The 143654-nt window shown below is 49.3% G+C and overlaps 2 protein-coding genes across 2 annotated transcripts; both read right to left on the bottom strand.

Annotated features, from left to right (window-relative positions):
- Positions 1–24329: 24329 nt before the first annotated feature.
- Positions 24330–67616, bottom strand: Umodl1 (uromodulin like 1). The gene is made up of 18 exons (XM_041635183.1): positions 67538–67616; positions 66048–66290; positions 59098–59259; positions 56961–57079; positions 53853–54042; positions 52525–52641; positions 47135–47728; positions 45687–45944; positions 43971–44083; positions 41253–41466; positions 39155–39283; positions 36232–36551; positions 34914–35059; positions 34237–34473; positions 33850–34009; positions 31513–31591; positions 25449–25654; positions 24330–24587 (listed from the first exon to the last, which is right to left on the bottom strand). Exons 1-17 carry the CDS (start codon positions 67614–67616, stop codon positions 25473–25475), a joined length of 3342 nt encoding a protein of 1113 aa, XP_041491117.1. The 3' UTR covers positions 24330–24587; positions 25449–25472.
- Positions 67617–83649: 16033 nt separating this feature from the next.
- Glp1r (glucagon like peptide 1 receptor) lies at positions 83650–118679 on the bottom strand. The gene is made up of 13 exons (XM_041634961.1): positions 118552–118679; positions 111712–111808; positions 110584–110691; positions 102294–102412; positions 101851–101957; positions 96498–96651; positions 95449–95608; positions 90561–90621; positions 89984–90053; positions 89784–89872; positions 89302–89440; positions 88079–88120; positions 83650–84417 (listed from the first exon to the last, which is right to left on the bottom strand). The coding sequence occupies exons 1-13, from the start codon at positions 118627–118629 to the stop codon at positions 84250–84252; spliced, it is 1392 nt and encodes a 463-aa protein (XP_041490895.1). The 5' UTR covers positions 118630–118679; the 3' UTR covers positions 83650–84249.
- Between the last annotated feature and the right edge of the window lie 24975 nt (positions 118680–143654).

Below are 143654 nucleotides of genomic sequence, written 5' to 3'. Positions count from 1 at the left end.
CCCAAGCTGGCCTGAAGCAGTGCAAGCATGGAGGGGCAGCGCCATGCTGCACCAGACACCTAGACACATGGGTGTGACTTTAAAGGTGCCCCAGGGAGCTGTTAGAGTTCTGAGATTCACATTAACACAGTTGGGGCAGTTGTGAAGGGGCTGCCAAGGGAACTTCATGGTGAGAGCTGTGGGTACAAACAGGTTCTCAACTTTGAGGGACAGCTGACCCTTCTTAAAGGATGCCCAAGTCTTCATAAATAGAGGCCCTTTTATGAGGTCTCAGAAGGGATTTGTCCCTGGGCAATGCAGAGGAGGTGATCTGTGCCAATGAGTGGCCCAGGTCTTGGCTGACTCAGTTTCTGTCCCATGGTGGGACTTGTGAGCAGGGAAGTAGTTGACTGAGGAGTTCCCCCAATCAAAACGCGGAAGAGTCAGCTTGACTCCTCCTGACCCCTCACAGAAGTGCAAAGGAGAGCTGACGGGAGTGCCAGACAGGAAGGGACAGAATCTAAGGGCATAGCCAGCCTGTCCATATTGCAAACAGTCACGAAGCCCGTTAGGACAAGAACATTAAAGGTGTGGCCTCCGAGTTGTGCAGACTGAAAGTCTGTCACTAAGCCACCAGTTGGTAGCTGTCCCATTAGAGAAGCAGATTTAACAAGAACAACACATGTGTACGGCTTTCTCTCATGTCGTTAGAACAGAAGAGGGACAGACACGGAGACTTGTTGGAGGTAGTTTCTGTCCTTTGTATCCAGGTGGAGCCACACTGGCTATGCTACCTTTGTTGACATGAACGCACCCACAATATATACAGCATTCTGCTATAGTGGTACATCTAAGCATTCCACTACAGTGGTAGAGCTAAACACTCAGTCACAGTGTTACAGCTAAACATTCCACTACAGTGTTACAGCTAAACATTCTGCTACAGTGTTACAGCTAAACATTCCCCTACTGCTTTACAGCTAAACATTCCTCTAAGGTGTTACAGCTAAGCACTTGTTATTGTTTGAATATGTAATGTCCTCCACAGGCTCATATGTTCAGGACTTGGTCCTTAGCTGATGGTGCTCTTTGGAAGTTTCTGGAAACTTTAGGAAGTAGTAGATCATTGAAGGGAAGTTCTTAACAACCCCCCCCACACACACACACTTCCTGTACATCATCAGGTAGAGAAACTTCCACCACTAACACCTGCCATCACCACAATGCTCTACCCAGGTTCATGGGGTTAAACAACCATGAACTGAAGCATCTAAACCCATGAGCCAAAATAAAAGGTTTCTCCCTTTAAGTTGTTCTTTCAGAAAATGAGGCCACAGACATATAAACACTGCACTGCTATGATTGAGATTGCAAAGCTAGGTGGGATACTCAGACAGTTGGGTCTCCCCAGATCCAGTTTTTGGAGCCCCACTCCCAACATATTAGCACTTAGGTGGGGCTTTTGAGAGGTAGTTGAGCCATGAGTGATCCCCCCCCCACACACACACACAATAAGAATGGCACCCTTGGGGCTAGAGAGAGGGATCCGTGGTTAAAAGTACTTGTTGCTCTTGCAGAGAACCTGGGTTTGGTTCTTAGCACCCACATGGTGACTCACAACTACCCTGAAACTCCAGTTCCAGGAGATCCAGTGCCCTCTTCTGACCTCCTTAGGCATCAGGCAGGCATGTGGTGTACACACATACAAGCAAGTAATGCACTCATCCACGTTAAAATAATCTTTAAAAAAAACCTTTAAATTTGAATTTTTTTAAACAAATGACATCCTTACAGGAAGATGAAAAGATGTTTTTACCAGAGCCTCGGTAGACCAGAAGACCAACAGTCTGTCACACTGGGCCATGTGGTGTTGATCAGTGCTCACAAACACGCTGCTGGGCTAAGAAAACCCCTCACCTGGAGTTTGTCAGTTTCCATGGTGCAGAGGATGCTACCACGACCAGCTGAAATCTTTCAACGCTACCCATCAACAGAACATGAGTGCACTACAAGCCCCACCAAGCTCTCCTCTGTCCCTGCATGCTTGCCTTCTAGAATCTACCCAAGGGTTCTCTGCTCCTGGGAACCGACACCACTCACGGCTTTAAACATATCATTTCATTGTCTCCACTTCTACCCATTATAGGTTTTTAAAACCATGAGGCCGCATTTTCCATTGTTCCTCTTATATATTAATCTAGGGACCCCCACAATACATAATACAATACAGAAGATGCACTCACCACATCTGACCTATATCACGCTCACCATCCATTACAACTCACATTATATTCTTACAAACCACTGGCCCTGGACAGCTCATCTGCTGATCGCTTCCATCACAGCTTATATAAAGTTTTCCGTGCCTGCTCGAGCTATGCTGTTGTATATTGTATGCCTGTGGCAGGGCTGTGAGTTACATGACAGTAGCAATGTTGCTAATGAGCCTGGCAGCAGGCCTGGGTTCTGGTCCCTGTCCCTCACTAACCCATGTGTGACCTTGGGCTAAGATTCATTGCCTCTGAGCTCTTCAGTTACAGGGAGATTGGGGTTTCCAGGCAGGTACAGGACCAAGACAAAACCAAGAGTGAGACAACCACAGCCAGAGGCAAGCTGGGGACTCCAGGGCCCACAGGCAATGCAGAAGGGAAAAGCCCTGACCCGGAGGGCCCAGGGCTGGGAACAAATGCTGACAGCGAGGTGTGGGGTGGGATGGAGCCTCACTCTGCCTGAACGGTGGTCCTGCTGGTGAGGCCTGTGAGAAAGCTGGTGAGGAACTGCCAGGCCAGGACTTCTGAGACACAGACCCCATGGACCTCTGGAACCGAAACTGAAAACATCCTAAATTACTGTCACCCAGAGCACGTCCTCAGACCTTCATGTGGCTAAGTGAAATCAACAACTGCAACTCTCCATATGATGCTTGGACGACTAAAATGCTCTGTTAACTGCTGCTAGGTGAGGAACCAATAGCAGGGATGCAAGGAGATTCCTGCCTGGTCTACCTGGCACACAGCTAGCAGGAACACACGACTTTGTCACTGATGTGTATTGCCCTTAGAAATAATGAACTAAAGAACAACACACTCAAAAGCCAGTTTGCTATACAAGCTGTTTGAATAGACAGATCTCTAACCAACATGATCTAGAAGAGAAAGAAATGAGAGAAAGGGAAGGTAAGGAGTGGGGAAGGTGAGAGGGAGAGAAAGAGAGGGAACACATTAGGGCTAGTGAAAATAAAAGGTGGAATTACTCACGCTGAAGATTCAAACGCGCCCAAGAGGTACGCAGCAATGGAACTGGTCATCCTTGGAAAATGAAGAGTGATAGCTGAGTGTCACTCGGCTGAGAGAGTGCTGGCCTAGTACACACTGGTGGCCCAAACTCAACAGTTGTATTGGGTCTCAGACAGGTTTTATCAAATCTCCAAGAAAGAGATAACCTTGCACACACCCTAATTATTTCAAAGCCTTACAATACTGCATGATACCAGCATAAGCCAAAGATGAAGCCTAAGTCGACTTGAAACCAGACTGCCTTAGCAGCTCAACCATAAAGGCTCAAGGTCTAGACTGTACAAAGGAATGCTACAACTCAATAGGAAACCCTTCAGCCTTGTGTTTAAAGTTGCACACAAGATGTGAATAGAAATTTCACATATGGATCCCAGACATCCGATAAACACACACTGAGCCGGGAACTATAATAGGCCTGTCACCTCCCACTCGTTCATACAGCATTAGTTGGCTTTCTGTTCTTGTAACAAAATATCTGAGGCAATCCACTTTAAAAGGAAAAAAACACATTTATTTTGTCTTGTGGTTTCAAAGATCTCAGTACTTGTTGCTTGGTCTGTGGAGAGGCAGCAAAGGGTGGTGGGTGCATATAAGGAACTCTTCGCCCCCTCAGGACCCTGCAGAGATGCATAGCCCCTTCAAAGACACATCCCAACAACCTATGGTTGCTTCCTGGGTTCTACAATCTTAATACATGGACACACGGAGTCATGACCAAGCCTTGAATGCTCTGGCTTTGGGGGAACACAGAAGCTCTCAGTCCCAGCACCCCTGCTCACACATGTCTCACACTGAGCACGGATCCCAAGCACACAGATGGAAAGCACCTTTGCCAGGCTCAGTGGCACCGAAAGTGGAGCAACCACTGTGGAGGGCACCTTTGCAGAGAGTGGTTGTGACCCCTTTGTCAGCTGGTCCTATTAAAGGTCAAGGGTAGGTGGCTCATAAGTCACACTGATACAGTGTGGAGAAGTCAAGCGTACAAGGTCAGATGTGTTAGGGCCCAGCCGCACCTAGGACTCCGCTCTAACCATGAAGCCACCCTGCCTCTCACAACCAGGGACCGACTGTGCGACAGGATGCATCTCCAACAGCTTTTCGGCATTCCAGCAACTCCAAATATGTTCTCTCTGATGATTTTCTCGCAACTTGAAGAAAAGAAACTTGCAACATTTCATTAAAATAGAACATCTAGCCATCAGATGTCAGCCGTTTGAGTGTTTCCTTACAAGGGATGTCACCATTGCAAACGCCGAGAAGCCTCGTGGGTGTATTTTCGGCTGAATGTTAGCATGAAGCATTCATCCCTCCCAGGCGAGCCTGCTTCCAAGAGCTTTCACTACTTACAAATGGCCTATTTTCTAAAAAGAATTCAGGACTTTTGCTGGAGGAAACCTACGTTTCTAAGAAGACAATCAGATCTTTCCATCTGCCACGGACGGCTCTGGGAATTCCTCACTGGCCCTGCAAACATGGATTGTGCTCCTGAGAAGCAGGACTTTGGGTTAGAGGAAGCATGGTGGGAGTGGGGTGGGGGGGTGTCATTTTGACCAGTCAGATAAAGGAAGTTGCCTGACCTCTCTCCGACTTGAGTTTCTGCTTTGCCGTGGATAATGGTGTTTCCCCAGACACATGTGACCTTCCTCAGTCTCTGGGCGGCATATCACCCTCCCTTGTGGGGAAGGCTTAGCAATTCTGAGCCCTGCCAGGGGATGTGGAGAAACAGTAGTGTTGAGTGTGGTGTGCTTGGAGCTTGAATCATCAAGGATAAACCACCTAGAGGCACCAGGAAAATGGAATCACCTGAGTGTGTCCTGTTGCAGCAGCATCCGAGCCCCAATGGTTGAGGGGCTGAGGGCCCTTAGGATACCCAGTGGTAGGGGTTTATGACCTGGGAAGTGATGGTAGCACCAGGAAGAAGACAAGGAGGATTCTTCACAATTGCAAACATTGAACTTGGTGTTGGCGGTGTGCACCTGATACAATGGCTGGCGTCCACTGACACAGGCACAGTAGGAGTCCAGAGTTGTGGAAACTCAGTCCCCGGGCCAGGGAACCCACTGGTTATGTTATTTATAACCACGTATATGTATATATACACATTTATATACATTATCATATAATTACATATTATATTATTATATATTATTCTACTATTCTTATATTATTATATCTATCTAGAGATTCTCTGGCCCACAGCTCCAAACTTTTCCTAAAGCCTAAGAACTACTTGGTTAGTTTCCCCAACACCAAGGCCCCACTCCTTGATCCAATTTTCTGTCCTTGTTCCTTTGCTGATTGCTGTGACAAAAGTCAGTTAAGGCTTACTTCAGGTCACAGTTTCAAGGGAGGGTCCACACTGACATGGACGGCACGGAGGAAGGGGCAGCCATGTTGTTGCATGCCCAGTGAGGAAGCAGAGAACAATGGATGCTGGCATTCCACTCACCTCCTCCTTTTCAGTCTCCAGGCCATGGGATGGTACTGCTCACATTCAGGGAAACTGTTCTCCGCTCACTTACCTCTTTTTAGAGACACATTCACGGACATGCTCAAAAGTGGGTTTCCATGGTGATTCTAAATCCCATCTTTCTGTTGATGAAGATTGTCATGATAACTTTTAAAAGTCAAGACAGCAACACCAACAGCAAATTTTTAAAAAGTCACACAGCCCAGTTTGAAAATGTACAAATTTGATTCCTACCTACTGAGGAATGACTGTAGAAAAACACAAAACCCTTTTCCTTACTTAAACCACAATGTTTCTGAAAGAACAGAAAACTTCATGTGTGCAGGAAAAAAAAAAAACCCAATATATAGCATACAATTGTCTGAAATCTGAGCCAAGGTGTTTCATGCAATGTGGCTGGCATTGCATGGGTGGAGACGTGAGCACACACTGTGTCTTCAGGACCAAGGCTGCAGCAAAGCCATGTGCTGCAACACAGGCGAGCACTGCCAGAAACGCTTAGACTCACCAATCACTCGATTAAGTTGACTTGTGGTCATCCAGCACCCAGGAACCTTTTTCTGTTGCCAAGTTTTTCCACAGCTCCCCAGTTCAGTTACGTAATCCGCAGACTAAGGAGCCGTGGCTCAGAGACAATGAGAGATGACTTCAGCAACTCTCTCAGAATTATTGAAATCAAATTTGGAGGGTACCACTAGGGACAGTTGGGCTCAACACGAAGAAGTAGCGTCAGGCTGGACATCACTGACAGCAAAGCTTTGAAATACAACACAGATGCAGCTAGCTGCAGATTCCATGCCAAGACCTCGTGAAGCCCTATAAAGGATCCGTGGTGTCATGCCCTGCTATTCGTGGACTCATCAGCATCTGGCAGTTACTAAAAAGACAGGGAGTGACTGTCACAGGGCCTGCCCACTTGAGCACCCTTTCCTGCCCCCTGAATAGAGCCAACCATTTGTCATGGAGGTCTCCTCCTGCATCAGAGCAGTAGGCCTGGCTACTTTGCTAATCCACTGGTCTAGACCTGATCAATAAGAGCATTCCTGCTTCCAGTCACACATGCCATCTGGTTATGCTTATGTGACCTGGGTTGAGCCAACCATGATCCTCTAAGTTTCTGGCCCAGGAAGCAATGGGAAAGGCTGTCTGTATTCAGGGATGACGTTAATCCAGACCTGGGTGTCAGGACTCTGCCAGCGTCCTCTCCAGCCTGTCTTGAGAATACCTTTGAGAGATAGGAAGACAGGACTGGGGAGGGAGAGATGAAGACACCACAGCGCTCCTACCAAGGGACCTCAGAGTCCCCTCTGTATGAGCCAAGTCCCTGCTGTCGTGGAAAGGCCAGTATAAGGAAACCTCAGTTCAGAGCCCACCTAAAAGGAGCTATGGCGGGATTTAGGAAGTATTTGAAGTGCTTCCTAGCTAATATCCCCCCCGACAGAAAGAGAGCTGGCTGTTAATTCAGGTCACCTAGAAGGAGTCCAAATGATCTACATTTGAGAGGCACAGAGAGACAATTGTGTTTATGTGTAATTTTCTCAAGTATGAATTCTCTCTTCTACTTCCTCCCTCCCTCTCCCCTCTCGCTCTTGCCCCCCCTCACCACACACACACACACACACACACACACTGCACACTTCCCAGGGTGTTATGAGATGAAATCCATTTCCCCAGGTACTTGGATGTCATTAAATACCCTGGATTAGTAATTTGCTAAATGGTACCCGATCATTCTGGAAGAGTTCATAAAACTTCTCAGATGATACCTGCCTCACGCTCTTGGAGTCATTTCCGAATTGGTTAAGTCAAGCTGAATACTTCTAGAAAGCTCCAAGTTCCGGGGGTGGTGGTGGTGGTGGTGGTGACTGCTTCGTTATGTAAAGGAGATTTCCCACCGCTTCCTAGGGCAGAGGCCTCGAGGAGTCTTAGGTGGTGATCTACAATGTTCTGGAACGTCTGTGATGCTGTCCTGAGGAGCCTAGGATATTTCACAAGGAACAAGTCTAACCAATTTCCTGTGAACATCTCCTGGACCTCCGGTTATCCACAGCCTCCAAATCAGAGGTCCCCTCTCCCTGCCACCACATCACAGCTCTCCACCAGCATGTGGCCCAGACGGACCTAGACTGGCCCTTTCATCTGATCCAACAACCCTCCTTCAGGCTCAGAGCTTTCGGCACTGGACACTGGGAATTCCCAGCCACCAACCCAGCCAGTCACCTTCATTGTAACTGTCTAGGTCCCCATCAGAGCCCAGAGTGTCTGGCCACTCCCCGTGGCAGTCTTTTCTCCTCCCCGATAGAACCATTGGCTAAAGGTATCTCTGAGGTGTCACTCTGCGAGGTAGCCCTGTGGAGAGAGGCCTGTGGGCGCAAGGACAGGTTGCCTCTCCCACAGCAGCATCCCTGTATTAAAATGAGGACTCTGTGATGCAGACTGTGAAGAATTGATGGCTGAGCTGTGTGCATGTGGGGAGGAAGAGAGATCTAGACCAAATTGGTGGCTGTGCTGTGCATACTATCTTCTCTTTGGGGGTACAGAGTTACATGGGTCTTCCATCACAGGGGGAGACAGAGCCCACTGATGTGGGATACCCCTCTGTATGCTGCGAGTACTTCTTATTGCCATTAGTTAAAAAAGAAGCTGCTTTGGGCAGAATAAAGATAGGTGGGAAGGCCAAACTGAATACAGGGAGAAAGAAGGTGGAGTCAAGAGGGATGCCAGCAGCTGCCAGAGGACTAAGAGGCCAGAGCTTTATCAGTAAGCCATTGAGCATATGGAGATATTCAGATTAGTAGGAATTGTTAATTCAGATGTCGAGCTGGCTAATAAGAAGTCTGAGCTAATAGGCCAAACAGTTTGTAATTATTATTAACCTCGGAGTGGGTATTTGGAAACTGGTGGGCAGGAGAGAAACCTCTGGTTAGACCCCACCCCATCCCAGCTCACACACCTAGTAAATAAACAGGGGGCAGAAACTTTATGTAATTTTACACACGAAAGTTTATCTCCGGACCGTCTAAACAAAGCTGTGTGCGAGCCTAAAGGTCCCACTGTGAAATGAGCTCCCTTCTATAACAGGTTAGAACTCCCCAGAAGGGGAAAATGTTATTTCTCATTTTTAACTTATTTATGTAGAAACTTCCAATATAGCACATTGTGAACATTTTTCCTGGACGTTTCAACATTTCAAGGCTTAGAAATTACAGAGAGGTCAGCCAAGCGTGGTAAAAGCCATAATACTAGAATTGTTCTGGATTCAAAATGCTAGGAGAGAAATAGTTCCACATCCTCGTGTTTCAGAGGAGTTCAGAACACTGTCTATTGTAGGCAGCTGTGGCCTTGTCCAGCTCAGAGCCACCCAGCCACTTCCCAAGGCCACCGGGGAGTACCAGCCGAGCAGCAAGGCGTCTTAGAGCATGAATGCTAGCCAGGTTGCTAAGCAGGTACTATACTAGTGGAGTTCCAGAAAATTCTTTGTGTTGGCTAAAGATGCTAAGCTGTCTCAGTTTCCCCAATGAGATCAGGAGCAAGCATGAGGCTCTGAGTCACTTTCCAGGGCAGCTGGAGCACGGGCCAGATGTGACCCAATCCCCTTCCCTGAACCTCACCTACAGTCACATTAATTCTAATGCAAACACACCCAAGGGCTCTGGACTCATTACACACTGAAGGGTCTGGAAGGAGGCCAACGTCAGGACTGCCGGAGGCCTCATTGCGGTTGGGGGAGATTTTATAGTTAGGTTACTGGAGCCTGTGATGATGGCCCCAGCTGGCTTCCCTCTTGCTGCATCTTGCACGGGAGGTGGATGGTGAAGGTGGAGAAGGGGAGATGGACCTAAGTGTCGTTATCTGGTCTGTCTGCTGGGACATGTCCAAACCCATGTTTGGTGTTTGTGTTTCTGTGGTCTCATCATTCCGTCACCCCGTGAGCCATTTGGCAGTCAGGAAATGAGCGATGGCCCAACATTTGCTGAACTCCTGCCCAATACCAGGCATTGTGCTGAGTTCCAGGATGAACAGATACTGCTTTGTCTCTCAAGGACCTTATTGTCCAAAGCAGAAGAATCACAAACAAATAAAAACAGCATTAAAACAATGTCACAATCAAAGGACAAATAGTGCGCTCCAGAAGGAAGAGAAGAAGCTGTTTGTTCACATGGCATCTTGGTGTGTGGTGACCATGACGGGGACATTTACAAACAGTTGTCAATTCAATTGTGATTTCAAAAGACCTTCTTAAAAACCGATGTCTGTGTGTGATGCGGTTCCAAACATGGAAAAGGGAAAAGAACACAAACAACCACAAGAAAGGAGGGCGAAGACCGTGGAACAACAGGTGAGGCTGGCAGGCTCTTACCCTGCCCAGGTGAGGAGGTGCAAAGTCACCTGCAGGTGGCTGGTCACAAGCTTCCAATGCCATAGGGCACGGCATTGGAAATCAGCAGGAAAACCACTGAAGGACAGAACAGAACTCGGTTTCCCAGAGCAGAGGGCAAGACTTATGTAAATCGAGCTGCATATATTTACCTCACTACTTGACTGGGCAAAATAAAGAGGGAGATAAGCAATCAGATAAAGAAAACAAATCCTGAGAGAGATTTCAGCCCAGTCCCACCCAACATGACCTGTGGGGTCTGAATGTTTCATTTCAAAAGCAGAGCATTAGAAGGACACACAAAAGACCAGGATCCAAACTGCAATTTCCTCAGCATCCATGACAGGAAGAAGACACTGCAGAACAGCAGGGGCCAAGTTACCACAATGCTATGTCAGCCCCCATACCCGAAAACAGAGCTTCAGAACTGCTCGAGGGAACTGGGTTTGGGGCATACACCCTTAGTCTCAGCACCCAGGAGGCAGAAGCAGGTGGATCTCTGTGAGTTCAAGGTCAGCCTGTCTATGTAGTTGGTTCAAGACTGACCGTTTCTACACAGTGAGACTCTATCTTCTCCCCCCGCCCCAACCCCCAAAGCATAAGGAAAAGCTGGCAGATGTATACAGAGGTGTCAGGTAAGGGGCTGCGGTGGAGCAGCATTCGAGGGGATGCAGGTGTGTGAGTTGATTCACGCACACAACAGGACAGGTATTGAAGCGTCCTGCAGTACCTGTACTCATTCAGATTGAAAGTGCCCGTGACAGACTCGTATGTTAAGATCTATAGCCTCAGCTGGTGAGATATTATTTTGGGAGATTCTAAGAACTTCAGGAGGTGGGGTCCAGATGGGAGAGGGTCTGGCTGTGAGTCCTTCAGGGACCAGATCCCTTCTCGTTCCTTTCTCTCTTTCCTGTCTGCCACGAGGTCAGTGGCAACTTCTTCCTGCTTTGAGAAAGTTAAAAAATTCTAATCTTTACGTATTTATTATGTCTGTGTTTGCATGCCACAGTACAAGCGTGGCAATCAGAGGACAATTGGGAATTGTTGGGAATTCATTACCTTCTTCTGACCTGCGGGCCCAAAAAACTGTGGAATGAACCATCCAAAACCAGGAGCCACAATGAATTTCTCCTCCCTGGACACTGTTCTCATCAAGGGTTTCGGTCATAGCTACACAGAAGTCACTGATTGAGAACGTTGGTGGTACCCAGGGAATGATGCTGGTGCTCTGATCTGGGCCAGCACAGCAGAGCACAGCGCACACGACCATGGATGTGGGAGCATCTTGGAAGTTAGGAGATACAGGATGGAGAAGGTGCAGGGCAAGCTCAGGACCAATGGAACAGTCATGGTCTTAGGGTTCCAGGTAGGAGCAAAGATGTCTGGGAAGAAAATTACAGGCCATCTGTAGAATGGGCTAGCAAAGGATCTGTCTATATTCTGTCCATGTTCCGAGATTTGGAGTAAGATGAGTTTGAAAGCGACGGACTAATGAGTGGCATCAGAAATCTCAAGGCAGGGGAGCCTTTGGGCTGTGTCATGGGCTTTAGTGGCTGCTCTTAGTCAGGTTTATAGAGAGAATTTACAGGGGCAGAAGGATTTGAAAACAAACAGTTTGGTCAGAAAGGTGCATGTCCAAAGTATACACAAAGAAGGGCTGGTGGTTAATCCCAGATATCAACTTAACAAGATTAAGAATCACCACAGAAACAAACCTCTCATCAGGTCTGTGAAGTATTACCTAGATGAGTTAACCAAGATGGGACAATCCAATTCTCCCCTGAATGTGTGCAGTACCACTCAATGGGTGGCAGGGGGTGTGTTTCAGGACTGAATTTAAAGAGGGGAAAGAGAGCACTTATTGCTCTCTGATTTCTGACTGTGGGTACAATATGACCAGTGGTCTCAAGCCTCTGCCATTATAACTTCTCCCACCAAGATGGACCATGCCTTCAAACTCAGAGCCCAAAATCAATTCTTCCTTTCTTATTTTCATCTGTCTTCCTGCCCCCATGGGAGTAAGATAAAAAAAATTAATGAAGAAGATGGGCTGTTAGAGGTACTAGGTCTACTAAAAAGAATTCAGGGGCTGCAGAGATGGCTCAGCGGTTAAGAGCATTGCCTGCTCTTCCAGAGGTCCTGAGTTCGATTCCCAGCAACCACATGGTGGCTCACAACCATCTGTAATGAGGTCTGGTGCCCTCTTCTGGCCTGCAGGCATACATGAACACAGAATATTGTATAAATAATAAATAAATAAATATTAAAAAAAGAATTCATATGTTTTATATCTGGACAATAAGAAAGATGCTTGACAGCCAGACCACACTCCTGGTACCAATTTTATGTGCTAGTTTTTATCACAGTTATGATAAAATATCTGATAGAAGCAACTTAATAGAGGAAAGACTAATTTGGGCCCATGATTTCAGAGGCTTCAGCCCACAGTCTTTGGTTGTTCTTAGCAAATAGTGAGGCAGGATGTCACAATGTCACATGTCACAGAGCATGAAGGAGGTTTCTCAGCACATGTTATGTAGGGAACAGAAAAAGTGAAGAAAGGACTAAAGACCAGTTAATCATTTCCCCCATCTAGGTCCTACCTCCTAGGGTTAATAGACTGTCCTAAAATAGCACCACCATCTGGAGGACAAAACATTCACCACTAAGACTGGGAGGGACATTTCATATTCAAATGATACTAGTACAAAGTTTAAAAGCAATCAGAGTTGGAGATTTAAGTATTCCTGACTCAGCGATTAATAGACTAGCAGAGAGAAATTACGAAGACTTTTCTTCATACTCAAGAGCAAAGTGATGTGGGATTCCCCTCTGTGTGCTGTGAATACCATTGGTGAATAAAGAAAGTGTCTTTGCCTGTTGATAGGGCAGGGTACAGCTAGGTGGGGAAAACTAAACTGAATGCTGGGAGAAAGGAGGCAGAGTCAGGGAGAAGCCATGGAGCCGCCAGAGCATTGCCAGTAGGCCATGACCCTTATGGTAAAATATAAAATAATGGAAATGGGTTAAATTAACATGTAAAAGCTAGCCAATAAGCTAGAGCTAATGGGCCAAGCCGTGATTTAATTAATCAATTAATTTAATTATTTAATTAATACAGTGTGGTTATTTCGGGAGTCTGGGCACACAACAGCAAAGTATTAGCCAATGTGGACCAACCAGCTTGTGCTAGTTACGAACACTCCTCCCCACTATCCCATTTCAGCTTTGGGCTTCTACAGTATTGTGAACAATTGTCAAATCATAGTTGAATTGGAAATGCAAGAGTTTGGCTCACATACACACACACACACACACACACACACACACAACTCCTTGCAATAATTCTGTGTAGTTTAATTGGCAGCACAAATTTATGATTGAAGTGATTATTCTTTATAAATTACACACATTGTTTAATAAGTAGAGCGGGGGTTGGAGAGATGGCTCAGAGCACTTACTGCTCTTCTAGAGGACCATAATTTGGATCCCAGCATCCCTCCAGGGAGTGAGGCACTTTATCCTCTTGACCATGGGCCAGCAAGCCCCAAAGACTGCACATCTTGGGAAGTTGAAGACCGTTGTGTGTTTCTTCAAACCCCTTCCCTGAACTTGTAGTCTTTGGCTGTAGCATCCTGGCTCTCTTTCTCTTCCATGTGATTCTAGACTCCCACCTATGACATGACAGGGCTCTGGGCCAAACTGAGGACCTGGGCCAGCCCTGCTACTCTGACCTATCAGGGCCGTGGGAACAGGGGCAGCAGAGGGACCTCATTTGACGTTGTAAGGATTAAATGGGAGTATAAGGGGAAGGGCATCCATGGTGAACCACAGGGCACATGATGCGCTGAGTCCTCAATGCCAGTGTCAGCGAGACCAAGGGCCTCTTCCCAGTGTAGCCTCAGGAGATGAGTGTCCCCAGAACCTGCCACTATGCATTGTTTGCAGAGACAGCAGTGTACAGGCTGCCTTCTCTAGCTCATGGCCCTGGGCCAGTTGAGCTGCGGTTTCTGTTCTCATCTTTGTCCTCTAGCAATGAGCCAAAAGCCATCTTCGAGTGTGGCCATTTCACAGCGTGGTCCCACGGACCTGTGTCCTCGGCTGTGATGGAACTGTAGGCACTTGGAACTCACTGGGGGTGCACACGAGCACCATTCTTGTCGCATTCTGTGCCGGCCTGCAGCCTCGCCAGGATCTGCACCAGAGAATGGGTAAGGGTGGCATGGAAGCCACAGCTGCTGCCAGGGCCCAGAGGCTGGCCACGGGTGGGGACAACTTGCCTTCACAGACCAGCCGTGAGAGCAAGGAGGATAAAAACCAGGGCCGGCACACCCACACACCCCGTCTGCACAAACTTCCTCCTTCCCCGTCTAGTTCCTGCCAGGGCAGTGACCCACAGTGCTCTCTGGGTCAAAGGTATGAATCTCAGTGTCCAGAAAAATCCATAGATTAAGCCTGAGGCTGGCAGGATAGACTTGTGGAAAAGTTGGTTATGGGGAGAAACTGCCATAGGCAGTCTCAGGTTTCCCCTTCATCCTGCCTCAAGGCAGATCTGGTGGGCAGGAAGGATGAGTGCAGGGTCAGAGCCAGAGGCTGGGGGCTGCCTCTGAGTGGAACTGGGCCAGGCAGCTCTCTCAGCAGGAAGCTGAGGCCCTGGGAAAGAGGGAAGGTTTGCCTGGAGTTACATTTGGACAGTGGACACTTGCACTGTATTTGGGGGTCAACCAAAGTTTCAGGCCAGGATTTTTGTGCACTCATGGACCTCAGGCAATTTGCTGTCACCCAGAGTTCCAGTAAGACCCACCCTCGGCACCCCTGCAGCCTCGCCAAGGGCATAGCAGTTGGCTGAAAAAAGGAGGGTGTCCCTTTTGTGCCCTGTAGTCATAATGCTCTGTGAGAGAAACCTTAAGTCATTACCCAAAATGCAAGGGGTGCCTGTGGGATATCACAGGTGTGTAGGCTCAGGGATTCAGTGTCTCGATCAGTGTGGGCAAAAGAAGGTCTGACCTAGCAGACATAGCCAGACTCCCAGAGAAGTCCATCCCTGCTAGCCCACCATGGACAGTTCTGAGACCAGAATGTAGGCCTCCCTAGTTTCCCCCAGAAATACTTTCCCCCTCCCCACCTCTCACAGCCCATTTCTGATGCTCCCTGGCAGTTAGCTCTGGGTCCATGGGCTGCCTTCATGTGCCTAGAGCTTCCTATTCTGTACCAAATTTCTTGGGAATAGAATGTATGTTTTGTTCTTTATTTCCCCATAATGGCTGCCTCTACACTCTGGAAAACACAACCAGAGAGCTTGTAGGAAGCACACAGACAGCGATTTGGGAGAGCAGTTCCTTTCTACAGGAATCCAAGTTCCTCAGAGAACTGCGGGCGTAGTCAAACTTCAGCTTTTGCTGGCTAATGTCCTTTGTGAGGCTGTGGTGGCCTTTGCAGGGCTCAGGGTCCTGATGCTTCTCTGTACTAATTTGTTGGGAGCAGTGAGACCCCAGATCCTGAATTTCTTGTAATCCCCTGATCTGAGTGCCTTCAGCTGCTCTGAGCACGAGACCTTCAGGAGTTCCTGATGGCAGGAGAGTGGTTTCTGGTGGGTTTGGCTGGGGCATAGCTATCTCTATATGAACTGCCCCTGAACACAATAAAGGGAGCATTCTTGGGGAATTCAAGAATGACCCGTGTCGCTGTCTCTCTGTCTGTGTGTGTCTGTGTATTTTAACCTCCAGCTCCCTTGCCTAAAGCTCGGTAACTGGGTGCCAGCACACAGAGCGCAGACACGGGCGCGGTGCACGGCACTAATTACTGTCAGGTGATCCCACAGAGAAGCCCTTGTGGATTCTTTGTTGGGGTTGACATCAGTGACTCCATCTTGTTTTTCACACTTTGACCTTCCTGGCATAACCTCCCTTTCAGAGCTAGGCTCTGCCCCCAGCGCCCTCTTGAGATGAAGCCCGAGAAGCCAGATAGCAGCACCCAGTTCTCATCCATTGCAGCCCTTACCGTCCATCCCCACCACAGGAAGGATCCACTTTGGGGGTTTGAAATCTACAAAGAGGATTCAGGTCTTGCTCAGAGCACCATGGCAGAGAGGTAACTGCTTTACTGCTTCCCCCAGTAATTTAAGGCATGGTTCCATGTTCAGGATAACTCTGGTTTATCAAACCACAAACTCCTCTCTATCCCTATCCCACCTCTGAACACACACACACACACACACACACACACACACACGGTGATGGGGAAACATTATGGATTTCAGGTGTTTGGGCTAGAGATGCTTGGGCTGTGCCAACGCCAGTCCGCAGGACCACAGAGATAATGGGAAGGCTCTGGGTCGCTCGCCGCCACGCCCCCTGGGAAGATCTGAGCTCCGCAGCTTCTCTGCTCTGCTGAAGACTCTTGCCACAATCTCCCATCACAGGGCTAAGAAGGCTCAGATCCAGCTTCCAGCCTGGATAAGGATATGGCCTGCCAACCCAGCCTGCTTTTCTGAACATCCCCTCAAACCAGTTCTACTGAAGCTGGTGTGGACAAGGATTCTGGGCATGGTCAATTAGTGACTGTACAGATAGTTATAGACGTTGGTGAATTTGTGAGCTTGTGTGTTAGACTGGTTTCCCTCTGAATGCTCTAGATAGGAATTGATCTTTCTCACTCTCGACCGTATTGGCTTTTTATGCTTTCCATGTAGCCAGATTCAGAGAGAAGACCTTGACTCACCAGGCTCTGCAATCATTCCGCTCAACCTTGACACCAACCTGGGAGCGCAGATACCCAAGCAGGGCTTGGGCAGCCTTGGAGAAGGAAGCCTGGACTGCCCCACTCTCAGGACTCCTGCCCAGTCCATGTGAATCCAGTGAGGGCACCCGTGGCTACAATTTTGCTGTCACTGCTAGGGCTTCAGATCTTGTGTAATGGGGACAGACACCACTCCATGAGGACCAGGGATTCTAACCCCAAAGACTGGAAAGGTTTTCAGTCCGATCCATTCACCACAGCTCCCTCTCCCAGGTCCCATGGACCTCCCTCCTGGCCACCAGAGGCCTTAGCCCAGTGTTGAGTTACCATGGTTACCAACGTGCTTGCTTTAGCTGGTCTGATGGCAATTTCTACTATTCTACAAAGAATATTCAGAAACGCACCCGAGAAGTACAATGCAGACTATGCTCTGTCTGCCACACACCTCTGCTCCCCTTCACAGCCTCTTACAGTCTCTGCGCCACTGAGAGACCCCGAGCTAAGATCTCCTGTCCCTTTGTTCAGCTCTACCTAGTCTGGGTTGGGATGATGCTTTCGCCCAGAAGGGGAAACCAGAGCTGGAGACAGAGAGAGGCTGGTCCCTGTCTATCTGGGAAGTCGGCATGCACAGACACATCCTGAGAACTGGGAGGGAAAGCCTTTGCTCCCTGCACTTGATGACCACATGTTCTCGATGTAGCAAAGGTGACAGAAGGGTGGGTGCCCTTCAGACCCTACACATTTCACGGGACTGATTCTCAGGGGTCCTGGGATATGAGGTTCTCAAAGAACTAAAATTTCCCCAAGAGTCTTGTCTCCAACTTTTGATGATCAGTCCATGGTGGGTGGGACCATGTTTTGAAACAAGACTGCTTAGCTAAGCATACTGCCTGCCCTCTTCTTAAACCTGAACCTCATGTGAGCAACCCAAAGACAAACTCGAGGGATCACTGGATCCTTGATTTGTTCTTCCCAATGTGACCACAGCGAATAATCCTCGGTTTTCGGCTTTTCATTATTATCTGTCTTTAATTGGCATATTGAAGACAAATGGCCAAACCTAATTTGTTGCGGCTACCAGGGCTCAGGCTTTGACTCTAATCTCTCTGACCACATCACCATGTGATGAGCATTACTCTGTCCACCTGGGCCTGGGCGATGCCGCTGGCAGAGGGACCACGGGATCACCTGGCTCTTCATGTCTGAGGCGCTGAGTCAGGCTGTATATTTTTTGACCTTTGGATCCTGGAGTCTGAGAAGCCAACTGTGGACATTCAGGTTCCCAGTGCCCGCATGACTGATCCCATCCCCAGTAATAACCCTGGATGCCAAGGATGGAGTAGGCTTTAACCCAGCATTATCGCATACAGAGGCCAGGTTCACTGCGGCTCATGGACAGCCAGACACCCAGTGTCACAGACAGTCAGGGTTCCTTCAGAGTGTGAGGCAGCTTAAATATACATCATGTGTAACGCGGCACGGCCAGGCACATGGTAACAGATCCATAGAAGTCAGCATGGAAAGTCCTGCCTGTAGGGTTGAGAGATGGCTCCGTCAGTAAAGAGCTCACCACATACAGAGACTTGAGGACCTGAGTCCGATCTCCAGTACGTAGGTGAAAAGCGGGGCCTGGAGGGGAGGGGAGTGACTGTAGCCCCCTGGTACCAGGAACCCAGTTCCATGCAGGAGCTGCCAAGCTGGCAACGCAAATGGAAATGTGCCCTGTAGGAGTCGTGGCCCTCTAATGGGAGGAGTTTGGGGAGAATTCAGAAGAGAAACAGCCTGTACCTGGCAGATGCCAGGCTAATAGGAAGGAAGGGTAGACTGATGTGCAGGAGCCTAGACAGGGCCTGGGAGTCTGGCTCCTCTGCAGAACGTGCAGGCCCCGGACCTGCAGCTCACGGCAGGCTTGTCAGTACAGTGTGGTACCCTGAGAAATCACCGATACTTTGGGCAGGAAAGCAGCCCTGGCTCAGAGCATGGTCTCTGGTCTTGAGAAACATATGCCATGGGGCCCAGGGACATGGGTTGCACAGTGGACTGTGTGTGTAAAGTGTTTGTGACACCTGTGAGAGCCAGGTATAGCAGGGCTCCCCTCACAGCGCCTCTGGCTCCTGCCTGCCACACACGGGTGATTCTAGCTTTATACTGAGCTCCTCCTTGTGGTTTAGCAGTTCTGAGTCAAAAGGTACCAGGAAGAACAAAGTAATGTCACAAACAGGACTGGGATGTTTACTAGGGCTGGGGAGCCACCTGCGTACAGAGAAATCATGGGCTCGGGTGCTAGCCCAGCATCCAGAGGGCCCTTGAGTTCCATCCCTGGACCCCACTTACACACTAGCAAAAACAACAGACTCATTAGCTTTCTGCAGCCCTTTTGGACCTGAGTGGGGGCAGCTGAGGTGCTTCACAGAACAAATAGAATAAATTGAATTTGTAAACTCGGTTTAAAACATCGGAGGGGAATTTAATTAGCAGGATTGATGGTAAGGTTGGTTTCATGGCTGGAGTTGGTCAACCATGAATCAAGGGCCCCTTCAAACATGATTTGAAAAGCCCCAGATGTATGCTAAATAAATAAATAAGATTCCCAAGTTGAATTTACTTAAAGAATTACCTTTGAAAATTAATCTTGATGGGGTCTATATTATTTATTCTTGTCAGAGGAAGTTGATTATTCTGTGTGTGTGGTGCATATGTGTGTGTGTGTGTGTGTGTGTGTGTGCTTAGAAGCTTCCTGGGAGAAAAAAAACGTGCTTGATGGGGTAACAGTCAACTCGAGGCAGGTGATCAGAGCCAGGAAACCAGGGGACCAAATGCCAAGTGGAGCTGGGATAGCGACTTTGATCCTTCAATGCCCTCCTTTCCAGGCTCCATCTCCTACACTCTGCACCAGCAAGAGTTGATTTAGCTACAGGCGTGAGGTGAGGCGGCACCTGGCAGAGAGGACCTGTAGGCTTGGAGGGCATTGCTCACCTTTGTTCCAGACCCACACCTGCCTGGGGACCTTCCAGAGAGGAACTGAGGTCCCTGTGACAGCCCAAAGTACCCTGCTGGTTGCTCTAAGGAGGACCCTTGTGGTTTGGGTCCCTTTCCATTCTGGTTGGTGAACATCTATGACAGTGAGAAGGTGTGGAGCAGGTCCAATGTCTCTGCACAGAGGGCAACGCATGGCTGTTCTTGTGAAACTGAGTTAGTAACGGTACCCACTCTGGAGGAAGAGAAGCAGGAGCCATTCCCTGGATCTGACTTAGACATCAGCAGCCCAGCTCCTCAGGGAAGCTGGATGCCATTAGAAACTGGATTCAGTGCCAAGAGAAGCCATGTGCTGCTAGGATGGCGACCAATGGAAAGCAGTTAGATGGTGGTTCAGCAGGCAGGAAGGATAGGGTGCGGAAAAAAGGCCTCCCCAGGGAGAAGCCAGCCAGGCCCTGGAGGGTTAACTTGTTTATGGGCACCCCAAGAAAGGTCAAGTGGCCACTTCCTCCCCAGAAGCAGCTCCAGAACTCAGCATGGGGACATTGTGAGCCAGAGGTTACTCCGGCTGCTGTGGGGCATCCCCAGACAGGGCTCCAGCCCTGCCTGGCACCAGCCTGGCTGCCCATGTGCCTATGCAAGGTTCCCGGGGTAGAAGCTGGAAGTCCTGAGGATGGGAGCCCCAACAGGGGTAGGTTCTAAGTTTGTCCAGGGACACCTCAGGGTGTGCTGGTGGGAGGGAGTCCACTTATCTCCCCAGCCTGATTCATGACTGGTGGTATCTGCCCCGTCTTTCACTCTAGACTCCTGGAAGGGAAGGGGTCCGGGGAGAAAGGGAGGTACCAGGGTAGGTCTGCTCTGTGTGTGGGGTCTTACAAGGCCAGCTACTGCACTGAGCATCCATGACGTCACATTGCAGACCAAGAGCCATTGTGGCCAGGGCTGGAATGGAGGCCCTGCAATACACCTGACACAAAGAATGGGGAATCCTAATAATCTTGCCCAACCATCTTTTCCTCCTAGAAATGGAAGTGGAGGAAAGAAGGGGACTGTTTTCCCTAGGATGTCTACTGAGTAAAGCGGATGTCAGCACTCCCTCCCCACAGGTCCCATTCCCTTCTTCCCTTCCTTTAACTCAGCCTGCCAAAGAGAACTGCAGGGTCCTCCTCTCAAAGACAAGCGTCACCTCGAAGGCCCCATGCCAACAGACACAGACTTGCAGAAAAATTTCAGATTCATCTTCACTTAAGGGCAAGAGGTTAAATCCAGCAAACAAACAAGAGAAGCCAGAGGGGCTGTGTTTGCAACAGAATCGCAAGGGTTTGCACAGCCCTGGGTGCAGCCTTGGCTCAAGGCTCCATCTAGTGGTCATGATAGAGAGCTGCAGCTTGGGCCAGGCACCAAGGCAAAGCTCAGAGGTTTTCCATTAGCCCATCACCTCCATCAGACCCTGACCTCCATCAGATCTCTTCCGTGTGCCATTCACACCCTGAGACCCCGTGTCAGGCAGGGCCACAGTGAGTACACCCAGGAACCCAGACAGAACCACAGAAGGTAAGGGGTGACCACTTTGGGGAGTTCCACTGCCATTTGGACATCTCAGGTACATTCAGAAACCCACACGGCCTTCCTGCCCTGATGTGGGATTCCCCTCTGTATGCTAGGATGTTTTATTGCCATTGGTTAATAAAGAAGTTGCTTTTGACCAATGGCTTAACAGAATATAGCCTGGCTGTAAAAGATAGAGGGAGTAGACGGAGTCAGAGAAATGCCTTGTAGTCACCAGAAGAGACGAACACTGGAACTTCGTCCAGTAAGCCACAGCCACATGGAGATACACAGAATAATGGAAATGGGTTACTTTAAGATGTAAGAGCTAGCTAGAAATATGCTTGAGCTATTGGCTAAACCGTATAGTAATTAATATAGTTTCTGTGTGGTTATTTCGGCTTTGGGCAGCTGGGAAACAAACAAGCAGCTTCCAACTACACTCCCCTCTCCCCCAGGAGGCAGGGGAGAGGCCAACTTGAGAACGGATCAGTTAGTTCCAATGGATTTGACAGCAGGTGAGTTTGTTTCCAATTCGGTGCCTGGTTTAACTGGTGTCCGTGTCCTCAGCTGTAAAGGGAGAGCCTCACCCCTGGATGCCCTGGTGAGTGCTGACTGAGAAAATGCCCACAGTCTCTGCCACCAACAGGAGACCTGACCGCTCATGTGTGGACTAACGTCTCCAGAGCTCTGAAGCCTGAAGTCAGTCGGGAGTGACATCTGTATCAGGGACATTCCTTCTACTTCAGCACTATTTGACTTGAATCCCTTTAACTGAACCACCCCAAAAGAATGTGTTTGAAGGACGTGTTTATAAGGAATGTGAGCACATGAGCCTCCCTCCTCCTGAGAGTTCCTTGACTTGATTGAATGCACGGTGCATTCATGGGGAGTTTCTTCAGATAGGCTGTGAATAGGTACAGCAAGGATTCTGTCCCATACATCCACACAAGAACACAGACTCAACAAAAACTCCTAGGTTATAGGGATGGATGGATGGATGGATGGATGATGGATGGATAAGAGGACCAATAGGTGAGTAGTGAGGTGGAAAAGTGAAGAGGGGTGGTGAGTGGGTGGGTGGAGAGATTTACAGGTGTATAGATGGATCAATAGGTAGTTAGATTGATGAACTGATTGATAAGTGGGTAAGTAGATGAATCAACTATTGATGGGTAGATCAGAATGTGAGTAGGTAGGATGGATGGATGGGTGAGTGGTTGGATGGATAAGTAAGTGGATCAATAAATGAGTAGATAGGCAGAAAAGTAAAGAGGTAGTGGGTGGATGGGTAGATTGATCAATAGGTACTTAGGTCAATGAATTGATTGAAAAGTGTGTGAGTAGATGAATCAATGGATAGGATAGGGTAGAAGGCGAGTAGGTGGACTGAAAGGATGGATGAAAGGATGGATGGATGGATGGAAGGATGGATGGAAGGAAGGAAGGATGGATGGAAGGAAGGAAGGATGGATGGAAGGATGGATGGATGGATGGATGGAAGGATGGATGGATGGAAGGAAGGATGGATGGATGGATGGATGGATGGATGGAAGGATGGATGGATGGAAGTATGGATGGATGGATGGATGGATGGATGGAAGGATGGATGGAAGTATGGATGGATGGATGGAAGGATGGATGGATGGATGGATGGATGGAAGGAAGGATGGATGGATGGATGGGGTAGAATGAATGGCTGAGGATATGGTGGTTGAGGATATGGGTGGTTACGTGAAAAAGTGGATGGACAGACAGATTGGTAGTTGGGTGGGTGGGTGAACGATATCAGGGACAACTTTCAATATATCACGTCTCTCTGATCGCTTGCTATTGGCCCCAATTTCTATTGATCTAAATATCCCCTCCCCAACACAATTGTGTACTCTGTGAAGGTTGGGTACTTCTGCCCTTCTTACCCTCTTGTCTGAAGAACTGAGCTCAGGGTCTGGTGTACTGTGACTGTTCAGACAGCGCTCACCAAAGAAAGCAGAATACACCGAGGAGTGAGAGTGAGCAGGAGGAGGCCGAGTTTCCCTTTTAATGGGAAGCACAGACAGCAGGACATGGCCTGCTGACAGAGACCACAGGAAAACTGAAGGTGGAATGTGAAAGAGAATTTAAACTCCAAAGAGCAGCCAGGTCCTGGGCTCAGTAACTGGGTTTTCTCAGATCCTTACGTTTTCTCAAGAACAGCCAGTGCAAGGCGATGAGATGAAATCCAAACCAATGGCTGAGACTTGGGGAGCCCCGGCAACTCCCTGGAGTGTCTGGTACAGAACCATCTGGCCCTGGGGGGTACTGAAGGAGACTATCACAGCAATTACGCCACATGGGAAGCAACACAGCCAGCCACACTTCAGTGCAGGAGAAATTTATTGCTCGAAATCAGCTAGCCACAGATTCCTGGCCATCATTCTTAATCCCAGAATATGCAATAAATCAGAAAATCTATTCCCCTAAATACTCTGTGTGACAACCACAGGACAGAACTAAGCATATCAATTAAAGGCTAAGACCCCATTGTAATGCTAACCTCACTATTGTCTTAGGTGTTAACTAACCAATTCTGGTCTTTCAAATCAATCAGAGGGCCTGTTCATATGGTGCATACCTCCCCTTCCCTTCCCTGTTTTCTTGTGGTGTGCTGGGTAAATTGTCCCTTCCCCGTCATGGCATTCCATGATAAATGGCTATGGATGTGAGTGGTGTCTACATATCACGTGATTATCACTCAGAAAGCTTCCCATATTCGACTAGGACGTCTTGGGTCACTGCCTAAGTGAAAGGCATGTGCCGAGAAGGAGAGCATAGAGTGTTTGCATAGGGACAATGACAGTGGAGAATTTACCAGATGGGTCCAGTCATGAAGGAGCATCACAGACACTGTCAAATGTCTGTGAAGATGTGACATGTCATGTAATTGTTGGTGAGCAAGGGCAGCTTGAATGGCAGTTTAGGTAATGGAGGGGCCGGGTTTATGCTAGGTTTGAGGTTGAGGGCCACTCCAGCACCCTGTCACATATTCAGCAGACCTGTCACCGGCCTGGTGGGTTCGGCTCTGCATCTTCAGCCTCTTGGGGGCAGACAGAGGTGGTTGTCATCATGGGGGCTCATCCCCAAGGGCTGACACAGCACTGCCCAGAGTGGAGCCCTGCCAACGCTTGATGAATTAATCACCGGACCTTATTTACAGTGTGCTCTGTGTGGGGAAGAAGATCACAGGATCAGTCTACAGAAGGGAAAGGAGAAATCCAGAGAGGGGCCCTCCATCCCTGGGCTCCACAGCCTTAGATCCACCAACCATATCAAAGCATTCTTTAAAAATGAATGGGATGTTTCAATCAGGAAAGGATCTTGGCACCAAGAGCCTGAAGATGGGAGTTCAATCCTGGGACCCACAGGGTGGAAAAAGAACACCAACTCCTGTAAGTTGTCCTCTGATCCCCGATCTTACACTCAGATAAATAAATAAAAAAATGAACTTGTCTGCTCCGGATATGGACAGATTTTTCTGGTCATCACTAAAGAGCACAGTGTGGTGACCTGTCGCATCTGCAGTGTGTGAGCTATCTTAGCTGATCAAGAGGCGGTTTGAAGCTATAGGAAGCTGTGTGGGGACTATGTGCAGTCACTGCTCTCTGGGGGGGCACACTATACCCCCCCAAACAAACCAGGCTGACTGGCAGGTTGGGCAGCCTCACAGCGGAAGGCCTTTGAGTTTAATGCTGGCCGGAGCCTGTAGTGTCACAGTGGATCCAGCTGCACTCCTGGGACGTGAAGGACTGTCCCATGAACACATCCTTCATGGATGAGGCCAAGATTCAGGGTGGGTACCAGGATCACTGTACTGCCTCTGGCTTCCTGAGACCATGCTGTAAATGGCAGAGCTCTTTGTTGACCTGCAAATGTTCCCTCTCTGATTGATCTCAGCTGCTTTGGGGAGTGAGACGTGTTGGTTAGGGATCACGCAGCGTCTACCCCTCGCCCAGCCCGCTCTGCCATCACCACAGGTGATGGACGCAGGGTGAAGCCTCAGACGTGCTCACGTGCTCACACTTACCTGTCTCCCGATCAGCTGGGTAGCCTACTGAGTGAACACCTGGTAGCTGAAGTCATCGGTCTGGATTCTGAGACTGTATTTGCCCCTCATTCTCTGGTAATGCAAGATCAGAAGGGTCGTAGCGCCTGCCACCACAGTAAATGCAGCTACCGCAATGATAATGATGTAACGGGTCCCCAGGCCTGGATTTGTACGTGCAGGTTCACCTGTGGGTGAAGATAGGCGCAGGGTAAGAGAGAGAGGGGCCCGTGTCGGGGGAAGCATGTGCCTATGGCTGGCACCTGGCCCAGCAACTGTGAAACTGGTAGGAAGCAAAAGATGTGCTTAGATCGGCGGCTGGATTTGAGGTGTTCAATCACTACTTCCAGTGTGCTCTGAATTTGATCTGAGGCCCCTCAAGACAACGCCCTGTGTGTAACTGTGCGTCAGCGAGGGAGGCAGGAGCCCTCATCCCAAGAGAGCAGCTCAGCCCACAAGTGTGCAAGGAGAAACATCTGCCCACAGGTAGGGCTGTGAGGAGTCTCTGGACCCCTCACAGCTGGAGAGCCAGCTATCTAGTGCGGAGACACAGCTGGGCCTGTATACCACCTACATCAGAGAGCAGCACCCACCCAAGGCCAGAGTAGCAGCCAAAAGTCCAGGAGAGTGTAGACCCCAAAGAATGTAGAATAAATCTCTAATGGGTGCTTGAATACCGTGTCCACAATAGCATTGCTTATAAGAGGTGAAATGGGACCACAGCCCCAGCGTCTACCACCTTGTGAATGAATGGGCCGACTGTTACCAAGACACACAATGGAATTTTTTTGTTTGTTTGATTTTGGGTTTTTGCCTGTTTATTTGGTTTTTGAGGTACTGTCTCACACTGTAGCGTGTGGATTTCACTGAACCTGGAATTCACTATGTAACCTCAGTCTCAGCAATCCTCCTGCCTTAGCCTTCCATGAGATAGGACTATGGGTATGAGCCCCACTATGTCCAGCTTATACAAGGGAATCTTATCAAGTCACAGAAAGGAATAGAGCTCTGATGTCACATGCCATCTAGGAGATAGTATGTAAGGGATAGCACAGGACCGTGGTTAATGAGACCCATTCATCAGAACTCTCTAGAACAGGCAAACCAGAGACAGAGAGAAGACTGGGGGTTCTGGGGCCTCGGGAAGAGGCTGGAGAGGGGCGAGGAGTAGGCTGCTAAAGGGTCCAGACTTGTTTGGGGTGCACAGCACAGAGATGAAGGGGCCATTCTCTCCGATCGCTGTGCTGCATGCCACTCCATTCTCTTTCATCAGGGCTGCCTGATACTGGGCGAACACCACCCCAGTCTTTAAATATCCATACTGTCAATACTGTCAGGGTTGGAAGAGATGGCTCAGAAGGTAAGAACCCTTGCTGTACAAGCATGAAGACCTAACCAAATTCCCAGAAGCCACATAGAGGCTACAGACCTGAAATCCTAGTCTTGTGGGCGCGGAAGCAGGAGGATGGCTGGGGTTGGCAGCCCTCATAGCTCTAGGATAAGTAAGCCACCTTGCCTCAAGAGACTAAGGTGGAAAGTGAAGGACCAATGCTCTCCTCTGGAGACACACACACACACACACACACCCCTCACATTGTAGTGAAAAGATTCAAGTCACCAACCAGCCCCTGGCCCATAAGTGCTTTGTGGATGAGTGTGACTCATTGTCAAGGACATCCAAGCAGAGATCATGAGTGTACCCCAGTCACGCTCATCCCCCCATCCCCTCCTCCTCCAGCATTCCTGAAAGGTCTCGTTAGGAAAGAACCTGGGTCGTCTGCATGACTCAGATCCCATTTCCCTTCCCCACATGACTTCCAGGTCCCACAGTGAACACCGTGTTGTCTTCTAGGATGTAGCCTAAGGGATGCTGCTGTCAGCACAGTTGCCTTACAGTGGTCCTAGGTTTCCCGCTTGGCTACCTAGACAAAAAGCTTCAACCAGACAACCTTGTTTGGGCATGCTGGGGTGAGGTACCATCCTCTAACTATAACTGTGAAACATCTCCAGGAATGTGGGTCCCCATGCCTGGTCAGGTATCTTCCCTGGGATACAGGAGAGCTGGCACCAGAATCCAGCCTCCAAGGGCCAGGAAGGGGCTCTTCCCAGCACAGCTGGGGAACCTGCATTGCAGATGCTGAAGCAGAGGCAGGAGATGCCCTGTTGGCACTGTGGGACAGACTGTGACAGTCCAGAATGTCAGCCCTTGAGAGCAAGGAGTCCTTGTCCTGATGCTGCCTGGCCAGTCTGGTTCTTATCACTAGTAGCCATGCCACTAACTCAGCATAGCTCAGATTGAGACCTGCAGGCCAGGCTGTTCCATGACTGGGCCCACAGTAGGCTAAGTCTGCAACGGGGAGCAAACTCTCAGAAATGCTTGTACAACTAGACACACAGTGTCCCCTGGCATGTGAGGCCCCAAACATCACAGTGTGACCTGTGCGGGTCTTGCAGTCAGACCCTGTCTGTCCATGGAGCAGGGAGAAGTGTTAAAGTGCAGAGAACACTAAGCAGATAAAAGACCTAACAGCAGAGTGGAAAATGAAGACTGACAGCAAGTCCCCAGCACACATGTGACCAACCCATACTGGCCTCCCACCCGGCATGTGTGTAGTTAGTTCTCAAACAATAGAAATAAATCCCTCCCACCTCACCCATGGGAGAGAAAGCAAGTGCAGAAGCAAGTCCTCCCAGCACACATATGACCCACACAGAGTGGAAGCAAGTCCTCCTAGCACATATAACCCACACAGAGCAGAAGCAAGCCCTCTTGGTACTTGGAATCCCAGCTCAGACACTGCAGAAGTGCTCGGCAGCCTCGGTAATGCCCCTGGACATTTGCACATCCCGCAGTCATCCCACGCTACCCATGTCTTTGCTCAGCAATACAAACTAAGCAGGTTGAGTAGTTGACTAGAGAAGCTGTGGCCACGGGAGAGTCCCAAGCGGGATTAAAGCAGACAACACATATTCAAGATAAAGGATGGCTGTGTTTCCCTACGATCGTCAACACGTGAAATGCGTGGAAGTTTGTCCTCTATGTCATGTGATCTAGTGTAAAAAATACATTCAAGCCCAAATTCAAAAACTTCAGGACTCCTCTGGAAACAGGGCCATTGTAGGGGGACTAGTGATGAGGACACCCTGGAGTATCTGGGCCCTCACACAGTAGAACTAGGATCTAGAACTGCAGTATGGCTGCAGTGAGAAGTAGCTGGGGAAGCCCAAAATGGGCCGCAGCATGTGAACCTGAAGAGGCTGGAAGGATGCTTGGCTGCAGGTCTCAGAGGAGTAGGAAACCCTGTCTCAGGCTGTTTCCGGCTCTCAGACTGTGAGAGGATACAACTCTGTGGCCATATGTCACCCAGTCCATGGTATTTTGTCACCATGGCTACTTACGCACACTTGGGCAGGAGTGGTGATGGTGGTGGTGGAGCCCTTTCCGCAGAGCCGGTCCCAACCCTTTGACAAAGACAAGCAGGAGGATTCTGAGCAGCCCAGCTCTGCCTCCGAGGCCCAGGTCCAGCCACGTGAACACATACATCCTCCCTGATCTCCAGGTGAGTTTCAGGCTTCCCTGAAGGGGAAGTGCCGGTGGCAGTGGGGATAGAGACCAGAGCCGGTGGGAACGCATCAGCCTGCCTCTCCTTGTTTCTGCGGCTCCTTCAGTGCTTCTGCTAACACCACTCCTGCAGCAAGCAGCTCTTACCAATTGCAGGTGCCATGTGTGGCAGTGGCTTCCATGCCCATTTGTCTGAGAACATTATGGAAATAAAAGCCACAGACAGCAAAAAAGTGTGGTGAACAGGAGGATGGTTGAGCTTTGGAGCCAGATCAGTCACACCCTTGTGGCAATGCTCTCTGCACTGGTCCAGTGTAGATCTCTGCTTCTTACAAAAGGCAACAACCAAGTCTTACCCAGAAACGCCTGTAGGCCATGATCTGCCTGAAGTAGGAAATAATATCTTAATTTCACAGTGGGAAAACGAGAAATGAGAGGTATTGTGCCCAGCATCCCAAGAGTATTATCATCAGCCAGATTTTAAATTTAAGGAGCCTCACACATTAGGGACTCTCAAAGGACTTGTATTTCACATTAGATACAACTCCGGGAGGTAGGCAGAGCAATCTGCTATGACTACAATCTTACAAAAGAAAACCAGGATCCCTGACACATAGTGGATGGAGGAAGAAAGAGAGGAATGTCTGTCTGTATACATGTATGGTGAACAGATGGTAGATATATTGGTGAATAGATAACGGGTAGATGGATAGATGGATTGATGATAGATAATGGGTAGATGGATAGATGGATTGATGACAGATAATGGGTAGATGGATAGATGGATGTGTGCACGGATGGATTAGTGAAAGTTAAATGCATGAATGAATGGCATCTAGATGAATACATTGATTAATGATGAATGGCTGATGGCTGGATGGATCGATGGAAGAATGATGATGAATGGAGGATGTGTGGATGGATAGATGTGATAGAGTCAACAGTATTATGAAGACCGCACAGCTCATGCATCAGCCTATGGTCAAACTCGGGTCCACCAACTCCAAGTCCAGTGTCTCTCCCATCCTATTGACATTTTCCCTGACATCTATGAACGAATGGAGAGGCTACATTTCTATTGATGAGAGCATGTGATTTAAATATGCTCTTTCGTCTTGGGGCCCCAGGTTGACCAGTTCTCTACAGCAATTTAAGAGGATAGTGAGTGGAGAAAAGGCATTTGGTTCTAGAACCTCAGCCAGCAGTTGCCTGAGGACCCCCACCTAGGTCTCAGAACACAGGCCATTTGTGGAGACTCACCTGGGTCTCAGAACCTAAGTCAGCAACCATTTGTGAACACACACCTAGATGTAAAACAGTCTGAGTTAGTGGGCTAGGGGTGTACCCTGACAACTATGCCCAAGGTTTTATTTCCTCAATGCTTAAATGAAAAACAGCAGTTGAGACACACCAGCCAGGACCTCCCTGCTGGTTCCCTTGCTCTCTTACCTGAAACCCAGCTCCCACCCTCAGCCTGAATCCCAGGAGCTGTTTTGCAGGGAAATACAGAAAGGCACAAGACCATCAATGTTAGGAGGAAAATTAACAAAAAGAAAACCAATCAGGATTAGGCTGAGCAAGGAGAAAAGCTTAAATATCTTTCTGGCATGAAGATGAGCTGCCCAAGGGGACAAAGAAGAAGGAAGTAGCCAGGGGTAGCACTGGATGTTCCTTGAGGAGTGTCCCCTGGAGTTGTCAGTGCTTTCTTTCCCCCTCACTGGCCAGAGCTGACCTCCCCAGCTGCACTCAGTTGCCAAGGAGGGTGGAAGCTGTGATTTTACTCCAGGCAACGACGTGCCAGCTAAAGTCTGAAAATTCTCTTACTATAGAAAAGAGACAGGATTGGAGGCATCTAGAAACTTCTGTCTTAGTACCCACAGCATGTAAATTCCATAGTTTTTCCAAATAATTAGATCATATGAGAGGAGAAACGTGTTTGGAAAATTTGATTCTGAAAATACATGGACATAATCATCTAGAGTGTCCTTTTGGTTCATCTTCTAAATTAAACAGCTTTTTCATACGGTTTTACAATTACACATGTGTGCACACATGAGTATATGCATGCATGCATGCACACGCACGCACACATGCACAAGCACGCACACTTGCAGTTGTCTATTTGCAGCTTGGGCCCTCCCTCTTTGTATCCACTGGACGTATTTACTCAGGGTCAAAGATCTCCTGTCCTCAGCTTCCCGGGACTCAGATCACAGCACCCGACAAACTCAGTGCTCTGAGCCTCTGGAATCTGGGACTCTTCCCCACAGCACGGCCACAGAAGTAGATCCCATCTCTCAGGTGGCCAAGGGAACAAATCCTGTCCAATATGTGATGATCTTAACCCCACACAATCACGCAAGAGTCTCGAGGAGTATTTCAGCCACTGTTGTGAGTCCTGTAAAAAAATCTTTAAAGCCCCTCTGCACACTAGGCAGCTGGGATCATTTCTTCGCCTTTGAAACCCAGAGCCGGAGGACTCACCTTCAGAGAGATGGAGCGGCCCCCAGGACATCTGGTGCTCAGCTTCACTGCTTCTCAGCAGCCGGAAGTCATTGCAGCTCTGTTTTTGACAAGAGAAAGTTCATTTGGTGCTTACAGGTCATGAACTCACTGTCTAGGGCATTCCTCATCTGACCCTGGCAATTCGGTCCTCCAGAGTTGGGTGTTGAGTCATTGGGCAAAAGCCGCTTTACATATCCTAGGTAATGGTCGAGTGAAGGCAGCCAAGAATGAAGCAGGAGCTGAACAGAGGCCATGAAGGAAAATTGCCCAGGCTTGCTCCCCACGACTTGCTCAGTCTGCTTTCTTATACAGACCACTGGCCCCAGGGAGCTGGGCCCTCCCACATCAATCATTAATCAAGCAAAAGCCCTACAGAGTTGCGTAGAAGCAGTCCGTTGGAGGCATTTTCCTCTTCTAGATGACTCTAGCCTTTGTCGGGTTGACAAAAACAAACTGGAGCATCACCCAAAGCATGAGAGGCATGGAATGGGGTACACAGAGAGGAAAGATGGAGAGACCATGAGTCTTTCATCCCTCCCTCGGACCGTGCCTCAACAAGACAACCCAGAGTTCCTTTCGTGTCTTCCAAGGGTTCAACCAGGCCTGCACTCCTCTGATACCTTTGCCCTTCACCTTCACTGTGTTGCTCGGCGGTTTGGTGCAATCTGTTCCCTGTATACCCAATATCCACCATGGTTTTCCAAGAAAATGAGGGCGTCCTGACCCCAGCCTTCTAACTGTCTTAGTTAGGGTTTTTTTTGCTGTAATGAAATGCCATGACCAAAAGCAACTTGGGGAGGAAAGGGATTGTTTGGCTTACATGTCCAGAGTCACAGCTCACTGAGGAAAGCGAAAGCAGGAACTGAAACAAGGCAGGACCCTGGAGGCGGGAGCTGATGCAGACGCCATGGAGGAGGGCTACTTCCTGACTTGCTCCACATGGTTTGCTCACCCTGCTTATAGAACCCAGGACCACCAGACCAGGGATGGCACCACCCTCAATAGGCTGGGTCCTCTCCTGTCAATCACTAATTGAGAAAAAGCCTTACAGGCCTGCCCACAGCCTGATCCCGTGGAGGCCCTATCTCAGTTGAGTTTCCCTGCTCTACTCCTCCTCCTAACTACTCTAGCTGCTGTCAAGTTTACACAAAACTCATCAGCTGACCTTGTCTGGGAAGATGATCAGGTTGAGGTGACCTCTAACCCTGAAAGTGAGACCTAAAATGAAAAGGATGTGGATGTACGGACGGACTTGAGGGGAAGAAATTCTGTGAGGGAATGGCCAGGCCACAAGAAGCTGGGCAACGCCATGGCAGAGTCTCCTGCATAGCTCGGGACCCAGCCTGCCAACACTGTGGGTTCCCGACTCACTCAGCAGTGTGTTTCTAGTATTTTAATGGCCCCGTCATACCTTTTCTGGCAGCCTTGGGAACTAATGGAAAGCCCGCTATTAAGGAACTCAGAGTGGGGATGGGGATCAGGTTGGAAAGCCCTGAGACGCATCAGCCCCTGCATAGAGAACATTGCTATAACCACTAGCCGTATTTCTGAGGACTGTATGAAGTCTATACTGGGGCATGCCCCTCAGTGAGTGTCAGGGGAAGTCAACTGTGCCGCCAGGAAGACCTACTATGTGAGAAAGGGGAATGACTGAATTATTGGGCCCCGTGTCTCTTATCCCACACCCTGCTAATGGCCAAAGGCTTGTCACTTGGAAAAATTCCAGAGTGTCTGCCACCCTCAGAGATGGGTACAGTAGCAAGCATGTCTCCCAAAGGAAGAACACATATCGTCTGGGTAAATGAGAATGCGAAGTGTCCATGAGCTCCATGTAAATACTGTGCACAAGGAAAGAAAAATCTACTAGAGTTGCTGATAGTTGGCGAGGTTCTATTCATATTGCTCATACGATATCAAAATACTGTTTTACACCACAGCTGATTAGGGTGGAGCTGGGTGACATGACTGGTTAGTTTTGTTGCCAACTTGACACACCTGGGTAGAGGGAATCCAACAAAATACTTGCCTTGATTGGATTGGCCTGTGGGCATGTGTGTGGGGACAGTTCCTTCATTGCTATTTGATGTAGGAAGACCCAGCCCACTGTGGGCGGTGCCACTCCTAGGTCTGAGCAAACCAGGGGGAAGAAGCTAGTAAGGAGCATGTGCCATCATTATTGTTTCAAACTCCCGAGTTGGCTTCTCTTGATGATGGGTTATAACCTATAAGCTAAAATAAACCTTTTCCTCCCCAAGTTACTGTAGGTCATGGGTCCCCCCCCCCCCAAGGAGGAAGGAGGAAGGAGCCAGCACTTACTATCCTGCATGAGTTCCTGGGGTTCTCCATACACACTCGCAGCTTGCAGTGCAGGAAGACGATAGAATTGTTAACGAAGGAGAAGATTCTCAGCTTGAACTGGGCCTTGCTGGAGTTGCCATTCTGGATCACGCTGGTGTAGGTGTTGGGGACTGGGCAGCTGAGGGAGGGAGGGAACATGGCTCCTGAAGTCAACTGCTCCCCTGGCTGCTGCTCAGGCATGGCTCTTGTGAACCTCTGCCCCTCACAGGTACCCTACAGCCTCCTGAAAGTCTCAGGTGCTGCTGTTCCATCTGGCCCCAAATCCGGACCACATCAGCATTTGCCTGGAAATTCCAAAGGGTTCAAAGTAGGCAACGGGGCTGGGCAAGGTGATGCGGCCTCTACCTGTTATTGATGAAGCCAAAGGTGACGGGGTCCCTGGCGTTGCTGGATGGGGTGGCCCAGCACTTGGTCAGCACCACCTTGAGGCTGCTCTTCTGCCTGTGGAGCCCCACTTCAATCTTGATCTCATCACTGGCAGACACACTGTAATTCTGAGGTATGGGAGAATCTCCAATGAACAGCTGCATCTCAGTGACGAAGTTCCCAGTGCCGTGGAGGTCTTCTATGATGGTGTAGACCCTGTGGGGGAGAGGCTAGCTGAGGCTTGCTTTCTGAAGTCCTTTCTTCTCGTTCCTCCCCACAAAAGGTGATTCTGAGGAGGCACGGAAGCCAAGGAAGAAGCCCGGTGAGGGGAGGTGACGCATGCACAGCTGGCTGCAAGCAAGAAGCCGGACTCCTCTCTGTGTGGGCGGTTGCCCTGGAGAGAGGGCTATCATGCGGAGGCTGTGTTCTGAGGAGCTAGAGGCAACTCACTAGAAGCTGTTCTGCCTAGCTGATGGGAAAGCATTTGGTCCTCTCTAGTCAATCCTACAAAGGACTCGGGCAGAGATGGGGGCAAGATGGCAGTTGTGTAGGCAGACTCAAGAAAGCCCTCGGAGGAGAGACACCCTGGAGAGCCTTCAAGCAAAGGTCCCAGAGGGAGCCCAGGTTATATGGAGGCAAGGAAGCCTCCCACTCACCCCCACTGCGGGGTGTAGCCTGAGGAGGTCAGAAGGTCATTGCGGAAGGCGCAGTGGATGGGACTGAGGATCTGCAGGTGGTGAATGACACCCTCTGGGGACAGGTCATTCTTCAGTGTGGTCGTCACCACTGTGCTGGTCATGTTCTGAGCATAAACAGAGGGGATGTTAGTGATCCCCTGGGTCTCCATGTGCCCCAGTTCCAACTGCAGATATATTCCAGGTACTGGAGGGTTATCCCTAGAAGTGTGATGGCCTTGGCAAGTGTCCCCTGATGTCACCTGCTAGAGATTTTCATGTCGGGCATTGGTTCCTACCTCTAGCCCCCATCCTACTCACCCAGAGGAGGCCAGTCTTCCAGTTATGTTTATGCCGTCATATATGTGCAGCTGTGTCCTTGCGTCAACCTGCGTCTTAGCATGTCATACCATATCTAATCGGTGGTGTTCTCTTTTCTCCCAGCATTCCCCAAACCCAGCTGGACTGAACTGTCAGATGAGATCTTTGGCTCAGAAAACAGAGGTGACCTAAGCCTCTATCTGCTGGCTCCTGCGTCCTGTCCCTCTGAGAGACACTGACACACTGGGAACAGCCTTGAAGGAACACTTGGATCTTAGCAAATGAGTTCTCTCTCTCTCTCCCTTCCTCCCTCCCTCTTTCCTTCATTCTCTTCTTCAATTTCCCATCCCCCTCTTCCTCTCCTCTTTCTCCCCCCTCCCCTTCTTTTTATTCCCCCTCTTTCCTTCCCCTAGCTTTGTTCTCACCCTCTCTCCCCCATTTTCTGTCCCCCCCATTCCATTTCTGGACACCATGACGTGTGCAGCTTTGCAGCATCATGCTCTCCTGCCCAGAGTAACGGAGCCAACCAACCATGGGCTGAAACCTCTGAGTGTGAGCCAAGCCCACCTTTCCCTCCCTGAAGCTGACTTATCTCAGACACGTTGTTACAGTGGCAGAAATATGTCTAACACACATGCATACATATAATACATGTGCACACAGGTGTATTCAACACACACCTAAACATGCACATTCATGCACACACATGTTCCCACATGACTCCTTGACTTTCTCCCCTTTCCTACCTTCCCTTCCCATCCTGACTCCAGCCAGCCCCAAGCCCTAAGCACCAGAAGAGTTTTGCAACGTGAAGCTTGCATCTCTTCAGGATTCCAGTGTACTGACTGTGGCGGCGTGGACCTGTCTGACTTCCTCTTCTGGGTTCTCTCAGAAGTCAGAGGCCCAGGAGCGAAGACCCTGGCTGCTGCCCTACCAGGTGCAAACCCTCCCCACCCTGACGTCCCTCCAGGTGACTCACGCTCTGCACGAGGGTCCCACACTGGCCCCAGCCAGCCACCAGGAAGACATGCGTGCTGTTGCTGTTGCTCACGTTGCAGGAGGGCTCCCCCAGGTACAGGGAGGCCTCGGGTATGGCTTCCTGCTGCAGGAAGCGTTTCTGGATGGTAATGACCACTGTCTCAATCTCGCAGGACACTCCAACCGCATCAGTCAGGTTCAGCCGCAGGGGTGGGTCCTGGGGCACGGAGCTGGCATCTGGCACAGGGTCAACTCTGGTTCCTGCTGGGGTAGGGGGCCACTCTGGGCCTGGGGTCTGGATTGTGTTGCTAGAAGAGCCACCTGCAGGTTCCAAGGAGACAAAGGCTCAGGGTAAGTCTGTTTGGGGCTGGAGGGACAGGGCAGGCCTCTGAGGCCCTATATCGTACTCTAAAGCAGCCATACCCAGGAGGTGCCTGCTCCAGACACAGTGTTCCCACACTTTGCACAGATCGGGCTACTGGGCTTCCATTGGTCCTCAAGTACCATGGATGTGCTAAGCATGAATGTGTGTTGAGCCCACAAGTATTATCCAGGAAATGGACAGCCGAAAGATCTATCGGACTATCCACGGGAACCGTATACGGACACCCCACCTGGACTAACCCATTTCTGCAGAGCTACAAGTACATCTGTCCTTTGGAGAAGTCACTGTCAACTCTGTAGAACTCTTGTGAAATCACAGCATTTCTCCCTTCTATAGTATCCCAGCAGCTTATAAACCTGACTTTTTCTGTAGGGCAACTGGATAACTCCCCCACAGCCATAGTGTGAAAAGGATTCAGTCAAGTCCTTGCTCTCAGCCAAAATCTACATAGAAATAGTTCCCCACAAACTTTCTTTACTGCCAGTAGTCACTGGTAAGAAAGGAGCCTCATACAGGAGGTTATAATGTATCTGCCCTAACAGCAGCCTCAGGAAGGCGTGATCTATTGGTCTGCTCTGACTTAACAGGCTACTAATATTCTGTATATGCCATTTACCTTGGTTTCAACTAACATAGGATCATAGCTCAGGAAATTAACTGTTTATACAGGAAAAAGGCCTGAGTCGCTAAAACTGGCTTCAGAGAGAAAAATTCTCACCTGGGCCGCCTGCTGGAGTCACACTTGGAATTTTAAGTGCACAGGTTTGGCAGAGGAGAGAGAGGTGTTTTAGGTCAGGGAGAGAGGGAAAGTGTGTACCTAAGAAGCCTTGGAAGATCTTTTAGCTTCATGTTCTTCCAGTAACATATATCTATTCCACCAGATTTATAATCATGTAACGTGTTATAGATTGCTCTTCCAGCCTTGGCAGCTCTCACCCCAGGAGGCCCTATTGCCCTCTCCAGATAACAAACTGCTTTAGTAAGTGCCTCATGAGGCCGAGACAGCCTGCTTCTCTCGGTCTCCACAAAGGTTTCAGTTTATATAGGGGTGCAGACAAGTTAGCAATCCCATAGGCAGTAACAAAAGTATCAAGCATACATTTTCACAGAGTCTCAAGAAACTGGTGGATCGGGCAAGTAGGCACTTTATATCTCAGAGAGGGCGTGGCTGTGAAGTTCCCCTGTGGTAGCTATACTAACCTAGGGGTTTGATTTGCATTAGCATCTGGCTGGTTGAGTTAAAATGATCTCTTCTGGAGATACTGCTTTTGACTCCAGCGAGTGGCCCAGGTGAGAATTTTTCTCTCTGAAGCTAGTTTTGGCGACTCAGGCCTTTTTCCTGTATAGACAGTTAATTTCCTGAGCTATGATCCTATGTTAGTTGAAACCAAGGTGAAGGGTAGATACAGAGTATTAGTAGCCTGTTAAGTCAGAGCAGGAGAGCAGTAGATCACACCTTCCTGAGGCTGCTGTTAGGGCAGATACATTATAACCTCCTGTATGAGGCTCCTTTCTTATCAGTGACTACTGTCAATAACGACAGTTTGTGGGGGACTATTTTTCTGTAGATTTTGGCTGTGAGAACAAGGGCTTGACTGAATTCTTTCGCCTCATGGCTTCACAATGTAGGGTGAGTTATCCAGTTGCCCTACAGGAAAAGTCAGGTTTATAAGCTGCTGGGATACTATAGAAGGGAGAAATGCTGTGATTTCACAAGATTTCTGCAGAGTTGACAGTGACTTCTCCAAAGGACAGATGTCCCCATAGCTCTGCAGAAATGGGTTAGTCCAGGCGGGGTGTGCATACGCACTTCCCGTGGAGAGTCTAATAGATCTGCCAGCTGTCCACTTACTGCATAACACTTGTGGGCTCACCACAAATCAGCAAGGACCTGTCCCCAAGGTCCTGAGGTTTATCTCCAAACAGAGAGTCCTAAGTTGTCCTCTCAGGAGTCTGTGCCCCTTGCTCCAGCCTTGGCCTCCTTCCTGCCCCAAAGCTCACAGTTTTGCAATGTCGAGGGATCTCTGGAAAGATCTTCCATGGAAACGTCACCCACATTCCTGGGCAGCATGCTTTTCTGTGTCATCCACTTCTGTAGGCTCCCAAGTTTCAGCCAGTTCCTATCGCATGATTGGACCCCACTACCAGGTGCTGACTTAGTTGGCCCTGATGACAGCTCCAACGTGACTTGACTTCTTCTGTACTCTGTGTCCCCCAGACCAAGTAGGTTCTCTGCCCCAGAGACTGTCACTCACACAGGTGGCTGTCTCCCTCCATGGGATATATATGAAAGAAGAGGGAGAGCCAGGCATACACACACACACACACATATGCACACATGAATTCACATATACACACATGCATGCACGCATGCGCACACACACACACATACACGCACACATGCACACATATAGAAACTTGTCCAGGTCATAAACATTGTGCTGACTTCATTTGCACAAAGGACCCCTTCTCTTAGAAATGAGAGCCCTTAGGAAAGAAGATGATGAGATAGCACTCCAGAAAAGGCTAAAAAACTTACCATCACAGGATCTTCCAGAATATTCCACATGTGAGTCTCCCCCATCACAGCTACACGTGAAAGATCCGAAGGTGTTTCTGCACATCCCAGGCTCACAGTCATCCTCCCTCATCTCACACTCATCGTAGTCTGAAAAGCATTGAGAGGAGAACAGGAGCCATGGCAGGCTGTAAGTGGCTCTGGGGTGGGCAGTGCCATCAGCTGCATGCATCAGCTGCATGCATCTGGGACGGTGCATATCAGGAGGCAGGGTGGAATTATATCCAGAGAGCAGGCCACACGAATGTGGCCAGCTCAGGACAGTCCAGGAGACTCAGTGTGGGTGGGAACTGCCATGGAAGTGGGGAGCCAGGGCTATTCTGGAAGAATCCAGCCCTGAGACAGGAAAGGGGTTTCTGCAGAGCTGCACCCCCTCCAGCCCAGGAGACCAGAGCAGCAAAGCACTGAGCCCAGCGGCCTGCTACACCCCTCCTCCCGCACCTTCCATCTTTCTGCCCATTTGGTCTGTCCATCCTGCAGAAGGGTGATAGGAACCAAAACGCAGAGCAAAGAGCACAGACCGTGGGGCTGCAGAGTCGTGGGTTTCCTTCCGGTCTTTACCAAGAAGACTCCAGGGCCGAGGCTTGGCTCAGTGGCAGCACACTTACCATGCATACACATGTCCACATATATACTCATACACATGTACATACACACATGTGCCTGCTCAACACAGACACAAGCCTGTGTGCATACTCACACATGACACCCTATTGTAACTTAGCATATGATTTTTCCGGCATCTTCCTCCTCAGCAAAACCATTCATGGGTGACAACGGCCCATGGTGTGGACAGAACTGGGCGTTCTTCTTACCCCAGACTATCGGTTATTTCCAATTACTTTGCTTTTGAAGGCATTCTGATGACGGCTATCTTTGCATTAGCTATGGTCTGAACTGAGGTCCCTTCTCCAAGGACAAAGTCTCAGAATCAACTGCCAAGTTAATGAGCAAGAGATGCTGTGGACAGTGAAACCATCACTGCCTTAGTTTCCCAAAGGGCGAGAAAATTCTACCCCACTAGCCTGCTCCGCAGACTCTATAGCCCCTGCCCACCCACCATGCTTTGTTAGGGCCAATGCTCATATCAGAGGGAATCTGGGAGCTGGCTTGTTTTGTAACTCAGTTTTATGTATAGTATTTTTTTTCCTTTTGTCCATTTCATGGTGATCATGTGTCAGTGACCTATATACTCCTTTGCGGTTTTGTCTGCTTTCATCTTTGCACACTGACCTCTCGGGCTCGGTCTTCATCAGTTCTGTGTGAACTCGCTCTGTACTCAGGCTGCTAATAGTTGATGAGAAGTTTTCTCTCATCGTTTCTACAAGAGCAGCTTTGTTCTGCTCAACAGGAAGGTTGGTCTTTTTAGGTCATTCACACCTCGCAGTCTTTCCCCCTGAAAACCTGACTTGGCTTAGGGAATCCTCCTCCCTCTCCAAATGAAAAAAAGACATTCAATTTTAAAGTCTTCTCTAAAATCAAAGCATAAAACCATCTAGGGCCAGGTGTGGTGGCGCACATTTTAATCCTAGCACTTTGAAGGCTGAGGCAGACGGATCTCTGTGAATGTGAGGCCAGCCTGGTCTACACAGTGAGTTCCAGGACAACCTGGTCTACACAGAGAGACTCTGACTAAATGAAATAAAGGGTCTGTTTATGGGCCATCTGGCATTTATCTTCACCTCCGAGGAGGGAAGAGTCCAAACGGCCTTCCTCCCCTCGCTTTCGTCACTGGTAATTTTGCTAAGCTCTCCATGGAAACTTCCTGGACAGTCTAGCTGCTCAGAAGGACCCTCTTGTTCCAAGCCCACCAAAGCACAGTTGACAGGGGAGGGACGCCTCTGAGACTTAAAGGTTCAACCCTTTGATCTTTAACAATAATCTTGGTAGCAATAAGAAGACAGAAAAGTCCCCATTTACTTCGTGCATCAGCCAGGCCCTTGCAAGCTCCACGAGGAGGCCCAGAGCACATTTTCCTAACCCAGAGCCACCGCTGACTTCATGCTGCCTCTAACTCCAGAACTGGGGCAGCACAGGGTTGAGCCCAGCCCCTGCGTACCTTGTATGAAAGTTCTGCCTTTGTCCACCTCCAGCACCGATGTGTTCTGCAGGGCCGTGAGGAAGGCGGCGGACACCTCCCGGACATCCAGGTCTGCCATTATTAGCAAATTAAACTCCATCACAACACTGCCGTTTGTGATGTTGATGATGTCCACTCGGATCCTGCCTGCATCCATGTGCTGATACAGAGGGGCTGGTAAGGAGTCCCGCACCTTAGAGAAACAGGCTATGTGAGAAGAGCTGCCTACTGAGGTCACAGGCCGTTTGTACTGGTGCTCTGCCAGTAGGGGAGGCTTAGGACAAGGAGGTCCAGGCCTCAGATCAGTTCTTGGTCTCTTTAAGCCCAGAACAAATGCCTGCAGGTATTGACGACGCCCTGAGGATCTCTCTCCCGCTACATGGAGCAGACAGCTGCAGAGAGCTGTCTTTGGGTGGAATAGGGGCAATGCCAGCACGACCCCACCCTCACAGGCCTGTAACACAAAAGTTCCCAGTGGCAGTTAACAGTTGGCTGCTCTTAGCTCAGGGGTAGGGGCAGTGGGGGCTGGGTGAGTAGTCCTGAGGAAGGCCACCTACTCCGTTTGTCTTTTTAGAACGTTTCTTTGCCTCGAATGCTTCAGAACATCCCCCTCTCTTCTTCCTCTCCACCTGTTGCAGGCCACTTCTGAATATCTCCAGCAGCCCTAACAGGACACCCAGTTCCTGCCTCCGAAAGGCTTGCTTTTGCCCTCTGTCCTTTAGAGCAGGGTCACGTGTCATAGACCACGTTGTTCTAATCCAGCCCAAAATAGTCAAACACACGTGCCCTTATCATGAGCCTCAATGGTTCACGTGATTCACATTATCCCTGGAAAGGACATAGCCAGGGACTGTCAAAGGAACCCATGAGGGAAGGGTGGTACCCTAAGGCATGAGCTCCTGGCCTCACTTTCCCTCCTCAAAGTCACCCAAGGCAGAGGGTTCCATCATCCCACATTATAAGCTGCCAACCCCAGTCCAGCTGCCTTTGGGGGGCTCAGTCAGCAGCTGTGCTTCTCTTACAGTTCTTGCTCCTCACCCCACCTCACCCCACCCCGATATGCAGAGCCGTGGCAGCACTGGGTTAAAGTGGTCTCCAGGTGAAGCTCCAGCCCCTGCTGGGAAGCAATGAGCCATTAGCTCTCCACCTCCAGAGCTGGTCTTGGCATCCCACCCATGTATATGGCTGCACAATTATTTTCTGTCTGGAGACACGAGACAAATAAAGCAACTTATGCCCCAAAAAAATGGGCCAAAGAGGAAATGGTTTTAAAAGGAAAGACTGATCTAGAAACTTGTATTGGAACTGCTGTAGTTGGCCGCCAGAGTGGGGAAGGGGGCTCAGCGTCTGTCGCTTGATGTTACATTAAAGCCATGATTTGCTAAAGAGGAGTGTTGCGCCTCCTAAGCCACCCCACCAGAGACTCTTGGGTCCAGGCACTGAGAGAGTTGGAAATTCCAGAATATGGAAGGCAGGGCTTCAGATCCTGTGGAACTAGATTGGAACAGCTCCGGAGGTTGCGTGGTCAACCGGAGAGTAGCACCCATTGGCTTTTGGACATACCAGCAAGTTATCACAACCACCACTAGGTGGCACTGTCCAACACACCCTTAAAACATAACTCTGACTATGGAAAAGCTAAAAGAAGGTTGAGATTCCGCCAGATAAATGAGATCGCTAGATTATGGTAATTACATCCTTTAGAGAGTGATGTAATCTAGCGCTGGGGCCGTAGCGCAGTGGGTGGAGTGTCGCCTGCATATGTGAAGCCCTGGGCTCCATCCCCAATACCACATAAACCAGGCCTGGAGGAGCACAGCCATCAAAGAGATAGGGTGCAAATGCACAGGCCAACATGGATGAACCTGGAGCACATTAACCAAGTGACAGAAACAACAAGTCACTTAATTTTGCCCACGTTCATGAGCATCCAGTTGGCAGGTCCAAAGAAGGAAAGTAGCAGCCCAGGGGCTGGGGGAGGGGCAGAGGGAGAATAAATTGGAATGAGTACAGAGTCTCCACACTAAGGGTAATGAAACATTCTGGAATTGGATGGTGGTGGCAGCTGCAGATTTTTTTTTTCAAACAAATCACTGGGTTTTACACTTAAAATTTTCATAGTGTTTTAAAAGGAGCTAAATTTTTAAATAGTCATTTGTGTGTGTGTGTGTGTGTGTGTGTGTGTGTGTGTGTGTGTGCATGTGTTCAGTGCACACATATTACAGGGGACTAAACCTATGGCCTGGTGCATTCTAGGTAAACATTGCAATACACTCTAGCTTTCTACTTTCTAAATTTTGAAGCAGGGTCTCACTAAGTCATCCAGGCTGGCTTTAAGCTCCCTCTGTAGCCCATACAGGCTTTGAACTTGCAACCCACCCTGCCTCAGCTTCCTGAGTTGCCAGGATTACAGTCCTGCACCACCCAAGCCCTGTTTGAACACTTTGATAAATAGAGAGATTTCTGCTCTGCAGGGAGCAACAAGCAAGGTGCCTGAGGAAAGATATGGCTTCTGTCTTCAGGCTTGTCATACAGTTCAGGACTCAAACCTGCTGGAGTCTGGCTCAGCTTCCTCCAGAAGCAGGGAGTCGACAAGACCCATGAGTCTTATTCCTAGTTGGAAGCATCTAGCATCTCGCTCCCACCCTGACTCCTTCCTTTTGCCCCCGGGAAGCAGGACTGACTGTCCCAACTCACCGTCCTGAAGAATAGCTGTACCAAGTCTCGGTGCTCCCTGCTGCTGGCATTTCGGAAGGATTCTGAATACTGGATGTTTGCTATCCGGACTTCACCGGCAAGTTTCCGGGCCACTGCAGGATGTAGCATGCATTAGGTCACAGAGTGTCATTTCAGCATCCCTGACTGCATGAGTAGCAAGGCTGACCTGGCCCCAAAGAAGGGATAGCGACTGCTGACCACAGACACAGCCCACCAGGCTCCGAAGGATGTGAGACAGCGAGCAGAGGGCCTTCCTCGAGGCTTCTCTGCAAGTCATGCAGCTGGCTAGCAAACCAGGACAGTTGAGAGGGAGCAGGCACCAAGAGGCAATGGGACTCACGGTGTAAACCTGGACATCACAGTCTCCATTCAGAGCCCATGCCTCCTGGGGGCCTTGTTTAGGCAGTGCCTTTCCCACCCCCAGACTTGCGACTCTGTGGTCTAACTTTGGCCCAGCCTGTTCTCTGTGAGTCTCTGCTCTCTGGAGCGTCTAGGAGCATATAGAACATGAGCATAGTCTGGAATGTTCCCCAGTCAAGTCCTGGCTTCTGACACAGCCCTTTCCTGAATGTCTGTGGCATGCCTGCTTCATGTAAGGGGCCTGGGGCATCAGATGAAAGTGACTTCAAGGCCACCTCCCAAGAGAATCTCACTCAGTCCTAAGACAAATGGTAAAGCCAGCCCACCATGCATTCCTGATGAGCCTCAAACCTCGTGTCCCTGGAGGACATTGCTGTCATTGTACCCAAAGGCCAGAACCATGCCCAGTGATGCATGCAACCTGATGTAAGAGGCACAGAGGCATGACAGAACATGCAGACACAGGACTTGTCTGAAGGTGCAGGCACACATCCATGCACAGCCCCTCCTTTCCAGAGTGAGGGAGACCTTCGGGGGGTCTCCTGGCTTGGCTCAGACTCAGGGGTTTCCCTGCTGGCCCATTAGCTGTTCTTACTGTGCCCCTGTTGCGGGAGGTCCTCCCGCTCCTCCAGCCTATAGCCGCTTTTTTAAAGGGAGAGAGACCACGCCCCAATGGGCTGGTATCTCAGCAGCTACGCCTCAGAGAGACACTATGCCTTGCTCCAGGGCAGACACATGCGATGAAGCTCCAACCCAGGATGGATGTAGGCTAGAATCTTCCCGGTAAGACCGGTGCTCACAGATTATTAGAGATGGGTTGATCGGGATATCAGAATTAGCCAGTAAGGGCTAGAGCTAAAGGGCCAAGCAGTGTTTAAATGAATACAATTTGTGTGTTGTTATTTCGGGGCATAAGCTAGCCAGGCTACCGGGGTGCTGGGGACGTAGCCCCGCCGCTCTTATTACTACACGCCCCAATAGGACATCTTAGGCATCACCCAAGGAATGTACCCCCAACCTGAGAGACACAGCCCCCAGTGTGCGGGAAGCTCCCCTAGATGTGAAGTCTCCTTATAGAATCACACACGTAGAAAGCCAAGTGCTGGGAAAACATGTCAGAAGTAATGAGGAGAAGTGGGGGGTTTATCTGACTGTGTAAGTGTGGGGAGGACTGTCTCCCATGTAATGGGGTCCCTGTATTATTATTCGATTCTGCCACCATCCCTCACAAGGTGAGCCAGGTGCTTCTGTGCTGAGAAGGGGATGGACACCCAGCAGCCCACAGGCAGGCCTTCCTCTGTTCAATCTTTCATGCTTGTCTGTTTGGTCTCTTACCTGTCCGCACTCTCAGCTGTCTTCTGGAACCTTCTTCCCCACACACCTTAGCCACAATCTCTACCAGGTGCAAGGCTCCAGGCTCCAGCCCTGACAAGGTCACGTTATTGTCCCGGGTCTCCATAGTCACGGCGGGTCCCCGAGGAGAGACCAAAGTGAGGTAGAAGGTAGGGGAGAAGCTGATGTCTGCTGACCACTCCAGGGAGAAGCCGGTACTGGTCATGTTGGAGACGGTGACCTTTCCAATGGGTCTAGGAACTGGGAAGTGGGACATACATGCTGATGTGAAAACTGATCCGAATACATTGAGAGACAGAAAAAGAGTTTCCTAGAGTCTAATACTTATCAATGGAGAGGAGGTGACACCTGCCAATGGTGCAGAATTGTCATGAGCACCCACAGAGACCGTGGCCCTTGTGTGAAGACCCTATAGGGATCTTAGTTTGGCTTTTTAGCAGAAGTCACGTGTCTTAGACAACAGAAAGTGGTTCCTGGGATATTTTGTTCCAGAGGAAATGGTTCAGACTCAGCCCCGGGGGCCTAGGCAGCCTCAAACCACTCCTCCTCTGTTGGTTCTGGGTGTTTCCTCCACAAGGTGGTCCACCCTAACTCTATGCTGGTGTCCCAGGGGCAATCGTTGGCATTGCTGGCTCAAGAGTCCCTCTGACATGGAAGTCCATGTCTCCTGTGAGACAATCCTGCACACATGTAGGTGGGCACAGAGGAAACAATGGAGGAGTTCACCCCTGTTCCACAGTGGCACCAGCTCTGCAAGCTGAGAAAACAGAGCTGTTCCCGCTAGGTCTCTATGAGCCCCAGCCCGTTTGCCTGTTGGAAGGGTCACTCATTCCTGGGTGTCCCCAAGACTTGATGACAAGCTAAACCCTTTGTGTATGGCATGGATCAGCTGAGGGTTGCAGTAGAGCCGTGAGGTATAGAGAGCCCGAGTGTGGGTATAGAAGGCTGGAAGGACAGACTTCCAGGGTGCATGACCACTGGAGACCCCATTGTGACTGGGGTGAGGCAGAACCGAGGTTCAACAGGGTCAGTATAGAAAGTTAGGGTTTGGGAAGCTGAGACACATCAGCAAGGGCCAAGGGTGCTGTGCTGCTGGGGATTATGGGCCTGTTGGGGTATCCACACTGCAGGGGATTGCCCCAGTGCTAGATGGGCTACATACTCCCTAGAGTATCCCCCTTCCAAGCCATCTTCTGCTCCAGCTGTGAAAAGCCAGGGGTTCTTAGAAAGAAGGAGAAGGTGAGGGACAGAAAGGGAGCTTTTCTCTCTCTAACAAGACCAGACACCTGCCGCAGAGGGCCACACTGCTCTATGCCTGGGTCCACATGTGTTCAAGATGAGAAACAACACTCTACATTGCTGCCAAGCCTGACACCAGGGCTCACACAGGCTGAGGTTTCCACTAGGGCCCCTGACCCCTGATGACTCACCACAGGCAGGGGACTCTGAAGCCACAGGGGTTGAAGCCGATGGCAGGCCTGGGAAGAGGGAAGGGCGAGGGTCTTCATTCTGCAGTCTTGTGGAGTTTGAAAGGGGTGCCTCCCAAGTGGGACTGGGGTGCCATGCAACATAGCCCGTGGGTGAAGCAGTCACAAGGGGAGGATCTACAGTGAGGTTTGCCTGTGGCCCTCCCGTGGCATGCAGTGGGACAACTGTGGTCTTCGGAAGGGAACCGTGGGTTGGCTCTGGAGTCCTGGGAAAGGAGCTTGACATGCTGCTGGAACTTCCGGGGCTTGTTCCGGGGCTTGTTCCGGGGCTCGTTCCCAGGCTCGGGGCTGTGCTGGGCAGCTCTGCATCTTGCCCTGTGCTATTCATCTCCTGCCTGACTGTGCTGCTACTGCCTCTCTTAGATGGAGGCCCTGGGGTCCAGGCTTGACTTCTTGTTGGGGTGCTCCTCGGGTGCCTGGGACTGGGTGAAAAGGTGAGGGTGTCTGGGCCAAGGCTTGTTATTTCCGCAGTGACAGCTGGGGCTGAGACTTTTGTTGTTACAGACTGTCCACCTCCTGTGGGGGTCACCGTGTCACCTGCAGAATACATCCATGGTCAGATTCCAGAAACAGCTAGCAAGACCATCAGAGTCTTCCCACAGCAAGAGCTTTCCCTAGAGAAGGGTGTTGCCTGGCAAAAGATGACCCCCTACCCCTGGGAGCCTGGAGACATGACTTAGTGAAGAACACTTCCTCCTCTCCCAGGTGACACAAGTTCAGTTCCCAGATTCAACAGGCGTCTCACAATGCCCTCTACCTCTCCGGCTCTAGGGAATCTGACGCCCTCTTTTGGCCTTGCAGGCAACTGCAGTAGTGCACACCCACCTACATACACAAGCATGCAGATGCATAATTAAAAGTAAACCTGAAAGGGGTGGGGGCAGCCATAGTAATACGTACTTGAAATCCCAGCTCTGGGGAAGCAGAGGCAGGAGGATACCTGGGCTCAGTAACCAGCCAGTCTAACCTTATCTGGGAGTTTCAGATCCCGGTGAGACCTTGTTGTGGTGCTCACACCTCTAACCCTAGCACAAGCTGTCTGGCTCTGTAGGAATGACAATCAAGCTTGACATTTGGCCTCCACGAGCACATGTGCTTACTTGTATGAATGTCACCCCCATGTGTGGACACATGAGAGAAAGAGACAGTGATCTCTGTGCAGTGAGATCACCTTTCACATCTGTCTGCTCCCTGGAACACTCCCAGGATACAGAAGTGAATGCTTTAGGAAGTGTCAGCTATAAGAAGAGATGGATGCCCAGTTGCTCACTTGGTGATTGTTCGAGTTGGCTTTCGTCAGCTTGTCACAAGCTGGAGTCTTCTGGGAAGAGGGACCTGAGCTGGGAAAATGTCTCCATCAGATTGTCCTGTGATCAACTCTATGGGTATTCTCTTGATTAGTGATTGATGTGGGAGGGCCCAGCTCACTGTGGGCAGTGCCACCCCTGGGCAGAGTGGTCTTGGGTGGTATAAGAAAGCGAGCTGAGTGAGCCATGAGGAGCAAGTCAGTAAGCGGCACTCTCCCATGGCCTCTGCCTCAATTCCTGTCCCAACTTTCCTTCACTACGGACTCTGAGCTGTAAGCTGAAACAAACCCTTTCCTCCCCAAGTTGTGTTTGGTCATGGGGTTAGGGTTAGGGTTAGAAACTTGTGAGAAAAGCCTTTGAGCACAGCAAATGAACAAGTCTACTATTTAATTCCAATTGAATCAATTTGATTGATCCAATCAAAGACTCTGGGTACTAAAATCAAAATCAAGGCTAACCTTCCTCTGTAGGACTTCCTTGAGGTGTTTTCAAATGAAACTACTCTTTACTCCTCACCCTTTCTTCCCCAGAGACTTTGTTCCATCCTCCACCCACCAGGATGCCCTCCTACGGTCACTCTGAGGCTCGGGAAACAACAGCAATGGATTGATGTTTCCCATGATCTGATGGTGTGGGGACCTCTGTCCTCTGACTTAGGAGACAATACCACCATCATGAGAGCACCTGTGACCACCTGAAAGAGACTCCCAAGATCTGATCTGATGACCAGCCTTCATGGAAGGAAGGGACGGGGAAGGTCATCAGACACTGAGAGACCAGCCACATCCTCCTCCAGTTCGCTCTTCATGAGTTCTCTCTGTCAAACTTGTCCCCTTTTCTCTTGAATCCAGCAGCTTGAGCCCTAAGCCTTGTGGAGTGGGGAGAATTGTTGACAAATTCAATCAAAGACTCCGAATATTGAAATCAAGCTTGAATGGAAGCCACAAGCATTGCCTCAGGGAACATGACTTTTTATTCCATGCCAGCTATGCTCATCTCTGCAGCTGGCACCCCTGATCCACCAAACCACAAGTCTAGGTGCCAGCTAAAAATCTGGCAGGTGCCAGCTGAGCACAAAGATAGTATGGGAAGGACTCAGGCCTTCCTCAAAGCAGGACGCATTCCTGGAACAGCAAGGGCAAGTGAACCATGCGAGATTTCTCTTGGCTGTTATCTTGTGCGAGAATCCATCTGCCCCATCAGCTGGGTGACTAATTTCACAAGAAACGCATCTGAAATTTGTGCTGTATTTTCCAGCAACTTGTGTGGCTGAGCTGGTCCAACAGATTGCTCATTTGTGTTAGCTTCTAAATTTAAAATACAAGTGATCCTCGTAGCAACTTGCAGCCAAATTGTCTCTGACTCTCCAGTCTGGAAACACACACACACACACACACACACACACACACACACACACACATGCCTGTTCTGCCCTCAGAGAAATGTAACCACAGATAGATAGGTAGTTTTCCCTGGTCATGTCTCCCATTCATTCTCAGCCCTTGATCTGAGAGGCTACTGGAACTTTATTGTGTCAAAGAGCATAGACCAATTTAGCTGGCAGCACAATTAGCTGCAGAGAGAGCCGAGCATTAGACCTTTAGACCAAAGTCACGTGTCTGTGCCATAGCCTGCCTTCCCACTGCAGGGAAAGGATTCTCAGCCTGGAGTCCACAGATCAGGAAATCTCTGGCACATGAGGGGGGGGGGGCACACACCAAGTTCCCTGGGATAATGATGTATGAAATAGTCACACTATTCTGCAGACCCTCAAGGTCACATGCTCTCCAGGGAGACGGGGCTTTGTAGGCAGAATGTGTGTAGGCAGAAAGAGTTGTCTGTCTTCATTTTCAATACCAGGAGACCCTGGGAACAGAGCCTCTAAGGATCTTATATTACAGAGATGTACAATGTGGCCTTGCTATGTCTGGCATCTTCTCAAGAGACCCTCAACCTGTGAGCCCTGAGGCATGCTCTACTGCCTGTCTGTTACTAGAGCTAAATGACATGACTTGTCACCTTCCGGGGAAGAAGGGACACAAGGCTGTTTTAACAGAGCGTGTGCATGCGAAATTCCATGGTTTCCTCCACTGAGCAGGGAGGTGGTGGTATGGGGTCTCGATCTGGTCTGTAATCTTTCCCCACCCAACACCAGGATGCACCTGAGATAAGAATTTCATGCCTGGACCTGAAAGATCTGGGGAGAAAACACCAGGAGAGAAGGTGACCATCAGGAGCCAAAGGAGGCCAGGAGATAGCACGACACATCCCATCTGGAAAGCTTAGGGGCTGGGTATACGCATAATCCAGCCTGAATAGCTTTAGAAAGAGGCAGCAGGGGACCCTGTGTAAGGGGCAGGAGCAGAGCTGCCTTTACTCCGGCTGTGAGGTCCACTCCATTGACTATGTGTATATATGCTGGGACCTTTCTCTGAAGTGCCTTTAGCCTCTCCAGGTACTAACAGGGTCTGGGACCAATGAGAGGGGAGTTCCTACTCCAAAGCCAAGTGCCCATCACAGGATCCCATGAATGGGATGTTCCAGAGAGTGAGAGTCATTTAGTCCAGCCCATAAGATGGCATGGGGGTCTCTGTCTAGGTCTCTAGTCTGTCCCTACACTGCACCAAGATGCACCTTCTGGGCTAAGAGGTCCGAAGAGCTGCGATGACAAAGGGCTGGAAGCAGAGGCAGAGGGAAAACAATGTATGTTAAAGTAAACAACTCCATTGCTGTCAGAGATGAGAGGTGAACACAGCTGAAATGTAAGTTCAGACTTTAAGATGACAATGAAGAGAACACATTTCAGAGACTGGATGCTGGATATTAAGGAGAAGTTACCTTGGCTACAAAGGGGCAGTCAGAGGGTATGTTATTTTGGATATTAGCATCTCTTATCTCTTAGAGATGCACCCTAGTGTGACTATGATGAAGGTTCAATGCTTACAGGAGGTGAGAAGAGAGGTAGGCTGCCAAGCGGGGTGGGAGTGGGAGAGCTGCTGTAGATCTGTGTGTGTGTGTGTGTGTGTGTGCGCACGTGCGTGTCTGTGTGCGTGTGCACATGCGTGTGTGTGTGTGTGTCCGTGTATGTCTGTGTGCATGTGCGTGTGTGTTCAAAGCCCCCTATAGCCTCCTGGCTTTGCCTTTTTGTTACCCATACAAAGCCAGAGATTAACCCAGCTCATCCCTTCGGGTTTGGTATAAATATTTCTTGACTCCCTCTCTCTCTTCAGAAACTCAGGGATCAGGGACTGTCCTATTCAGGAGCCATTGCTCTCCAGGGAGCATCTGAGAGCAGGGCTCTGATCTGGTCCTGGCATTTCCAATGCAGGCCGTGCATTAGCCAGACAGTTGCCATATCAAAGGATGAATGCAAGGGGGACTACCCGCTAGGAGAGCAGACACGGCTGCAGGGACCCAGTAGCCACCCTACACCTGGGAGCAACGGGACGAGAAGGCTGTACATGCCAGTGTGTTTAGACAACATAGTGCCGATGGATTTCCAGGTCCAGACGCCTAATGCTGGTCATCTGAGGCAGGGGACATAAGTCATCATGGAATGACTGATGCAGATATACGGAAAGTAAGTTGTGATGGAATCTAACTATTTCCAGAAGAATGCCACTTTTGCGTGATTCTACATAAATATGGCCTTGGGGTCAGAGCTTTGTGCCTTCACCAGCCTGCCTATATGTGTCTGCCTGTAGGCCTGAGGCCTGTTTACTGGCTCATGTTTGTACCTGCACCCACCTATATGTGGCTTATGTGAGCTGGCATGTGCCTAAGTGCCTGCTTCTGTCTTCCTGCCCAGTGGCCTGAGCGCCAATGAACCAAGTATGTCATATCTGCCCACAACTCTTCAAATCCTCTTCAACCTCCCAGCCTTCTGTGACCCTCCTCTGCTCCAAGCTTTGGAGCCTAGACCTCACACCCAAATAGGAGGCTAACATGAGTAGCTGAGGTCTGTAGGTCATCTACCCTAGACATGGCCATTGTCACTCTCATGCCATCTGAGGACTCCAGTATTACCTTCATCTGTGCGGTTCGGCGGTTGGGTAGGGACACACTGGTAGGAGCCCTCAATATTCAGACACTGCTCTCCTCCAGAGCAGGCATGGAGCTCCCTGTGCAAGCACTCGTTCACATCTGTGGAAAAGGGGGACAGGTGAGATAACATCGCAGCTACTTCCTCATTCCCCATGATGTTCTGGGGCTGGCCTGTCTTTCCACGGTCATAGCATCATGGCCCAAGAATAAACCAAGGGGACCAGAAGCTTCCTAAGTTAAAAAGGATCTGAAACATCCCCCAACATTTCCAGGTGTCCAGGCACTCACTCTTGGGTCTGTCATCCTCCCCTCCAAGGCCCCACAATATCTGCCTCTCAAAAAGTCATTGTCCCACGATAGGAGAGCAAAGCGAGGTCACGTCACAGCTAAGTATGTTTAAGCATAAGCAGGAAAGTTCACGGTCACTCACAAAGCACCAACCTCTTCTCCAGGAGGAAGATAAGTGTGTGGTTGCTAGTTATTCATCTCCATGCATTTTCTATTTTCTATGCACATGATTTATAGAGATAAACTAGTTGCACCCAACCTTGTCCATGCAAACCTCCCCCAAACCACGTAGTGAAAGCCCACATCTGTAACAGGTTCTAGCTAAGGATGCTCACTGGCCTCTGGGAATGAGCCTGTGACCAGTGACGGAGAGACACTTTCAGAAGGACCAGGTGAGTGCTTCGGTCATGGGCTCCACCCCCAACATGACAGACACCAGAGGCAAGGCTGGCCAGGAGCCTGGCTGCTCCTGTCCCCAGCCCCCAGCTCTTTTGCTCACTCACATACTACTGACTGCTACATGCCAGCAGCAGGCCTCAGGAACTGAGACAGACATAAAGTGTTTTCCAAAACCTTTACCAATCCCTGACATGCTGGGTTTTTTTATTAGCCTTACATGTTATAATTTTTATTTCTGAAACATATCTAGATTTTGAGTTTTTCATGTGTTATCTGTAGCTACAGTGTAGTGGACCATGGGCAGGTAGTGGGTTTCTAGGGAGGAGGGAAGGGAGTGAAAGAGACATCGTGTGTGTGTGTGTGTGTGTGTGTGTGTGTGTGTGTGTGTGTAGGGGGACACAGCACAGGCACTTATGGAGCAGGATAATTTCCCCAAATCTGCACATAGAAACTTGAGTTTAAACTTGATTCGGTCTAGAAGGAGCAGAAGATGAGCTGAACCACACCCACGTTCTGCAGAGCAATACTTCTGAACCAGGGGTCTCCCACACCTGAGCCCAGCCTGCTTGAACACTGTGTCTAGGACCAGTCAGCTTGGCAGTGTCCCCACAGGGCAGGCCCACCTTGCACCTGAATGCTGACCACTTCATAGACTCGATTCACCACGTCATCCAAAGTGGCAGAGACATTGGCTACCGTCAAGCGCCGTGGAAGGCCCAGCAGCAGCCACGACACTGTGGTGAAGATGTCCCTGCCAACAGCGGAGTTCAGGTAGTGTACAGATGAATTCAGAGGCTGCAAGGCACTGGTAACCTGGGAAACAGAAATGGTAGAGGGGCACCCTGTGTAGGGGGAAGGAGCCAGAAGAGCGAGAAGCTGAAACAAATTGTCCACAGGTATACACGTACACACATACGCACCTGTCTCCCAGACAGTAAAGAACCAGTATGGGGCTGGGGTTCTGATCAGTTGGGAGAGTGTTTGCTAGTGTGCAGGAAGTCTGTGTTTGATCCCCAGCACCACAGACACCTGGAATCCTAGCACTCAGAAGGTGGATCTAGGGGAAGCAAGTTCAAGGCCATCCTTGGCTACCTAGTGAGTTCAAGGCTAGCCCGGGCTACGTGAGATTGTTAAAAGAAGATGATGAAGAAGAGCAGGAGGGGGAGGACAGGCGGAGGACAGCTGCTCTTGACTGTGACCTTCAGAGAAAACCACATTGCCCTTGGCTTCTGGAGCCCCACCCCCACCCCCTCCACCCTGCTGGGAGATCCACCTCTACCCAAACTCAGATGTGAAGCCCTGGCTTCCAGTCCCAGACATGGTCTCGGTTGGACATAAGTGTGACTGGCTAAGCTGAGGGTGGACCTTGATGCTGTCCTTATCCAAAGTGGGGAATCTGAGTTGGGTGCAGTGGCACATGCCTGTATACGAACCCCCTGAGAGGCCGAGGAAGCAAGGTCGCTAGGGCCCTGGAGTCTGAGTGCAGCCACAGAAACACAGTGAGACACTCCCCCCCCCATCTTGACCAATCAGAAGGAGAAACATGGACACACAGCTGAACACATTCAGAGAAAGGACAACGTGAAGAGACTGGGGGACAGATGGCAACAGAAGCCAAGAGGATGGACTTTGGGTCTTTGGGGGTTCTTGACCTCAGAAGGAACACTGCTGATACCCTGACACAGACTTTCCGGCCCATGGGGCCACAGAGAACCTTTCTGGTAAGCCATCTATTGATAGTGACTCTTTGCTGGGGCAGCCCCAGGTTGCCTACAAAGTTGTGGCCTCACGACCTGAGTCCCCTCACCTGTAGGAATCTGGCCTCCTCCACCTAATGACAAGGACACGGGAACCTAGAATCAAGGAGCAGTCACTAGAGGAGATGGTCTTCTGCTGTCATGTCTGATCTTTTTATTTTGATTGACCGTTCTTTGGCGCATCCAGTAGGATTCTTACTATCTAGCCTACATCTCAGCATCCTCAACCCTATGGAAACCAGGCAAGTTGGCACTGCACACTCTGGCCGCTGTCTCCAAAGCAGGTTTGTAAACAGACCTGCCTCCGTGGGAGCAGAAACCCGGAGCCCTTCCCAGGAGACTGAGTGCAAGTAACTCAGGAGGCAAGCGAAGACCCGCCCACCCCCACTGGAACCCTTCAGTCGGGAGCCCAGGAGCCAGCACCTGCTGCAGCTGGGAGCCTGCCTGGGCAAGTTGGCTCCCTCGGGAGGGAGGCAACTGCAGGGCTAGAGAAATAATGAATGCAAGTGACACCGTGCCAGGACCCAGCGTGTCAGAAACCGCAGCAAACAAACGCCTTACAGGCTGTGGTGGTTAGTTCTGTCAACCTGTTAGGACCTGGTCACCTGAGAGTCAAGTGGTGGAGTGTGTCTGTGAGCGAGCTTCCTAGTGAGGCTAACTGAGCAGGGAAGACCCACCCTGAGTGTGCATGGCACCATCCCAGGGACTGCACCTTCAAACTGTGAGCCTTGAGTCACTCAGGCAGGCATTTGGTCATGGATATTGTTTAAATCCCAGCCGCCATCTCACACAGAATTATGGTAATTCACATTGAATGGATGGTTATCTGTGGCACGGAGAGGGGAAATAATTTATCCAAGGTCACACACGCAGCAGGTGCCAGATTGGGGTTTGTACCCTGGTGGTCTGTCTGCAGAGCTGTGTTCCTAGTGGCCAGTTGGGCAGCCCCTTAACAAACCAAGAACAAACAGGGGTCTCTCCAGCAATGGGCATCAGGGAATGTCTGAGCAGGGGTGAGGTTGCAGAAGACTCCAAGGGCAGCGTCACTTCCCAGTGACTAGGGAAGGTAAGCGTGCCCCGTCTGTTTTAGGCTACCTGGCTGGCAAGAGTAGTAACTGAGGGCAGATGCCATTCTCATTTGTACACTCGTGGGGCATTATCTGTGGGCCCTAAAGGTACAGAATGGAAACTGTCTGTCTTTGCTGGGCTTAATAGCCTGTGGTGAGCCAGCAGCAGGGTGGCAAACCCTACTAGGCCACTCCTATCCACAGCTGGCCATCAGAGTAGTCTGCTGTTTAAAGGCACAGCAGGAGGGCAGAAGGACCTACTATCCCAGCATTCCCAAGTCTGGCATAGAGAGATAAGATGACTGGAAATAGCTGTGGCATGTCTGTAGGTGTGGCCACCATGCAGGGGAGTCTATAAGAGTATGGCTTTGGCCCCAGTAGACCCTGCTTGGAGATATGTTTGGTTGTCACACTGGGGGATGCTCCTGGCCCAAACAAGACAGATCAGGATCTTACAAAGTGAGAATGAGGACTTCAGGGTTTGGGGACTGAGCGGCCAAGGCCACACTGACAAGGACACCCTTTTCATCTTCTCAGCTGACCGTCTCAAGAAGGATTTCCCCATCCCACATACCAAGTGTGGCTTCAGATACACAGGCAAGGACTCACACAAATCACACCCTGATCACAACCACTCCCCTGTGTGTCTCTCTGGTTTGCTGTTGTTGTTTTTCTGAGCCAGAGACTCACACAGCCTAGGCTGACATTGAACTTGCTACAGGGTTGTGGATGCCTTGAACTCCTGTTCTTCCTATGCACGATGGGTTGGGGTTCCACCAGTGAGGCTGATTTACCCTAGTTAAGAGTTCAAGTTTGGCTCAGAGACAGTCATTCAGAACACTTGTGGGATGTCACCCCATCCTATCTCCCCAGGGAGAAACATGACTTTCGTGACTGTCACACTCACCAAAGAGTAGAGCAGGCGTGTGTGGTCCCGGAAGCCAGGGTCCTCTCGCTGCAGGTCCTCGAAGCCCATCTTCACCAACACAGTCACATTGTACCAGCTCACTGGGATCCTCTCTGCACCTGGAGGGCAGATGCCAGTGAGTTACAGTCCTGGGGACAGGGCAGGGCCACAAGAGGCCACCAGTGGTCAGCAGGCCTGGAAGGCAAGAGACTGTCGCTCTGCATAAAAAGCCTGCAGGGGCTTCCCATTGCTGCTCTCAGCCCTCTCTTTCCTGTTGCTGCAAAGACCACTGACTCCCACCTGTAAAGAGCCAAAGATCCTCCCTCGACAAGAGACCCTTGGAACACAGTTCAGCTACAGCTTTTGTTATAATGTAATACACAATCAGTCCAATCTACCATTGCTTCCTTATGCAGATAGCAAGTAATATGATATGCAATATTCTATGTAACATTGTTTATATTAGATATTCCTTGTTGTCTAGGTGAATAGTGTAAGCACCTGCCATTAGAGAGACATATATGACTGACTACATATAGATGGCTGCTGTCACGTGTAGTGCATGTAACACCATAGTGTATTCAGTTACCCTCAACAATGGTGAACGTGGGTTCCAAGACTTCAGGGGCCACCAAAGTCTACAGATGTTCAAGTCCCCTATGTAACTGAACAAGTCTGACTAGAGAATTGGCTCAGAGCTAGAGCTCTGGCTGCTCTTCCAGAGAACCTGGGTTTGATATCCAGCACCCACAGGGCTGCTCACAGCCATCTGTAACTCTAGTCCCAGGGGATCAAATGCCCTCTTCTGGCCTTTGTGGGTATTGCACATGCAAGCAAAGCATTAATACACATAAAAAATTAAATGAATAAAAATTTTAAAAATACTTAAAGTGGACACATGTTTGCATGTAAGCATACTCCCTCCCAAACACACTAACTGTCTTTGGATGGCTGAGAGTGCTTCAAACACTGCTAATGTCTGTCAGTCTCTGTATGTGGATTGTTTAAGGAATAATGATTTTTATCAATGTCCTTATAGGTCCAGTGCTGTGGGATAATGCTTTGTACACTGTAAAGATTTATCACTCATATTGGTTCAATAAAATGCTGATTGGTCAGGTAGGAAGTATAGGCAGGGTGACCAGGCAGAGAATTCTGGGAAGAGGAAAGGTAGAGACACAGTCTCAAGCCAGACACAGAGGAAGCAAGATGCCTTACTGAGAAAAGGTACCAAGCCACATGGCTAAACATATATAAGAATTATGAGTTAATTTAAGTTGTAAGAGCTAGTTAGTAATAAGCCTGAGCAATAGGCCAAACAGTTTTAATTAATATATGCTTCTGTGTGTTTGTTTATTTGAGACTGAATGACTGTGGGACCAGGTCGGACAGAAACTTCCATTTACAGTCCAGTACCAATGTGACCACCTCAGGTCTATCTGTATAGGACACTTTAGCAACAAAACATTTTTCAAATGTTTTAAATAATTTGGATACAGAACCCTTAGATATGGAGAGCCAGCCGCAGTCCAGGAGTATAACTGACATATAGAAGAATTATAATATATTAATCCTTGATATTATATATGCTAATTTTATGAGTATATGCTAATTGGACAATATAGTATATGTGGTATATGTGCATATCTGCCTATATGAGTGATAAATCTTTACAGGGTACAAGAGCATTATACCACAGCATTTCCCCATTTTTTTCTTTTCAAAACAAGAACCCTAAATCTAACCTCCTAAATTGTATTTCTTAAGTGAGAACATTGATCCAACTTTGTCCATAGTACAGCCTCTGGGCAGAGAGAACATTCCTGAAGCATGGACACATGTGCCAGTCCACCAGCCACTGCTCAGAGCTACAAGATGTGTGCAGAACAACCAGGCCTGTGTTTCTTCAGGGGACACAGTTCCAACAAGCCCACTTGCAGTTGCCCAACCTGACAAAGGACCATGGCTCTGCCCCTTCACGGCTGCTTTCCCCCTCATTTAACTCCCTGGAGGCTCTAGGGGCCAGCCATGGGCACAGCAGACCCCCTGCCCTATTCCAGGCAAATATGGCTGCTAAGCCCCCTGCACCTTTCCCTGGGTCACTGTCTTTCTGAGACCCTCCTCGGTGCAGCCCTACCTGTGGGTGCAGGGGCCACACAGCGGCGGGCCCCTGACCAGGAGCAGCACTTCTGAAGTCCGGAGCAGTCAGTGTCCAAGCTGCACGGTGGGCTAGATGATTCTGGTTCTGCCGTTGGGCAGACCCCAGGTCTTGATGCAAACTCTCTGGACCGGTTCAGGGCTGGTGGAGTGATACAGATGAACCATATTAGCATCAAAAGCAGGCTCAGCTGGCAGAGAGCTTTGCCAACAGGAAGACCTGGGCTCAGTTCCCCAGCACCTGTTATAACAGGGCGTGGTGGCACATGTCCAGAAATGCAGTGGTCGGGGGAATCTAAAGTTCAAGGTTACCCTCAGCTATATAGCAAGTTGGAGGCCATACTGGAATACATCAGACCCTGTCTCAAATGCAACAAATGGGTTAGGGAAGTAGTTCAGGGGTTCAGAGTCCTTGCTGTTTTTGCAGAGGACCAATGGTCAGTTCCTAGCACCCTCATGGTGGCTCACAGTCACCTGTGACTCCAGCTCCAGGGAATCTGACACTCTCTTCCCATTTCTTCTGACTTCCGCAGAATTCCACACCTATGGCATACTCATGGGAACACACATACACTAAAGTAAAATAAATAAATAAATAAATAAATCTTTTTTTTAAAGCAACAACAGAAACCCATGAAGAGTTCAGCTTGGATGAACTGACACATCCGTAGTTGATTCTGTGTTGAATATCAGAGGTTCCACGTGTCCTGGTCAGTTTCTCCAGTGGGGCAGAGGCCTCCTGGCTGGCCTTGTGGGAGGCTTGCCTACACTGGCTCTGACACCATTGCACTTCTTTCCTATCAAGGCAGGTTCAGGGGAGGTCCCAAGTGCTTCCTGGCCTTTCAAGCCTAAGAAGTCCATTTGCAGGGACCTCCACCCTCTTCTAGGACCAGTGCTACTTCTGTTCCTAATAGTAGCTTACTCATGCATGTGCACGCAGAGCGGTCATGTGTACGCATGCACACCACACATACTCACACTCACACACATACTCTTTTACTCTCTCGCTCTCTCTCTCTCTCTCTCTCTCTCTCTCTCTCTCTCACACACACACACACACACACACACACACACACACACACACACGTTTACTGAGCACTTGCTGGAAGCCAGACAAGTTGTTCTGTGCCTGGACCGCCATGACTATGCCTCACCTCTAGGAAATAAATTCCAAAGGAAACACTTTAGCAAACCCTTGGAAAGCAAGCAGGGTCAGAGCCTCAAGTGTTGGGTGGGGCCAGGTGGACTCAGAAGAAGTCACCCTTTGGAAAGGATTGCACCTGGGTCAAGGGAAGTTCCGAACAGCCCTGCAGTTCTCAGCTCTGAGGTGACAGCTGGCCAAGGACCACAGGAAGCTGACACACCACCATGGCTGGAGTGGAGACAGAAGGGGTGCCACAGAGTACTTCCTGTGAGGCCTGGGGGCTTGGGTTTGGGGTGACAGAGACACTTTTGGTGCCTCCAGGCCTTCAGACACTTTGTCCAGCTCCGTACTCTCCTCTCTTGTGCTCCTTGGGCTTTTCTGAGCACGGGAGCTGCTGGAGTCTCAACAATGAACTTCCCCGCTGGAGACAATGCCATGACCTTAGCATCTGCTCCTTTCCCTTTGTTGTCTTGAGTCCTGGGGACAAGCGGCAGAATGACTCTTCTTATAGTGGCTTCTGAAAGCCTGCGAGGAGTCGGAGCCCCATTGAGTCCTGCTGTGGCGATCCATGGGATGTGGAACCAGCTGGCCAAAGGGGCCAAATGAGGTCATAGTTGCCTAAGATGTATAGGCAGAGGGATGGGGTGCTGAGAGAAGGAGCAGCCTCAGGAGGGCTGGAGAGCTGCTCTGGGTACCATCCTGGCTCTTTACTCTTAGTTGGGAGCATGGTGTGGGAAGGGATGGACACTGGGGACAGCAGCCTTGGAAAGGTCCAGTCTAGCCTTGCATGCCATCTGACCTCCTCCTACCAGACACCAGTGTGGAGAGGTTGTGGCACTCCATTGCATTGGCACAAGAAGTTGACTGAAGCAGCTGGCCAGGCTGTAGCTATAGTGCTGAAAGGACATTCACATGCATTCTCTGTGAATGAAGCATTAATACAGCTTCAGGTGGAAGTGAGACCAACCAGAACTACATGCAGGGCACCTAGAGCTCAGAACCTGTGGAAAGCCATGGTGGGGTTTCAGGGAAAATTGCTTTTAGATCTATTAGAAAGGCTGACACTACTTAAGAGTCCATAGGACCCACAGGGGAACAGGATTCCAGGGAGTGTGCACTCCTCCAAGCATAGAAAGTACAAGAGGCAAAACTGGAACTCAGGGGACATGTTTTGGTGGAACACACTCTGCTGGGGGACAGTGGAACATTTTGGCCAGAGGCAGAAGATGCTCACACACAGCAGAGCAGACTGCCAAGGGCAGCCAAGAAGGAGCAGCTGGCTTGGATGAGCAAAAGTCTCACTCCCCAGGGGAAAGGGGGCTGAGATGTGAGCATAAGGGCAAAGGTCAGTGGGGAGAGCAGCAGGAGGAAAATGCCAGTGCCAAGGAAGGCTGGGGACTTGGCAGCATATGTGTCCGGCATCTGATGATAGGCACATGCCACCATGGGTTTCATTCAAACCTATTATGTTCCTACTCAGACACATTTAAAGGTCCATGTATCTAACAACACTCCAGTGTCCAGGGGTGCCATTCCAAGTGGCAGAAATCCTAGATGGTGCTAACCAATCTGAAGACACCTGTGGTGGTTTGCGTGAGAATGATCCCCATAGATTCATATAGTTGAATACTTGGGCCCCAGTTGGTGAAACTGTTTGGGAAGGATTAGGGGGTGTGGCCTTGCTGAAGAAGGTATGCCATTGGATGTATCACATTTGAGATTTCAAAAACCTTCCCCATTCCCAATTAGGCTTTCTCTGCCACGTGTTTGTGGATCAAGATGTAAGCTCTCAGCTACCGCTCCAGGGCTATGTCTGCCTGCCTACTGCCATGCTCCCCATCATGATGGTCATGGATGCTGGCCATTTGAAACAGTAAGCACCAAATAGATGCTTTCTTTTATAAGTTTCCTTGGTCATGGTTTCTAGTAATAGAGTAACTAAGACAGCACCCCATGAGGGTGGAGGAAGGTTAGCAGGGCCCTGGGGGGGATAAAGGCAGCCTGGAGATGCTGCAGTCTCAGAGATAATCCTCTTGGGTCTCCCAGGGTCTATGGAACTTTCTGTAGCTAATGAAGAGAGCCGTGGCCTTACTTCTGTTGGGAACAAGTCCCAGGGACAGATGCTCAGCCAAAGCAAACAACACATCAAGTGGTACAGGCCCTGCTCAGGAATCCCGGGTTTGCATCTTGCTGTCGGACGCATACAGCTGAAGGCCACGATTAGCAACTCTGTCAATTCCAAGCTGTGGGTTTGTCCTTCATTTCCTTGGCATCTGGGTGACTGAATATACAGTGTGTCCAGGTTCCAGAGAAAGGATTGAACTGGGTCAAGTTCTGAGGAGCCGGAGGTCAAAGAAGGCCTGAGGGATCCCTGTGCTGTCTGTATGAAAGAGCTGGACATTGCCCATCTGACATGATCACCAAGGGCCTCGGGCCAAGCAGGCAGGAGGATGTGGGGATAAGGTGTCCTGAGACATAGAAAGGCAATAGAGGGTGGGCAAAGTCCAAGTTCAGCCTGAGGTTTGACATCAGTCACACTCGTGGGCTGTGAAGCATGTCTTAGTCAGGACAGATGCTGATAGTGGAGGAAACTGAGCTGCAGGATCTAGGCACATCTTCTGTAGATTTAAGACAATTCGAAACTCCATTCTTTATTTTAGTGAAATAAAGAAGAAAATATAGCTGACCCCATAGAAACTGGCTCCAGGTTAGAGAGATGGGCAATATGCTTGCTACACAAGCAGCAGAACCTGAGTTCAAGTCCCAGAACCCAGGTGAAAAGGTAAAAAGAGCCTTGTGTAGTGGGACACACTTGTCAGCCCAGCAGTTGGGAGTCAAAGACAGCTGGATCCCTAGGGCTCACTGACTAGTCAGCATGGCTGGATTGGAGAGCCCGCCAGGATACCACCCTGCTCAACAAAAGATGGGTGGTATCCAAGGGTGACAACTGAGGTTGTTCTTTGGCTCCACACACACGAAGGAAGGAAAGAAGGAAGGGAGGAAGGAAGGAAGGAAGGAAGGAAGAAAGGAAGGAAGGAAGGAAGGAAGGAAAAAAGGAAAAAACAGGCTCTTACAGCAGGGCAGTGGTGGTGCACGCCTTTAATCCCAGCACTCGGGAGGCAGAGGCAGGCGGATCTCTGTGAGTTCGAGGCCAGCCTGAGCTAGTTCCAGGACAGGAACCAAAAGCTACAGAGAAACCCTGTCTCGAAAATTCAAAACAAACAAACAAACAAAAAAAAAAAAACCAGGCTCTAACAATGATTGCCCAACAGCAGCAATGTTCTGGAACAGAAGTTCTTCATCTCAATCTGACTGCAGCTGGGAATTCCCCTTCCCACTTGGGCTGGTGACTGACCCTATGCCCTAAAGGAATAACCAGTCAACTTGGTAGAAAGTTAAAAATCTCTCCTTTCTCAACTCAAGGCAAACATTGAAGCAGCCCTGCTCAGCGCCTGGCAACCCAGTGAGTTCCAGTTCAGCCAGGCTGCCCGGAGATTCCTATTTGGACCACAGCCTCTAAGGCTGCCCAGGGCTAAGGAATCCCCAGCTGGCGGGCACAGTCTTTCTTGGCTCTCCTTCCTCTGCTCCTCAGACTGGTCAGCACTAGGGGTCCCTGGGCAGCTGCATGGAGATGGGAGGTTGGAGGTGCCCTGACCCAGCAGGTCCTGGATTTTTACAAGGAGCGAGATTGCCAAATTGTTGGCAGGTGGAGAGGGGCCAAGCAGAACTGGGGCTGCTGCATGCAGCTTGACCTCCCGGAATGTGCCCTGGAGGGGGAAGGAAGGGAAGGTGCCGATTTCATCTTTTCTGCTGATAGCCAAGAGACCGCAAGCCCCACTGAGGAAGCACAAACTGCCCAGCCTGGATAACATGTCTTTTCCTACCGATGTCTCAAAGATGACCAATAAGGCTTGCTAACTTAGGGACAAGATGACCCATAACCTGTCGCTGACTCTCTGATACTGCCCCATCCTGGAATCCTTTCCTGCAACGGAGCCACCAATCCTGGTTTCTCCTGAATGGAGGTCTCTAGGAGGGGAGAGGACCCATCAAGTTACTGAGGGTGACAAAGGAGCCTCTGTGTCCATGATCACCGATGTCCTCCATGTCCTGAGATGCCTCCCCTGCTACCCTCTCTGGGACTACTAGCCTCAGGTTTCAGGTTCCCCTATAGGCTGTACTGGGTGAATGAGAAAATGTCTTTCATTGGGGGTAGGAGGGAAGACAGGGCACTCTTTTTGTATTGCATATTGTATTATGATTTTGTGTCTTATTAATAACCTAGCACAACAGCTCTTCATGGCTCATTTGTTCTGAGTGAACCCCTACCCTATCCCTAACCTAGATGTCCTTGGATACATGTGAGGTTGATACTGGCAGACACTCACTTGACTCAGTGTGTTACAAAGCAGCACCTCCTGAGCTGGCGAGGTGGATTAAGGGGCTTGATACAGAGCGTCAACCTGAGCTTGAGTCCTAGGACCCACATGGTGGAAGGAGAGAAGTAGTTTCCAGAAGTTGTCCTCTGAACACACACACACACACACACACACACACACGTAAATAATTATGTGTTTTCTCCCCCTGGAGCTGAGGACTGAATCCTGAGTCTTGCACTGAATCCTGAGTCTTGCATTTTTAAGGCACACATTCTACCACCGAACTATACCCAACCTCTGAAGCCACTTAAAAATGAAAACAGCATCTGAACCCAAATGTCCACAGAATGGAGGAGGAATGCCAGGACTCATAAGGAGGGAGGCAGGGACACCTGCGACAAGGCTGACCACCTGGCTAGAGGGCAACCACTCAGGATGATTGACTCACCTTTCACCCATCCCTATAAAGCTTGTTGGTTAGGGGTAAGAGGCAGGCAGCTCTTGGGGCTGCCACCACCCTCCTCCCCAGACCGCAGGCTCTCCGAATACAACACAATGTAAAACTTCTATCCCCATCTTCCTACCTTTGTGGTGACGGACACAACTGTCCCAGTTACATTGTGACTGGGCTCACACAGGCCAGAGCTGAGCCCCAGCCTGAGTCCAGTTGCATTGCCTACCAGGAGATGGTCTCCCACACCATGTCCCTTGCCAGGAGACCCTCCCAAGTTAGGAGCTGGGCCCTGAATCCCCAGCCGCACCCAGCTGCAGCCGTGATGTGGGCAGCCATATGGATCACCTGGGTAACCAGCCTGCACCACCTACGAGCCTGCACCAGGGAGGTGGAGGATACAGGGTCCTCTGGGCAGAGAGGCAGGAGGCCCAGCCCGCCCCTCCATCTCTTTCTAGTGGAATCTAGATTAGGATTCCAGCTGAGACAAGAGTTTCACAGTAGCCTTGGAAAGAGGGGGCAGGCGGCCTCCACTGCTGGAAAGGCTGGGACACTGGGTCTCAAATGCCACTGTGTTAGAACCATTCAACATTATAAAAGCCACAGAAGCTCATGCTGGGCTCAGATCAGTTCCGTTACCAGCTCTGAGTTCACTGCATGGTGCACAGAAGCCCTCGCTGTCCGGTGAGGTCTGAGGACCACTGAGGCTCTCTACCCATGGTGTCTCTCCAGCACATGTTAAAAGACTGATGACCCCTGTACTTTACTTGAGCTATGGAATCGGAAACTGGGGGTGGAGGAGCTGTGAAGAGTATCCTAGAAGTTCCTGGGGTACAATCAAGACTGAACAGCAATGCTCTAGTAGTTCAGGGAGACCTCGCAGGCCTGCACACACAATCCCAGCAACTCTTCCCTCCAGCTCAGCGCCCCACCCTGCCCCACTGCCCTGGACTCACGCAGAACACAGTAGAAGCCAAGCTGCTCAAAGCCGTCGCAGCAGCCGGTCACATTCCTGGACTCAGGGACCTCCACCGGCAGGTACTGGGTCTGGTACACGGTCTTGGGACACTTTTTCCACGGGATCCATGCTCCACAGTGCACATAGGCTGTGTGTGAGGCCTTCACCTCCTGCAGCCTCTGGACATTTCGGGTCACTGGGTAGCTGCACAGCTGGTAGCTCAGCAGCGAGAGGCCGTTATCTACAGAGGAGACCGTCGAGGATGCGTCGAGGGGGGGGGGGGGGGGAAGGAAGAGCACTGGGTCAGAAGTATATGGGAGGCAAGTCAGAGGTCTCTACTGTTGGACGGGACTTAGACCCAGCCTCGCCAGTCCTGGCCAAGGCCTTGTCATTTCAAATACCCAAAGCATCCCTCTGTCTGCATATACACAAAGCTATCAACGCCAAACTATGTGCTGGGGATGGAGCAGTCCCCAAGAATGTGTTATACTTCTCAGAGTCCTAATCCTGTCATTCATAAAATAAACGCCACGTCCTATAGTTTCAGGGTAAAGCAGTAAGTCAATATCTTCCACACAGCGGTGAGTCAGTGCGGGCTCGATGGCTCTCCTGGTGAAGAGCGAGCAAGCAGGTAACCCCAAGGAAGGCCGTGCTCTGTCCCGTGGCCTCACACGAACACTGAGAGGATCTCTATGAGCTTCCCGATGCCCCACTCTTCCCGTGACTAAACTTTGTGGCTCATACACACCGCACCAAACAAAATCCCTCCCTACATAGAGAACAACATGGACCTGGCACAGAAACGGAGGTGACTTTAGAAACAGACGGAGTCTCTGAATTCCGAACCAAGTCAGATAGATTTTAAGAGAAAAAGAAAAAAAGACTCACAAGGTTCACAATCAATTTCTTGAGGTCTGCGGTTTCAGGGATACAGGTTTGGCTACGTTGGTTTGGTTTGGGAGGTGCTGGGGATAGGAGCCGGGGCTCACACATGCTGGCTACGCTGAGCTGCATCTCAACCCCACCAAGTGTTTTTTTAAGCAACTTTGTAAGCCATGTACTTCCTCACTCTTTGACCAGCACCCTTGCTACATGGCTCACTCTAATTCTGTACCTGAGAACATGAACCACCCTGACTTCCCTGACTGATACGCAAGACCTTTCCGCTGGGCACCTAGGAGCCCATTGCTCACATCAGGTCTTCCAGAAATGCAATGCTTCAGGCACAGACCCAGCTCAAAATCCGTGTCTCAACCCCATGGACCCTGGGCACCAGAGGCATCCTCCCTCTTTCTGAGCGCATACCCAGTACGCAGACCCAGGCTCCCCGGTAGCCTGTTGCTATTGGTACAGCCAGTGTGGCAAGTCAGAAGAGGATGCCTCTCTCAGAGAAGATGCTTGTGGCCTTAGAGGGTCCCAGCAGGCACTGTCCTCTTGAGACCCACTCCTAGGAAGCCCCTTCTCCAAACTTACCCCTAGATCCCTCACCTGTGAAGCCACTGGCCCAGCTCAGGTCCACAGTACAGGCCAAAGCCAGCAGGGCCAGCCTCAGGGTCCTGGACATCATCCGACAATGACACTGGTGGTGCAGGCAGGACTTGAGACCTCTACTGCAGTGACCTGAGTCCTAAACCAGGCTGCCCCAGCCCAGAGAAAGAGCCCTTGTGTCCCCTGCGCTGCCACTAGTGGCAGTGACTTCAGAGGAGGGCTCGCCGGGAGCAGTCCCTCATGCCCGCTCATTAACACCAGCTGCTGCCATGGCTGCTTCCCTGGGGGCACCTGCATGTCAGAGCCTACTCTTGTTCCGAGCAGATGGCATCTTTTCGGAAAGGTGAGCGTCTAACAGCCTCGGCCACATCACTGGGTCTCATCTTGTTTGCGCGGAGAAAATGCATTTCAAACCCAAATCTCACTCCCCACATCGGACACCAAGTATTCCGTTACCCTGCTGCTCCCAGCTGGCAGGAGAAGACAGGCCCACATCAAAGTATCACATCAGCTCTAGAGAAGGGCCTTCATACCACCCAACAATAGAGCTCAGAGGCCACAGCCACGTTCGTCAGCTCCACGCAGTCCCTCCCTAACCGGGGACTGGAGATGCTGTGCTCAAAGGGACATTCTGAGCCCAGCAGGATTTCAAAATGGGAAATCATGAAAAGAATGGTGGGAAGTGAGGGGCCGAGCCAGTGACTGGGGAGATCCCTGTCACACGGGGTGAAATGTTCACCCAAAGACATCGTAGCACCAGTTCGCAGAACTCAGCGGTGAGAGGCCAGAACAAGGCCTCCTACAATTCCCCTGCACAAAGTTGCCACTGTGAGGACATCCAACACACGCAGGACTGGACACAAACACATCCAGGACTGGAAGCAGAGAGAACCCAATCCTGAGGGTTGGTAGACATACTGGGATGTTGTTTGTATCCATTCGTTATCATGTTATACAGGAACTGGACTTTTAAGCTCCTGTCTAGGCTGGGGATGTGGCTCAGTAGGTAAAGCCCTTGCCTAGGATGCACAAGCACTGGGGTACAATCCCCACTACTGTACAAGCCAGGCTGGCAGTGCATGTCTGTTACCCCAGGATTTAGGTCGGGGAGAGAAGGTCAGGAGGGTATAGTATTCTGTGCTACATAGGGAGTGTGAGGCTAACCTGGGCAACACGAAAATCTATCAGAGGGACACACACAAATATACACATGCATACATACATATAAATATCCATGTTTATATACCTAAATAGACAAGTATACACAAACATAAACATACAAATGTACATATAAATAAACGTGCACAAAATACACACATTATATATGTATACACACTTGTATGCTCACATAAATATACACACACAAACATGTATCTGGGGTCTCTGTGACCACCGTGGTCAACAGAGTGACGATCCACAGGGGACAAGAAGGTAGTTCGGTTCAACATGGCTAAGTAGCTGATGTGAGTTCAAACATCAGGAGTCTGACCTGAGTGGTTTATTTTAGGCGTATTTAAGCACAGCACAATTTGGTGAAAACCTTCCTGGTGATAATTCAATCCTGTGTCCACAATAAAGTTTACATAAATCTCCTTAAAGAACAAAGTAAGCTAGATAAACATCAGGCGTAACCGCACTGAAACTCTTTGTACAATACAGGACATACATTCCATAAGGCTGGGTTATATTGACTGCGAAAAATAAGGTTACAATAAGGGTCTGGGGGAGGATCCGGTGTGGTCTTACCCACAGAGAGTTCAAAGGTTAACAGGTTATTAATCCCATCCTCTCCTAGACTTCTGGATGGGTAACAGGTTATGCCTGCTTTTCTTTGAAGGAACAACCTTGTATGTTTAACATCCCAGGTTCCCTTAGGGCTTATCTGGAAGCACAAGAACCTCCATGCCTCCCAGATCACCCCCATTTTTATTTTTCAAAGAGAAGATTGTAGCTGCAACAGAGGCAGATGTTGAATGCATTGCCTGCATGGCTAGTCTAGCTAATATGGGCAGGCATAACATAATTATAAGAGTAGCAAACAACGGACCGAGGAAAGGGGAAAGCCATGTTAATCATGAAGGACATTCATAGGTCACTTGAGAGATTGCATTTATCTCTTTATGCAAATCATTAGCTTGACTATTGATCATAGGAGAAAAATCTGACACATTAAAGCAACCCATGCCAGGAAATTGTTGACAACCAAGATGATGCTTGACCAACAAATAATCTGTAGTAGCTCCATTTTATAAAACTGTGGTTCTCAGGTCACCCATCTCTTGGTCGATTTCTGCTAATATTTAATATTTTTGCTGTAATATTAGTAGCTTTACTAACCATGCAGGACATCTTTGAGACCTCCCTTCATAGTTCAGTAATCATTCCCAGGATGGGCAATCTTAAAAAAAGCATAAAAACATGTACCTTAGGCTGTGTCTCCTTAAGGGTAAAATGTTTGGGGGAAGCAGAAGAAGCATTATCCTTTACAGTGGAAAAAAAGTAAAGTGAGCATAGCTAAATGTCTATACTCCTAATATTATATTGTATACTGTAACATAGTTTAAATACTGTACATATTAATAATAGTGTATATGTATTGCATATACAGTATATATAATGACAAATACTGTATATATAATTATTAAATACTATATATAAATATTTTTAAAGTTGACACTTAAGAATTTTATTGTGCCACTACACAATAGTTTGATCCTCTGTGTTGTATGAGATCACAGTAATATGACTGATAGTTCATAAACTGCAAAATTCCTTAAAGCGTTTGCTACCATAAGCAGTACCATCATCTGCTTTTAGATGTAGTGGGCACCCTAGGAAGGAGAAGGTGTATAATAAATGATGAATCGAACCTGAGGTTGTTTCACCCTTGTGAGCAGAAGCAACAATCATATTAGAAAAAGTATCAACCATTTCATGAACATATTTTTTTAAAGATTTATTTATTTATTGTGTATACAGTATTCTGCCTACATTCATGCTTGCAGGCCAGAAGAGAGGGCACCAGATCTCATTACAGACGGTTGTGATCCACCATGTGGTTGCTGGGAATTGAACTCAGGACCTTTAGACAAGCAGGCAATGCTCTTAACCACTGAGCCATCTCCCCAGCCCTCATGAACATATTTTTAAGCGTCCTGATTCTGAGGTATGAATTAAAACCTGAAGTCAAAATGGTTAGATTTTAACCTGCAGGGATTAATTCTGCCAGTAGAGGGCAGTGGTGTAAAAGAAGAACAGAAGTTGAAGCCGGTCATAGGACTTTTTTTTTTTTTTGAGCAGATTGAAAAGAAAGTATTAGGGGCAAGGAGGAGGCCGGCTCAGCTCATGGACTTGAGCACTGGCAGGTGTTAAGGGACCTGGCAAATTAGAATCAGCAGGAAAAGGAGATATGAAGAGAGGTTGTCCTTGTCGTACAGATGTCTGAAGGGAGAGACAGGATTGTGAAATGACAGTAGTGGGCTTAGGTTTAAGTCTTGTAATTTCTGAAAGAGGAACAGTTTGATCACAGTATGCAGAGTCAGTTAAAATATTCAATGGCTGAGAAACATCCAATAATGGCTAATTGATTACAGCAAGTTCAGACTGTTGAGCTCAACCAAGGACGGGGACAATCTTTTTTGTGGAGGGTGTGGAATTTGTATATAAGATGTAAGCTCCTTGTCCTTTTGAAGAGCCACCTGTAAAAGCATCAAAATCAATCTCTATCTAGAATTTTTAGATATAATTTTTGTAATACCCATGGGGTATCTTTAAAAAAAATCTTGAAAGGAGATCTTTAGAGTAATGATTATCTTTACATCTATAGGGTAATGATTATCTTTACATCTATAGGGTAATGATTATCTTTATATCTATAGGGTAATGATTATCTTTACATCTATAGGGTAATGATTATCTTTACAGCTATAGGGTAATGATTATCTGTACATCTATAGGGTAATGCTTATCTGTACATCTATAGGGTAATGATTATCTTTACAGCTATAGGGTAATGATTATCTTTACAGCTATAGGGTAATGATTATCTTTACATCTATAGGGTAATGATTATCTTTACATCTATAGGGTGATGATTATCTTTACATCTATAGGGTAATGATTATCTTTACATCTATAGGATAATGCTTATCTGTACATCTATAGGGTAATGATTATATTTACATCTATAGGGTAATATTATCTTTACATCTATAGGGTAATGATTATCTTTACATCTATAGGGTAATGATTATCTTTACAGCTATAGAGTAATGACTGTCTTTACACCCAGAGTAACATGCTACTGCTTCCTGCCAGGTATTATCCAGGTGGAAAAAATAGCCAACCTGCATTTCACCGAATGGCACACTGATTTCCACAGGCTCTTTACCAGTAAGCTGTTTAAGAAGAGCCCTTCCCATCATTATCAGCTCTATAATTTCTTGTATATAGGAGTTGCAGATCATTGCAGAGAATATGACATAAATTAATTTCTATAACACCATTACCTTGTTGGTATGTAATGCCAGTTGGTGATGAGGAGGAAGGAAGAACAAATTATTGATGAATTAATTCTATGAGCTACCGCTTTAGTGGCGGCAGGTGTTGTGTTTCTTACAGAGTTTCACCAAGAGTCTCCAGCAAACAACTTAAAGGGTGGAGCCAAGAGCAGAGAAAAATGGATAGCTCAATTAAGACAATAAAAAGAGGGGGCAGAGCCAAGTCTTTAATAGTGGAGGGTGGATAAGAACATCCCCAAGTGACACGGCCCCAGAATTTTTGTAGGTAATCAAAGGAACATTGTTTGGGAAGTTTGAAATGGAGAGGATGATGGTGAATTTGAAATCTGGGGAAAACTTCCCTTGCGATAACTAACTCAGTCCCGTGTGCACAACAAAGCATGCATAAATCTCCTTGAGGTAAAAGAGAGCCAAATAAAGACTGGACGTGACCGTGACTGCATCAAAATCTTTGTAAAGCACATGTACATGTTCCAGAAAGATGGGTCTATATGCTGACTAAGAAAAGTGCCAGAGTTTGGGGAGAGTCCATCCAGTGTGGTCTCCCGCACACAGATAGTGCAAAGGTCACCAGGCTATTAATCCCATCCGCTCCCAGCCTGGATGAATAACAGGTAATGCATCCCTTCCTCCGAATAAACAACCCTGTGTGTTTAACATTCTAGGTTCCCTTAGCTCATCTCCATGCCTCCTACAAATATACACATGCAGACACAAACGTACACATGCACGCACATAAATATATGCATGTACATACACACAAACATATATGTGCACACAGATAAACATACACACGTGCACACATAAATATACACGTGCGCATACAAACATACACATGTGCACACATAAATACACACATGTACACACACAAACATATATATGCACACAGATAAACATACACATATGCACACATAAATATACACACACTTAAATATATACATGCGCACACATAAATATGCACATGTACATACACACATAAACATACACATTACACGGGTATATTTACACATAAGACATTATTACTACATGAACCTGTGACTGGGTAGTGTTCTTAAAAAGAAACCACCACCGACTCACACAGTTTTTAATCTCTGCGTGAGACTCTCATTTCACCTCAGCTGTCTCAGCCAGAGATCCTCTGGAGATGTCCCGCACCCGCAGTTCAAGCCTTCCCTTTCTGGCCTCATCCTCCTGCCTCCTAGCCTGTTTTCAGCACCTCAGTCCCTCACCCCTCAGTTTACCTGGAATCAATCAGCCTTCCCCTTCCCTTCCCTCTCTATGTAGCCATCTTTGGCTGTGTGGCCACCACTTTACTAACACCCCGGGCAATGACCTTTTCTTTCCGTTCCCTCTCTTACTGGTGACAACTGGACAAACTGGGCTCATGCATGGAGCCATTGTACGGCTTCCACGTAACGCTGTCCGAGAAAGTCACATGACCTTCAAAGTAAGTACTTGATATCTAACCGGCCTACATATTCTCGCGTCTATCCTTCTTCCTGAAAGATTCTTTCTTTCTAAATCCTACTACCACTCCTGCCTCATGCCATGTTGTCCTCACTCATTTACAGAGGACAATTGTGTCTGATGTTCCCAATCCTTTGAGTCCTCTGTGTCTGTCCCTGTCCTCCCCTTCTGTGCCTGGGACAGTGGGGATGTCTCGGCCGCTTTGTTTAGACATGGATTCTCACACCCCCACCACTCCTGTTTCCTGGGGAGTGTCTTCGTGACTGCACCTCAGCTCCTGTTTCCTGGGGAGTGTCTTCGTGACTGCACCTCAGCTCCTGTTTCCTGGGGAGTGTCTTCGTGACTGCACCTCAGCTCTCCCGTGGGAACACCATCTCACTCGCGTTGTTTGCTTTGTTTTCGAGCCAGAATCTCACTGTGTCGCCCAGGTTGGTCTGGAACTAGCTATGTAGACCAAGATTGCTGTATGTAAATTCATGATTATCGTGCCTTAGTTTCCTAGGAGCTGGGATTCCAGGCACGTTCCATCACACACACACACACACACACACACACACACACACACACACACACACAGAGTCTAACATTTTTAATTGATCTTCTCATCAGCCATTGTCATTTAGACATGCTTAAGTCTTTCAATTACAAAAAGGAAGGGATGGCTGGAGGGAGCGAGAGCAGAGAGGAGAAACTCTCGTCACTTCATACATTCCAGCTAGCCAGTCCTTCCTTTTCCTAGGCCGCATGCCTACTGTCTGCACTTCCTCAGGCCCCTCTCACTCCTTTACCTCCCTCTATCTGAGGCGAGAAAAACTCATGGAGATGCAACTTCTATATAAAGCATGCTGATCTCGAATGCACAGCTCAGCGTAGGTTTGCACATTTATACACCCTCAGCAGCCACTATCCTGATCAAGATGTGCAGCATTTTCAGTAATATGATGTACTTAGTATTCCATAACTCTGTATTGCCACTTGATAATGCTCCTGGCAGACAATGCTATAGCAGTATATATATATTTTTAAAGGTTTATTTTATTTTTAGGTATCCATGTCTGTGTGAGGGCATATGCCTGTGGAGTCTAGATGGATATGTGGGATCCTCTCAAGCAGATGTGAGTGCTCAGAACTTGGATCACCTGCAAGAGCAGTGTCTACTTTTAACTGCTGAGCCGTCCCTCTGGGCCTCTCCACAGCAGTATTTCCGAGAGTGGCACAGTGCTTCGCTGAGAGGTTGTGCTGCGCTGTTGTTTATGGAGATTTAATGGCTCCTTTGCTCTTACAAATGGAGCATTGACGAATAGTGCTGCACAGGTGTCATTTCTGTTTCCGTTTGTGTTTTTTGTATATGGTCTCTACTTTTTTTTTTTTTGTACTGGGATAAAGGCATAGGTCACAAACAATCCCACACCAGTTTGGAATTATGATTAATAGAACAGTTATTTGTTTAAGGAAGAAAAACTTACAGATCACTGTCCCAGACAACAGCCCTCTGCGCAATCAGGAAGGGAGCCTAGTCGCCAGAAGCGGAGCCTGAAGCCAGAGAGCCTGGCCGAGGGCAGTGGCCGCTTTTTTAAAGAGAGAGAAACCACGCCCCAATGGGCTGGTATCTCAGCGGCTATTGGCTGAAGGAGGAAAGGAGCTCCCGTAACACTGGGAACTGAATGTAGACAAGTATCTATCACTGGGTTACAGCCTTGGCCCTCAGCTCAGATTCTCAAAAGTGGCCAAAGACTAAACATATTTGTCAGTTGTGTGCATATTATCTAATTTCTCCTGAGCAAGACTGTGCCATTTCTCCTGAGTAAGACCAACACTTCTGAGAGCAACTGTTTCCCCATGGACTTGCTAAGAACATAGGGTCTTAGCAAATATATAATATATATATATATATATATATATGTGTGTGTGTGTGTGTGTGTGTGTGTATGCCTTTCTTCATATTTTTGAAGCCCCATTGGAATTTAATTGACATGCCATAATATACTGCCACAATTTAATGAATTTTGCCAAATGCATATAACTCTGAAATTATTGTTTACAATCAAATAAGTACATCCATCTAGCCCCAAAGTGCCCCATGCTTCTTTGTAATCTATACTTCCCTCTACACCCCATCCTCAAGCGTGGGGGTCCTCAAAACTTTTTCTTCTTCTGCACTCCTATTCCAAGGTCTCAGGGGGCACCTCCTCTCATCACAGAGTAAACGAAAAGGGAAGAAGGAAAGAGAGAATTGTGAAAGTGAGCACACGGGAAGGATAGCCTTGGTGTGACAGTGAGGAGTCATCCCAGCCACTGACCTGCCGCAAGCTAGGCTGCTGGCCTCAGCATGGAAAGCTGACATCAGCACAAAGACGATTTCTTAAACATTCTAACTGGAGGGCAGGAGACACGGCTCAGCAATCGAAGAGTACATGATGCTCTTCCAGGGGATCTGGGGTCGGGTCCCAGCAGCCGCATCAGGTGGCTTACACCTGTCTGTAACTCCAGCTCCAGTGTGTGTTTCCGGCCTCGGTCGTAGGCAGTCACGTGCATACACCCACCTACCGACACACCTACGTAGCTAAAGAATAAAGTAAATCTTTAAACAACAGCAATGAAGTTTTGACCGGAAATTCAGAACCTTCAGCAGAAATCATCAAAAAAGAACTGACATGAAAGGATGCCTAGGAAAGAGAGAAGGGGGGATAATCAGACAGATGTTCCAGCCGCAAACCATGCCCCTGGCATCGCGGGGTAGACACAATTATGAGAGGACTTCTTCAGAAGAGTGGTAGGGTGGGAGCACAGTGCATGGGGTAGAGGTGAAGGCTGAGCTCTTTGTTTTTCTGTCCTGAGAGCAGGGATTGAACCGAGAGCCTTCTGCATGCTAGCAAGCATGTCAAGCGCTCACAGCTATAGCACACCACCAGCCCTGTTTTACCACGTTGTCTAGGCTAGCCTTGAATCTCACTCTCTAGCACAAGCATGTCTTGAACTGTGGCCCACATGCCTTGGCCTCCAGAGCAGCTGGGATTATATATTCTTATTTTCCGTAGAGCAAGCTGAAGGATCACAGAGCCAGAAGATCAACGAGGAGCCGGGGAAGCAGGCACTGTCTTGATTCCTATGTAGTGACTTGAACAACAGACCTCACGCCATCTTTCTGGACTGCCCATGACCGAGCTTAGCTATGGCTCTGTTGTGCCCAGCTTTGTAACTGTGGATAGTAATCCCATATGAGTCACATAAATGTGGAAACAGGGAGCGTTTCTGAATGCAGTTAGCGCAATGAACATGCCTCTTAGAACTGCCTTCTTTGGGTCGCATAAGTTCGGGGATGCTGGGTTTTCATTTTCATTCAATTTAGAAAGTTTTTAATTTCTTCCTTAATTTTTTCTTGAGCCATTCCTCATTCCAAAGTTTGTTGTTCGGTTTCCATGAATTTGTAAGCTCTCTGTTGTTTCCGTTATTGATAGCCACCTTTAACCCATGGTGGTCAGGTAGAATGCCGGGTTGTAGCAGGCTTTCTTGGACTGCCAGCCCCCAAATCATGACACAGAGACTTATTATTAGTTACGAATGCTCGGCCTTATCTTAACGTTTGTCCCACTGGCTCTTATAACTTAATTTACCCCGTTTCTCATCATCTACATTTTGCCTCACTCCTTTCATTCTGTTTGTCCTACTCTGTGTCTGGCTGGCTGGTAGTCTCCTGGCTGGCCAGCCCTGGGCATTCCCCTCTCCTCTTTTTCTTCCTCAATCTCTCTTCTCTAGAGCCTAGATTCCCCCTCCTACTTAGTCTTCCTCCCCATAAGATCTGCCTATCCTTGTACTGCCTAGCTATTGGCTGTTCAGCTTTTTATCAGACCAATCAGATGCCTTAGGCAGGCAAAGAAACCAACACATCTTTATATCGTTAAACAAATGCAGCATAAACAAACACAACTTTTCATGATTAAAGTAATATTCTTCAATGCAGGGTGTTAGTTCAGTTTTCTTATATCTGTTGAGACTTGCTTTATGGCCAAGTATGTAGACATAAATTTTGGAGAAAATTCCATGAGGTGCAGAGAAGGCATATTCTTTTGTGCTTTAATGTAATGTTCTGTAAATATCTGTTTTAGGACATCAGTTAACTCCAGCATTTCTGTTTAGTTTTTGTCTGGATGACCCATCTATCGGGGAGAGTGAAGTACTGAAGCCACTCACTATCACTGTATGAGGATTAATATGTGACTTAGCTGCAGTAATGTTGCTTTTATGAACCTGGGTGCCCTTGTGTCGGGTGTGTGTTAAGACTGCAATATCCTCTTGGCGGATTTTTCCTTTGATGAGTATGTAGTGCCCTTCTCTATCTGTTTTAATTGGGTTTGAAGTCTTTATGTCAGGTATGAAAATGGCATTGCCAGCTTGTTTCTTAGGTCCATTTGCTTGGAATATCTTTTTCCATCCTTTTACCCTGAGGTGATGTCTACCCTTGATGTGACCATGTTTCCTGGATGCAGCAGAAGAATGCATTCTGTTCTCCCATCCATCCTGCTAGTCTGTCTTCTCATCAGGGAATGGAGATCATTGATGTTGATAATTACCAGTGAGCAATGTTTGTTGATTTCTGTTATTTTGTTGTTGTATGAGCTTCTGCCCTTTTTGATCTAATGGTCTGATATTTATTTTTTGTGTTTTCTTCAGTGTAGTTGAAACCTTCAGATTGAAGTTTTCCTTCTAGCACCTTTCATGGGCTGGATTTGTAGAAAAATACTGCCAGAATTTAGTTTTTATTATGTAATGCCTCTCTTCATCCATCTATCATGATTGTAACTTTGGCTGAGTATAGTAATCTGGGCTGGCATCTGAGTTCTCTTTAGAGTTTATGGAACATCTGTCCAGCCCTTCTGGCTTTTAGAGGCTCCATTGAAAAGTCAGCTGCTATTCTAGAAGATAGCCTTTAGATGCTATTCGGTCTTTTTCCCATTTAGTATTTGCTCTTTGTTCTGTGCGTTTAGTGTTTTGATCATTACATGCTGCGGAAAATTTCCTTTTGCAGTCCAGGCTGTTTGGTGTTCTGTATGCTACTTGTACCTTGATAGGTATCTCCTTCTTTAGATTAGGGACATTTTCTTCTACAATTTTGTTGAAAATATTTTCTGTGCCTTTGACCTGGGTTTCTTCTCCTTCCTCCTCTCTTCTGATTATTCATAGATTTGGTCTTTTCATAGTGTCCCAGACTTCCTGGATGTTTTGTGCCCCCTTTTTTAGATCTAGCACTTTCTTTGACGTAGGTATCTATTTCCTCTATGTCAGCAATGCCTGAGCGTCTCTCTATTCCATCTCCTAGATTATATTGCTGAGACTCCCGCCTCTGAGGCTCCTGTTCATCACGGCCATTTTGCCCTCCTTGCCTTCTGCCTCAGCTACGATGCATTTCTCAGGGGTGTAGTGGGGTTGCTGGGCTCTAGTGGAGACATATTTGTCCTGGTTATGATTGGTTCTGTCTTTACACTGGCATCTAGGCATCTGAGTTTGGGATGTTTGCAATTCTGGGGCTGATATCTAGTCTTATCTTTGTCAAGTGAGTGTTCCATTCATTGGGGTATGTTGCCCTCTCTGGATCTTAGGAGAATGTGGAGAATGTGGTGGCTGTGGGTTGCCTGTGAGCCACACCAAATCCATAAAAGGCCACGCCTCCTAATAGTACCACTTCCTATGGACTTATGGGGGCCGTTTTTATTCAAACCACCACAACATCTAATAGACCTTTCAAGTCCTCTAAATTTTATTTTTAAAATATTGTTCTATTTTTGTTTTTCCTTCAGACTGGAAAACTCTAGGCTGGTCTGCAATACATAGTGAGGTCCTTAACAACAAAACCAAAGTTGATGCACTTTGTTGTTTCTAATAAGGTGTCTTATTTACTGTTCAAATTTACAATGAACCTTATCTGTTTCCTGCTGGAGACAGAAGTTTCTCTGCCTGGTCCCACACCCATTCAGCCCCAAATAAGCACACAGAGACTTATGTTAATTATAAATTGTTTGGCCTATTGCACAGGCTTATAATTAACTAACTCTTACAACTTAAATTAACACATAATTCTTATCTATGTTTGGCCACATGGCTTGGTTCCTTTTCTCAGTAAGGCATCTCATCTTGCTTCCTCTGCATCTGGCTGGTGACTTTGTCTCTGCTTTTCATCTTTCCAGAATTCTCCTAGTCTGGTCACCCCACCTATACTTCCTGCCTGGCTACTGGCCAATCAGTGTTTTATTAAACCAATATGAGCAACAAATCTTTACAGTGTACAAGAGCATTGTCTCACAACATCCCGCCAATCATCCCATCAGCAGAGCAGAAATAACTATACTCTAGACATACCATGGAACCAAGGAAAGCTCCCAAAAGCACACTGCTTACCCATACTTCTTTAAGAAAATATTTTCCAAAGCAATGTGACTGCTATTATTCTTTTAATTTTTTTTAAATTACAATTATTTATTTATTATATGGGTACGTGTTGGGGGATATGCATGCCATCTCATGCATGTAGAGGTCAGATGACCACTTTGGGAATCAGTTCTCTCTAACATGTGGGACCCAGGATCAAACTCGAGTCATCTGGCTTATAGGCAAGTGCTTTGCCCAGCTGAGCCATCTCGCCGATCCTGAATAATTCTTCTTGATGTGGTTGTCCCCAGGGCCAGAGAGATGGCTCAGGCTGCAGACAACAGCATGGGAGCATGGCAATGTGGGTAGAAGGTTCTCAAGCTGGACCCCTTTTCTCAACAAGGAAACTCGATTGCGCTATCAAAAAAAAGGTTGAGGAGGGGACCCACCCCACCGTGACATTAGAGTTGATGCTAATTTGCTTTCTGTTGAATATTTAACATGCCATTTTTGCATAGCAGTCTTAGCAAAATCAATCCTCGTGTTTTATTATTTGAGGATTGAAAAAAAAAGTTTGCCTCCTAGGAGCCAAAAGTAGAGTCAGCCCTGTAGATTAGAATCAATTCAGCAGATGGAAAATAAGGCTTTGAAACATATTCTGCCTTCCCCGAGCACGTCGCAGGCATTAGTGATAATGGAAGCCCTGCCTGTGCATGGAGGGGCTGCATCTGCCAGATTCCTAGCCAGCACACCCACCCCACCCCGGCTGTGCAGGCCTGTGACCTTCATGGCGGAGGAGGATTGAACCTGGCTCCCGAGTCTCCTCACCTTGGACTGCAATGCACAGGACAAACACAGGCACACATAGTGTTCTTTCCCTTGGATTGCTGAAACACAGCCAGCTCAGGCATGAATGAAAACTGACTCTATTTGTCCTTTGGGGGCACTGTACCATCCAGTGGTCCAATTTGTGAGAGCGCTCCAAAATTCAGGGAGCACTAGAGGGGGAAAGTTGAAGTTCTGGGTCACCATTTTGTTTCGTTCAGTCCCTTCATATGCCTCCTAACAAGAAGATGAATCTGAGAAACTGTAAGACAGTCATTAAGAATGCCGTGCTCTCTCAAATACTGAGCCCAATATGCTCAGATGCATTTCATCTCTTGGTTTTTGAAGATTTTATTATCATTTGTGTATATGTGTATTATGTGTTTGCATGAGTTGTGTGTATGCCACATGTCCACATGTGTGCAGGTTCCAGTGGAGGTCAAAAGAGGGTGTCAGATACCCTGGAGCTGAAGTTATAAGAGATCATGAGCCTAATGATGTGGGTGGGTGCTGGGAACTTGGGTCCTCTCCAGAAGCAACTCACAGTCTTAACCACTGGCCCATCTCCCCACCCCCTCATCTCTTAATTTTGAGACAAGAATGAGGGAGATACTAGATTATGCTGTAAAACACACCCTGATTCCTCTTGCCAGGGGCGACACCTTTGCCATGTGGTGGGTTCACCTTTGCTGTTCCATTTCCTCAATATAAATCCCAGGTCACGTGAGGACTTTTACTTGGCACATCTTGAATGACCATTCATGCGTTCACCTGGCCTGCCCAGAGGCCCGTCTGCATTGGCAGGCTAGTGCTGTGGCCCCCAGCAAACCTTTTTGCAAGCCTCTCTCCTCACTTCTGTAGATCAAGGTCAGGAGGAACTGTCAGGATCTTTCCTGCCTATGAAGCATCCCAGAACCCCACTAATGTCGTCTCGAGTGCTGGGGCAATTGTAATCACGCTTGCCTTCCAGAAAGTCGTTTGAAAGAGAAGGCAGTGTAAGTGATTTGTGAGGCTCAATGATTTAGCTGTTCAAAGGTTGAAGTAGCCTATGAGAGTCTTTGAGACTTCGGCCCCTACCAAGGTCCCGGGAGCTGGCCAGAGTGCTGAAGCCAGCAGCCACCGACAACTACCATATGCTCCCACTGGCTGTATATCTCCATCAAAGCCACTACATACACACCCTACAGGCCAGCAATAGTAGCCCCAGGACAGGGTCAGGCGCAGCCAGAGAGTTCTCAGCAATGCCAGGCTTAGACTTATGGCATGAGGCATGTAAACAGCTAGTGGAATTTCAGGGGACATAGCATTGGATAATTCCCAGGCCTAGGGGAGCTATATTTAGCTTGGGCAAGTTTGGAAAGAGCTCAGGGGAAGTGTGGTGCCATTCAAACAAACATAAATAGAATGGGGATTTGAGGAAAGGCAAACATTTCTTCAGTATCACAAGTCTGGCAAGGGAAACCTGCACTGAAAATCTTGGACTGTGGTGTGTGGAGAAGCCGGGAATCCAGAGTCCAGAGGGGGGAAGGACCCCACATAAACAGCTCCTACTGAGTTGCCTACACTCTTCCAGCATCTCTCCCCTGGAAAACTTATTTCAGGCAGATTAAATCTGTCTTTTCCTTTCACTCACAGGTAATTAATGATTCTCCAAAGTCCCCAGTTTATCCCACGCTTATCTTTCCACTGTTCTCAGAGGGAAAGCAAGAAAGAGGTGCCCAATGGGAAGCCTGCCCTGGTTCTTAGGGAGTGGACGACCCTGGGCCCACTTCCCCCACTGAACCCTGTGTCTTGGTTAAGGAGGTAGCAAGGCAGCATGGCTTTTCTCTAGCCTGAGGCTCCACTTCCCTATTAACATAGACACAACACTCGGTCAAAGCTGAAGGAGAAGAAATTTTCTGCTTGGTATATTTTATGGCCCATTATTATCTCTCATACATGCCCCATGCCTCTCCAAGGGGCACAGGAGAATGTGTCTAGTGAAAGCACTGGGGAGGGTTCCCCACTTTCCATAGGATGGAGAGATCAGCCTCACATGAGACTCCGTCTGAAGCCACCCTTACCCCAACCTCAAAGGAGGTCTGGACTACTAGGCTTCTTTTCAGCTCTGGAAGCTTCCATGGCCTCTGTGAACTCATTGCCTTCCCCAGGGAGACCGTCCTTGGGTCTGAGTCTCTGCACTGCTGTCCCCTGACAACTTTACCATGGTGGCTGGGGGTAGGAGTGACGGATTTTCCTCCGTCCTGCCCTATCTGCTGCTCATTATGTGTGGGAGGAGTCTGGGGAGGATAAAATCTATCACTTCCCCCACACCCATCAAACATAACAACAGCTATGATTTAGTTCTTCCATCGGGTGGGAGAAATCAGAATTGTATGTCGGTATAGACACAACAGCCACCGCAATAAAGGGGAAGGGATAAAGTGAATATATACATATATATGTATATACATGCATACACATATAAGTGTATATATGTGTTCAAAGTGCGAGGATTTCAAAGTCGGGGGAGCCTGCCATCTTAGCAATGTCAGGAGCTATTGGTCTCAGAGGGTGTACCCCAATTCCCATCCAAGACATGGAATCTGGTCACAGATATGGTGGAGGGATGGAGGCAATGGATATCTTGCTCATCTAGATTCATGTCATCAACACTCCTAGGGGGACATTCCTTATGTGACTCCACATGAACCTGAGAGGAGGGCATTTGAGCTTCTTAACCTCACATCCTACGTCTGGGCTCCTCACCATATGACTTGCCACTAGGCACATCAGAAGCTGAGAGCAAAGTGACTTAAAGGGTTGGGTGAGAAGCGGGCACCAGCAACAGTGACCTCTAAGCATCTCCTTGGTATTTATCCTAAACATCACTCACAGCCACTTCCAGAGAGAGCTGCCGGTTGTAGCTCTAAGAAAGCCCCCGGTCCCAAGGCAAGATGGATGGTGAGACGAACAGGTGGACGAGGGAATGCCAGCAACCCAGGAGCATGGAGCAAGCCTCTCTTCTTTCACGAGGAGGCTGACGTAGGTGGCAACCCCAGGCAGACAAAAAGCAGCAGCCGCTCACCTTGCCAAGCTCTGTGTTGGCCGAGGTTAGAACCGTGGGTCTCTTGTGGGAGCGCTCCTCTCTCAAGTCCCAACCCCACTAACCAGCAAGTGCCCTTGAGTAGGAGTCCGGGGCTGATTTGCTGTTCTGTCCGAGGGAACCCCAAGGGTCTTGTGGCTTTAACAGGAAGGAGTCCTCCTTGTTTTAGCAGCAATCGTTTCTTCCTCTCTTCCTGCCAGGGTGATTAAATTAGCAGGCTGTTCTCCTTGGAGAACATGTGTCTACAGTCCCGGGAGGCACTGTCCACTTGCCTGTCTGAGAGGTTTGGAGAAGGGAAAGCAAGGTGTGTGTGTGTGTGTGTGTGTGTGTGTGTGTGTGTGTGTGTGTGTGTGCCTGTATCCCTCCCCATCCCTGTCCCTGGGAGGGTCTCTCCCACCTGGGATGGACACCTAGCCAGCAGCAAGGACCACAGGAAGGCGCAGCACTGGGGCTCAGCTGCAGGAAGTCTGGCAGGTGGCCGCATATACGCTGCTGCCCACGGTGGCCCCGCTGCTGACGCTGCTGGTGGGACACTTGAGGGGTTTCATGCTACTGTCCCTCTGGATGCTCAAGTGCTCCAGCCTCCAGCGCTCCCAGCTCTTCCGAAACTCCATCTGGACCTTCCGTGGGGAAAAAAAGGAGAGAGGAAAGCGAAAGCCATCAGGCAAACCAACTGCCCACAAAATGGCCCTGTTATTACATTAGCAGGAAAGGGAAAAAAATCCGCTGGATTATATTAAGAGACACAAGTCAAGGTCTTCAGGCGCCTAAATTAATATCCCAATAAAATTGTTTATTGTTGTCTCCTATTTTCTGCCTCTCCTCGGGAGAGAGATGGGCTTGATGACCTAATTGGCCCTTTCTCTCTCTAAAGTCGGTGATTCAGCTAAGTACCTTCTACAATCCATCACAGTATTGTTTAGCAGAAGAGAATGAGAGCAAGGTAGAGCTGCAGGGATAGGGGTAGAACCGGGAGAAGATGGGGTCTCTCTTTATGAAGTGCGCTCACCGTGAGGCTTGGACAAGTGAAAAGGGAAGGCATGCCCAACCCTAACCCTGGTAATACCCTGCAACCCTCTAAGCTCCCTTGGGAGCTTTTGCTTTGTTTTGTCTGGGTCTGAGGTCATTGTTGTTTGTTTTCTGACAGCATACATCTCACTATATAGCCCCAGCTGGTTTCAAACTCTTCACCCTCCTATCTCAGCCCCTTAAATGCTGAGAATTACAAGTGTGAACTAGCAAGCCCAGATTCCCCTTAAGGTTTTCACTCAGTTCCTGAACCTCCCAGGGCAGGGAAGGGGTGAAGGAAGCAAGGACTAGACAAGACCCAGGACTTCTGTGCCCGGCTTTGAACCTATCCCATCCAGGGAAATTGAAGGGAGCTTGGCTGGGCAATCTGCCCAGGTGAGCTCAGCCAACCAGATCCCCCATTGTGCTGAGCTCAGGCCTTCCCAAGGGGAAGAGGCCCCTTAGAAGGTCAGATGCTGGAATCAGATCACTGGGGCAGAACAGTACACAGAACACTGAGGGGCTCAAGTCCCTCCAGTGCTGGTGGTAATGCTGGCTCCAGGGCAGTTCTGGGATTCCAGAGAGAGCTCTTACAAGCTGCACAGCGTGTCCTGAGGGCTGGATCACTCTTCAGGGAGTTTTTCTCATTGTCTGCCTCTCCAACCTCGCCACCAGCCCTTCCATCTAGGAGTGTCTAGGGATTGTGTTCCTTTCAGACCCAAGCCATCAGGAGGGCCAGCGGCCAGCGGCTGTGTACAAGAGGCTCGTTGCCAATGCCCCCACCTGCCCCTGAGCAAACACCCCTCCTCTACTCTTTCCATGTCATCGTCTCGCTAAGCCCAGCCAGATACCCTGTGTGGTCACATGCCATCCCTTAAAAGAACTTCTGCACTGGGTAGGGCTAAGATCACCCAGATCCCGCCTACCAGGGCGCCTTGGTGTCCCAGACAGTGTCGCGGAGGCCAGGCCTAGAGGGTGAGGGAAGGAGGCATAACAGACACTACCTGTGGCTGCCTTGCCTGGCTGGGTTTGTGCAGTGCTGATGGCTGGGGTGGGGACATTGAGCCCGGGGGTGGGGGGGCGCCCTTCCGTCCAGCTGTAGGAAAGCAAATCCCCTACAGTCTCCCACTTGGAATAGAGGGGAAATTTAGTAAATGGAGGCACAGTTAAACCAGTAAGACTTAAAGCACATGATAGCTCGATTCTGTCTCCCTCGGCACTCTTTCTGAGCCTCCATGGTGGCCCCAGCCATCACTTGTCCTCAAGAACCACCCTCCAGGGGCTGCAGAGGATGGGCCGGTCAGTAAATCACCCACTTCAGAAACCCGAGGTTCTGAGTTCGGATCTCCAGAACCCACATAAAAAGCTGTGCAGGGGGGAGCTGGAGAGATGTTACAGCAGTTAAAAGCACTGACTGCTCTTCCAGAGGACCTGAGTTCAATTCCCAGTAACCATATGTGGCTCACGACCATCTGTAACTCCATTTTCAGGGGATCCAGTGCCTTCTTCTGGCCTCCACGGGCACACAGACATACACGAGGGTAAAACAGTCATACCCATAAAACAAAACTAAATCTTAAAAACAAGTTGAGCATGTTGGCTCAGATTTATAAACCCAGCACTGGATGGGGGAGGTGGGTGGGACAGGTGGATCCCTGGGGCTTTAACTAGTTTATGAACTCCAGATCAGCATAAGACAGTGTCTCAAAACCAAGGTGGTGGGTGTCTGAGGAAGACACTTGGCACAGATGTCTGGCACTGGCCTTCACACGCTTGTGCACATGTACATATCCACACACCCAAAACAAAATGCCATTTTGGTTCCCTTCCTCGTTAACCCTGGGAAGCAGCCATCACTCCTCAAGTAAAGTAGAGGCAGCAGGGGAGAAGAACATTATTTCCTCAGGAATTATAAATATTTCCCCAGGGCTCAGTCAGGATTAGAACCCAGGTCTAGTCTGACTCCAGCGCCCTCATCTAACCTCTGGCTTCCTGTCTGCCAGTCTCCGGCTGCATCTCCTCCCACTTAGCAGAGAGGACCCGATAGGCAAGGCTGCCTGCTCTGAGCACCCACGCTCCCAGCACAGTGCTCAGCGCACAGCAGGCACTCGCTGCAGGCTGCTTCTGTGAGTCAAATGAACGACCACTCAACCAAGGAAGGGGCCTCTGATGTGAGGTCCTCTCACTGATCAGTTAGAGAAATGAAAAAAACAATACCCTGGGGCTGGTGAGATGGCTCAGTGGGCAAAGGCATTTGCCACCAAGCCTGATGACCTGAAGTGGATCCCCGGAACCCACAGGGAAGAGGGAGAGAATTGACTCCCCCAAAGTGTTCTCTGGCGTTCACCTGAGCTCGGTGGCACACAGAGCCTGCACCCCAATGAATGAATGGTTAAAAGGAAGTAAATGAATACATGATCTGCACCTTCCACTGTTAACCCTTCTCTGCCCTCTGATGCCCAAGATCCTTCCCCGACTAAATACCAATCAAGCTCAGGGTTTGGTAAATCTTTCTTATCTCCACTGAGCCCTGGGCAGAAGAGGCAAAGATGACAAGGTGGCTAGCCTGAGGTCACACAGCTTAGCTGTGCAGAACAGGCTGAGTACTCACGGCTCCTGAGCGACTTCACTGTGGCCCTCGACACCAGCTACAGTAAACCCATCTCCAGTCCTCCCTAGACCCACTCCCCACTGACCAGCAGCTGGTGCAGGCCTTGACAGCCACACGAGACCAACGTTCAAGCCATCTTCTCAGGTCACAAGTACCTGGCATTGCCATGGCAACTCCTGGATCTGAAGAACAGCTCTTGTGGGCAGAGGCCACAAGAGTGGCTGGGGTACATGTGCGTGAAATCACTTTGCAATAAATCAGGTATGCCCAACCTGTAGCCTAAGGGCTACATGCATATTAGGACAGTGGCAAATGTGGCCCAAATCATTTGTGGATGGCAGTGGCATAAGGCAAGGTCAAAAGGTCAGACACCCCTGCTTGAAACAGTCAATTAAACCTTTAACACAAGGCTGGGTCTTCCTTTAGCTCTTATTTCATTAGGGGTGTGTGTGTGTGTGTGTGTGTGTGTGTGTGCGTGCATGCGTGCGTCTTGGGGACACAGAGTAGAATATAAAGGCAAGATATCACCTCAGTTTTTAGCCACAGTCAGGGGACTGGAAGTTTCAACTAGAAAGACTGAAGCGAACCCACACTGCATAGTCCCACACCAGCCAATGGCAGCAGCCCCAGCAGGGTCCCTACCATCCCTCTGCAGCCCTTACCTCATTGTTGACAAAGCAGTACAAGATGGCTACCATCAGGCCCTGCAAACAAGAGGTGTGTTAGCATGAAGGGAGCCAAGAGGAGGCACCCGGGCAACTAGCCCCTGGGATCCTTCTCCTCAAATTAGGTAGCCCAGGCTGGCTTGGGAATAGGCAAATTTTTTTTTTCTTAAATTTCCAAAACAAATTTAAATGTGTCTGTGTGTGTACATGCGTGTGTGCATGCACGCGCGTGAGAGCTTTGTCTGCATGTATGTCTGTATACAACATGCCTCGTGCCCCCAGAGGCCAGAAGGGGGTGTCAGCTCCTCTAAGACTGGAGTTATAGGTAGTTGTGAGCTACCATGTGGGTGCTGGGAGTCAAACCCAGGCCCTTTGCCAACATAGCTCTTAACCACTGAGCCATCTCCCGGTCCTATCAGACAAGGCTTTTTTGTTTTGTTTTTATTTGTTTGTTTCTTTTGTTTTGCTTTTTTTTTTTTAAATTTCCTTTCAGGAAACAGGAGGCTCCTTTCTCAGGTGCTAAGAAAGTTCCACCACTTCTTGAGGAGGCTAGACCAGGTAAAGCATGAAGAACTCGCCCACCAACTGCTGAACTTAGGTCCCAATGGCCCACAGCTAGGCAGGTGGGCTCGTGTGTGTGTGTGTGTGTGTGTGTGTGAGAGAGGGGGGGGGGTATCATGTGTGTGCAGAAGCCCTTGGAGGCCAGAAGAGGATGTCTAATCCCTTGGAACTGGAGTAACAGGCAATTGTATAACACATGGATACTAGGAACCAAATCTGGGTCCTCTGCAAGAGCAGCAAGTGCTCTTAACTGCTGTGCCACTTGTAAATCTTGTTTTAACATCTCCAGGCCTCAGTTTCCAGTTATGTTAGGTAGGGACAATCTCACAACTGTAGGTCCTGGGAGGACCAAATGCTTTGTGTGTATAAATTGCCTGCCAGGATTCCAGTGGATGGCAGCACCTCTCTCTAGATGCCTAGATGCTCAGGTTCATATCTTGGAAGGCTTCTTGTCCTACGGGCTTACAGAGAAGACTGACTTCTATGTCTGAATACCTGGGGACACTCGCTCTGGCTCTGCTCCCACCATGTGACTCGGGGCCCGGATTGTTCTCCCAGATCTCATCCTGTTCCTCTTCCCCGCCTATATGATGTAGGTTGGTGCCCTCCCCTCCCTCACTTTGGGACATCCCAGGCAAGTTCCCCAAGCTGTGAGTCACCTGGAAGGAAGTGAAGGAGAGTTCTGTGAACAGTTTGATGAAGCGTAGGGTTCCTCGGGCGTGTTCATCCATCACAAAGGCAAAGATGACCTCATGGGTCCCCAGGAGGGGGATGAGCGTCAGGGTGGACTTGGCAAGTCTGGAGATAGGGTGAGATCGCTTGTGTCATTCAGGCTGTGTGCAAAGACTGCTCTTTCTCTCTGTGCCCACCCCCTCTCTATCTGAGTCATGAATACTCTTCACTGAAAAATGCCCTGGACAGGGTGCCTTGGTGTGTGGTGGGGGAGGAGGAGGGCACGGTACAGAGGTCAAGATTCCAGAAGCCAGAGGCTGCTAAGAATAGAGAGAAAAGTTTAGGGGTTGCAGACCAGGCTTGGGTGGGAAAAGAGGGTTACACAGGGCTCCAAACAGAGTGCCCCAGAGTCTCTCTCTGGTGGAAGGGAAAGCTGAGGTCACTCCTGCAGCCATCTTGGTTAAGGTACCTGCATTTGATGTCAGTCTTGCACATGAGATTAGCCTTCAGTTTGGATACCACAATGCAGATGACCCGGATGAAGATGAGAAAGTTGACCTACAGAGCATATTGGCAGAAGGCTAGGACTGTTCACCTTTCCCCAGTCATTAGCCTGGCCCCAGGCCAGGTCCACCAACTTCCATTCCAATCCCCAGCTCTGTCACTCACCCCAATAGCAAAGAGAATGGGCAGTCGAATGATGAGCCAGTAGTTCATGTTGGAGTTTCTGGTCCAGCAGCTAGGGAGGGAGAGAGAGGCACACAAGGCATCCAGCTGGGCACTCAGAGGCCCCAGTGGCTAGTCCAGGACAAAGATACAAGTGTACGAGGCTAAGGGAAGTGCTCCACCCAGCCACAGATGCATGCAGAGTCCTGCAAGGGCATCACACACCCCACACAGAGTCATACACAGAGAGACCCATGCCTCTCCCCCATCTTCATGGACCTCTGCAGGCAGTCACATGCACACCCAGCATCATACACAAAACAACAGCTATTCACTCTGATGTTCATAAAAGCCATCAGGAATGTACCACACACTGCAAAAGCCAGCAAATATTGATCATCATACCATCCCAGGGTAGGTTCAGGGAGTAGAGCTCAGAGACTGAATTCACAGGCTAAACTCCCGCTGATCCCACGGATCTTCCCAAACAAGTAGTAAACTTGTGCTCCAGGGTTCAGGAATCCCATAGATTATAAGGACGAGACCCTAGCATGCCACTGTCCCGTAGCAGGACACTCACCCCTCATCCTCATACAGGTATTTGACAACGCCCCAGGGGATGACAAACAGCAAAGGAACACCTAGAGGAGGAGGGAAGAAAAGACAAAGGGGAGAGAGGAGCTGGCAGGACAGAGCTGATGCCACGGTGCCCAGTTCCTCTCCACACCCCAGACCCCCACACCTCCAGCACGTCTACCTTCCCGGCCCTACAACCGCGCTTGTGAGAATGGAGGTGAAGGGTTTCACACTCAGGAAGAACGTGGGTTCTTCCTGCTTCCTGACAGAGTTCTTCGTGGGCCAGCCCCTCCCGTGTGCCAAGTGCCTTTGTCTCCAGAATCTTGGCTGTGAGACCCCAGGACAAACACTCGAGTAGCACCAGATCAGTACAATGTGGTGGGGAGAACATGCGGGATGAGGAGGGGACCAGAAACTCTGATGCTCCGTCCTCCTTTTTATCTGCCCATATGCTCATCTCAGTTCACTCCTTCAGGTCCCAGAAGTCCCTTCAGGTGTTTGTTCCCTTCCCCATGCACCTGTTCGAGGCCTAAAAGAGAGACAAGGCCTGTCCCATTTACACAGAGGTCTACACAATCAACAATTGCAGCCATAAGACTTCCCAGTGAGTGCCAGGGTTTAGATAAGCATCAGTGTAACACTAGTAGGTGGTGGAGTCTTCAGAATATAGGGCCTGTGGGCAGTCCTTTCAAGAGGAGATTTTTTTTTTCTTCCTGGCATGAAGGGGACTATTTACTCATCCATATGTACCCCAACACAGCAATGTGACACCCCCACAAGAGGCCCAAAGAAACAGGTCTGACTAATCTTTGACTTGAATCTACAGAATGGTGATCTTATAAATTACCCTGTTCTCTTTATGATAACAACTATCACAGGTATTATATTATAGCAATGCAAAGTTAATTAATACAGCTTATAGATAGCCACTTAGATGGTTCCCAGTGATTACTACCTCTGGGTATTCATCTTGTTGTTGTTGTTAGACAGGGTCTCAAGTAGTCCAAACTGGCCTCAAACTTGTTATTTTAAAGTCAAAGATGACCTTGAACTTCTGATCTTCCTCCATCCACTTCCTAAGTACTAGGATTAAAGACTTATGGTTTGTGTTGTTTTCTCTCTCTCTCTCTCTCTCTCTCTCTCTCTCTCTCTCTCTCTCTCCTTTTCGCTATCCCTGCCTCCATTTGGTTAGGAGAGGAGAAAGAAGGGTAGTTGTCATGCCAAAAGTGTTTCCTGACAGCCTGCATAGAATTCCCTACACCAAGGAATGGAAGGCTCCTGCCCACGGCTCCATGAGAGAGCTTGGAAATAGACTCCTCAGTCAAGCCCTGGATGACAGCAACTCTGATTGACAGACAGATCTAAGTAGATATTCTGAGTCAGGGATGCACAGCCAGGTTGAACTCGAGACTTTTGAGTCCAGAAACTGTGAGATAGTAGTTTGTGGCTCCAAGCAGCAAAGTTCAGAGATCACTGTTAGATAGCAACGGAAAAGCAATCCGGCTGGTTTCTAAGCTCTACACAATGGACTCCCTGGAGTTCAGTCTGTGCTTGTTAACTGGCAGGTGGGCTGCTCGCCTTCTCAGGGCAGATGAGGAGCTGGACAGGAGGAAAGGACACAGGTAGGCGCAGATTCTGGGGCTGCAAGCCTACACCACTCCAGCCACCCTCAGGCTTCCTGCATCAATAGTCTCATCACCTGCCTCCACCTATGCCTATCTCAAGCTGGTCACGTGGACGACTGAAGTCGGTCACAATGTGCACACTGAAGTGTGTGGACACAGGTTCGTGTGTGTGGTGGAGGGTCTATGCACGCGCATGTGTGGTTTGGAGGCATCTCTCCCAGGTGTACATTTCCAGGGCAGAACCACCTCATAACCTTTCTAAACGCCGTCATCAGTGTCCTTAACTCATTGATGTCCACACAGTCACAGCTACTGAAAACTTGTGTGTCTGGATCACTGTACTGGCCCATGATTCAGAGAGGGGAGGGGAGAGGACAAGGGGAGGGGAGGGGACCTAACAATGGACCAGTTGGCCTGCTATTATCAGATCTCCCTGTTGGTCCATTTACTAATTTTGCTATTACTATTGTTTAAAAGGTTAATTACATTCATAGTGTGTGTGTGTGTGTGTGTGTGTGTGTGTGTGTGTGTGTGTAGTGTCCATCTCTATCTATGCCCAAGGGTGTGTGTATAAAAATGTACATACCCATGCATGTGGGGACCAAAGAACAACCTCAGATGTCATTCCTAAGGATCTGTCTACTTTGTGTTTTGAGTCAGGGTCTCTTGGGGGAACCTGGGGTTTACCAGTTAGGTTAAATTGGTTGGCTAGTAAGTCCTGGGCATGCATCTGTTTCTGTCTCCACAGTGCTGGAGCTACAAGTGTATGCCACAACTTTTGTATGTGGGTTCTGGGGAATCAAACTCCTGTCCTCATGATTATCCAGTGAGCACTTTGATCAAGTGAGCTATCCCACCCTATTCATTTTTACACAGACTAGCCATTCCAACATCCACGATACTTTATAAACAGACATTCATTGGACTGAACAAATAAGGGGATAACCTAGGAGGCCTGGGGCATGGCATAGACCCTGCCCCATAGAATATGCCCAGTGGGAATGGAATAGCTATATCAATGAGAGAAGGGAAGCTCTCTGGACATGGTCATGCGATTTCTTAGGTCATACATGTACAGAAACTTCAGAGTCTAAGTCCTCCATCAGTTACTGGTCTTTCTCTCTGAGAACTCACTCCAGAATGAGCTGGCTCATGTCACCAGCCAACCCTGATGAGCTTCATCCATTCACTAACATCTGGTGAACAAGGACCTTGTAAAGAAACAGGGGCATGGCTCTGCCACCTGCCAAGGTGACATACTCCTTCCAGGCTTCTGTGCTCTAAGACGAGCCAGGGGAGAGAGGTCAACCAGATGCACAGAACAGGTCCTGGGATACCATGTCTTCCCTCCATCACTTCTTGCCCTTCTGAGGATGCCCAACTGCACATGCAAGGCAGCACAAGTTGATGCACCTTTTAAGGGCTTCCCACAACTCCATCAGTCTTAACTTTTAGTTCAGCTGAGCAGGAAGCAAGATGTTTTCTGTCTATCCCGACTTGGGCTAGGCCTCCTGGCATGGTCATAGAGCACACAGGTCTCTTTTACTCTTCTTTTCTCTCTGATTCTGTCTCTCCCCACCCCAGTTCTTCAATAAAAGATGTTCTGGTTGGGGATGATGTTTCTGAAGGTCCTGAGCCCTGAGCTGGGGTAGGCAAGAAAGACCTAGCACCCTTCCCCATCCCTTACTTAGAGACCTCCGGAGTACCATATGTCTCCACTGACCCCTACCAACTCCCTGCTTTTCTGAACACATCCCTTTGGTTGGTCCTGCCCTTAGGTTGCTATGGTGACAGATACAAACAGCGCTGATGTTATTTCCCAGAATGGACAGACGCGATCGTCCCCCACACAGAGGAAGCCCTTCCTTGAGTTCTCCTCAATGGCCTGTCCCTGCACCCACCCCTAGGGAGCATCAGGACGCTCCAGATGCCCCACCTGATGGGTTTGCCTGGCAGGATAAAGAGGTCTAAGGGAAGGAAGGAAGGAAGGGTCGAGTAGGATGGACTGGGTCTCAGAGGGGGAGGAAAAGGGACTGTCAGGGACCTCTGTATGCCGAAGCCAGGGCCACTTTTACCTGTACAGAGACCTAAGCCTGCTCAGCAGAACCAGCAGGGGCCTGAGGAGAAAAGCGGAGGCCAAGACCTGTGTTTGGCAGGGAGACAACAAGTCCCAGAGTCAGGAGCCAGCTGCCTCTTGTGAGCGAGTGTCTGCTCTGTTTCTAAAGGCCAGTTGCTTTCTGTGTCTTAGGGACCTTACTACTTTGGTTCTACTAAACCCCCATTAGAGCTCCTCATCCCTGAGGTGGCTGAGGAGCACCCGAAGAAATAAGCAGGGTGCAAGGAGAGTGCCGAGGGGGCTGAGAGGACCAGAGAGCAGGGCCCTAAGGGGCTGGAAACCTAACACAGCTTCCTGGAGGGCGAGCTGGCAACCTTGACATGAAGAGGGTGCTCTCAGCACCAAGCAGCATTTTGGAAGGACCGATGCAGGACCAGGATGGGAGAGGACAGTTTGCCTTGACTGAGCTGAGAAGTGTCTGGAAGGCAAGGCTGGGAGAGGTCAGAATAGCTCTAGGGACTACAGGTTTGGCATGAGGAAGAAAGCTCTGGAACTTAAGGAGGCAATCACGGAGGGCTGACCACAGGCCTGTCCTCTGTTATGTCCCAGCTAGGGGTACTTGCTGGTCCCTCTGTGCGAGGTGTCCCCACCTGTCTCCCTGACACTGCAGGGCTCCAACCCACCCACCACACCACACCCAATCCCCCCTCAACTGCAGTCCTTCCTACGCTCCATGTGGCTCCCACGTGGCGAGAGGTAGAAACACAACCAGAAATGTTCCAGCAAAAAAAAAGGGCACAATGGATCTCAGTAGACTTTTTTTGGCTAGAACATTTCCAGCTGGGCTCCAGGCACATCCGCAGTCTACCGCTCTCCTCGGCTGCTCACCCCTCCCGACTTCCCTTCATCGCGGCAATGGCATCCTATGTCAGCCCGTACCCTGCTCACCCCCGGCCCATCGCGAGGCCCAGGATGCGGCATCTCCCATAGAACCTCATGCTGCCCTGCACTGGGTGTGAAACGCTCTGGGGACAATGTCCTGACTTCTGAGAGTGTGGTGGCAGGGTTAAGGGTCAGGTAGGGGAATATTTGGTCATGTGAGAGTAGAAGCATCTATTAAGAAAGGGGATTTATTTTTTTTTTAAGGGAGGGTTCCACCCCTTGCTGCGGGTACCCATGGAGGTGGAGAGGTGAACGACAGTAGGCCTTACCCCAGCCTATGCTCAGGTACAGCTTGAAGACACACTGCTCCGAGAACACGGAGAAGGCCAGCAGCGTGTAGAGGTACACGCCCTCCACCAGCAGCCAGTAGTAATTGGCCGCCACGCAGTATTGCATGAGGAGGAACACCAGTCGGCAGCTTAGAGAGTCCTGGGGACAGAGAAGGGTCCCATGGGGACAGCAGCCCTGCTTCCTGCCCCACCTGCCGCTCCTCATGGTCCTGGCCTGGCCACTGTCCTAGCATGGTTAACATGGGATAGAAGGGTTTCATATGGCCAGGGCCGCTACTGGGGACACCCTCTGCTTTAGTTCATCAGCCCCCGCCCCATCCGAAGAAGAAAGCACCTGCTATTGCCCCCATGCTGGGAGAACTGAGCCCTGGAGAAGCTGTGGGTCTGAATTTATATACAACTAGCATATGGTAGGGCTGGGGTGCAAACTCGGGCCTGCATCCAGAGAAACCTGTGTCCAAATGAATTCCCTAGGGTAGAATCTCTTACCTTGGATTCACTTGCCCCAGTTGGACGGCGTCTTCCATCAGACTAGGGTTTCCCCAAGGTGGATCGCCTCCTCCACTAGACTAGGGGCTCTCCAAGGTGGATTGCCTCCTCCACCAGACTAGGGGCTCCCCAAGGTGGACTGCCTCCTCCATCAGACTAGGGGCTCACCAAGTTAGACTGCCTCCTCCATCAGCCTAGGGGCTCCCCATGATGGACTTTCTCTTCCATCAGACTAGGGGCGATGTGTGTTGGACTGTCTTTCTCATCAAACTAGGCATCTCCGGGTAGACTGCCTTCTCCCATCAGACTAGGGCCTCCCTGTGGTGTATTGCCTCTCCCATCAGACTAGGAGTTTCCCAAGGTAGAGTGCCTCTCCCACAGCACTAGGGACTCTTCGTTATGGACTGCCTCTCCCATCATACAGGGACTCCCTGAGGGCAAATCTGGGCCCCTTCTGTCCTCACCCATCTCAGGCTTCCGCAGTGGACCCTCTCACCGATGTCCCCCCCTCCCCAGGCTCCCCAGGCCACACCACACACCTGGTAAGAGAGGAGCCCATCCCACTGGTGCTGCTGGGCAGCCGTGCTGTACATCCACTTGAGGGCGGCGTCCTTGATGAAGACGGACAGCGCGCGGAGGATAAAGGATGCAAACAGGTTCAGGTGGATGTAGTTCCGGGTGCAGTGCAAGTGTCTGCGGGAGAAAGCAGGGCCCCTCCCTAGCAAGATGGATAACACTGGCACCCGAGCCAGCCCACACACGCATCAGGCACGTGTGCCTCTCTGGGACTATGTTGACGGCTTCTTCCCTCTGAGAATGCCTTTTTTCCTCACAACCTTGAAAATCCCTAAGAGGCCCTCAACCAGCAGTCACTACCTGTTTCTTACCTATACTCTGACCTTGCAGCGGTACTTTCTCTCAGACAGTTACATGTAACCAAAACACTATGTACATTGTAACCAAAACAATGTATGTGTCAGATCAGTTCAGGATATGACACTTTTGGACTGTTCTCTGGGGCAGAGTGTGTCTAGGCACATGGTAGAAGTTTAAAAGGAACTGGGTACCATGTCAGTACACTCCCAGGTGAAAATGTGCAGCAGGCCTGTGGAGGTGGCTCAGTGGGTCAGGGGGTTCGCTCTGCAAGCATGAGGACCTCAGTTCAGACCCCCAGCGCTCATGTGGAAAATCGAGTGTGCGGCCCTGTAACCTCAGTGCTGGGTGGGGGTGGGGCATAGAGACCAGAAGATAGCTGGGGTTTGCTAGCTGCCAGCCTAGCTCCAGGTTCAGCAAGAGACTATGTTCTTAAGAGGAGACAGTGACAATGACAGAGAGGGATGGCCAATGGTTTTCCCTGGCTTCCACATGCTTGGTATGTAAGCCATGTGGAGAGCATGTAGATGTGAACATGTGAGCACACACACAACGCACACACACACATGCACACACACATACACACATACCCCATGTGACAAACTAAGGGCACTTCATCTGCTTAAAGGCTAGCTCCCAAGCAAAAGTTAACATCATTCTTAGCAGAGGATCTTGACAAATATTTCCTCTACAACCCACAGTCCCGTGAGGATGTGCGCTATTGTCGCCTCTAATGGCTGCCCTACAGATCTCACTGCTACAACAGGGCCACGGAAGAGGTGAACCAGAACCGGTTATGGCTTACAGACGAGCATTTTCGGAGGAACCCCACAACAACGTACGGATGAACCATAGCAACTAAAGACTCCGGCAAGATTGCTGACGGCTTCCCTGACACATTCTAGCAATATGCAATAAAAGGAAATTGAAGATCCATTCAGAAGATTCTATTTGGTTTCCTGAAAATATCTCTAACAAGAGGATGGGTAAGATCATTATGGGCGACTTAATAAAATTGGCTTAAAATTATTAGAGAAGTCTTAAATTAGTAGGAAATACATAGTCACACCATACTTAGGAACAGAAATGCCACTGTCACGGTCCCATGTTAAATAATGAATTCAGAGCAGCTGTAATAAAATGCGAACTTTTTTTCAAGGTACTTAAAAAATTTACAAAGAATGGCCAAAAGTCAAGAGAAGTGTAGATAGTCACACAGAACCATCAAGTGGCCCTTTCCTGCAATCCCAGCACAGGGTAGGCTGAAGCAGGGGGACCAGGAGTTTGAGGCAAGTCTAGCAAGACCTGTTTTCAACAAAACAGCCCTCAGCTGGGCATGATTTGCACGCCTATAGTCCCAGCACTTAGAGGTGGAGGCAAGGGAATTCAGAGTTCAAAGCCAGCCTGGATTACGTGAGACCCTGTCTTGAAAGGATCAATACACAAAAGGCATCAGAACATAGGAGTCTTTGCTGTAAGAGAGCTAGGAGTTCCCTGTGTACCTGTACTGTGCCTGCACATATGTGTGCACGAACATGTGTATGAGTGTGAGTACACGGGTAGGGGTTGGCGGACGTCTTCCGCTGCGAACCCTCACCCTCTCCTTCACTGTTCCTCACACCAGGCTGGCCGGCCCAGGAACTTCCTAGGATACCCCCGTCTCTGCCTTGTGTGCCACTGCAGGAGCTCCAGGCCACAAACACGTGCCACCAGTGGGTTCTGGGGATGCAAACTCAGCTTCCCACACCTGGGCATCAAATGTTTAACTGCCTGAGCCATCTGCGCAGCTGAGAGATAGGATTTCTTTTCATTTCTCCTTTGCTTTATGTTTATGTGTTTGTGTTTGGGCCGCACATACACAAGAACACTTGTGTGGCGGCCACAGGTCTGGGAATGAATTTGGAGGAGTCAGTTCTTTCCTTGTGCTGTGGATTCCAAGGATCCAACTCAGGCCATCAGGCTTGGCCTTTACTTACTGGCCTGAGACCTTATATTTCTAATAAATCCTTAGGAGACAAGGTGCTGTGGTTTGGGAGCAGGGTAGATAAACAGACTGAGAGAAAAGGATGTAAACAACGGAAATCAACTTACAGATCCAGGGACCCTTGTGGCAAACCGAGACTACCGGCAAAGGCACACAGCAGTGGCCGCCTATATATGGAGGGACGGGGAAAATCCCTGATTCCCACCAGACACAAACTGAATTCCAAGAGGACTGCAGAGCCACAAGGGCAGAAGAAGACTCGGCAGCTTCTTGAAGGGAATAGAGCTGAGAGGCTTTGCAACCGTCAGATAAGAAAAGATGGTTGGCGGGAGAGCAAAACGAAATCTAGTCTTCAGGAAAAAATTAATAAATGCCTACTGACTGATAAAATAACTTTTATTAATCAATAGTTCCTATTGATACATTTTTACTTAGCAATAAAAATTGATAGTTGGCCAATTTCATTTCATCTAAGTGCCGAGCTCCTGTGTATAAAAGGCACCAGAAAATGAGAAACATTGGCATAGGTTAAGATGTCTCGGGTTAATATCCACATAATAAATGCCTAAAACAAGCCAAATAAACTAATAATAATAACAATAAAAGGCAATGAACAAGCAATTCATAGACTAAAGTATGAAAGAAACAACCTCTCTAGGGGTCAAAGAAAAGCAAATTAAAATCATAACACATTCTTCTGCATGCTTTATAGATTAACTTCACTTAATTCTAAAAACACTAAATGTGAGTCTGGTACAGAGCCAAAGGAACCTTCCCCGCCAGTGGCCAGAGCACAGACTGGCAGTAGCCACCTGGCAGGCCACCTAACACTAGCTAACAAAACGCTAAAAACCAGGCAGTTAGTTAATGGTGACAATTTCACCTCTGGGGATATGCCCTAAGGAAACACACAGGCAAGATCCCCAGAAAAAACCCATTGCTGTAAGGCTTGTAATTCGGAAAGAAAAATCAACAAACACTTCAAATAGCCAGACCGGGTGATGACAACGGAAAACAGGGACAGCTCAAAGGAAGGAACTAGGAGTATCTGTATCAGAAGGAATCTCACAAAAACACAATGTTGGATTCCCACCCCTTGGAACTGCAGCAGGATATGGTCACTATGCTGTTTAAAATATCAGTGAGCCGTGCTGTGTGTTGTTGCAGACCCTTAGCAAGGGAGTGCAAGGCAATGAGAGAGTGGGAATCAAGTCCTTACGGGCAAGGATTAGTTCCTCAGGGGTGGACACAGGGACCTGATGGATGGGCTTTGCTTTGTTTTATAGCTCAGGCTAGCCTAGAACTCTTTATGTAACCCAGACGGCCCTGAGCTTATGACAATCCTCCTGCCCTGATCTAAGTGCTGGGATTACAGGTGTTTACCACCACACCCAACTTGTAACATTTCGTTTTTATCTTTATTTTCCCATTTTTTTGTGTGTGTGTGTAGGTGTGTACATGTTTTCCCATGATTCTGTGTGCACATGTGTACACAGAGGGAGGCCTGAAGATGATGCTGGGACTCTTACACCACTGCTCTTTCAACTTCTTCATCGAGACAAGGGCTCTCAATCAAACCCAGAGCTACTGATGTGGCTAGCCTGGCTAACAGCCTTCTCTGGCCATTCTCTCCTTGCCTTCCAAGGCTGGAACTACAGGTGAGCCACCATGCTCACCTGGCATTTATGTGGCTGTCTCAGACTCTGAACTCTGGTCCTCACATTGATGTGGCAAGCATTTTAACTGCAGAGTGATCTCCCCAGCTCACCATGCCTTAGCTCTAAGCATTGATTCCTGTATGTATTTTCACTAAACTTTTGACTCTGAAATGGTTCACAATAAAGGAATATTTAACATGATTTGACTATGAAATATGGCTGGGATGTGCTGACTTGGGTGGTGGGCTATTTCAGGAGTGCTGAACACTGTAGGGGGTGGAGCCTAACTGGAGGAAGTAAGTCACTGGGGTGGTGGGATACCTTCCCCTCTCTGTCTCCTGTTCATCACGAGATGAACAGCTCCCTTTGGCACACAGTCTCATGGCCATGATTTTCTATACAATCCCATAGGAGTCAAGAAACAAAACAAACAAACAAACAAAAAACCATCAGCCAGAACAAATCTTTCCACTCTGAAACTGTCCTAGCATGCATCTCTTGGGCACATAAAAGTAGCTCACGCAATACTCATCCAACGATTGTGTCTCGAGAACACTAACGGTATGTCTACTATTGTACCAGCTGCTTTAGAGACAAGAGGAGGAAAACCACATCCCCTGTTTCTATTAAATATTTATGTTTGTTGTTTTAAATATGTGTATGTTGGGAGAGTGTGAGCACATGCGTGCAGGTCCCACAGAGTCCAGAAGAGAGCATCAGATCCCCTAGAGCTGAAGTTACAGGTGGCTGTGAGCTGCCCAGCATGGGTATTGGGAACTGAACCAGGGTCCTCTGTAAGAGTGGTTTGTGTATATGCTCTTACCTGCAGAGCAATCTCTCTAGTCCAACAACTCTTATTCTTGATGATCAATATCCTGAGGATTCTGCCCTCATAATTTTTCTGACCCTAAACTTAGTTCCCCTCACCCTCAGTTATCCCAGAGAGATTAAGGAAGCTGCTTCCCAGCCCCTCCTCAGAGGGTCAAGGCCCAAAAAAGAACTTTCTAGTGGCATTAATAAGCTCCAAGACAGTAGAACCTCTAACTACTGAGACTTTGCTAAAATCATGCTGAATTATCGACTATTATCTGCTTGGTGGATGTGACTTCTTAGAATTCCTCATCATCTTATCACCCACCGTTACAACTCGTGTGTGTGAGTGTGTGTGTGTGCGCGCGTGCAATTTTTTAATGTGCAGATGCACAGTGACACAGTGGAGACTAGACTGAACTCATGTTTTCCAGGAAGTCCTAGAAAGCAGACCCGCCCCCCCCCCCACTCCCCACCCATTGCTTCCGTTGCTTTGGCTTGGAATTCCTCTCCTAGGTAGCTGAGCACAGGGCAGCCCCCTCCCTCCTAGGCTTGAGCTCTCCTTACCTGAAGCCAGCAAGGATGGCTGAGGCGATGACCAAGGCGGAGAAGGAAAGTGCGTATCCCACAGTGTAGATAATGTACAGCGACAGTAGCTGTTCCTCGGGGGAGTTCTGCGTACACAGAAGGACACAAGGATGTGTGCATGCCCTGTGAGCCTCCTTCTCCCATAACCTTCATTCCGGGTCCAGGGACTGAGGTGACCTGGGGCCCGACTTGAGATTCCACAATCAAGAAAGAGAATGACATGCGGAAGTGGTCCAGAGATGTTTACAACCTGGCTCCTAGGTGAGCACACATCACCTTTGGCCAGACAGCAGATGTGCAGAGTCACCAGAAGCAGGGGGACAGATGTGACAATGGCCAGCCCCGCCCAAAGCCTAGAGTCTCTGCTCCCATGGAGCAGACACCCCGCTGCCCCTTCCCAGGCTCAGAACCCGTCAGCTCACTCTCTCCCCTCGCTTGGACTCCTCACACTCCGACAGGTCCCTCCAGGGCAGGCTGGAGTTGTCCTTGTGTAGCCAGAGACCCTCAGCTGTGCAGAACCGGTACACATGGCCCTGAAGCACTAGAGGAGGGAGACAGGGCATCTGAGGCTCAGCCTAGAAATGAGCAGTCCACCCACTGTTGTCCTTATCCTTTCCTCTCAGGGGGACCCTGCTCCATTAGAGCTGACCCTTAGTTAGTAACTGGCACACCTGTGTTCATACACACACATGCACACACACACACACACGCAGATGCACACACACAAGCATATGCATGCAGGCATGAGCGCACACATGTACCAGGACGGTCCAGGATTGCACAGCAAGGATCACCCAGTCACCCTCAGCTGTGCCTCTTAGTCCCCCAGGGACACAGTTGAGTGAATCCATAGCTTTTAGACAAGATATCTATATCTTATCCCCAGCCTCAAATCACAGTATTGACAAGGTCTGATGCCGAGCAGAAGGGACTCTGCAATCACAATCACCCCCTATGATTTCTAATATTCTGGACTCAGTCCTTCAGCCTCCTGCATTCTTTTTGGGGGAACAGACAGTTCTAAGAGCAAAGATGGCACTGAACTTATAAGAACAGAATTAAAGCAGCCTCTACTTTAGGGAGCCCCAGTCTGAGGAGACGTGGCCTGCCATCAGGGAGCTCCAGTCCGAGGAGACGTGGCCTGCCATCAGGGAGCTCCAGTCTGAGGAGACATGGCCTGCCATCAGGGAGCTCCAGTCTGAGGAGACGTGGCCTGCCATCAGGGAGCTCCAGTCTGAGGAGACGTGGCCTGCCATCAGGGAGCTCCAGTCTGAGGAGACGTGGCCTGCCATCAGGGAGCTCCAGTCTGAGGAGACGTGGCCTGCCATCAGGGAGCTCCAGTCTGAGGAGACGTGGCCTGCCATCAGGGAGCTCCAGTCTGAGGAGACGTGGCCTGCCATCAGGGAGCTCCAGTCTGAGGAGACGTGGCCTGCCATCAGGGAGCCCATCTGAGGAGATTCAGACTTCCTCTCTAAGGCCTCTAAAAGAAGCATAAAGTCTCATGGTGCCATCATAACCATTGCTCCTGGAAATTTTCCCTTCAGGCAGGGAGACAAGGCTTGCTCCTTCACGTAACCCCTAGTCCTGTGTCCAAGAAGAAACTGCTCTTTGAGTCCCTAACCTGTGAGAGAAGGCGACCAACAACCCAGGCCCTGCCCTCATGCAGCTCCCAGAGAAGAACGGTGAAAAGGGAAATGAAGGGGGAAGCAACACAGGCTCCACAGAGCTGGGAGTGGGCTGTCAGCTGTGGTCTTCACAGCCACTTGACTATCGGGGTGCTGGGGCAGTCCCCATCATGCCCCTACTACGGACCTGTGGACCTGTCTAGGGAGATGAGGGAGAGGAGTGGCTTTTGGCCCAAGACACCATGTAAGAGCAGCAGAGAGGTCTATTCATCTAGGAAATGCCTCACTCACTGTCTTCCTGCAGGAGAACTTAAATCTTTCACCAGGGCCAAGGAACAGGGTGGGGGTAGGGATGGGGACCAAGAGGTTGCAGGAGGTGGGGTTAGCGCAGGAGAGTGAGGAGGGCAGAAGTCAGGGACTGACTGCAGGTGATTTAGATTCTGTAAGACTATCTTGAATTAGCAGAGTGGATCAGCTGGTGGAGATGCCTGCTACCAGGCCTGCTGTCTTGAGTTCAGTTCTCGAGCCTCACATGCTAAGAAGAAAGAACCAGCTCCCACAAGCTGTCCTCTGACCTCTACATGAAGGTCGCAGCATGTGCCTCCACTAAATGAGCACATAGATGGAATAAAATAGTTTAAAGACCAAAAGATTTGAAGGACCGGCTATGGGTGGCAGGCAGCGTGAAAAGGAGCTGGGAGTGGGGGTGGGGTGGGGTGGATACAGAAGTCACCAAGAGCCCTCTGTGGCCATAGCTGGTCAGGGTTGAGGTGGAGAGATTGTCACTAGGAAGAGGCTGATTAATATATGTAAATACCGGGTGGCAGCTGCACCCTGTGGGACCCGCGTCCCCAAGGGACACTCCCCCTCCCCCCAGGGGCAGCCTCAGCACAGAAACCAATCTCCTGGACCATTGTTACGTGCAGGGAGCCTCCCTGTTGGTCCTGTGACAGCCTCTTGCAGTGCGGTCATGCACCTGCCAATCAGGCCTTATTCTTAACACCAGCTCTGCCACTCAGCACCCAGTGTGGGCAGTCCTCACACCCTTCTCCCTCTTCCTCTCCTCCCTTCATGAACAGCCTGAGGCGGATATCTCTCCAGGAAAGATGGTATCGGAGCAAATCAGTGTGAGTGCTGTGAGAGGAGCCTGCACAGATGCATGCGTGTGTGTGTGTGTGTGTGTGTGTGTGTGTGTGTGTGTGTACGTGCACATGCATGCATGGAGGCCAGAAGTTGATGGTGGAGGCCAGGTGTCTCCCCCACAACCGCCTGACTTTTTGAACGGGGTTTTTCATTGAACCTGGAGCAGACTAGCTGGCCAGCCAGGCCCTCCCCTGTGCAGACACACCCCACCACACCCAGCTTTTTACATGGTGCTGGGGATCTAAATTCGGGGCCTCTTGCTTGCACACAAGCACTTGACCAGCTAAATCATCTCCTCAGTTGGAAACTTGCATTTTCAGTGATGTTAACAGAACCCCAAGAATCTGATGGCGGCTTGTCCACTGATGGTGGCTCGACTCGTGGCTAGTAGTGCACTGAGTCCCAGAAGCATCTCTAGGGACTTAACAAATGATTGGGTACATATAAAGGCAGGGGAGGGCAGGTACATGGTCTCATTTAGCATCTTGAAGGGCCACCCTCAGATTCCCAAATGGTTTTCTTATCTGTTGCATGGATGCTTAAAATTTCTTAATGGGAGTCCAAACTTCTGGTAGATAACAAAGCCTGTCTTTGGCTATAGATAGACCCCAAGAAGGGTGATGGGACCTGGGCCTAACTTTGTGGGAATGACATTGGTATCAGAACCTGCTCTGCAGTAATGGGAGAAAGTGGGGAGTAGAATAGGGAGAAGGAACCTTGGGAACTAGAAGAAGGGAGAAAACACAACACTAGATTCTTCCTACTGCAGGCACAAACCCCAACATATAGTAGACACTGTATCCTACATGCATTGTGCACAGTGCACATAGTAGGTACTGTACCCTGTATGCACTGTGCACACAGGAGACACTGCATCCTACATGCACTGTGCACATAGTAGGCACAGAGCCCTACACATACTGTGCACATAGTAGGCACTGTACAATTGTAGATTTCCTCCCTATACCACTGCATATGTTGTCTCCAAAGGCTGTATTTACTCACAGAATCACGTCTTGAATACCTACTGTATGCCAGCACCTTAGAACATCACAGGCACCTCACCAGGTTAACCATTTCACAGATGAAAGCACCAAGCCTCTGAGTAGCCAAGAGATCTACCTTCTCAAGCCTAGGCAGATAGGAAGACACACAGGTAGGGTTCTAACTCCCAGCTCTCCGCCTCCAGGAGCCAAAAGTTAGCAGCCAGAGTTGTGCCAAGAGTCAACCATGGCCAGGTGCCATTTTCCCCTGTCTTTCCCCTGGGTTTGGATTTTCACACATGCCACTGTGGCCCCCGGACAGACTGCATAGCTCTGGGCTCTCTGCTCAGGACCAGCTTGGGGGCAGGAAGGTAGTGTGTGCACTGATGTGTGCCTTCTTGGCTTAGCGTCAAGAGATCACTGTGTCCCAGAGAAGCACAGTCTACAAATTCATCTGTCAGTTAGCCCTCATTAACATCAAATATTAAAAGCTGCGGCTGGATACTGGCTGAGCCCATGGTCCCCAAATGCCCTTCTTGGCTGGAGGTGGGTGGTCTGGGCAAAGCCCTGCTTATCAGTCCAGCTTTATCTGGCCTGTGAGGAGCTGGCCAATCACAGCCACAGGCTTGGCTTGGTCTAGTCAATACGAGGAGACAACCAGGCGGCCACATGCCAGGAGGCCCAGGCATATTTCATTAAGTCAGTCCCTGGTGCTGGAAATAAAACCCCCAATTAAACACTTCGCCTCCCGGAAGCTGCCACGGCGTCTGTAATCAAGCTAACAGCCACCCTTCCACGTGGACGGCGGGCACTCAAAGTGGTGGAGAGCTGCTCATGAATCTATTAGCTCCTGCACCCTGGCAACAGAGGTGGCCGGCAAGGGCCGTGGGGCCCCCATTTTGCAAATGGAAATGCTGAGGGTCAGCGAGGCTGGCATCCCTCCCAAACGTGACAGGATGGGGCAGGGTCAAAGGCAGGGGCCAGCTCTGGGTGGGGGTTGAGAGAAATTTGGAGCATCGGGGCTTAACAAGAGGCCAGGTTCAGAAGTCCAGACCCAATTGTAAAACCTGGTTCCACTCTTAAATCAGCTATGGCACTTTGGAAGAATTACATCACTTCCCCGGCTCTCCGCTTCCTCATCTGTAAAATGGGACCCATTCCTAGAACATGCAGGAACTTCCTGGTGCATGGTAGCCCTTCCCCCAGCGTTGCAAGGCCAGAGCCCCTGTGAGACCCAGCTTGGGCCTCAGTCTCCCCTTGGTAACCCTGGCTTGCTCTCCAAGCTCCCAGGCTCAGCATTACTGAAGGGAGGTGACCTGTCAAGAGTTTCTAAGACTTTGAGTGATAGCCTATTTTAAAAGCATTTTATGGCCCTCATATAATTAGAACTAAGCTAACAAACAGGTAGGAACCTGGAGAGGGGTGCCTAATGAGGTTGGGATGATGTGGAAGGCATGGGTCCCTGTGGGAGTGAATGGGGCTGCCCAAAGGCTCCAAGGCAGCCAAGAGGCTGGAAGGCTTCGCCGACCTTCCAAGCCTCACCCTTTCCATCCTGTGTGGACCAGACTCTTCCTCCCACCCTTGTCCTCTCGCACGGCATTGAAGGGACCCTGTGCACCTCTGAGGCCTGAGATCTTGACCCGTGTCCCAGGTGCCCTCTGAGCATCAGCCCTCCTCCTTCTGCCTATGCCTGTTCTCCCAGCCTGGTCGCAATGTCACCTGTCCTGATGTCACAGACCAGGAAAAAGACACCTCTGATTTCCCCTACCTGCCTCTGCTTAAGCCATAAAGCTGACCCCTCCAACTCTATGCAATCCCCCTGAGGATGTCACACAAGCATGCCATTGCTCCTGACAAGGACTTAGCTCGGCTATGGCCATTGGTTTGAATTCTTTTTTTTTAAAAAAAAACTTATTTATTTATTATGTATACAATATTCTTTCTGCGTGTATGCCTGAAGGCCAGAAGAGGGCACCAGACCTCATTACAGATGGTTGTGAGCCACCATGCGGTTGCTGGGAATTGAACTCAGGACCTTTGGAAGAGCAGGCAACGCTCTTAACCGCTGAGCCATCTCTCCAGACCCCGTTGGTTTGAATTCTTAATGAGGCCACTGACTCCTCTGCCTCGCTCTGAACCCCAGAAGGCTGACTCCCTCCGTGTTGTACCACACAATTCCTGCCCTCCATTCTGGATTTGGTCAACAGGAGACGACACCGGCAGAAAACACCAGGAGGAGGGAGAAAGAATCTGGGCATGGCTCTCTCACCCCTACCCTGATGGCATCTGGGGCTCTGGCCATAGCTTCGCCCCCTGTGGGCACCCTGCTGGTGGTCTCTTTACCCTAACTCCAGTCATCATGGGGACCTCTGGCCCCAAGCCTACCTTTCTCATCGGGCCTTTGGGGGTGCTCAGCTCTGTCTATTCCAGTGCTTTTATATTTCCCCTCTGGGCATGTTTTCTAGAGTGCCCGCTAGAGACAACGCCTGCCTGTCAACTCCCTGTCCCCAGTATCACCACCAGCTGCTCCCTGAGATGGGCTAAGAAGGCTCCAGAGGTGCCCCCTTCCTATTTCCCACAGCCCTGGGTGGGGTTAGGGAGCCCCTCCAGTATAGTGATTGCACTGTGTGAGTCCAGTGGGTGTCTCTGTGGGTCCCCAGCATAGGAGAGGGGAGGCAGAGCTGATGATCTGGGTGTCCAAAAAAAAGGAGGGGGGAGTAAATTAGCCTGGCAAGAAGGGAGGGAAGGTGGCTGGCAGGGGGCCTGTGCAGAGGCCGTTATCTTCATGGAGAAAGCAATAAAACCGTGTTCGCTCATAAACGGGCACCACCAGGACCTATTTCCTGCTCAAATAAAATTAAAGGTGATGGATGGAGCCGCAAGGACAGGCAGAGCTGGGGGCGCTTAGTGCTGAGTGATAGGCTCTGCCCCACGCCTGGCTCCCCGGGGTCTAGGGGCTCAGCCAGGATGCCCGAGCAGAGGTCCCAAATCTTCGAGGCAGCGAACGTGTGTGCCATGCAGGAAGTTGCCAAGGGACCGAGGGTGGGTGGGAAAAATGAATGGACTTGTTCCCCCCCCCCAAGGATCTCCAATCCTCTCCCATCCACATCACTTGGCTCCATCCCAGCTCCCAAATGAGCAAAGAGACCAGAGCACAGAGAGGTCTAGGAATTGCTCCTGACCACACAGCCCCTGGAGTGGTCAACAAGCAGAGCCACGGGGCTTTCCTATCTCAGAGGGAAAGGGCAGGATGGCTTTGCCCTTACTAATGTGTATCCAGTGGATGGAGGTCATTCAGGCCATTCACCTGCCTCCAGACCCAGGGCTGCATGCATGTGCAGCCACTGCCCAGCTCCCCAGGAAGCCTGGCTCAACAATTAAACAATGAAATGCAGAGACTAACCCAACCTCCTGGACTGATGCCCGGGTCTGCTAAGCCCAGCTAGCTGTGAGTCTTGGAAAAGCCATGCCATATCTCTGGGCTTCAGCTTCCTCGTCAATGGGAGAGAAAATGGGATTCATTGCCTCTGAGAGTTATGGGCAGGATCGAATGGGTGTCTTGCCTGTCAACAGACAATGTGTAGAGGAATTCTGAGTGAAGGGTGGCTGATCCACTTGGAGCCTGCCTTTTGCAGGTCCTGGTTTGTCTAGAGTAGCCCCAGGAGAGATGGGTGGAGCCTCTCTAGAAGACCAGCCTAAGCCCCATCAGACTGTACTTCATGCTAAGAAGTTCATGTCTGTCCCGCCAGGCCACCTCCTCCAAGAAGACCCTTTTCCATAAGCCTGACCTCAGTCCTATGCTTGCTCACAGGCAAGAGAAAAGGGCTAGGTTCTCGGGATTCCAGCAGTCACTACCTCATTTGGGACAAGAGACTTAAATCTCTCGGGACTCCAGTTTCCTCATCTAGGCAAGCACATTCTCCACAGCAGTTAGTCCAGGACTGAAGGGTTAGATATTCGCCAAGTACCGGCCATCATTAACTTATGAAATCTCTTTTTGCTGGGCTGGGCAAATGGTTCGGTCTGTAAAGTGTTTGCCATGTGACACGAGAACCTCGGCTGAGTCCCACAGCATCCATGGAAGAAGCACATGCCCGTGATCTCAGTGCTGGGGACACTGAGACTGGCAGATTCCCCAGGATGCGTTAACAAGGAGGACAGTCTGCAAGGGCAACCCGAAGTTGACCTCCAGTCTCTACATGGAGGACCGTACTTGTGGACCCCACGCCTGTGCATAAACATGTACTTCCACACAAATGAATACACACACATACACATACACACACACATGCACACGCGCGTGTCTGAGACTTCTTGCAGCAATAATGCTTGTCCCCATTATGTCCCACAGACCCTTAGCATGGGAACTGGGATGGAGCAATAGGCATGTAAATTAGCACTGCAGTCAAGGGCAGCCTGGCCCTCTGGATGGCTCTGTGGGAAGAGAATCCCACCACGTCATACTTTTCCCAGTGTAGTCTCTCCTGGAGGCAGCAGTGGGCTGGACAAGGTCTGAGGGGGCCAGCCCACTATGCCCTTGAGCACTATTGCCCATGAACCTTTAAAAGAGTCAGGAAGAGCTGAGGTGTCAACTCTAGGACGGACAGACACACAGACACACACACACACACACACACGCACACATACCAGGCAATGACACTCCTTGGGTATCTTCTTCCTCTTCCTATCCCCCGGATCCTTGGCTCCTTTGTTGACTGCTAGGTCAGAAGGGTCTCATTTCTGTCTTAAGCTGTATCCCACCCCTGCCTGCACAAGCATCAGACACAGGACACCAGGCAGTTCCGACACCTGTTAATGTTGGCTATCCAACCACCATCAAAGGGTGCTCCACCTTCCATGGGGCCTGAGGACATTCTGGGCTACAGGAACTGGGCCCAGAAGAAGGGAGACCTTGTTCCATCCTGCCCCAAAGCCCTGGGAACAGGGAAGGGGACACTCACCACTGCTGGCCCAGGGCAGGTACCAGGGGCAGCTGACATTCACAAAGGACCCTGGGGGCCCGTCTGGCCAGCAGGCATAGTCATCAAAGGTTCGGTTGCAGAAGAGGCCTGTAGAGGCGGCAGAGCAGTCCTTGAGTCCCTTGTCACCCATTCTTCCTTCCTATCTTCTCCCCAACCATGGGAAGCTGCTCCCCCAACTTGTGCTGAACGATCACTGGATGCTGAGCACTCTCCCCACAGGGCTCACTGGATGAGGAGCACTCCCCACACAGGGCACCCTCTCCACGGGGCAGGGACCAAGGAAGGACCCTGTTACTCATCAGGGACAGGACCTTAAGCAAGTTCCTTAACAACTCTATGTCCTTGGTGGAATGCAGGCACCCCTGATCCACAGAGCTTTGTTATAATGTGTTACGTAGAAGGACTACAGTAGGGGCTCAACAGACATCTCCTATCAGCCATTTGTGAGCTGTTCTTCACAGATGGGAGGGAAACCTTCCCCAGGTTGCTTGATGATCAGGATTTGACCCAAGTCCAGCTAGCTCCAACTATCTTTAAACCACCCTAGAAACTCCCCAAAAGATTTACTCCTGCTGGCTCAGTTGGCAGAATGTGTGTCTAACATGCATAAGACCCTGGGTTCAGTCTTCAACACGGCATAAGCCAGATGTAGTAGTCCACGGGCAGGGTATGCCGATGCTTGGGAGGTAGAGGCTAAGGAAGTTAAAAGGCATTCAGGGCTACACAGTAAGCTGGAAGCTAGCCTGGGCTACATGGCATCTTGTCTCAAAAAGACAAAGATGTGCTTGAATAGATGTGTCTGTTGGGCTTTCAATCTATATACACAGTTAAGGAGGGGCAGAGGAGCACACACAATGGAAAGAGGGGTCTCTGCTCGAGAGGTAAAAGACAGCAAGAAAATAGTACCCGCAAAGCTGCCTGCAGGAAAACTGGTGGGAAGGGGGCAGGAAGGCACTTCCTTGAAGACACGGTATGGTCACCAGGAGAGAGGCCCAGGCAGACGCATTAGAGAGAGACAAGGGACACCAGCTATGGACTTGATCATCAAAGCGTGCCCGGAGCTGTACGGAGTGCAGGGTACAGGCGTGAGGGCTCGCCCGGACTCACCTGTGGCCAGAGGTGGTGCTTCAGTGAGGAATCGCTGGCACTGGCGTCGGTACTCCCGCCATTTCTGCACTGTCTCCGAGAGGGACACAGTGGCGCCCTAAGAGGAGAAGCAGAAATGGAGGCCCCGTGGCTCCAGCAGCCCCTTCCAGTCCTAGTTACCTCCTCCCAGTCTCTTGGCTTCTTAATCTCCAGGGGACCGAAGCCCACCGGTGACTGCCACTTTGAGGACCCAGGGGACCGTGCAAGGCTGACGTGTAGAAGTCCCCAGCAAGTGTCTAAAGGATCAATTCTTAAGGAGGTGGGGTGAAGGACAGGGCAGAGGGAGACTGTGACTCATTCGTGGTCCCATCTGCCCTTCATCTACCCTCAGCAAGGAGAGACTTCCTGAGGGACGGGGCTGCATCATAGCCCGGGGCTCCTCCTCTCGTGATGTTTGGTCATGCAGGAGCTGTCTTGCTTCCGACCATTCCAGGAGAGTCAAGAAAAGACTCCATCAAAAGCACACAGCATCTCGGGAAGCAGAGCTAAGGCTGGTACACAGAGCCACCTAGCTCAGTGGCTAACCTGCAACACCCAGGGATGTAGGACACCCGAGGACGCAGGATGTAATCACTCTGAGGACTTATAAAGAGACAAAATTATCACCCACTCCCCCTGCCAGACTTAACGGCGGCCGGCCATAGGAGGGCCACAGACCCTCCCATACCCCAGAGTCTAACACGATGCAGATCTGATGTGCAGCCTGGCTTCTAAGCCTCAGGAGGATAAGGGGTGCTAAGGGAAGGGTGGAGACAGAAAGGTCCAGAACCCTGAAGTTGTGCCTGCACTGGGAGATGTCCTCCTGCCTGCAACAGAGGGATAGAACCTAAATAAGTTCAACAGCACTGGTTTTTGAGCTCCAACAGACCCTCTCCACTGAGCACGCCTCCCCACCCCCCGCATATTTCTGGCTGTCCCTTTTAGCCAGCCTTGAGCTGAAGTGCCTTTTAATTTTTTTCACAATTAGCCTTACAGATTATAAATATTACCCATTTAGAAGTGATAGATGTCAAGATGAACAAAAAGCCCCTTGCATTAAAGCTAGGATTTATACACAATTAAATTTGCATATGAGTGCACGCATGTGTATGGGTGCACACAAAGAACACACGTGTGCATCGTGAATGTGGGGGTCAGAGGGCAGCCAGTGGGAGTTGGTTCTCTCCTTCCAACCATGTGGGATTCTGGGGACCAAACTCATTGTCAGACTTGCCGGGAAACACCCAATGAGCCTTCTCTCCAGCCCAGAAGTTCACTTTCTGAAACCACAAGATATGCACACAGGTGCTGACATGAAATGGCTGATTTTCAGGTGCCTGACCCCCAAAACTCCAGTGCACCTCCACCCCCACACCCTCCACCCCCGACACACACACAACAGATCAGATGTCTGGGTGAGCTTGCCCTGGTTTGAGCAGAGTCCTAGTTCCTATGACATCACCACAAAACAACACACAGTGACATGTGCTTGTTCCTAGTGACACGGAAAGTTCCAGAAACAGGAGGAGGTCAAGCTTGCTCTGAATGCCACCAGCATCTCTGGGGGAAGTGTGCTGGTGATCCTGCCCTGATGGACATGCTCTTCTAGGAGCAAAGGTCAGCAGCATTTGTTTGGAGAAAAGAAAAGAAAAAAGGAAATTGAATGTGCCAACAGCAAAGGTGGTTTGTGACTGAAGCCACTGCTGAGGGGTGGCAGAGTGATCGGACTAAATCACGGTGGACTGGGGCCACCTCCCCCACGGCCTTTCCTATTTCCCTCCTCCTCTGTTCTCATTGTCCTCAAGGCAGTGGCGCCTTGAGGTGAGGGCAGGCAACAAGGGGAGGAATCCCACAATGTCTGCTCTTAGTAGAAGTGGCAGAAAGCAGGGTCATTGCTGGGAACTGGGGCAGCAGGTGTGCCTAACCAGGGAGTGAGAGGAGACCCAAGGAACCAGGATCTCCCAGTGGAGAGGAAGGGCTGGCAGCTGGAAACAGGACCTTGATGGGCAGCCGCCATGAGACCTGCAAAGAGGCTTTGACTTGGACAATGACTAGGAGCGGAGGGAAGACATGAAACTTCACTTTAGACCGGGGCTCTGTTAGGACAGGACTTTGATTCACCTCCCCCTGCCCCCATAGTGGCATTTCATTTGTATTTTAATAAATAAAGCTTGCCTGAAGATCAGAAAAGTAAAACAGCCATACTATACTGGCCAGACTTAGAGACCAAGTAATGACCAGGTAGTGATAAGACACATTTTTAATCCCAGTAGCCACACTAGTTTGCTATAGAAACCAGGCAGTAGTGATGCATGCCCTTAATCCCAGAACTAGATAGGATTACAAAACAGGAGGAGACAGCTCTCAGTCTCATTCTGAGATTCCTGGAGGCAGGATCGCCATTTTAAGACTGAAATCGAGGTATGAGTCAGTGGCTGGCTGCTTTGCTTTTCTGGTTTTCAGGTTGAATGTCAACATCTGTATCTGAACTTTTATTACTCGTGCAACGCCCCCCGAAGTCATAGAGTGTCCATTGTAGATGATGGTGTATAGAGAAGATGGTAGGCAGACCCTGTCCTGAGAGTCCCGCCCACAGAGATGACCAGGGCAATTCCTGGGCAAAGAGAATGGTAGTCGAGATAGGATCTGGGATAAGCCTGGTTGAGTCTGGAGCTACTGGGTGCAACAGGCCCTGGAGCCCAGGAGACAAAGAGGACAGTGGACAGTGAGTAGCTCTAGTTTGGGAGTCCTCCAGCTCTCCCATTATTCAGGTCTGTGACCCTGCACATATTTAAGCTTCTAGCCTCAGCTTGCTTGTGTGAAAAGGAGCAACAAGAGTCCATGTGTCAAGGGCCGTGACAGCTAAGCTGCTGTTAACAATGGCCCCTGGCACATGGAAGAGGCTGGTCCTGAGGATTCCAGGGTGTAGAAGACAGGCGGGAACCCCAAACCTGGCTTCCTGAATCTGGGGGTTTTCCTTCTAAATTCAATAAATTCCTAGAAGGGAGAAACTAACATGGCTGTCCCAGGGCAGGGACGCTGGTTAGGACAACAGGTCGGGAGCCTCAGGGGTCAGGACATGCTAGTATTTCCAAGGACCAGCACTTTTGGAGTACTTGAAAAAAAAGGTGGACTGATGCCCAGGTGGAAGGGACAGTCAGGAGGGGGCGTCCCTAGGAGAAGTAGCAAGAGATACAGAACGGAACACCAAGGAGCTCAGAGCCTGCAGACGGTGCTTGCCATCTGCTCTGTCCACAGCCTGCACCCTGGCACAGGGCACCCGCCTCAACGCCGCAGGCTCAGCATGAGCGTGTGCACCAGGGCTTCTCCTTTGCTGGGAACCATTTGGGTTGAGGTGTAGGAGAAAAGAGGGCTCAGTCTCACCTGACCACTGAAGAGGAAGGAGAGAGTTGGGGCCCTCAGAAGGAGCAAAGAGAGCTAACGCCCCCAAGGTTTAGCCCTGCAGATTCTCTGCCATTTCCTCCTGGGATGGCACACTTTTCTTCTGGTCCCTCTCAGAGCCTAGATCACGCTTCCATTTGCTGAGCCCTGAATTTTTGTGTCCATGTTTTGTTTCCTTAAGGTCCTTCCTGAGGTAGCTGAGGAAAGCGGCAGAACAAGGCAAGCTGCAGGCATCGTCTCTCAGACTCAGGTACCTTCTCAGAGATACACTGTCACACGCCAATACCCCACAAACCCTCAGGGACGTTCCCAGTGCTGAGACCCCGACATGGAGTCTTCTATTCCCACAACATCACACACAGACTTCCAGGCGCATAGGCACATGCTGAAACACTGACCAACACACATGCACACACACCTGACCCACGCAATCACACACATAAACACTGGCACAAGCACAGTACCTCTCTCCTACATGGACACACATCAGAAGATCCCACTCATTCATCAGGCTGGCTTAGCAATCCCATACCCTCCCCAAAGCACAGTATAACAGGCAGAATACCCTCCCCCCTCTCGCGGACATGTGACTATATGCTGATGTGTTACTGTATATATGGTGACTCTCATCCAGGCTGTCCCGAACAAACACACTGAAAAACGGGCTTGTACACCTTGCATACCTATCTCCCAATCTATCTCTTCCTCATATGCATCTCTGTCTCTCTGTCTCTCTCTCTGTCTCTCTCTCTCTCTGTCTCTCTCTGTCTCTCTCTCTCTCTGTTTCTCTCTCTCTCTCTCTCTCTCTCACACACACACACACACACACACATACACACACACACAGAAATTCACCAAAGGACAGGTGCAGTAAATGAAGGACCTGCTTTTCCTCAGACCAGGCACTGGAGGACAGGATGTGTTGTGGTTTCATGGCTGCTCCTGGCCGGCCCTATGCCGGGTCCCTGTCTGGAAGGAAGCCCAACCAGGGACAAAGTCCACTCAGGTCAAGCCTTAGCCTCAGCCTCCACTCCCCTTTGCTGGAGTGCAGAGGCCAGGGGCTTCCAACAATCCTGCTCCAGGCTCTATTTCTCCAGCCTGGGGAAAGGCCAGGTTCCAACAGACAGCTCTCCCAGAGGCCTCAAGCTGCCATTTCAATGCTTTACTCCCCTCGTGTCCCTCCATCCCCCCAATAAAAGATCCTGCGGTCCCTGTCTTGCCGATAAGAAAACTGGGGTTTGGGATCATCAAGGGTCCTGCTGAAGAGCTAAGATTAGGGCTGACACCAGAACCCAGCTGCATCTGGTTGGAACTTCAAGTGTCAAAGTTCTGCCCATCTTTTCAGTAGCCCAGCTCCCCTGTGGAGGGTCCCTGGGTAGAAAGGAACAAGGAAGAAGAGTGGTCCTTCCTAGAAACCATGCTCAAGTAGCCCAGGTCACATTTTTCAGAACTCAGGTCAGCCATCCCTCATCTTACAAGGAAGTGTAACTTCTGGCCTCGCCAGACCTGCTCCCTCATCCTTCCTGCCCCCCCCCCGCCCCCAGGAGGAAGGTGTGAGCCCAGAGCTGGGGCCTATAAGCTTTGTTTCCCTGTTCCTAAGCTGCTGGACCATATCGCCTAGGGAACCCTGTTTCTAAGCACTCACCTCGCCATGAATGACATGAAGGGAGACATTCTAATCTTGCTGACCTCACCGACAGAAAGTAAACCACAAGGTTTCCTTTCAAGTCTCCTGTGTGTTCATGAGGTCGTGTTGGAATGATTGCAATCTAACCTCAAAGCAGCCTGCCACCCCGGCCCTCTGCTGCAGTGGGAGATGTCAGTGCCCCCATAGCAAGGGCGCCCCATCCAAAGCACCAGCATGCCTCTTCGCTGGCTGCCTGATTTTTCTGCCACCCAGGTGCTGCTATGAACCAGGGCTGCAAAGTAACACGATGTAAGGAGGTTCAGGGAGCCTAACACTTCTGGGCAAGAGGGTTTAGGGGAGAAGATGGGCAGGCCCCAAGTTTGGCCCTCTCTGCTCCTTTATCCCCAATCTGATCTTCAAACTTGGCCTGCAGCAGCCTTGGAGCAGGAAGCTCCCTGCTCCCCCACTTTCCAGGCTCCCAAGAGGGAACTCAGCAGTGGATCTGCAGTTGTGGCACTGGAAAGATCCCAATGTCACCAGGAAAGCCATGGCCTGTGGGGGAACCGTGAGGACGGTGCCAGGGCCTGGGGAAGGTGTCTCTTGGGATCAGCTGGCCCTGGAGAACAGGGGGAAGAAGGGAGAGGATTCAGCTGGAAAGGGACTTGAGGGCTGAAACAGTGCTGGCATCTTCCTGGGAAGGCACATCTGCTCACAACTGGATTCTCAGCCAAGGTAAAGTTTGCCCCTCTCCTGTTTCAGACCAAGTTCAAGCCTATGACCCACTCCCTAAAGGTTTCAGTCCTTTAGGTTTGGCTGTGGACACAGATGATGGGCAAAGTATTCATTATACAGGACACTGCACAGGCCTGGCCCTCTTCTGCTCCGGGGTGTCCTGGCACTTCTGAACAACCACCCTCCCCTCAAGCAGCTGACCATCACGCCCAGGCAGGGCAAGGGCCTGGGGCAGGACGAACAGACAGGACAGAGAAAGAGCCCGAGAAGAGTCCTCAAGAGTCCAACTGCAACCTATTCTTTGGGGACATCAAGGAGGTAGGATGTTCCTATGCGTCCCAGTATGCTTTCTGGTGGGTTATTAATCAAAGGAGGCCTGGAATGGGTGTTAGTGGAGCCTGGGTGACTCGGAAGGCACAGGGAACCTGCTGCATGCTTGCTGCAGAGGCTGAGGTGGGGGTGGCAATCCAGTGCCACCTGGGAGGTCATCAGGAAGGACAACAAGCTGCCACTGGCAGGGTCCCTGGGGCTATGAGTCAAAGACTGTAACGAGGGGTCAAGAATGGGGGGAAGGAGCTAGATTTCCACAACCAGGCCTTTTCAGCCCTCCAGAGATTCCTGGGCAACCCCCCCCCCCCCCCCACACACACACACAAGAGAACAGAGAACCCGAGTGTAGGGGGAGGCACCACAGGGGGCCTGGGTACAGAAGGAAGGCAGAGGGCCGGTAGGTTTTGGAAAAAGGAGTTGGAAAAGTGGTTAAGAAGGACAAAGATGCGTCGCAGAAGTCAGAGTAAGGCAACCGTGGGGCAGCTGGTGCCCTGGCAGAGGAGCTGTGGCCGAGAAGTGGGGCATCTTGTCAGGACGAGCGTAGTCACCTGGTCTCCATTCCCCACCTGGGCCTCCCAACTCCTCAGTCCCTTTCTCCCTTCAACCTTGCACTTCCCCTGTCTGGGGTCCTGGAGTTTCGCTCAAGTCCAAGGGCCCCTCCGCTAGCCCCAGCGCCCGCAGAACACCGCAGCATCGCCCTCCCGTTTGTCGCCGGGGTCCCGGGGGCTCACCTGGGGGCGGGGACCGGCCCTGCCCACCGCCCCGAGCAGCAGGAGCGCCAGGCGCAGTAGGCTGGGGGCGCCGGCCATGGCGGGGCGCTCAGGACTGGACCATAGCTGCCACCTGCGGAACCGCGCGCCGCGACTGATCCCTGCCCGGCTGCGGGGGAGGAGTCCGATGTGGGGCCGCCCCGCCTGCCCGCGGGAGGGACCGGGCGGGGTCCCAGACGTCTTCCGCCCGGGTCTCTGCAGGCCGGGGGGCCAGACAAGCCACCAATGTCCCGGGCCAGGAGGTGCCTGCCGCTGCGCTCCCTGCAGGCACCACTCAGGTTTAGGAACCGCAGGAGCAGAGCCACCAGCTCTGAGCGCCCGCGGTGCTTGCGCCTGGGCAGCTCTCTGCGACCAGTGGGGCCCGCCTCCCACCCCCGCACCCCATCTCTTGCAGGCTCCCCCTCAACTAAGGAAAGCCACGCCCCCACCAAGTCGGTGTTTCGGAAAGGAAACTGAGGCTGGAAAAAGTGTAGGATTGGTACAAGGTCACTATGTGTACCAGATTTCTCCTGGAAAGAGTATCCCACTGGCTGCTAGCGACTGGGAAAGAAAGATCCACCGAGTGGAGCCACCTACTAACCCCAGTCCCCTCCTCATCCCAAGCGCAGCCTTATGGGCAGGCCTGGGAGTCAAGGCTGTGGGGATTGGGAGAAGATCCAAGCAGGGTCCTCGGGTTCCCTTCTATCTGGAAACTTTAGAAATTGCAGGATGGAGAGAATTGAGGCTGGAGGTCTGTCTTTCTAGAACTTTCCGAATGTTCCCTGCCTGGCCTTTGCAGCCTCTGGGCCTACTTACTATACCCATTGCGCAGGTGGGCTGGTGAGCGTCCTGACTGGCATTCCGTGTGCACATCACTGTCTTCCTGCTTTGTGCAGACTCGTGTCTGTCTTTTTCCCTGCCTTTGCCCGTGCCTACAGGACGGGTGGGTTGAATTCAACTCATGACCAGGCAAGCCCAGAGGGTTCACCTAACCCTCCTGAGGAAACAAGGACAAGAGGACACCCCTTCCCAAGAAGAAAAGTTGAGTATGGCTCTACCTCGTCCTGGACCTGCCAGGGGCTAGTCTGGACCATTCTGGAAGGAAAGGGAGATACTGAGCATAGCGGTACCTCTTGGAGAACACAGAACTTCTCAACGGCCTGAGGGATAGGGAACTGCACATCCAGGACTCCATCCTCAGAAGGAAACACCCAGGAGGAGGAGCCTGCAGGCTCCATTGGGGGTAGGGGTAGGGGGCGCCCTTCTGGCTGCCTCTGGCTCCTGAGTCTCTTGTTCTTACTCCACCCAGAGGTCAAACAGGTTCCTTCTGTGTGCCACACAGGCTCAGGCTGTTGAGGTGTGTATAAAGAAAATCCCACCCCCCAAAACTTTGTAACTGGGACTTTATGGAAAGCAAGGCTGGAGATTCAGCTAGCTTGGAATGACCATCAGGGTCTCCAGATATCTTAGGTTCCCTGGTTCCAGGCATCTATCTATCTAAATGACACAAAGTGGCTTGCTCTAGACCCAATCATGACATCCAAAGTTTAGTCCGCAAGAAAGAACCAGCTGATTACCCACAGGGACACATCCTAACATACCAACCATCAATTCTGCACCTACTGGTCAGAATTTATTCCCATAGTCACCCCTAGTTCCAAGAGAGGCTGGAAAACATACCAAGCTGGCCTCAAACTCACAGAGATCCACCTGCCTCTGCTTCCCAAGTGCTGGGATTAAAGGCGTGTGCCACCACCACTCGGCTGTGGGCACAGTTTGTAGTGAGTCTCTTTCTGTCCCATCAGTTAGCATCCAAATAATGACATAGAGACTCATTATTCATTATGAAAGCTTGGCTTTAACTACCTCTAATAACTTAAATTAGAACATTTCTATTCACCTATGTTCTGTCACGCATCGCCTATCCTGCTTCTTCCATGTCTCCTGGTGTCTCTCAGGAGCCTAGATTGATCTCTCTGCCCCGAAGTCCCGCCTATACCTCCTATCTAGCCATTGGCCAGTCAGCTTTCTATTACACCCATCAGTGTCTTAGTTAGGGTTTACTATTGCTATGAAGAGACACCAAGACCATGGTGATGTGGGAGTGTCATATATCAATCTGTTGATTTCATTGGTTAAGTAATAAACAAACTGCTTGGGCTCATAGCTTAGAACATAGGTGGGTGGAGTAAACAGAACAGAATGCTGGGAGGAAGAGGAAGTGAGATAAGATGCCTCAGACAGAGACGCCATGCTCCTCTCTCCCAGAGAGATGCGATTCAGCTCCAACCCAGGATGGACGTAGGCTAGAATCTTCCCAGTAAGCGCACCTTGGGGTGCAACACAGATGATTAGAAATGGGATAAATTAATATGTGAGAATTAGCCTAGAAGAGGCTAGATAGAAATGGGCCAAGCAGTGTTTAGAAGAATACAGTGTCTGTGTAATTATTCCGGGGTATAAGCTAGCAAGGCAGCCGGGGTGCTGGGGACGCAGCCCCGCTGCTCATATTACTACACCATGGCAACTCTTAAATAGAAAATATTTCATTGTGGTGGCTCACTTACAGTTCAGAGATTCAGTCCATCATGACGAGGAGCATGGCGGCATGCAGGCAGATGTGGTGCTGGAGCTGAGAGTTCTTACATCTTGAATCAGAGGCAATAGGAAGTCGACCGACACACTGGGCAGTATCCTGAGTCTATGAAACCCCAAAGCCTACCCCAAAGTGACACTCTTCCTCCAGCAAGGCCATACCCACTCCAACAAAGTCACACCTTCTAACAATGACACTCCTTATGAGATTATGGAATTATGTGGACCAATTACATTTGAACTGTTCAAACTACCACACATTGAAAATACATCTTCACACAGTGTACAAATATCCCACACCAAGTTAGTGTATTTTTTGTTGTTGTTTTGTTTTTGTTTTTGAAGGCAGGGTTTCTCTGTGTAATAGCCTGGAACTCACTTTGTAGACCAGGTTGACCTTGAACTCACAGAGATCCACCCGTCTCTGCCTCCCAAGTGTTGGGTGCTGGGATTAAAAGTGTGCATTGCAACCACCCAACAATAGTGTATCTTTTATTACTCTGTCTTCTTTCCATTGCTAATAACATCATAACCACAGACTAAATGCTTTTTTTTTTGAGACAAGGTCTCAATGCCCTGGCTTTCCTGGACCTCTCTATGAAGATCAGGTTTGCTTCAAACTCAGAGAGATCTGCCTACCTCTGCCTCCAAAGTGCTGGGACTAAAGGCATGTGTCACCACTGCCAAGCAAGGCTGAGTACACTTTGAAGAAAATATTATTTGGGACCCTGATTCTAGTTTAAGGGTAAAGAAAAGAACTAAAGTTGATGGCATTTAATGTGGAATTTCCCTGTGTATGATGTGATTACCATTAATGAATAAAGAAACTTCTTTGGACCTATAGCAGAGCTATAGGGGAACAGAGCTAGGCAGCGAAAACTAAACTGAATGCTGGGAAAAAGAAGGGTGGAGTCAGAGAAAAGCCAAGGAGACAGATGTGCTGAAACTTTGCTGGTAGGCCAAGACATAGATTAATGGAAATGGGTTAAATTAAGATGTAAGAGTTAGCCAAAAAGAAGCTAGAGCTAATGGGCCAAGCAGTGATTTATTGATACAAATTTAAGTTCAATTTTGTTATACTGTGTATATGTATTTCTGATCTTGATTAAGGTATTATGTTTGTGCAGCTCATTTAAAAATGTAATGTATAATTAAGAAATATAGGTTAATAGATAATCATCTATAATAGTCAAGCTTGTAGTCGTGTTAGGTTTTCTAGATATATAGAGATATATTTCAATTAGATAATCTTCAAGCCTTTCAAAGACTACAGAATAGGGCATTTAAAATGTTTTAAGAACTTAGAACTTTTCATGACAATGAGACACATCTGCTCCTGGCAGCACCAGTCTACTTCAAGAGGAAGATGGGCACTGAAGAGGCTCCTTACGGAGTTGGTGAGCCATTTAGGCAAGAAACTGCTCTTGCCTGGACTGCTTGATGGATTGGGCATGCAGGACCTGCAGAGAAATGACTATTGAACTTGCCTAAAGGTAAGATGGTCTTTTGGGGTTCCTGCTTCATAAAAGAGTCTGCCAGACATTCTGCAGGACACAGAAGAAAGTGACTGACAAACTTCCAATATAGGTAGACATGTCTTTGAAATTTCCTGCTTCATGGGAAAGTCTGCCAGATACTATGGGCCTATAGGCTGAAGATGGATGCCCCAATGGTACACAAGAACCTTGGGTGACTGTCCAGGTAGTGGGATGTCACTGTCATTCCTAGAGTTTTGGAAGTTGCTTACAATGTACTTCCTGTTTACTTCTGTGATATTATATCCTTCTGGAGTCTTTGATAGAGAGTTGAAGAATTGATAGTTATAGTCTTCCTTAGTTATGATAAAAGATAAAGTAGATATAAATATTGTAACTACAATTCTTGTTTGATACTTGTTTTGTTATATGTAATTTTGCTATGTTGAAGTTAAAACCTTCCTTTTTATTTAAAAAGAAAAGGGGAGGTGATATGGGATTTCCCTCTGTATGCTATGATTACCATTAATGAATAAAGGAACTGTTTTGGGCCTATAGCAGAACTATAGGGGAACATAGCTAGGCAGGGAAAACTAAACTGAATGCTGGAAAAAAGAAGAATGGAGTCAGAGAGAAGCCATGGAGCCGCCAGCAGAGACAAATGTACTGAAACTTTGCTGGTAGGCCATGACCTCATGGTGATTTATAGATTAACAGAGATAGGTTAAATTAAGATGTAAGAGTTAGCCAATAAGAAGCTAGAGCTAATGGGCCAAGCAGTGACTTAAGTAATACAGTTTCTGTGTGATTATTTCAGGGCTAAGCAGCCAGGAATCAACAAGAGGCCTCCTTACTACAGGCATCCTTCATCACAGTATCCTGAGTGGCAAAAGGTATTCCACATTGACAGATAGGGAGTTCTCACTATAGCTAACCACACTGACTTTGAGAGTGCAAGGGCTAATCTTGGTTGTCAACCTGAATAGAAGCAATGCTCCCATGAGGAACTTTCCTGATCTGAATAATTGAAGTGGGAAAAAATGAATTAAGTTTATGCCCTGGCAATGCTGGAGCATGCTTGGTGGTTCTGTTGAACTTGTCAACATTGGGTTAAACGGTCTAAGTTGTTGAGGATGACTGACTGACCAGGTCTCTGCCTCAAGAGGGCACCAGATCTCATTACAGATGGTTGTGAGCCACCATGTGGTTGCTGGGTATTGAAACCAGGTCCTCTGCAAGAGCAGCCAGTGCTCTTTGAGCCACCTCTCCAGTCTCCATGCCAATATATATATATATATATATATATATATATATATATATATATTCATTTTACAAGTTCCACTCTTCTAGAGAACTCAGAGAGCAAACCCACTTCGGAAACAGCCCACTAACTCATCATCCCTAACTGTGTTAGCTATTTCCTTGTCGTTGTGACCAAGTTTCCTGACAAGAAGCAAAGGAAGAAAAGGTTTACTTAGATCCTAGACTGAGGGGATGCAAACCATCTCCGGGGAGGGGCATTTCGGGGTGGGTATGACTACAGGGGCAGCAGGCAGTTGGTCACATTGTATCCCTGTCAGTAGAAAATGATTGTGATGGTTTGAATAAATATGCCCGCCGTAGGATCATATATTTGAATGTTTAGTCATCGCTGCTTGAGAAGGATCAGGAGGCGTGGCCTCACTAGATGATGAGGTGTGTCACTGGGGGTGGGCTTTGAGATTTCAAAAGCATCAGCCAGACCCAGTGGTACTCTGCCAGATTTCTGAGGATGAGGATGTAGGACTTTCAACTGCTTCTCCAGCGCCAGATCTTAATGGACTAAACCTGTGAAACTGTAAGCAAGCCCCAGTTAAATGCTTGCTTTTATAACAGTTGCCATGGTTTGCCGTCCTTAGAGTGGGACAAATTTAGAGGGGTGCTGCCCTACCCTCAGGAGTCCCCAGATTCCCATGGTAGATGCCTGTCAATCAAGTGCCCGATGTTGACTTTATTTCCTCTCTTGGTTCACTTTCTAATGGTGTGGGTCAGGGGCAAGAGCTTCTTAGACATTTTCCAGAAGAGAATAAAGCATTTGTGGTTGTATCCTCACATCATCATCTGCACCTGGGGTGGTAGTCTGCCTGCACATGAAGAGGCAGGGGCCCTGGTTCCCCCTTTAAAATCGGAGCATCCAGCAGTTTCTGTGTTTGCCGTGACACTGCTTCTCGTCTCAGCACGCACCATCCTGGGACTCAGGGGTGTCACCTTCTCCGTGGACCAAGGGAAGCTGGGGTCCAGATGCAGGATTTTAGCCCAGCTTACTTCCATCTGTAACCGGGCTCCCTCCAGTTTCTGTCTCAGGATGATGCAGTGAGTCCGGGTCCCCTGCCCTACTGCAGCCATGGTTGTTTCCCTGAACAGTACATAGGACATTTCGGAGAACTCATCTCCCTAGCTCCTAAGGTACTTCTGAATAGGTCAGAGGTCAAATCCCTTGCTCATAGCAATCTGCTTGCAGTGGTTAATCTTGTTCGTGTGACTAGTCTTAGAATCACCTAGAAATAACTGCGCACGTCTGTGAGGATGTCTCCAGTGAATTTGCGCTTTAAGGATTTTTATATTTGTGTGTGGAGGGGTGTGTATTCAAGCACATGCTGGAGCAGGAGTTACAGGTAGGCATGACTTGACTGTCATGTATGTGGCAATGGAGCACCTCCTGTCCTCTGGAAGGGTCAGTAGCAAGTGCTCTTAACCACTGAGACCCTCCCGGAATTTAGACCGAGATGGGAAGACTCACTGTGAAGGTGTGGCTTTGGTCCATGAGCAAAGGCCCCGGGTTACACGGAGAGGGCAAAGTGAGCTGAGCACCAGCATGTCATGTCTCTCTAGGCTTTCCAGCCAGGGCATTTATGTCCCTGCTGCAGCAGCGAGAATGATCTTTCCACATAGTTGAGGTAGCCCCACGCTGGGAGCCAAAATCAGCCCTTCCATCCTTAAGCTGCTTTTTGTTAGTGATTTTTGTCACATCCGTGAGAAAAGCTCCAGGCCCGTGTTGGCTTTCCCTCCTGAGCCAGGATCCTGGAGGATTAACCCTCTCAAGTCCTTCTCTCATTTGTTCATAAAACCATTCTTGTTTTCCCCAAAGGTTGGGAGCAAGTCCTCCAAACTCATTAGCTCCTAGGAGGCAGCTGGAGCCTGTCCCTGCCTCCCTCTCTCCCTATCCTCTCATGCCTCCTCAGGCCACTCTGCTGCACACACACACACCCCTCTGAGGTTCCCTTATTCTTACTTATCTCTCACTGAGGCTCCTGGTCATGCCTCAAACCCTAGCTCAGGCAGCCCCCTCCCCAGAAGTCCATTCTTCACCCTGTCCCTCTGTGTTCTTTCCGTCAACATAAATGTTTACTCCTAATGGCAGCTGTAGCTCAGGAAGGCTGCGTACACACATCTCTGCTAGGATCCCTGACTCCCACCCAGACCCAGAACCTCCGTGCAGGAGTCACTACATTCAGGGTCCATCACGTCTCATTTCCCAGGGTTCTTGGTCCCTTATGTCACTACCACCATCAGGGCACGCGGAATCATACAGTGACACATTCCCTGTGCTCTTTAGTTTGTTCCCCTATGGACACTGTGCATCTCAGTTCTCAGCCTTCCTAATGCTGTGACCCTTTAATACAGTTCCTCATTTTGTGGTGATCCCCAACCATAAAATTATTTTCATTGCTACTTTATAACTGTAATTCTGCTACTTTTATGAGTTGTAAATATCTGTATTTTCTGGTTTTTTTGTTTGTTTGTTTGTTTGTTTGTGTTTTTTCAAGACAGGGTTTCTCTGTGTAACAGCTCTGGCTGACCAGGAACTAGCTAGCTCTTGTAAACCAGGCTGGCCTCAAACTCACAGCAATGCCTGCCTCCGCCTCCTGAATGCTAGTGTTAAAGGGATGCACCACCACTGCCCAGCAATATTTGTTTTCTGATGGTCCACGGTGTCACCTGTGAAATGGTCAGTCGACCCCAAAGGAATTGTGATCCACTTGTTGAGAACTGGTCAGTATCCACAGCAACCGGCCTGGGAGTGCTGTCCCTATCTGTGTGGGTTTCCTGTAAAACTGCAAGCTCTTTGAGTGAACACAGACCTCACTCACCTGCAAATGTCTAATATCAGCACAGGCTTCACCCATGGCAGGCGCTTGTTGCAAATGATGTGTGGGGATCGAGCCTTCTGGAGCTGCCCAGTATGCAGCAGGTTAGAAAGTTCCGAAACCCTTACTAGAGATGGATGGGCTGGGAGAGAGGGCAGAGTATGCCCCGAGAAGCCAGCACGCCGTCCTAGAGCAGGAGAAAGGATGACTCTCTCAGGATGGAGATCTGAATAGATGAAACACTGTCTGCTAATTAGTGAGAATTATGAGGGGATGGGGCTATGGATCAATTGGCAAAGTACTTACCTTGCAAGAATGAGGATCTGAGTTCAATCCCTAGGACCCATGGAAAGAGGCAGGGGTGGTAGTGGGCCCTGGCGTCTCAGGGCTGAGGAGGCAGAGGATCTCTGGGGCTCACTGGCTAGTCAGTCTAGCCTACTTGGTGAATTCCAGGTCAGTAAGAGACTTTTCTTTCCTTTTTCCTTATTTCCTTCCTTCCTTCCTTTCTTCCTTCTTTTCCTTTTTTCTCTCTCTTTCTTCTTTTTGAAGATCACAGAGATGGCTCTATAGCCAAGAACACTTTATGCTTTTGCAGAAGACCTGAGTTCTTGTCCCAGCACCCATATCAGATAGTGTAGCCTATAACTACAGCTCCAAGGCATACAATGCCCTCTTCTGGCCCCCATGGGCAACTGCACTCACATGAGCACACATGCACACACACACACACACACACACACACACACACAAACACAAACACATACACAACTGAAAATATATCCTAAAAATGTAGATGGCTCCTGAGGAACAGGACCCCAAGTCCTCCAGCCTATACACACATACTCAGACACACAGAGAGAGGGACAGAGAGAGAGAAACAGACACGGAGATAGAGAGACAGAGAGGCAGACAGACAACAACCGTAAACGAAAGCAGCTGCTGCCTATTGGGCGCTCTCAGGGGCTCTGGTCTCACACAGCACCATGAACTTGTATTGCCACACCTCCTTTAGTGATGAGACGCCCATGGTTCAGGTACCGAAAGCTTCATGAGACCAGAATGGCAACCCCCAACCCCCCAAAGCTGCTGTGTCGGGCAGCTTGCACCTAGCAGCCACCACCCTGCCAGCTGGACTGGTGATCACCTCCACGGGGTGAGCTCCTCCTTCCACAGCCCAAAGCGGCAACACCTGCTCCTCACCCTCAGGCCCGAGGCTTCTCCAGAGGCCTTTGAAGGGGGCTCACCTTCCATGAAGATAGCTCTCAGACTGTCCTCAGAAATGTGAATGAGGATGACCAGCCAGTGTCCCTGGGGCTGAGATGCTGGCAAACCCTTCAGACTAAGATCAGACCACCCACCTTTCCTGTCCCTATCCAGGAAAACCCCACCATCTGCAGGAGGAGCCTGGCAGGAGTTGAAGCAGAGCTCTCTACTTAGGAGGGGGCTAGAAAGAAAAGGAGAGGAGAGAGAAGCTATGGGTGTCGTTCGTCCCAAGTTACATCCCAAGAAACTCACTCACTTTCCCCTAAGTTCAAGACCACATTTGCCTCCTAAGTGACAAGATGCGGATGGAGCTGTTGTCTTCCAGCCTGCTACCAGCACATGCACAAACATACTTACCGTTCCTACGGATCCTAGAGGCTGACGTCACCGGTTCAAATCTAGACTCGTCAACATATATACAGACCCTAGAGGCTGACAGTCATAGGTTCAAATCTAGACCAGCCATTTCCTGTGCATCTGTAACCTCTGATTCTGGCCCATTGTCTGGGAAGTGTGGGTTTGATAAAGAATAGACTCACTGAGTACTTTCTGGCCTCAGGCTTAGCACCCAGCTTGGCACCAGGAAGCTGAAGATCTGCCCCCTAGAGGACACAGAGACTTCAGATTCCCCAATCCACCTTCTGCTTGCTGCAGCTCCTGAGCACAGAGTCTGGTGACAAAAGATGGCCCTGCGGGCAAAGGCTTCACTCTTCCACCTCCTTCAAGAATAGCCCTTCCCTCGGGCCGCACCACCACTGTCCCCGGCTCAGAGCCGCACAGTGTTTACAAATGAGGGCGCGGAACGGCTAAGGAAGAAACGTAACATGGCTTGAGCAATTGGACGCAAACCCACCTAGCCTGCACCCCACAGGACCCCACAAGCCGCACTGATCCCACTGCAGAAAGGTCTCACAGTCACAAGCAGCCCCTGCCCAATGCGCCAATGAAGTCCTCAGCCAACAGCTGCCTAACCCTGCCGTTATACCCACACCCTCCATCTCTGCCACCAGTGCCCCAAGCTGTGCCCGGGAGAAGCAAGGCAGTGGGTGTGGCTGCTGAGGCCCGAGGGCCTTAGCCCATAGCTCTATCTGCCAGGCGCCTGCTGCCAGGACCCCCAGTTCTAGCAGACAAGGAGACTTGCCTTACTTAAGGGCCCTTTCCCCTGCTATCCCAGTGTGCTGACAATCCTCATTGCTCCCCACTGCCTGAGTCAGCCAAGCTTACTAGGTACTGGGCCCTGTCCAGCTCCGGGCAGACAGCAGGCAAGATTTACCACCTCTTGAGCTACAGTGATTATTGCTCTCTTGAGGGGCTGCGGCAGGCTGTATTTTCAAAGTGTCAGAACACCGTTTGCAAAGGGGACTCCTCTGTTGAAAGAAGTCAGCGAGATCGCAACCCCTTTGGGGGTGCGGGCGCTCAAGTTCCAGAAGCATGGGGATCTGCCCGCAGTCACTTAGGGAAGGAAAGACCGAGTTCTTGTAACTCTGGACTATGGGAGGGACTGAAAAGTGAGAGCGGAATAGCTCCTGTCCCTTTTCCAGATGGATGCCCTAGCCAGAAACGCCTCAGGCCTTCATCTGCTCCCAGAGTGCAGAGAAGGTGACAGAAAACCCAGGGGACAAATGGGACCTGGTTGACGAGCCAGAAAGCATCCCCTGAGGAGATGGTCAAGTGCCCTAAGTAGGACGTACCTGTATCTTCCTTTGGACGAGAAGAAAGTCCGGCAGAACTGGCCGGATGCTCCCCAGTTCTGGACATGGCATGGTGGGCTTTAGCTTCGGGGACAACCATAACACGGCAGCCTACAATGTATGGCCTAACAGGAGACATTTCAACTGGCTGGGAGTCTGAGATTCAGGTCTTTCCTGTCTGGCTCCTGAGAACTGTGAAGGAAGGGTCTACTCTAAGTCTCATGGGTTTCTCAAAGCCTTCTTGGAGCAGAGCCTCCTACCAGACTCCCACTGGATGGGATCACAGCAATCCACTGGGATTTGGAGGCTAGAGAGCCAAGAATGTGACCTTGGATACAAGGCCACAGTTAGTCTGGGCAGGGGGCCCTTCTGAAGATCCCCTCAGAGCAGCCGCCATTAGATGGGTCATCTGCTCCTCATTTCTGTCCCTGGTTCACATGATCAGAGAGAGACTCGGGTCTGTGTCAGTTGGTCCCCAGGCCTACAAGCAGGCTGAGTTGTCCTCACCCACCTGGCCTTCCTCTGTCGCTTGTCTCCCGTGTTCTTCACGTGTCTGCCTTTTTCTGTGGAACACGAGGATAGAGCCCAAGGCTTTCTCTTCCCTGAATTAAAGCTCTTATGGGAAAAAGAGAACACACACTTCACACATTCAGAAACCAGAGGGGAAAGTTGTGTTGCAAGGAGCCTAACTTGGGAGCCTGTCAGCCTCCTCCAGGCTAAGAAAGTCTCTGTGACCAGATGAGAAAAGGAGCCAATGTCAATCTGATGAGAACTAAGGGGTTTCCTCAGCCCACAGCTCTGGTCTACTGAGAAGCCATTGCAGAGCCCCTGAAGTGTTTCGTCTTCAGGGCGTAGAACAGCTCTGGTCTTGGCATGGGGAACGAGGACTGAGCTTCACAAAGCTACGAGAAGGTTGAGAAAGGTCATCATATAGATTTACCTGTGTTGCCCAGGTTCAGGAAGGAGGAACTCTCGGGGCAGGCAGGATCCCAGCATCAGGGGACACTAAAAGGAAAAGTGTTGGCTCAAGATCCCCAAGACCAAGTTCTCAACACAAAGGGGATTTATTTTCCCCAGAGGGACAGAGGGCAGGGAATAAGAGACAAAGAAAGGAGATAGAGAAAGAGAGAAAGGCGGAAGGGAACAAGGGAAAGGGGGCAGGGGTATTTGTCCAGTCAAAGGACCATTTCTGGATGGAGAGGAAACAGACGTGACACATAGGAAAATAGCAATTTATGAAAGTACAAGGCGAAACCCCATGTTAGGCTGAGGTGCTCCATTTTAACTGGGCTTGCTAATTAGGGGAGCCAAATTAAATTAGGGGCCTTTGATGCTGGACTTCAATACTTTAATAGCTGGACCTTGGTAGTAAGCCTCAGGAGGAAATGGTCAAATGAGGGAATAGACGTTGGGGCTAGTTTTAGGAAAGTAATCTACTGGTTTTTACCAAAGCAGAGGGAGAAGGGCAAGGCCTGCCAGAGCCATGCTTGCCACGCTCAAGCTGACCAGAGTCCCTTCAGATACTCACCCTGGAGCCTCTGAGTCACCTCTGCATGTGTGGGCTTGTGGGCACACGTACACAAGTGTGGACATACGTGTGGAAGTCAGGAGACAGCCCTGAGTGGAATCATTCTTCTGGGGCCAGCCACCTTTTGTTAGGTTGTTGTTTTGATTTTGGAGACAGGGTCTCTCTGTGTAGCTCTGGCGGGCCTGGAAGTTGCTTATCTACCCCAAGCTGATCTTGAACTCAGAGATCCACCTGGCTCTGCCTCCTGAGTGCTGGGATTAAAGGCGTGTGCTACCATGTGTGGATCTATTTTTTAAAATAAAGTACTTTTATTTTTATGTGCATGCACGTTCATGCATGCGTGCATGTGTGTGTGTGCGCATGCATGTGTGTGTCTGTGTGTACACCTGTGGATTCGAGAAGAGGGCATTGTATACCCTGGAGCTGGAGTTACAGGCTGTTGGGAGCCACTAGATGCAGGTGCTAGGTATTGAACTTGGATCCTCTGTAAGCACAGCAAGCTCTCCAGTCTACCTTGTTTGTTGAAAAAGGGTCTCTGAGTGGCCTGAGGATAGCTGGACAGTAAGTCCCAGATATCCATCTGCCTCTAGGTCCCCAGCACTGGAATTACGATCATATACCACCATGCTTAGTCCCCCCACCCCAAGGGAATTATACTCGTCTTTCTGCTTTGGTAGCAAGCACCTCACTCACTGAGCCAACCCTCCAGCTCTGGTCTCTTTGCTTTTCCTAACCAACACAGGCTGATTAAATTGCCTCCCTGACTTATGCATGAAAGACATTTGATGAGCCTCTCTTTTCCCCTTGATAAAAGAAAAACAAACATAGACAGTGATTCCCTGGGGTGTTTGCGCCAGCTCCTCTCAGCAGCTGGAACCCCCAGGACCTTGGCCCTAGTTTTTAGTGTAGATTCGGTCTTGTCGTGCCCAGAATCCAGTGGGAAGTGAAGTGCCACCACTACCCAAGACTGACCCCCCATTTGTCTCCCACGCTCTCCGCAGGAGCACAGCCTAGAAGTTCCCATTCTTCCCCTGGTCTCTTCTCCTGGGCCACACTGGCTTGTGCTGTGGCCATGAGTCAGAAGCCCATGTTGGCCTGTGATGGTGAAAGCTCTTGGTCTCCTGCTGTTGCTCAGGTCTGACCACTAGTCCTAGCTCAAGGGTCAACTACCCCATCCCTTCCCTCCACAAGGCCAGCCTCAGAGCCACTCTCTTCTGTTTTAAAGGTATCCGCCCCACCCCCACCCCTACCCCTAGCACTCAATGCCTTGGTTTCTGGCTCATTTGCCTAACGAGATGGCAAACAAAGCTGATGAGCCTCTGCAGCACCTAATGGCTCAGGTGCCCACCCTCCCCATCCTGCTCCTGGGGAAGGTGGTGGGTGACTCCTCAGAGGGTTGACTCACAGAACTAATTCCAAACAGGACCGTTTGCTAATGCGGGGAAAAAAGACCAAAGCTGACAGTGTCAGTATTGAGGGAGGTGCTGGAGGGGAGACCTCCAGACTGCTATGGCTGAATTTTGGCTGGGGTCAATCCCAGACCCCAGATCTTGTGGAACAAGCCATGTGGGTCCTGAGGATTGAACTCGGGTAAGGAATCTTGGTGGTAGAGGCCTTTACCTGCTGATCCTCTCTTTCCTGTGTGTCCCAGTGGCTGGTATTATTGGTGTGCACCGTTATACCTGGTTTACTGGCCCAACCACTGGCGGTCTTAATGATAGCTACACATCTACCCCTTTAGCCATGACCTCATCTGATAACACACCCATGACCCATAGCTCTGACCTCTAGGAAAAGACCATTCTCTGTTTCTCCGTCTCAGAAAAACTCTGACTCATACCTGAGTATCCATTGGTGATGTGGGATGTCCTTCTGTTATATGTGTTGCTTTTATTGGTTGATGAATAAAACTGTTTCAGCCAATGACTCAGCAGAGCAAAGCCAGGTGGGAAATCTGAACAGAGATATAGAGAGAGCGTAGGCAGAGTCAAAGAGATGCCATGTAGCTGCCGAAGGAGAAAGACACCCACTGGAACCTTACCTTATTGGTAGGCCACAGCCTTGTGGTGATACCCAGATGAATAGAAATGGGTTAATTTGAGATATAAGAGCTAGCTAGAAATATGTTTGAGCCATTGATCAAACAGTGTTGTAATTAAAATAATTTCTGTGTGATTATCTGGGACTGAGTGGCCAGAAAACAAAAGAACAGTCTCCAGTTACAAATGGTGCCCAACGAGGGGCAACAGCAACCATACAAAAACTGAGAGAGCTTGGGAAGGAATTCTAGACACAAAAGAACAGAGCTAAGCAGAGCATTACCTGCATTTTTTCAGATAGACTCTATTTGCTGGCGACAAGCAGAGGCACAGCTCCCTTAAGAGAAGTCTTCCTGACTTGGTGTTAGTGGCAAAAAAAATTGCATGGCTTATTTAAGATCCAGCTTCCTGGTTCATGCTGGCAGAATGAACTCTGGCTCTATTGGGAGGTTCTGCACTTAAATGGAGTCTGTGAGCAGTGTGTTACAAATTGCTTAATGGTGACATAGACTACTGCATCCCTGGAGCTGTGGTGGTATGGTATGCATGGTTCACAGAGGTAGTGAACAAGCCTCCACCATGTTGGACTGGGTGGAACAAACAGACAGGGCCATGGAGTTGATCCTAGCTATGCCCACTTAAGATTTTTTTTTTAAAAAAGTGCTCCTGGTCAGAAATAATTACAGATACACATTAAAGACAGATTCAGACAAAAATAAACCTCTGAATGGGTCACAGTGTGTTTAAAAAGTTTACATAGGTTTGGAAAAGAGAATAAAAAGAATACAGACAGTTATAAAAAGAAGTAAATAGTTTTTAAAAAATAAAACAATGTCTTTAAAGAGGCAGTAAAAGTAATATAAACAAGGATAGTCTTAGATTAAAGGAGTCAAGAACAATGAGCCACATAAAGATGGAATATACACAGAGAATCTGGATTATGTATATTATTGTGTTTCCTTTGAATTTTTTTAAGATATATTTATTTATTTTGTATACAGTTTTCTGTCTGCATGTATGCCTACAGGCCAGAAGAGGGCACCAGATTTCGTTACAGATGGTTGTGAGCCACCATGTGGTTGCTGGGAATTGAACTCAGGATCTCTGGAAGAACAATCAGTGCTCTTAACCTCTGAGCCGTCTCTCCAGCCCTTTCTTTGAATTTTTTGACTGCAGAGAGACATTTGATTCTGGGGGATGCTAAGTTAAACCGACATAACTGTATCTTGACTTTAAACTTTGGATCTAAGGATTTGTTACTTTGGAAAACATGTTCTGCTTTTGTTTCCACAGAAGATAAGAACTTGTGGATTACTTCCAGGCTAATGTGGTTTGATGGAACAAGACCCCCCAAAAGGTCTCCATGAACCCTAAAAATACTTTGGTCAATAAACAGCAGAAAGCAGTTTGAAGAAACTATGCCCAAATTTCCAAAATGATTGTTATGAATGTTTGTTTTCATTTAAAGGGGAATATGATATAAAAATAAATATTTACATTGGTATGGATCTTGGTTTATTGATACATATTTAAGGTTGATTTTTGTTATAATGTTGTATATGTATTTCTGCTTTTGTTTAAAGTATTGTGTTTGTGCAGCTCATTTAAAACATAATGTATAATTAAGAAATACAGATTAATAGTCATTTATAATAGTCAAACTGTAGTCATGCAAGTACAGAGATATATTTCAGGTGGATAGGTATTCTTCAAATCTTTCAGAGACCTACAGAATATGGCATTTAAAATGTTTTAAGAACTTAGAGTTTTCTCAACAATGAGACACATCTGCTCCTGGCAGCACCAGTCTACTTTGAGAGGATGATGGGCATCGAAGAGGCTCCTTATGGAGTTTGCTAGAGTTTTGTAGAGTTTTGGAAATTGGTTACAATGTACTTCCTGTTTACATAGGTAATATTATATCCTCTGGGGCCTTTGAAGAGTTGAAGATAGATAGTTATAGTAGTTTTATAGTTATAACTATAGTTTCCCTTAGTTATGATAAAGGATAAATTAGATATAAAATTTTAGGATCACAAACATAGAATATTATTTGCCAAATGTAAATGAACTAAATATTACGACTATAATTCTTGCTTGATACCTGTTTTGTTACATGTAATTTTACTATGTTAAAGTTAAAAACCTTCCTTCTTATTTAGACAGAAAGAGGGAGATGGTATGGGTTGTCCTTCTTTATATGTGCTGCTTTTATTGGTTGATGAATAACTGTTTCGGCCAATGGCTTAGCAGAGCAAAGCTAGGAAGAAAATATGAACAGAGATATAGAGAGAGAGTAGGCAGAGGCAAAGAGACACCATGTAGCTGCTGAAGGAAAAAATGCCCTCTGGAACCTTACCTTACTGGTAGGCCACAACCTCGTGGTGATACACAGATTAATAGAAATGGGTTAATTCAAGATATAAGAGCTAGCTAGAAATATGCTTGAGCCATTGACCAAACAGTGTTGTAATTAATATAGTTTCTGTGTGAAACTATATTAGAAAGAGCAGTCTCTGGTTACACAGTGGGCCTTAACCAAGGAGAAACAGTGAGTTAAAACCAACCGACACATCCAAAGATGCTCAAAACCACCATGACACTCCCTGCTGACACTGTTATCTAGGGTCAAAGGCCACAGAGGTAACTCTATCTATCCTCAGTCATCTAATGGTTGCTTAGAGAGGGAGAGTCAGATTCGGTGCTGGGTTTTTTGTTTTGCTTTATTTTTTAAAGGGTGTGCCTCCTGCTAGGCTGACCACACTTAAAAGCAGGTCCAGATCTCAAGACTAGCTTAGTGATGGATGTGAGACTTGATGGGAAAAGGAGAAAAGAAAAGAAAAACTTTCAAAGATGGATGGGAAGGGGGATGAGAGGGTGGAAAGGGGAGGAGTTGAGGGCAACAAATACATTCAATGTATGAAATTCTCAAATCATTAACATTTTGTATGCTGGAAGAACTGATTCTTCATGTCCACACTTCTGCTATTTTTTGTCCTAGAGGCAGATCACACACCCTCCACCCTGTGTGTGCACAGGCACTTGTATGTAAAGTGTGTGTGTAGGTCAGAGGTCAACCTTGGATGTCTTTTTCAAACACTTTAAGAATTATTTATGTGTGTCTAGATGGGAGTGCCAGAGGAGGTCAAAGATTAAAGCTAGGTCAGAGCCATTGGATCTGGAGTTACAGGCAGCTGTGAATTGCTTGATGTGGGTTCTGGGAAGCAAGCTCAGACCCTCTGTAGGAACACTCTTAATCACTGAGCCACCTCTGCAGCCCCAACCTGTAGTGATATTTCATTTGTATTTTAATAAATAAGGCTTGTCTGAAGTTCAGAGAGTAAAACAGCCACACTGGCCAACCTTACAGACCAGGCTGCAATAACATGCACCTATAATCCCGGTAGCCACATTAGTTTGCCATAGAAACCGAGTGGTGCATGCCTTTAATCCAAGTGGAACTAGAGAGGATTATAAAACAGGAGGAGACAGCTCTTAGGCATAGTCTCATTCTGAGATTCCTAGAGGCAGGATCACCATTTCAGACTGAAGTCGAGGTCAGTGGCTGGCTTTGCTTTTTGGATTGTCAGGTCGAACCCTAATTTCTCTCTCTGAGTTTTTATTAATCACCAACCTTAGATGTCTTGACCTCAGAAACCGTCTTACTTTTTGAAACAGGGTCTCTCTCTGTCCTGGAACTCAACAATTTATGGTGGCTGGCTGGGTGGCAAGCTCCAGGGATTCTCTTGTGCCTGCCGCCCCAGGGCTGGGACCACAAGTGTGTACCACCACCACACTTGGCTTTTACTACCGGTCCTTGCACTTGTATGAAGAACACTTCTACTCGCTAAACCATCTCCCCATCCCACACCCGTCCCTTCTGCCCTCACATTTCTCATAGCTGCTCCCTGCTTGCAGAGTTGTTGTGCAGCTAATGCACAGGAGAGAGTCTGGGAGACTGCCCGATGTGACCGAAACCATCATGGTCACACCTAGGGTCCTCGAGTCTCCACGGTCACACATCCAGAGCCTCTCTTCCCAGCTGTGCCTCTCAAAAGTCCTGGACTGCAGCCAAATTAGCTCTGTCATAGTGTATTTGTTTATTACATTTTTTAAACTTGTTCGTTTATTTCTTGAAGTGCTGGGGATTGGACCTAGAAGCAAGCCCTCTCGCACTGAGCTACATCGCCACCTCATCGCTGTTTAAACAAACATTGCTTCTTTTAACCCCTACCCCCACCCCAAGAGCGCTCGGATCGCATTTCTTTTGGGCGAGTCCCCACATCCAATACAGCTCAGCCTAAATTCTTCTTTTCTACAAAGCTGTCGGCCTGTCTTCCCAAAGACAAGTCAGGCTTCCCTCCCTTCTTCGTTACTATAGCCCCTCATCTCTGGATCAATGACCACTTCCTGACTTGCATGCTGTCTTGTAGGCAGAGCTGATATTCTCTGTTATGGTAAGTGTCTGAGATCAGCTCTGGGACTTGGTCACCCCTGCATTTCTCCTACGGGTTGTCACAGAGTTCAGAGTGTGCAAAAGGTACACAACACCCTCGGGCTTGGTTACAGAGAATTGGAGCAGACCTCGAGAGGTGATCAATGTCTTTGGAGCCTGCAGGCAGAAGATGAGTGGCCAGGCTCCAGAGATCGGGTCCATAAACATCTTTTGACAGAATAGGCTAACTTCAAAGCCTGGCAATTTTAGATTATATTTGCATTGGAGGCTTTTAAAGTAGCAAAACTTTAGATTTATGTCTTTGTGAACAGATGTGGAAGGGAAAATCAATTCCTCGTAGGATTGGCTTATTTGTTTTTTATCTCAGTACTAAATATTATGCAGCAAGTGACAAATTAATACATAAATTGACCCGGAGACATCTACATACTGGATGGATGATCAGAACGGAGAGAATGGCTTCTGCAACTCGGATCCGAGCAGTATGGATGCTTGCATGTTACCTGCCAATCAGACGCTTCCAAAGGAGACTGGCAGGAAGACAGCTTGAATCACGTGCTAATGGAGAGGGGAATGCTCACAGGCTTCACGTGGGACACTGGCACTGAAGGTGTGGTTCAAGCGTGACCCACGGAAGGTTTGTCCCCGGCTTGCGTCTCTCCCTTCTCCTCCAGGATAAGTGGAGCAGAGAGGAGGATCATGGTGACAGACTGGTGCTGACACCGGTGACCTGTAGGGCGCTGCTGGCAGGGCTCCAGGACTGAGAAATGTAAGCTAACAGACGCAAACAGGACCGTGATCTGTGGGCTCAGTCCTTACCTCCTATAGCTCCAGGGAAGAGCAGGGAGGTGGGCATGAGCAAGAGTTAGGCTCACAGAGAAAACGTACCTGCCTGGTTGTTCCTCCGTCAGCTGCTCCACTGCCAAGGATTCCCAGAACACAGCAGGGACCCAAGGAATGTGAGAGCCACCAGGGGATGTCACAGCTCCTGTCGGCAGTCGGGACCAGCTTTCAGTGAAAGCAGACGAGGCAGAAAGAGCAAGACAGTTCTCTAGAAAAAAAAATTCCATAAATGTGGAAAAAACCAAAAGTGACTGCTTTTCCCAGGAGAGGGGATGACACATTGAAGACGAAGCTTTGATAGAGTCTAGCTAAATGCCAAACAGCCAGCCCAACTCTGGAGAGAAAGAGAGAGGAGAGATAAGGGGAGGGGGGTGGCAAGACTATCTTCTATTTTTCTGGCAACCTTTCTTTGGGTGTTATCATGACAGGACATGGATGTCCTTTAGGGCTCACAAAGGCAGAGGGACAATAGAGAAGAGACAGTTTGCATAATCAGGAAGGCACGCGTAGAAGCCAGAAACAACAGCTTAGTGTCCTTATCCCCCAGGCGCACAGTGAAATCCCTAGTCAAATTTCTGAGGAAGCTGGGGTTGCTTCCTGGTGACAGAATTACCCATGTATTGATCGTGGGAAATGGAGAGAAGAGCCCCCAACACGCTCATAAACACCATCTTGAAGAAGCCGTGAAGGTTTCAGGGACTTGGAGCCGCAAGCGTGAAGTGTCTGGACTGGGTCAATGAAGATTTCTGTCTGGAAACAGAGAGGAGGTGATTTAATTAGTCAGTCCCAACCTGAGTGGGGATGGCAGGTGGGAGCCGCCGGCACCACACTGTCGTGCAGCGTAGAGGCAGGTACGTGCGCCAAGGACACCTGTTCAATTAAAACTGTTTATAATGAAACACCTGTAACACTGTCACTCTCCCAAACCCGCACCCCATAATCCCCAGAGAGGTGATTTTATAAGCTTTGGGCGGGGTGTGTGGGGGGGGAACAGCAACACCTGTGAGGGTCTCAATCTCCAGCTCAGCCTGGGGCAACAGAAGGGGTTTAAGGTGATCTTTGAACCACAGCTCCTATAAGGCATTCGCATTGATTCGGGATAGACAAAGATGATTTTCATGTCTTGGGCATCACCCCCAAAGTATTTATATTCATCTCAGAGGCTTGTATGTAAATCAAGACTTGAGTGTTCAAAGACTACGGTTCCTTTTTGCAGTCAATGCCAGATGCAATGCAGACGACTAACTTTTCCCCGTGTGCTCAAGGTACAAAAGTAGTCTTTCAAAGGCGAAACTACAGCTCGATCCTTCAAAAATTCTCAGGGAATTTAGAGCCCTGAAGGAAAAAAAACCAAGCAATTAAAGAACGGAGGCTTTCATATTTTAGTTGTTTTTTCTGTTGAGGGGGAATCTTTTCAAAGCCTGTCCACTCATTGCTCAGACGGGGTCCTCCCTCAGGAAGGGACATCTCTCCAGCCGGTGCTCACAGGTTACAGAGTCCCTGCACGTGTCAGTGCCACTCAAGTTGTTTTTAGTAAGTTGTTCAGGTGTCTGAGGGAGGTAAAAGGGAGAACTGGCGCAAAGCAGCCTCATGATCAGATTTAAAATCAAAGCAGGTGGGGAGAGACGAGGAGAGAGAGAGAGAGAGACACACACACACATACAGATAGAGAGACACACACAGAGACAGAGAGAGACACACAGAGAGACAGAGAGACACACAGAGATGAGAGAGAGACAGACACACACAGAGACAGAGAGACAGAGAGGAGAGAAAGGAGAGAGAGGAGAGAGAGAGGAAAGAGGGGAGGGAGAAGAGACAGATACACACAGAGAGACAGAGAGATATGGACATGGAGAGACTCAGAGAGACAGAGAGAGAGAGAGGATAGCCACCCTGAGCGGGCTAATACTACTCAGGTCTCATACTGCCTTCTTGACTACAAGGCTTATTGCTGCTACCAGCTTCCTCTGCCTGCTCCCTGCCCACATGTGGGGCAGCCATCTTTGGCCTGACGGCCCAACTTGGTCCCTGTCTGTCTCCTCCAACCATACCACAGGAGCTGTGACCCAAAGCTTTTTCTAGGAACCCTCCCAGCCCTGAATCCCCGAATCACCCAGCTGGGTTCCAGAGAACCTGAACTAAGATGGACATTGGGGGAAAAAGGGTTTTGGAGTTTTTAATGGCCTGAACATTTTGCTCAAATCTAGAAACGCCATTCATGTTCATCAGTGGCTCAGTAGTCCTGGATAGCTCCCAAGGACACAAGGTCACTCAGTATTTGTGCTGGTCCTATGCATCATCATATGTGTTGACAGTGCCTGGTGTCACGGGGTGGCATCTTTTCAATTGCTCTATCTTTCAAGTCTTTCTAATTAGGTGCTAATTATTAAAGTTTTTTTTTTAATTTACAAAAAGTGCCAACTTTGGAGATTTTATTAGCTACCTAGGTTCACGTCATGAAGTCACTTTAACTCTGAGTTGCTTTTGGTTTTTTAAAACTGAAAGTGGACTGGAGAGTTGGCCCAAGGGTTAAGAGCACTGGCTGCTCTTGCAGAGGACCCAGAGTTGATTCTCGGCACACATGGTAGATCACTGCCCACTCTAACTGCAGCTCCTGGGGTCCAAGCCCTCTTCTGGCCTCCTTGGGCACTGCACACAGGCGGCAGGCACACAGACATGTATACAGGCAAAACATCATATAAATAAAAAAATAGGAAAAAGTGAAAAGATCTGCACAGTTCCTATTTTTTGTCATTTAACAATTTTTCTTTTATGCCTTTACCCTTATCTTTTGCTGAATTATCTTTTTTTTCTCAATGAATGTATATGTATTTGGTATGCATATGTGTGTATGTGTCTGTCTGTCTTTATGTGTCCATGTTTGTATCTGTGGGGACAGGCTCATGGGTGCCAGACCACAAATACAGAGGTCAGAGAACAAACTCAGGTACTGATCCTCACACTCTACTTTGAGACAGCAGATCTTGAGAAATCTGCTTGTCTCTGTCTCTCCCACCTCACAGGTGCTGGGATTACAAGTATACAGCACAGTGCCTTACTTTCTTTATACATGGTGCTGGGTATCCCAATGTAGGTCCTCGGGCTTATGAGGCATTTCCCCAGCCCTCTCCTTCCCAAATTTTAAGAACAAAAGAAAGAAACATTCAGCTAGACTCTCCAGTCTATAAACAGATGTATCTTCAAGGCTTATATGGAGGGAGGGAAAGAAGGAGGGAGGGAGGGAGGGAGGGAGGGAGGGAGAGAGAGGGGGAGGAGAGAGATGCGTATGGCATGCACGCTGCATTTATGTGTTGTGGAGTGGCTGCATTGAGGGGTGTGTGTGTGTGCCATGTTTGTGTGTGTGCTTGTGCGTGGTACTTTGACTCTACCACTGAGATATACCTCCAGTTTTCTTCAGACTCTTTCTCTTGATCCTTCTCAACTCAGTTTCTGAGGTTCTAAACTCTCTCTCTCTTCGTCTCTCAGAAGACTCTCTTCTTTTTCAGTTGCCCTCTCTATGGTTCCAGTTTAGAACAATGGCCTCCTCACCAACTCCCCACCCCCAACCCATCAGCAACCCAGCATGATCAATAGCACCCCACTGCCCTCTGTGGTTCTAGCCCCTCAGACATGTCCCTCACAGATGGTCCAGCCCCTCCTTCCTCGCCATCTCCTGTAACCAAGGAGCTAATCCACAGAGCTGCTGTTCACTGCATCTTTCGTTCTGCAGATACCGGGATGGTTAATAGGTTGGACTTTGCAGAACCTTGCTGTTGAGTGGGGAGCCGCTCCAGGGATAGGTTGGACCACAAAGCTGAACTTTTGACTAGCTCCTGAGGACTATTTGAAGTCCTAGTGATGGAAGTTTCTTGAAGGTTATCTGGCCTCTGTCTCTGGATATTTCATCTCTCTCTTCCCTTCCCTCCAGCTGTATGATCCACAGACTCTCGTGTTTAGACACTGGGTCCTCAGCTGGTGCTGCTACTTTGGAGGCTGGGGATCCTTCAGGACACGGTGCCTCACTGGAGGAAGTGAGTAACTGGAGGTGGTCCTTGTGGTCTATAGCCTGGCCCTGCTTCCTGTCTGGTCTCTGCTTCCTTATCTACCCATATGTGAACCAGCAGTTTCATATTCCAGTCAGGAGCCACTCCTACCACCATGATGAGAAATACCCACCCCCAACTGTGAGCTAAAACAAATCATTTCATTTCTCCCGTAAGAATTTCTTGTCGGGCATTCGGTCACAACGATGAGACAATGTATCTCCTTCACCCCTTCCTTAGAAGCCATCCCTCTGTAGCCTTGATGGTATCCATGAAAAGTTCAGGACCCAGCCCCACTGCTACCTTGTTTTCGCCTCCATCCCTCGGCCTTGGCTATCCTCAACCACATCTGTGACCTTCAGCCATGTCCTGAGTCACACTGTGTCCCCTGCTGAGTCGAGGTTCCTATTCATCTCTGACAGCGGCATGTGTCTTATTCACACACACATTACCACCCGCGAGACGGATCTCTTTTTGAGGCTCTATCTCTGGGTGCTTTTCTTTGCCCTTATTTTTATATAAAGTCCAAAGTAAAATAACATTTTCAATCAAAGAAGATATAAATCTCATGGCTCATTTTGCTGAGACCAAAATGCGAAACCGTGGACTGAGTCCAAGGAGGGAAAACAAAAAAAAAGCCACTGCCTCTGCCCCAGCTTCTGCTGGCTTCACCATCCCGTCCTCTCTCCGCCGCTCTTTTATGCTCACCAGGTCTCCCTCACTCAAGTGTGGCAAATTAGGTAATTAGTGACAGAGCAACAATTCTGCTGAGAAAATGGTTATGTGTTTATGGAAGTTCAATGGTGCAAAATGTCTAAGGAAAACCATTTGCTAAGCTTGAGAAAGACAGGGGACTGGGTCCCGAGCCAGCTCTCAGCAGAACCCGGGCAGTGCAGTGCCAGCCGTCAACAAAACCATTTGGAGGCACTGTCCAGGGGCCAGGTGCCCATATTGGCTGGATCTCAGAGCCCATCTCTCTTTCTCCTCACTGTTGACTCAGAGCGAAATAATAGTCGCAGCTG

Source organism: Microtus oregoni, unplaced genomic scaffold (genome assembly GCF_018167655.1).
Source record: "Microtus oregoni isolate MIOR12 unplaced genomic scaffold, Mior012 000046F_ref0000063, whole genome shotgun sequence".
NCBI lineage: Eukaryota > Metazoa > Chordata > Mammalia > Rodentia > Cricetidae > Microtus > Microtus oregoni.
Note: the sequence above shows the minus strand (reverse complement) of the source record. Positions and strands in the feature narration are given on the sequence as shown.

What these genes read in the sequence shown, in the direction of transcription:
- Umodl1 (XM_041635183.1), bottom strand. Translation starts at nt 67,616, where the DNA reads ATGATGTCCAGGACCCTGAGGCTGGCCCTGCTGGCTTTGGCCTGTACT. An exon ending in GCCGAACCGCACAGATGAAG is followed by an intron (nt 47,729 to 52,524) that starts GTAATACTGGAG and finishes TGTATTCTGCAG; the next exon opens with GTGACACGGTGACCCCCACA. An exon ending in GCCGCTCCATCTCTCTGAAG is followed by an intron (nt 25,655 to 31,512) that starts GTGAGTCCTCCG and finishes CTTCACCCACAG; the next exon opens with GTGAACCTGCACGTACAAAT.
- Glp1r (XM_041634961.1), bottom strand. Translation starts at nt 118,629, where the DNA reads ATGGCCGGCGCCCCCAGCCTACTGCGCCTGGCGCTCCTGCTGCTCGGG. An exon ending in GGGCCGGTCCCCGCCCCCAG is followed by an intron (nt 111,809 to 118,551) that starts GTGAGCCCCCGG and finishes TTCTCCTCTTAG; the next exon opens with GGCGCCACTGTGTCCCTCTC. An exon ending in ATGGGCTCCTCTCTTACCAG is followed by an intron (nt 95,609 to 96,497) that starts GTGTGTGGTGTG and finishes CTCTGTCCCCAG; the next exon opens with GACTCTCTAAGCTGCCGACT.